This window comes from Pectinophora gossypiella, chromosome 4 (genome assembly GCF_024362695.1).
Source record: "Pectinophora gossypiella chromosome 4, ilPecGoss1.1, whole genome shotgun sequence".
NCBI lineage: Eukaryota > Metazoa > Arthropoda > Insecta > Lepidoptera > Gelechiidae > Pectinophora > Pectinophora gossypiella.
The window spans coordinates 12,072,566-12,216,744 of record NC_065407.1 but is presented as its reverse complement, the minus strand read 5'-3'; the positions used below and the strand labels follow the sequence as shown (position 1 = coordinate 12,216,744).

The 144,179-nt window shown below is 37.3% G+C and overlaps 2 protein-coding genes across 2 annotated transcripts; one reads left to right on the top strand and one right to left on the bottom strand.

Annotated features, from left to right (window-relative positions):
- The first annotated feature begins 24,899 nt into the window (after positions 1-24,899).
- Positions 24,900-108,733, top strand: LOC126366104 (LIM domain transcription factor LMO4.1-like). The gene is made up of 7 exons (XM_050009043.1): positions 24,900-25,160; positions 100,629-100,781; positions 101,766-101,938; positions 102,361-102,486; positions 106,966-107,116; positions 107,492-107,546; positions 107,582-108,733. Exons 1-7 carry the CDS (start codon positions 25,155-25,157, stop codon positions 107,815-107,817), a joined length of 900 nt encoding a protein of 299 aa, XP_049865000.1. The 5' UTR covers positions 24,900-25,154; the 3' UTR covers positions 107,818-108,733.
- Positions 108,734-115,680: 6,947 nt separating this feature from the next.
- On the bottom strand, positions 115,681-118,439 carry LOC126366450 (uncharacterized). Its single transcript, XM_050009557.1, has 6 exons — positions 118,406-118,439; positions 118,123-118,193; positions 117,704-117,934; positions 116,945-117,115; positions 116,528-116,695; positions 115,681-116,370 (listed from the first exon to the last, which is right to left on the bottom strand). Exons 1-6 carry the CDS (start codon positions 118,437-118,439, stop codon positions 115,681-115,683), a joined length of 1,365 nt encoding a protein of 454 aa, XP_049865514.1.
- Between the last annotated feature and the right edge of the window lie 25,740 nt (positions 118,440-144,179).

The window sequence follows — 144,179 nt, the reverse complement described above, 5'->3', positions numbered from 1 at the left end:
GGGCCACTATAGGCTTCTATTGTTAGTATCGTCGATACGGCACGTTTATCGCGGCTCGTCTAGTCTGTGGCACGTCTGCCGTATAGAGCTGTGACGGACGGAAAATCCTCGCATTGGAGAGTTGCGCAAACAAGCGCCATGATGAGCTTGATTTGCGAAATGATCGACGCAAAGCTGGCTGTTAATTACCGACTTCCAGTGCGCCGGTGGGAAAAGGCATCGCATTGCAGAGCGATAAGTCGGTAAGTGATATGTATGGACGTCACCCGAACGCAAAACTGATTTTAAAGGATGATAGATGTAGTTAGTAGGATTGGCAATGGTTAACAAGGTATTTCATCCGTGTTTTTGCTATTATTACAAATATTTCAGACACGTAGCACGCTATAATAGTTATTAGACTGTTCATCACATCATCACTAATTTACGAGCCACGCTCTTGTCGGTGTAGCATTCTCCATTCTTGTCTATCAAAAACCAATTCCTTCACTTCCTTATAAGACACGACGTTCGCATTAAACTGTTATCCTGCCAATATTATCGTTCATTGAAACAAAACATTGGAAACAACTTCAGTTAGTAGGTACCTACTTAAGTTTTGTTAGCTCTGCCGTATAGAGAGTTTCAGATCGTAATTATCAATCATGACAAAATGATCTAAGTACCAAAATGAGCTGTGGATGAGTCGTGGTAGCCCAATTGGTAAAACGCTAGCCTCTCACTTTGAGGTCGCAGGTTCGAGATTTTCGATTTTGTCGAATTCATGTTTGGATCGTAGGTAAATGATTATCACGTGCTCAGCGGTGAAGGAAAACATCATGAGGAAACCCACATTCCCGATAAATACATTTTCTTCGCGGTTTAAAAGGTCAGACAGGCAGTCGCTTTTATAAAAAACCGGAACTGTCAATTCTTCAGGTTAGGTAAGTGGAGCCTGTGAAAAACGGGATAATGCTAGGGTAATGATGACAAAATTTGTTATCAAGGAAATGCAACTAAGGATGTTGGGCACTTCTTGGTACAAACGATGGCTAAATGTTGTGACTTAAAGTTTTATTTTTACTTATTTATATTTATAAAGGATTGTTTTATTTTAGAATATTTATATTTTATTTTAAAGCAATTTTGTTATTTATCTGTATTATTCTTTAGCTTTTATTATATTATTGTATTGTATTATTTATTTGTTTGTAACTCGATGGAGCTTGTGTCTGAAATAAATGTCTATTATTATTATTATTATAAAATGACAAACCACTTTTTTCATAATTTATTTATTTACGAATAAATTAAGAAGGACATGTGTGTGAAAGGTGTGAGTACTGAGATGACGACTGACGTAGACGAATGCAAGAAGTATACAATACATGTTGTGTCGACCCCACGAGTGGGATAAGGGCAGGACTTAGTCCGTAACCCCACACAATGCGAAATATCGTTAACGGTGACATTAAATCTGAGTAATACTAGTGGTTAATATGGCATGATCATGGCGGCTATTCCGTCCCCTAATCCTCGATCTAGTGTTAATGCCAAATCGGGCTTACACTCCATTAAGTTGCCGCAGAATAAATACAGATTACAGTAACCACTGAATAAGTGCCGTGAGAAAGACATGGCCCAATACAAATATGTAAATAGATGTTATGTCACGCACACTTGCGGGAGAGTGGCGCGGATTTGCGGTTCAAATGTTTGCCATGAAGAAAAAAATGTTATTTCTGTTTATTATTAATATACGTACGTTTTGTATTGCTCTGGTCGACCTCCGTGGTCCAGTGGTTGAGCGCTAGGCTCACGATCCGGAGGTCTTAGGTTCGATTCCCGGTGGGGAATCACAAAAAATTACTTTGTGGTTTGTGGTTCATCATATCCATCAAATTCAAATTCAAATTCAAAAATATCTTTATTCAGTAGGTAACATAGTTACACTTTGAATCGTCAATTTTACATAACGAACGTCTCATCCGCCTAAAACTACTGCAGCTTCTCACAACCTGTATAGCCGGGGAAAAGAAGCTGCAAGAAAAACCTCGGCACAGGGCCCTAGACGTTCTTTAAAAAAATAAAAATAAACATAAATATTGGTATACAATTGAGTAATTTAGCTGCCTAATATCAGTTCTCAGACAGTTAATCCCATGCATTCATATCTTCTAAATAATCACTAACTTTATAATAACCTTTTTTGTAAAGTTTTTGTTTAACTACTGTCTTAAAACAGTTGAAAGGCAAATTCTGAATGTCAATGGGAATCTTATTGTAGAAACGTATACATTGCCCCTTAAAAGAATTAGTAATCTTATGTAATCGACTGACTTGTAAAGCAAGTTTATTTTTATTCCTGGTATTAACAATGTGCCGATCGCTATTTTTTGCAAATAATCCTATATGTTTTTTTACATATATTAAGTTTTCAAAGATATATTGTGATGCCAAAGTTAAAATATTAATTTCTTTAAATTTATTTCTAAGTGACATCTTGGGTCCCAATTTGTAAATCGCCCGAATGGCTCGCTTTTGCAGAACAAAAATGCTGTTCATATCTGCAGCATGACCCCACAGCAAGATGCCGTACGACATTAGACTGTGGAAGTAGGCAAAATAAACTAATCGCGCGGTTTCTACATCGGTTATTAAACGAATTTTTTTGACCGCGAATGCTGCTGAGCTGAGCCTTTTGGACAACTTATCAATATGAGGACTCCATTGCAACTTAGCGTCCAAAGTAATTCCCAAAAATACAGCAGTATCCCTGAGGTCCAATTCCTTATTTTTTACAATAATAGAATCGACGGGCCTACTAACATTCGATAACGTAAAATAAACATATTTTGTTTTATTTTCATTAAGTAGCAGGTTGTTTACAGTAACAACAGTGGCTGCAAGTTGTTTTTGATTACTTGTGGCTCTGCCCACCCCATTTGGGATTACGGGCGTGAGTTTATGTATGTGTGTCTATGGTCCCTAGTCTGGTTAGGACATTACTGGCTAATCACCAGATTGTCCAAAAGTAAGATGATCCGTGTTTCGGTAGGCACGTTAAGTCGTTGGTCCCGGTTACTACTTACTGATGTAAGTAAGTAGTCGTTAAATGAGCCATGTCAGGGGCCTTTGGCGGCTCAATAGTAACCCTGACACCAGGGTTGATGAGGTTGGTACTCCACCCCACAATCCACACGATAGAAGAAGATTGCTGTGGTTCTTCTATTTCTTAAAATATATGGCTTATATCATAAGATAGATGGGTGCTTACTTTTCTCACTGAAAAATTTAGAAGTCGGATAACAAGTCAACGCTTCCTAGCTTATTTTTGATGCGTGAATGAATGATGACAAATTCCCGAATTTTCAAATTTCACATTTATTTTTCCTTAATTTATTATTTTTTTTTAATTTCAGTAAAAGCTAGTCATTACTTTGGACCTAAAACGGACATGAATGCAAACGTGACACTGCGTCCTCTGATCTCTTTAGTGAGGACATTAATCTGAGATCGCAGTTATCATTTAATTAGATCGAGTCGTCCCTTGGTTCAATTTTATTTTATAACGTCATACACACGTCCCCTCTAGCTAACTGAGCTAACTAAATAACAAAAAAAAACATTTCCAGTTTCCGAACTGGGCTCTAAAATCTATGACACTTGTTTTTAAGGGTGTAAAGTTGAGATTGGTGCAAGGGGTTGGTGTAGCGCCGTTGGGGTGGTTTGTGAGTACGGGTGCTATTAGCTACTGGCCAGTAGATGCGGCAAATTAATAGGGTTGTCTCACATAACTGTCATCATCATCAGCCGTATGACGCCCACTGCTGGGCATAGGCCTCCCCCAAGGATCTCCACGACGATCGGTCCTGCGCTGCCCGCATCCAGCGGCTTCCCGCGACCTTCACCAGATCGTCGGTCCACCTTGTAGCGGGCCTACCCACTGAGCGTCGTCCGACGCGTGGTCGCCATTCCAGAACCTTTCCGCCCCATCGGCCATCGGTTCTCCTCGCTATGTGTCCTGCCCACTGCCACTTCAGCTTTGCAATTCTCCGAGCTATGTCGGTGACTTTAGTTTTCCTGCGGATCTCCTCATTTCTGATTCGATCGAGCAGGGAAATACCGAGCATAGCTCTCTCCATTGCCCGCTGAGCGACACCGAGCCTCCTCACGAGACCCATAGTAAGCGGCCACGTCTCACTGCCATAGGTCATCACTGGCAACACGCACTGGTCAAAGACTTTCGTCTTGACATAACTGTAGGTATCCCAAAAATGATTTTATTCGATATTTAAATTTCGATTTTAAGAATAATAATTCAAAACAAAAAGTTAGGATGTAAAAAGTTTTATAGATCTTACTTACTTATGGTGCGTGTAGAAGTCCACACCACAAACAATTTATAATACTATTATTTATACGTTAATTAATATCAAATGTGAGTTCAACGTACAATACAATACAATAATAAAAATAAATAATTACAAAAAAAAACTCTTAACTAAGTGTATGGCAAATGGCGGCCTTATCGCTTAAGGCGATTTCTTCCAGACAACCATAAGAACGTAACGTAACGTATAACCCAACGTATAACGTATAAGTTTTATACGTGTACGTTAACGTACCTATTCCAAGATTAATTACACTAAGTATCCAATGCCAACCCTTGACTAAGTCAAAGTGCATTATGTCTTGCGCATCCCCGCCGGATATCACAGCCCCAAACTTAATCACGTCCCTCTTTATATTAAACAGTCGATTTTTTTAACACAACTCATTACACACCGTTAAATTCCCACGATCCGCTTTTATATTCTTTATTATTTTCACAATTAATTTCGTAAAGAATGCGTTCACGCTGCATAATTTCTTCACGTTATAAAAAAAAAAATGTTCCATATCGCTTCCTTTTTTGAAATTGAATGAATGGAACGCATTTTGATTCGGTCTTTGCGACACAAAAGACGTAAGGCGCATTTAATTTATCTATTGGGTGTAATTATAATGTGACTACGTGTTTCGAATATTACCGAGAGATAGAGTAGCTTTGGGGCGAAGTAATTTAATTAAGTTTGGTTATTATTTCGGTATATGATGCATTGAAATTTTGGGGATTTTGTTTAGGCATGGAATGGTAATACCCACTATGGTACAAGTAACAGCTAAAAATATGCAGCTACTTTTTTTGGTGCGTACTTAAAAGTGAAGATGTTAAATGACCAAAACAGCATTAACTATTTTGACCGGCTCAAAACGTGATAACATATTATTACGACTATATCCATTGCAAGATGAACTTAGTACCTACTAACCTAACCATGCTTCATCGAGCTTTCATAATATTTATCATCTACAAATCTGCCACGACATAAGCAAACTTCCATCGAATCACTAGCGCAATACAGGCACGATCCTTAACATTTTATACCTCATCCTACGTAAAATAATTAAGCTTTACCACTAAAATGGATTTTTTTATGATTCCGTAACGTAGGTAAAGTAAAAATTTATAAATGCCCAGCGAGACCAACTGGCGGTGGCGTGTTCAAAAATTTCCCTCCAAAAAGTAGAGTTTAAATTGTGTTTAAATTTGCATCAGCGTGGTTGTGATGCAGATGAGTGACGTCACGTGTATCCCCCGCTATCCCCCACGCCAGCCTAATTGACACCCCCCGAGGTGCGGAATTTTAGGAAACTGGCCACTGTGCTACCGAAGTTTTTAAATTTCAAAATGCATCGAGTTTCTCCGAAATAGAGATACGTTGGAATGTTTTGAAAAAAAAAATATGCAATTTCCCTAGCGTTATCCCGTTTCTAAAAGGGTCCGCTTACCTAACCTGAAGATTCGACAGGTCCGGTCTTTTTTTCACGGAAGCGACTGCATGTTTGATTTTCCAACCCGTCGAGGAAAACCTGCCCAATACAGATTAGGTCACATTCTCGGAAATGTAGGTTTCCTCACGATGTGTTCCAGAATGAATCCGATCAAAATTTCCTATATACGTTTCACTGCTGGGCATAAGTTTCATCTCAATTAACTGTAGGGGGTGTCATACTCCATCACATAGCTACACTGCTGGTTAGTGGAAGTGTATAAGGCTAGTCGCCAACCAGTTCACCAGAGGTCTGCATGTCGGTTTTTTACAGATTGTACTTCGGGAGTGTGCACATGAGCTCCATCAGCTCATTCCACCAAGTCCATTCCATCTGAGGACATCCAGACGTACGGCGGGTTACCATCCTTACTTGGTTGACATACCACTAATCCACACCAAGCGCTTCGCTTCATCTTTCATAATGCGAACAGCCAAGGAATGGAATGGGCTGCCGGCGTCGGTGTTTCCTGTAACCTGGGGTCTTTTAAATCACGGATTTTCTGGGTACGCTCGATCCACCGTCGATCTCTTCTTCTTCTCGTGGAAGAACGATCATTTTATTTAATAAATAAAAAATAAAAGGTTTAAGAAATAATTTGATCAAATTGCCAATGTACGCAGACATGTACTTAGAAATAAACACACTTTGTGATTTAACTGAGAGATAGAGACTGAATTAAAAATCTAGTGACACTTAGTTGTCACTAGATTTTTAATATAGTGATACTTATTAGTAGTACTTATTAGTGATTTTATTGATATAATTGGAAATTGTGTACTAAATAGTGGTCCGGCCAGGGAGCATTACACGTAATCGAGTCATCAGGACCTTTGACATTTAGGTTCGTACTAATAAGTGCAAAACCATCCGAAAATTACTAAACATCCATCCCTTTTTCCTCAGAAATGTGATAATTTCATTCACGCCGGCGACATTTTCCTGTATTACAAAATGTTTTGTATTACCGTTCTTAGAAATGTCGGGGGAAGGAAGACAAACATGAAGGACGTTGGACTATAAGGCTGTATTATTTGTCAACCGAGGGAGCCACAATCTTAAAATCAATTTTCATTTATTCGCGGCTTATCCGCCTTGGTGCGTGGCTTGTTAGGTGGACTTAGGAAAGTTGTAGAAGTAACAGGTTTTCTATTTATGTCGATTTGATGAAAAAATTATTATTATTGTAATAAACATAACATCTTTATTGAAAATTAAAGTCTGTTAAAAAGCCTTCTTATAATCTACCTACCTACTAATTTTTAAATTGAGAGAGCGAGAGACTTGGAAAAGGCGTTTCTGAGCAAATAAACAGTTACTTTAGTTTACATTGCCTTGCCAGTAGGGCTAACACGCGCAACGTGATAAATTTTACTCACGGTCATTTTATCGATTCTGACAATATAATTATGTCGTTTTGTCGATTGATGCTAATATGTGAACCCAAATAAGTCAACACATCGCAGGCAGATCACCTAATTGTCCGAAAACAAAATGATCCGTGCTTCGGAAGGCATGTTAAGCCGTTGGTCCCGGTTACTACTTACAAATGTAAGTAAGTAGTATTTACATGAACCATGTCAGGGGCCTTTGGCGGCTCAATAGTAACCCTGACACCAGGGTTGATGAGGCCGGTTATCGACCTCACAACCCACACGGTAGGAGAATATGTCACGTTGTTCTGTCAAAATACGAACAAAATCACGTGTCACGAATGTTAGGGAAAAAACAAACTTATCGATTTCGACAAAATTTATTATATCGATCGATAATTTTATCACGCTGCGCATGTTAGTCCTGCTAGTTTTAACTACCTTTTTGCCTTACTATGCAAAAAATAAGTGTCCGTACTTAATACGTGATATATATTAAGTTTTTAACCTTCATGGACACAAAAGGATATTTACTCGTATTAAATTTAAAAGTCGCTTCTATTTCTCACATAGCTCTACGCAAACGTATGGCCACGACGCAGGCGGGTAGTCTTATAGGCGGTGTGGGCCAGCAAAATCTTTACAAATGCGGGTTGTTATCGCCAGCCGATTGACCGCCAGTAGCGGACGTTGCTTAGCCTGAAAAATAACGGATTTATTTAATTTTATGGCCCCGCCGCGTGCTGAATGCTCGATTGGGCACGCCAGAGGGTTGGACTTCATTTTGTTCATTTTGATAAAGATTCGCGTGTGTTTTATTGACGGACGCACCTTATGCGCAATTTTTGGCGTTGGTTGGGTAACATTTTTTGTTTTTTTTAATACCTGATGCGTTTATTTTGTGTTTAAAGAAATGATACTTGAGGCTCGGTATAAGTAATAATGTCATCCGGGAGAAATGAAAAAAAATCGATTTCGACAAAATGTATTTAATCGATCGATAATTTTATCACGTATCACATGTTGGCCAATGACTTAGTAGCTCTTACCACTGGCCAAGTAGTTACTGCCATCTGCGGCAACTCTAAAGGTACAATAAGCCACGTCAAAAGTAGCCATTATTGTTCAAAAAGTATCTGTGATCATATCACAACGTCTGTCATAACAAATATCCCAGTAAGTGATCAACCAAATCCCACATTATCATTAATCAATCCGAAATAAAAACATGAAAAAGAAAGGGTTCCTTATAAAGGTTTACTGTTTATCGACTAATTTGAGGATTAGCATAGTATAATGCTCCGGTTCTCCCCATGTTTACGTTTCCCATGCCCTTGGTTGGGGAAACCGCCATCTGATCTCATTATTTTAATCCCCCATAGATAATTTTTGGATTTGTCACGTTTTGGCAGTAGGAATTCGATTTGCACGAGTTTTTACAATTTATTTTCTAAACGGTTACCCATTTATTGAAGTTATTAGAAAATATATTTAAGACTCCATGCTGAGACGGGATTATATTATCTACTAAGCCTACACTGTCTGTTTGTTTGTCCGGCCTTCATGGTCTGTAAAATATAATTTGAACACAAGTAGGTAGCCGGTTTATTTTTGCCTAACTGCGGCGAAGCAAAAATGAGGGTTACGGCGTTCGACTGTTATCTGTATGTGTATGCAATTCTGTTCCCTTCTAAACCACTTATTAGAATTTATTTACAAGATATGGTCTTCTTCTATCGTGTGGGTTGTGAGGTGGAGTACCAATCACATCAACCCTGGTGTCAGGGTTACTATTGAGCCGCCAAAGGCCCCTGACATGGCTCATGATAACGACTACTTATTTATATCAGTAATGTCCGCCAGTAATGTCCTTACAAAACTAGGGAGCACAAAGTAATTTTTATGATATGTCCCCACCGGGAATCGAACTTGGGACCTCCGGATCGTGAGCTCAACGCCCAACAAGATCGTGTTACTAGCTTTCTAGCCGCGACTTCGTCCGCGTGGATTGCGGTTTGCGACACGTTCTTTTCCATCCCCTTTTTTATCCCCTTAAGAGATGATTTCGGAGATAAAAACTATTTTATATTATTTTCTGAATATCAAATTGTTGCGACATTTAAATTAGTTAAGCGGTTTAAGTGAGAAAAGTTAACAGCCCGCCTGACAAATAGACAGACAGACTGAGTTACCTACTTTCGTACTTATAATATGAAGTATGGATTATCTAGAATAGTTTGCTTTATTCTATCAGCGGGCTTAGCACCGTAAGCGCGCGACTCTTTCTCGCTTCGACATACGTCACCTATCGCTCTCTCACAGTACTGCACAAAATGAGACAACGATCTCTGTCGTGGCGAAAAAGAGTCGCGTACTTACGGTGTTAGGCCCGTAGGGGGGTTAAAATGGCCACATCGAAGCAATTCATCTGAGAGAGCAATATTGCTATTTGACATTTGTTTGCATTGCGCACTTACTTTTATATGCGCAAATGTCAAATTTCAATATTGCTTTCTTAGAAGAATTGTTTCGATGTGGCCTTTTTAGCTGTGGTTACACCACACATTCGAATCTCTGCATGAACTCTTCTTTCATCCGTCTCCTTTGTCGCCCAAACTCGGAACCATACAAGCGACAGGTCTTATGACCGTCTTATAAATCTTTCCTTTTAGCTTTAGTAACGCAAGTTTACTAATAGAAAGTATTATTACTATATGGTTTTGTTGTAGTAACTTTTTGTCATCTGCACGGATACGTTGACTTCCGCATGATGTTTTTTAGTTAGGTAGGTAGGTACTCTTACTTTTCCTAGGCACGGCAACGCTTCTTACAGCTGTTACCCTACCACTTTTTTATTCCAATTATAAATGATAAATCTGAAGATAATGATGAAACTAAATAAAAAAGAAAACAAAAACATTTCATTGAGGCTGCGGAGTAATTACGTGTAACTTTTCAATTTATGTCAATCGAATTGGCCTGGTTTAAAAAGAAAAAATAATGTGAAAAAACTGACCTTACTCTCGAGGAAAATTAGTGTAGCGTTAAATTATAAGCGGTATCAGACTGGTTATGTATTGAAGAAAAAATATTTTTTCATTTAACAGGTAGATGTTTGAAATAATTATTAAATGAACAGTGGCTAGTTTGGTTAGGACATACAGGCTGATCACCTGATTGACCGAAAATAAGATGATCCGTGCTTCGGAAGGCATATTAAGTCGTTGGTCCCGGTCTTGACCGATGTAAGTAAGTAGTCGTTACATGAGTCATGTCAGGGGCCTTTGGCGGCTCAATAGTAACCTTGACACCAGGGTTGATGGGGTTGGTAATCCACCTCTTACCACTGGACCACCACGTTACCGGCATGTGATGACTTGAAAATGAAACAGAACTAAGGTAACACTTTACCTTACCTTAGGTAGGTAGAGTAATAGAACACTCACAAAAATAAATCGTCACTGGAAAGCCAAAATCACGTAAGCGCTAATACACCATCTCGAGATAAAGCCGTTTACTTTTTTTTTGATCATAATTTTTTTATACAGTAACCTGTCCAATTCAGATGACATTATTGTAATTTTCATTTTGCATGTCTAGCAATGCACATTATAACATGTAAGTACTGTTATTTATCTTAGAATATTTTGGCGCATACGTATTTTTTGCTTTTGATGATATTATAACAATAGATAAGTTACACTTTGGTGCACGATCATGACACCCAACTAAATACGTTTTTATCGCATTCTCGCAATACTCACAAATTAGGATTTATTTAACGCTTTAATGGTCAATTTTATTTTTAATTATGTTACCATTTTTTACTTGAACTTTTTTTGACACTTCTTTGGCTTACAACACGGGTAATTAGGACATTGCAACTGTGAAAATTATGAGATTAAGTATAACACAACTGACAAATTGAATCAAGGTGACTGATTCCGTTATTTGCTGAAATTATTCTTGGCTGCGCCCCTAATTGCCAAGTCTATTAATATAATTAAAGCGGTGAATTAAAATCAGCTTAAAACTGTTCAGGGAAGCGCTTTATGGAAATGCTTGGAGTAAACAAATTTCGAATAAGTAACGCTAAGTTGTTGGTGCGAGCCATCATTTGCGTATTACGGACCGGGGCAGAGCCCTGCGGCGCAATAGTTGGTAAACCCCTAATCGGGTGGCACCTAAGTATTTATTTTCTAACAGTTATAGATCTTGTAATAATGGTGCTAATTCCTGCAGACGCCATCTAATTTTATTTTAAGTTATCATCATTATCAGCCGTACGACGCCCACTGCTGGGCATAGGCCTCCCCCAAGGATCTCCACGTTGATCGGTCCTGGTTATCCTGGTTAATATGTCAGCAAGTTAATTTTAAAATGAATGAATAATACAGGCTTAAAATTGTCTACGTCGTTGCCTTATAATAAGCGCTCTTTTTTTTAAAAAAAAAAGAAATTAGATTTGATTTTCTTTAACATAATCTCCATCTCTTTCAATTCATTTTATTCAGGGTAACATTTTTAATCCAGATAAAAAATAATTTTCACATTTTTTTTTCTACCTGGATTGAAGCTAGTTTGTCTATTTAGGTGTTTTTTAACAAAAAATTGTTTTTTCAAAAGGGCGATTAAGTGGTTTTTACTATAAGACGACGATATACTTGTTCTAATTTAGTAGGTAAACTCTGTGCTATTAATATATTTTTTATTAAATTAATACTTAATGTATTTTTTGAAGTTTTTTATCTTTGCAGACGAGATACCAAACAATACTTAATAGGGTAGTTCCAACGAGTCAAATCAGTTACTTTTACTAAACGTCAAAACACGAAATTGCTATGCTATTTGTATGTAAAAGCGCCTTGTGAAATCATAGAAAAAGTGACAAAATGCCGCACTTATTATATTTTTGATTAAAATTCATAAATAAGTTAAATTGGAAAAAGAAAACGTTTTTTGTCGCCTTTAGAACGTCTTTATTTAGTAATCAGAATTTCATAATTTATCCTTGACCTAAGAAACTTCCCAATTTAATGTCCATCGCCATACAACGTCGTTATGCGGCGAGTGTAATGGGGACCTTCGCGCCTGGAACAACTCGGGGGGGATTGTTTGACGATTGGACACGTAAGATCTTGAATTGTTAATTTATAATTATATTAATTTGTAATTGTATTATAATAAAGATGTATTAATAAATTTAATGTTATAATAAAATATATACAGCGCAGGGCTCCGCCTGAGTCGCGTGGCATCTGTTACATTACAACTTGAGTTGATCGCCGGCGCGGCGCCGGGTGAAGACTTCATCCGCGCTTACCTTCCGCGTTTTTGACACCCCTTGAGACATTCTTACAAACGCGAGTTTATGCATGGTATCTAATTATTTTACTATGTATTTTATTTTAACGTCAAAATACCTTTTTAAATAAGTGGGGAAGACTCTGTGTCTGTAAATAGTTTCTCCCAGACAGCTAGCTGTTACCTTTCATGAAGACTTGGATGAAAATTGGCATAAACATACATACATACATAAACTCACGCCTATTTCCCACCGGCGGCGTAAGGAGAGGCTATAGAATTCCATTAGCTTCGATCCTAACTAAGTGTGTTAGGATCGAAGCTAATGGAATTTGTCATAAAGATAGCATAATATAACATAATACATATAGCACACACAGCAGATGCAACGGACACAAATAGGTCAATAGGCGGCCTTATAGCTAATTTTCAATATCTTTCAGACTACCTACTTTTCTGCAATGGACGCAGTGTTCACCACGATTAGTATATCAGCAATGTGAGCAATGCAAAAATATAAGCCCTCTTTAGAACCCTGTTGCAATTAATTATTTGACATAATTTATTGAGACTTACAGTTTAATTTGACAAAAGTTAATGTGACATAGTACCAGAACCCACTTATTCAAGAATAATTATCGGAGATCTTATTTCTCGGAATGTAAACATTCATTAACGTGAATGTAAAAGTCAACGTAATCTAAGTCAGATAGATTTTCGCCTGTAAGGCTTTTAAAATACGGAAAATAATCATAACTTATTTATTTGAGGCGCGAATGAAAGATTAAACTGTGCTAAGTAACAATGAGGAGGTAGTCGCGTCACGTGACTCCACTCGCGTGTCCCGAGCCGTCATTAGCACACTTTGTGAACTGGCGAAAGGTGCCTTCGTTTAATTTATGCCATCGACGATACAACCAGATAAACGCCAACCGTTTTATTACCACTATAACTTAAGACAATGGCCCCGATTCCTGCAAACCCCTTTTGATTTTATTTTAAGTTATAATAATAATAACGCCTTCCAAAAGTCCGAGACTCCATAGGCCCGAGATATGAAAATGACAAACATAATAATAAAACACTTTATTGCACACAAATTACACCTACCATTCCACCTACCTGTCACCTGTCTGTTATGTGTATTAGTTATACCTGTCATTTTATTATCCGCTAAAAAGGAAAGGCACGGATGATAGAAAAATGTTAATTTAAAATGAATGAATAGTCCGGGTAAATAAAATATCCATCTATCTAATTGATATGCAACACGTTTGACGTGTCCCTTCCCTTTTCGGTGGATAAAAAAATGACAGGTATAACTTAAAATAAAATTATATGGTGTCTACAGGACTTAGCACCAATACCATGGCTGCGGCGTTAGTGTCTAATGTATAATTATCATGACTTATCAATTAGTTCCATTAAAATCCGTAGAATACTTTCATGGCGAGAACTTCACATTTTTAAATTTGCCACTATCTTTAGTCTTAGTTTTGTAATGAGGCGGTTAATATTTGATTTTTCGCATAGAATTCACTCTGTGTACGGTCACGAGTACTATATATGTATACACTTTGAAACTATGTCACATTAACTTTTTTGCAAACGAAACCGTAAATCTCATTAAATGTCAAATATGATAGTGCAACAAGGTTCTAAAGTGGGTACATGATATTGCTCATGACTGTACAAGCCGAGGTATAGAGGGCGAAAGGAGCATTTGGCTCACTCAAGATCCTAAACACGTCGAAAGATCACGGAAGCGGTCGCGATTGGTCAAACGCTTTCGGGTTACTTTCGGGTTGTCTTATATTTGACCTATTTGTCAGATGTCTTGACAGCACCCGTTCGTCTGCTATTAGGAGTCTATAGACTGTATAGTCGATGCTTCGTTTAATTTATGCAAATTCCAGTTTCGTTGTTTTCTTTAACAGGACTTACTGGGTGGGAGCAAATAAGGGGGTTGGAGCAAAGCTGTCAGCCTTTCCACGAATATTTAAACGAATGCTTTCTCCCCGTTATTAAGCCTCGAAGAAACCGTAAATAGCGAACGCATCTTCGACTTAATGTCCGTGGTCATATGGCCCTTATAATGTTACAATGTTGCATTCCTTTCAAGACCTTTGTTTAAGAATTCTAATGGAAGTTTCTGCTCTCTTTGTACACTGGTTTCTCTTGTTCTTGTAAGGATTATTGCAAACTAAATTAACGGCGACCTTTGCGAACTGAAAAGTCACACCAACCCAATTGTAGCCGATACACAATTACGCGAGACAATCGCTTGCTCTATCACGCCGTCAAATGCTCGCCGAAGAATAATCGACAGCTTACACGAGTCGGTCGCAAACACCATCGTTCACAGCACAAAGGCTGGTAACAATCCACAATGGGCCACAATAGACCCGTTTACCCCCCAACAAAGCTTCAATGGTCAGCCGTCGATCCCCAACGAAAAACTCGAGGAAACAACCTGATAAGGGTGATTAATTGGTTTAAGTCGAATTCAATGAAAGCGCCAGAAATGCTGAGGCGATTTTTTGCGGATAAGCCGACTTAAACCGCTTGGTGGCGATGAATTTATTTGAAAAGGAAAAGATATTTGTATTTTAAGTTTGTACGTAAAGGGAATGTTACAAAAATAGAAGCGTAGCCAATGTGTCCAAGGCAAAGCGAATTTGTGAATGGTAGCTTCGATGAATGTACCCATTAAGGTGCATTTCGTATTTCTCAAAGTCATCTCAGTCATTCGAACCAAATTATTTTACGGTGTTTAATTATTATTTATAATAAATAAAATAAACCAAAAACCACACTTTGGACTTTTTCGATTTATTATTCACAAAAAACACAACTGCCATTTTCATCAATATGAATACCAAAGTATTGATACAAGTACCTAAATGTTTTATCAGAAAATAATAAAGTAACAATAAAGGGGATAACAAGTACACAATCAAAAGAATTAGAGGCAGAGATTTAAATCCAAGCTGTATTCAAGTAACTATAAATCGTCAATTTAAATACTGAAAGAGCCAAGTGTTTAGTATAAAATTTAATAAAGGGCACAGTAAAATAGAACAGGTTATGTTTGCACCAACATACTAGAAGGAAATGGAATTATGAGCTATTCAAATAAAATCACGTTAATCCTATGAAAGGGTCGTGTTTAGCGTCTTTTATAATTATGCATTATGTAACTTTGAACTCTAACTTTGCGCCATAGGAGTTTGAATAGGGATGTGATATTTCCGACGCGTAAATACAATTTGGTATGAAGGTCCTTTCATCAACCCTTGTAAGACGGCTAGAGCGGTACTTCCGATCGAGTAGCTAACAAAATGCCGCTGAAACGCGTAAAAAGCTCAGTTGATTTGCGAGCGAACATGTTTCGAGTTACACGGTAATAAATTATAAACGTATAGAAATACAGGGATATAGGCCGCGGGTCGAGGCGTAGTGATGTCTGATGATTTATCGATGAGCTGTGTATCAATGGACAAGCAGAACATGTAAGCGACAAGACGGACAACGTATAATTGACGTGGGACAAGGCTAATTCATAATCGTAACAGTTTGTGTTTGATTTTGACCAACTTGCGAGCATGAACTATGCAATGATGTTTTATAATAGGTATAGATTATTATGACTTAATAGATTGCATTTGAAAACTGTGCAGGTGAATATTGACAGCCAAATTAATTTGAATTTCAATTGCGTAAACTAAAATATACCAAAACGAACTGTTTGAAATAAAAGACAGTGCACTTAAGAATGAGTATTTAAAAACGAGAACATATCTACCTCCTAGTATATGTAATATTGAAGCTAAGTTTGCTTATTGTAATCCAACATTCATATTTATATTCTTTTATAATAGATTTACTTCGTAAGATGCAACGTATCAATATCACAAAAATTAACCTATAGAAGTTAGAGATTTAAAATAAAAAAACTAACTTTTTATATATAATTTTATCAACTTTCATTGTAGCTATTATACTATACATTACTTATTCGAGTACTTTTTTATTTCGAAAGTATATCTTGTGTAAGTACATAAAATTTTATTATAATTTAAAAAATATAGTACTTCAGAAGTCCAGTGTACAAACATGCAAAACGAATAAAAGCTTAGTTTGAACGTAACGTACAATTAAAATAAATTCTCTTTAATGTAATGTTTCTCTGTTCTGTTCATCATGCCTGCGCCATGTAGTTTTTGGTAAATTATATTATTAATTAGGAATTTTCATATTGTGGGAATCAATCAATCATATCGTGGGATGTCAAACCTTGTAAGTTATTACGACATGAACCGGTGACGTTGATTAGCATGTGTGAGATGTAACCGGATAGTATAGAGTTTGACACCTCGCGCGTCAATTTAGATAATTCTGTACTAATTAGTAGGTTCGTATTCGTCAAAGTGTAGAATTTGGTTAATTAGTCACTTGTCAATTTGCCTAGGGACTTATTAATTGTTGATCAAGGACCTTGAAACCTGCAGTGAAGAAAATGATTAGCAAAACTTAGGTTATTGTTTACAAAACAGAGTAACTGCTGAACTTTTTATTACTGAGTAATATAACCTTCTTTTTTGTAATTATTTTATCAAAGTTTATCATTTGTTACTTTTTTAAAAGGTATAAAATTTTATCCGAAAACTGTCAAGGGCCTTTACTATATTGCAAAAATTTGTACATATTGTGTTCTATAGGATTTTGTATCAACAACAACAACATAAGCTCATGACTATAGCCCATTTGGGGTAGTCAGAGGTACATCCACCGATGTTTTTATTTTTATTACTTGACTAAACAGTAACTTAACTAACTAAACTAATATAAACTTCAGTAGTAAGTAACTGTTTTGAAATATTACATCCAAGTTTTTTATTTGTTAAGTACCTAAACAGTTATGTTACTTAGAAATATAAAGTTCAGTAGTTACTCTTTTTTGTAAATAATAACTAAAGCGATGTAATTTTTTTCACAGTACCTAAATAGTCGATCAACGAGGTTCGTCTTAGAACTAATTTCAGAACTACTTTGTGCTTTTTAAAGCACGTCTAACTGTAAATCTCGGCTGCGGACACACTTGACACTTGTCACTTAGGCAAGTAATAATATTACCTACAATAGCCTACAAAGTATATAAAATGTTTATCCTATGTATTTTCAAGCTAATGTCGAGGACCTCTGAACAGATTTTCACGCGGTTTTACTGAAAAAATAAATAAAAATATATATTTTTTTTTCATTATTTTTTTCCCCTGTAATTATAACATAACATATAAGTATAATGATAATAAGATAGGGTAAAATTTTGTACCCAGTCAACACCGCGCCGTCAGGTTAAGTCACTACATGCATCCATTCTATTAAAATATCTAATTAGACTTAGTCGACAATCCTTTCTGTCTTCGGTTCATTATATAGATATTATCATTAACGCAACAAATAAACATAAATTGTTGCTCAAATTAACGAACTTTTACTAGTAGATGTCTATCTCTCAATTATATTTAATTAGATACTTGTAACGAACGGCGACCGATAGTTGCCGCTTTTCTGAATTCAAGGGAGTGGAATTCTCTGCCGTCTTCTGTATTTTCGAATGCATATAACCCGAGTGCTTTCAAGGGCAGAGTGAACAGGCACCTTCAGGGCGAGCTCGCTCCATCTTAGGCCTTGTCAATGCCTTCGGGTCTGGACCTCCGAGTTCGATTCTCGATGGGAACATTGTCGAAATCACAACATCATTAATATACACTTCTCATCAAAAAAATCGAAACACCTTGCAAGTTTACGTTTTGTCAGGATTATCAGAAAAATGTGTACATTTAGGAATAAATGTTAAATGTCGTTTAATAGTGAGTAATATGAGCTTATCAAATCTTAATGTTAATGTTCTAAATTTAAATGAATTTTTCATAGGTTTCGTATTTTGTTAAATGAGTCATTTTTATTCCGTATGGAGTATAAAGGAAATGGATAAAACAACACACGTAAATGAAAAAAAAAAGCTAAAAAACGTTTATTTAATAACTTGTATTCCCTCCCCGAGCTCTAATTACTGCTTCCATACGGTTCTTCATCGATCGGATGAGAGTCACGATCACATGCTGTGGTATATTGTCCCATTCCTCTTGGATTGCATCTTGCAGCTGGCTAAGTGTTTCTGGGGCAGGATCTCTTGCTCGAATTCGTCTCTTTAATTCATCCCACAGATGTTCAATGGGATTCATGTCCGGGCTTCTTGCTGGCCATTCCATAATAGAGATATCGACTTCGTTAAGATAATCTCGTACGACGCCCGCGGTGTGAGCCCTAGCATTGTCGTGCATGAATATGAAGCCGTTGCCAATAAAATGTGCATAGGGCATCACATGAGGCTCGAGACACTCTTCGACGTACCGATGACAGTTTAGTGCAGGCAGACGTGGCCCAGACACGAAAGCAAGCTCTGTCTTACCGTCGGCGCTGATTCCTCCCCAAACCGTCCACGAACCGCCACCATAGCTGACATTTTCTTCAATGCAGCATTGTGCATAGCGTTCTCCGTCTCTTCTGTAGACCTTGTTCCTTCCGTCGTTACCATACAGCATAATTTTACACTCATCAGAAAAGAGAACTTTGCTCCACTGTAGGTATGACCAATTTAGGTGCTCACGTGCAAAGTTAAGGCGCGCTCTTCGATGGTCTGCAGTTAATTTCGGCCCATTTGCTGGCTTATGCGGTACCAGTCCACGATCCTTCAACCTTCTTCTAATTGTAGAGTCACTTACAGCCACCCTTCGTACAACACGAAGCCGCTGCTGCAGTTGAAAAGCGTTAAGGCGTCGATTTCTTAAAGAAGTTGTTACAATAAATCGATCATCTCGCTCAGAAGTGACCCGATTCCTGCCAGATCCTGAACGGCGCGTGAACAAACCAGTCTCCCGATAACGTTTCAAATTCAAATTCAAATTCAAAATTCAAAAATATCTTTATTCAGTAGGTAACATAGTTACACTTTGAATCGTCAATTTTACATAACGAACGTCTCATCCGCCTAAAACTACTGCAGCTTCTCACAACCTGTATAGCCGGGGAAAAGAAGCTGCAAGAAAAACCTCGGCACAGGGCCCTAGACGTTCTTTAAAAAAATAAAAATAAACATAAAACATAAAATATTGGTATACAATTGAGTAATTTAGCTGCCTAATATCAGTTCTCAGACAGTTAATCCCATGCATTCATATCTTCTAAATAATCACTAACTTTATAATAACCTTTTTTGTAAAGTTTTTGTTTAACTACTGTCTTAAAACAGTTGAAAGGCAAATTCTGAATGTCAATGGGAATCTTATTGTAAAAACGTATACATTGCCCCTTAAAAGATTTAGTAATCTTATGTAATCGACTGACTTGTAAAGCAAGTTTATTTTTGTTCCTGGTATTAACAATGTGCCGATCGCTATTTTTTGCAAATAATCCTATATGTTTTTTTACATATATTAAGTTTTCAAAGATATATTGTGATGCCAAAGTTAAAATATTAATTTCTTTAAATTTATTTCTAAGTGACATCTTGGGTCCCAATTTGTAAATCGCCCGAATGGCTCGCTTTTGCAGAACAAAAATGCTGTTCATATCTGCAGCATGACCCCACAGCAAGATGCCGTACGACATTAGACTGTGGAAGTAGGCAAAATAAACTAATCGCGCGGTTTCTACATCGGTTATTAAACGAATTTTTTTGACCGCGAATGCTGCTGAGCTGAGCCTTTTGGACAACTTATCAATATGAGGACTCCATTGCAACTTAGCGTCCAAAGTAATTCCCAAAAATACAGCAGTATCCGTGAGGTCCAATTCCTTATTTTTTACAATAATAGAATCGAGGGGCCTACTAACATTCGATAACGTAAAATAAACATATTTTGTTTTATTTTCATTAAGTAGCAGGTTGTTTACAGTAAACCAATCCACTACCTCTGAAATGGCGTTGTTTACATCGTCAAAGGAATCTTGTCGTCTCTTTACTTTAAAAAGTAAGGAGGTATCATCTGCAAACAGCACCACCTCATGTTTTACAAGACTAGGTAGGTCGTTTATGTAAACTAGGAATAGAAATGGACCTAGAGTTTATAGACTCTATGAACAGATGACAGGCTTAGATGCAGTCTTGCAGCCACAACACGCTGACTAAGGCCAGAATCCAGCAATGCCACAACTTGGGCGGCTTCTGTGGGCGAAGTATCAATACGTTTTAGAAAAAAAACCTTTTTTCAGACGTCCCAAAGTCACAGTATTGAAATAAAAAACAAAAAGTTTAAGGATAGGCGCCAATTTTTAGTTTTTAAACGCTAAATGTACTCCAACCCTAAACACACATTTGTCTCAAAACAGTGATTCATTTCGTTTATAAGATAAACAAATGAAATTCTAATTTTGAATTTAGAATTTTCGCTTATTACTGTAATGGCCAAACTGCCAGCTATACATTTATGTATTTTTTTTCATCGTATGAATTCTTTTTTGTGTTAAATTCGGACAGAAACAATGAAAACGGAAGTGTTTCGATTTTTTTGATGAGAAGTGTATATTCATACACATTACACACATACTACACACATATTATTATTTTTATTATTTATATACATTTTTTTTATTCATTTTATATTTTTTCATCATTTTTTGTCATTGTGAGACCGTCCTTTGTTTGGTAAGGACTTTTCAGGTTTGAATCACCTGATTGTCTGAAAAAGGAATATGATTCCGTGGTTCGGAGGGCATGTTAAGTCGTTGGTCCCGGCTATTAGCTGAAAAATCACCTCCATCAACCCGCAGTGAAGCAGCGTGGTGCAGTATGCTCCATACCCCACCTTCAGTGGGACGTGTATCTGTAAGTACATCAGGAATGCAATAAATATCTTATCTTATCTGCTGTTTATGATACCTATGATTTATGATTTTCTTTTTAAGCTGTCTTCTAATTACCATTTAAGAATAAGAATAAAATAAATTTATTTCATTTCTGAAGCATGTTTATGCATACCGACTATCGATAAAAATACGACACTGTAAAACGGCCCTATTGCACTGTGGGTCCCTTACTGAATGAATCGCAAATTGATTGATACGACGCTCGCCCTGCGATTCGTTTAGGAATTAGCGTATTCATTTTTGTCATCTGTATTCGTGAAGTGTGGCTGCAAAATGTTCCTTGTCCGTATGTACTTTGATTATTGCGGTACTAAGCCCGTCCCCAAAAGTACCCTTAGTTTTTTTCTGGATTTCGAATTATTTTTTATACAACTTACAATATGAGTGAGCATTGATCTATGCAGACGTAATGGAGTTGATGGCAATGAATGGAGAATAAGATATTAAAATATGAAAATAAAAAAAATACGAAGACATGGCTGTATGGGCATAGTTCCCTTTGCCTTACACTTCGGGGAAAACCAAAACAAAAAAAAAAGAATGGAGAATAAATGAATAACCCAGGCGAATTAAATAGGCATCTCGCTGATACACAACCCATTACACGTGTGCTATCAACTTAATTTTGTCGGGTTATTGGCCAATATAAAATTATGGCAGGGATTTTACATTTCTGTCTAAAATTGACGTGTGTTCCATAAATTTTATACCTGTCGATTATCCGTCGCTTTCCTTTTCGGCGGATAAGAAAATGACAGGTTATAACTTAAAATAAAATTAGATGGTGTGTACCGAAATCAGCACCAGTAACTCATTAAAATCTTTTTAAGTATTAAGCCTTGCTTCACATGAAGCTATTGTAAACTTTGAACACCTTCAGAAAGCAAACCAGTTTAAAAATGGATGATATGTAATGGATACCCTCAGTCATAAAATGGCCGATTGTTGTTCAGATATCTGTCTTGTTATCCGTCTTCTGATTGTTAATCCTACTCCACTGAATCAATTTAAACCCGACAAAGGGTGCCATAAAGAATGATTTATTACATACACCATAATAGTTTTTAATTAATATTTCAAGCGGGGACACAGTAAATATAACGAGTAATAAAATCAAAGTAATTGTTGGTACTTGAGTTTGAATGACTTAGAATCTTGATTAAGAACAAGCAAAGATCTGATTTCATGTAGAGTTTGGGTATGATCACGATAATAGCAACTTATGGATAGAGCTATGTACGCAATTTCTGTGGTCTACATCAGACCCTTTTATAATGTTATGATTAGAGATAAGTAATAATAATAAAATTCTTTATACTTCTTCTTCCTTTTTTTCTTTTTGTTTATTCTTCTTTTTTTAACAAGGTACAATTTATACAGTTAACAGCGAGCCCTGCACTAGGGATCACCTGTATCGCAGTGGCTTAATGAGATACAATTTTCGCTTAAAAATAATAAAATCATCAAGTCCGGTCGAAACTTAACTTCCTGGCTAGTAAAATAATACTTACATTTAAAAAATATATTAAGAAAATCTTAGAATCTAAAACATTTAGAACAATCTTAAAAGATATTGAGATCAAGATGAAAATACAACAAAATTTAAATGCTTAATGTAAACCATGTTTACTTACATGTGTACTTAAAATAAATAAATAAATAGCACTCATGTAAGTTTTGACGTGATTATTGTAGATTTGCCGTACATGGCTTTCACTACTTGGCCGGAAGATGTAAGGGAAAAAAGGTTAGGTTAGATTAGGTTATAGCATATACTATCATAATCATAGTTACCTACTTGCCTCGCCTTTCTTGCCTCGCAATTATTGTATGCGTTTTAAGATGAAGTAAAGATACATAGTAAGTTTTCATTTCACATGTAAGTTCTTACGAAACAGAACAAAAACAGTCAGAATAAGAATCATTCATTGAACGTAATAATTATCATAGATAAACTTCTTGATCAATGACAAGACAAGGAACTGTAACAGCAACACATCTTTAAATTAATGTAGGTATAAGTAAATTACAAGTTTTTTTATATCATTTAGGTAATTATTAATAATTTAATAAGCTTTTTCACATAAAGTAAGCATCACATGAGCTTTAATTTTATTTTCGGGCAAATTCAAAATGATGTCTGGTATTTTGTTGTAAAAACGTATAGGTACCTAACCCCACGTATAGGTTCTATAATGGCGACCACGTGTCGGACGACGTTCAGTGGGTAGGCCCGCTACAAGGTGGACCGACGATCTGGTGAAGGTCGCGGGAAGCCGCTGGATGCGGGCAGCGCAGGACCGATCGTCGTGGAGATCCTTGGGGGAGGCCTATGCCCAGCAGTGGGCGTCGTACGGCTGATGATGATGACCTAACCCCAAAAAAGATAAATTTGGGTAGCCATTTTATTTTTGTTCCTTGTAGTAAGTATGTCTTTCACAGTTTTTCGGAAGAAGAGATACATTTTTACGTCTGTACATAATTTTGTCATAAATATATTGACTTGCAACAGTCAGTTTATTAATTTCTTTAAACAGCTCCCTCAGAGAGTCTAACAACGCAGATTGTAAAATAACAATGAAAATGTAACCAAATGTCTATTAGGTACCGACATTAAGTATAAAAAAGTCTAATGTTACTTGATGCAAACAAAGCCGAGAAAGCGCATACGAAATCCCGAATCCCGGACCATTTAAAAAAAAATATATTCATTTTATAAGCATGGGTTCACTATAGGGTTGTCCCCGCGTAGGGTTGCCTACGGCATGACGTGGCCGCAATGCAATGAGGTGTCACCAGCAAGTTTTATCAGTGATGAATGTGCAGCACTGTGGTCCTGCATTCCCGTATCGAATTGCACAATGGTTGTGAAAATAGCCAATATTGTATTCATCAAACTGCATGCAACATACTATGCTGAGAAAATATTTAAAGAGCCTTTTCTAATTGATTCGATTTTGTGAATTTTTTGACATAGTTTCGACTATTTCATTACAATACCCACATTGGTAAGTATAATACATTATACGGATCAAAAAAGCACAAGTCTTCTTCCTAAATATCAATTTCAATACAAGAAACAAATCAATACACCATCTCTTATTAATTAGTTTGGACTACGACGCTGCTAGTTATCTTAATTTGATCCAATACCTACTATTTATTAGAGAATAACTAAACACCTAGTTACTTTACACACAGCCACAATACCTGAAGCGTAAAATAGTTAAATAACTCAATCATCCGATCGTAATTTGATTCACTATCGTTTTTATTTAGGCCTAAATGCAATGCCGCACAAAATCTGCCCACTTACAGCGTTTCAGGTAGAACCGAAACGGCGTAAGCGCCACACCGGCTTTGTGCGAAAAGCTCCGCAGTGGGCGAGCTTTCGTACTGGAAAAGAGACACCTCCCCGCCTAAACTCCCCGACTGACGGCTCATTCGCTCTCCGGCGGTGGCGACGAACGCACGTCTTCGCGTCAACCCAACCTCACTCCACACGCGATCGCGATAAACTTTTCTGTGTTGTGAAAATAATTCCGCACGCTCACAAAAAAAATGAACACGATTTTTGTGCAGTGATTTTTAGTAATTGTGCTCAAGATTGAAAGACTAGTCAGCCGTAAGAGTGTTCTGAAGAGGCTAATTACGAGTTGCTAAGCTAATTGGCGTGGCCGGCGTTTCATGAAGGTAAGCCGACTTTTATTTCCGTTCGGCAATCCCTCTAATTGCGTCAATTAGTGTAATGCGGCGACAGCTTTGAAGAGTTCGCTTAATGATCTCCGCACCGGTCGCTAATACATAACAAAAACTGTTACAACTTTACTAACCATTGTGAAGTACTTGTTCCGAATGACACACTGTTACCTACTACACCTATTATTTACTTTATGAAGTATGTAATCTTATAAGAGAAAAAAATAAACAACATTTTAATGTTTAATAACTTTCAAAGTAGTTTCAAATATGAAATCGGAAGTGTTTTTATTCAACTGTTTATTTAGTAAAAACTAAATTTGTGAAATTAATTTTCATATTTGACCTTAAAAATATTTGATAAGAAAAATAAAAAGACTACAAATATCTGCGATGTTTCATTTTAATCTGTTAATGCACGAAAGACCCGCGTGCATACTGTTACAGGTTTTTTAAAAGCAAAAATAATCATTAATATAGCCTGCCGTGTCGCCTGAAAGCGAAGTGATTACATAAAAAAAACATAAACATACTTAATGGCCCCGATTCCTGGAGACACCGTCTAATTTTATTTTAAGTTATATCTGTCATTTTCATATCCATCGAAAAGGAAAGGGACGGATGATTCACAGCTCTTAATTTTAGGAAGAATGAGTAAATGAACATGTCGGGTTATTGACTGATGTAAAATTTTTAGACGGTTGGTTTAGATTTGTGCTTAAAATTGACGTGTGTTCCATAAATTTTATGCTTGTCGATTACCCGTCCCTTTCCTTTTCGGCGGATAAGAAAATGACAGATATAACTTAAAATAAAATTAGATGGTATTTACAGGAATTAGCACCATTATCTTCCTAAAAAAAATAAATTTTGTAAGTGATTACATATACTTAATTTTTTAGACATTGATGGTCCATTAGTAAAAGTACAAAATCTAATACAACTGAAGTAAACTCTAAAATCAAATCGATGTTCAAATTGGTTATTATTTTGATAAAGAAAAACTTTTTTAAGCTTTTTGAAGTGTGTCTTGGAGGTATACGATGTGACCTAACTCAAGAAGCTTGTTTTTCCTTTACGGGTTGTTGGACTTGTAGGTCAGAACCTTTAACAACGTTAGAACGAAGCAGATACATTGTATGAGAATGTCAAATTTTCCTTCAAAACTGTCTATCTTGCAATCTTTGAGGGCTAATTACTTAGTTTTATACCCTTATTGAGGGTACTTTTTTTGGATGTTTCTTAAAGCCTATTAAATGGAGCAGTTTTTAGAAATACTTTTAGGGTCCATGACAATCTCATGTGTTTATTATTCTTCGGCGAAGTATTAACAACTGTAACAATTTTGGTCGAATTCTCACTTTGACTTCCGATAACTTTTTTTTTATCTTTGATTTGACTTTGATTTATCTTTGATTGAGCGGTACACAGCCTTAGGCATAGTTGTGAAGTAAAATAAAATAATTATTAAGAAAGGGACAGCAACAAAATGATTATTTCTGAAGACAGGTAGAAAATCTAGAAAAAGGTACAAAATGGGTCATATCTCCTAAACCGTAAATAATTGCTGAACATACATGGGGGTGTTTCTGGTAGCTAATGAGTCCCTCTATCTAATTTTTCATTTTGAACCTGAACTTCTGGGCCACCCTGTATATTGAATCACATCTATTTTGTATAAACTATTCATTTCCGTTGTAACTAATACGTATAAAAATACCCTAATATTCACTGTGTGTTTTCACACAGTGAATATTACAACACAACACAACACATATTATTGACACATATTGTTATTATATACAATATATTTTCTTCTACAGTGCACAGATATTTACACAAGTGTAGGCATTGCGTATATTATTATGATTATAATAAAAGATAAAGAATATCCTTTATCAAATATCCAGACTAATTATCCACTTTACAAATACAGTATCTGCGGTGTACTGAGTGTCCCAAAAGCCAATTAGGATCTCGTATCCGGCTTGTTTATTCTCTAATTAGCAAGTGGCTCATTAGAGTGAGGTACATCACTAGCAATGCTTCATTCGCTTTTAGCTTTAATTATAAACGAGCTCCCACGTCTTGTAATTACCTTCGTCTTTACACAGACAACATTTTATTGTGAATTGTATGGGCTGATACTCCCTTTGCGTTGGGAAGGGGTGATAATGGTGCTAACTCCTGTGGACAGCATCTAATTTTATTTTAAGTTATACCTGTCATTTTCTTATCCGCCGAAAAGGAAAGGGACGGGTAATCGACAAGCATAAAATTTACTAAAAAGTACTACTACTACTACACTAGTTTTTTTATTATTACTATTTTTTTAATTTATGGAACACACGTCAATTTTAAGCACAAATGTAAAACAATCTATAAAAATTACATTGGCTTATAACCCGACAGAATTAAGTTGACAGACACGTCAAACGGTTTGCATACCAGCGAGATACCTTTTTGATTTGCCCGGGTTATTCATTCATTTACTCATTCTTCCTAAAATTAACAACTATCAATCACCCGTCCCTTTTCTTTTCGGCAGATAAGTAAATGACAGGTATAACTTAAAATAAAATTAGGAGGTGTCTGCAGGAACCGGGGCCAAATATTTTATTATTAGGTATTTATTTATTGACAAACATGCCAAGTTTGCATTAAAATTGTTTTGAAATAGTTATAAAAAAACATTTACGCTTCAGTTCTTTATTTAACAATGAAATTTAAATTGTTTTTAGCTAGTTGACCTGAAATTAAACGGACTTATTTTATTATTCTAACAACTATATTAACAGGAAATCAACAAACAGATTAGGTAGGTACCTACTAAAAAATATATGTAAATTCACGCCCGTAATCCTAGTTGGATGGGCAGTATTCAAAAGTTCTAAAGTAGGTATAAGGGTAAGGTATAAACGCGTTGATGCGCTTGCGCTTCCTAAATGGCGCATGGCTTAAACAAATAAAGCAATGATTTATCATCACATAATATATAAATATCTTAATTGAATAACATAATTATTGACGTCAGGATGTCTAGGTATCTATCTACTCTTTTAAATGTTAACTAGTGAAATAAAATAATTCATAAAGTTCAAATCTAATCAAATATACTATATTGCACACAAACAAAATATAGAAACATTCTTACATTAGCAACAAAATGGGCGGCCTTATTGCTCTGAAGAATTTTCATTTTCAATCAGCCAAAGTTATGTAAGATCAATTTGAATGCCGGCGATCTATGGGCGATCGGCTGGTAGACGTCCGAACACTCTCAGGCACCATACGTTTCATTACATTACCATACCCCGGACACTTCATACAAACAACCTCGTTTTACACAACACCACACATTGACGCAATCTCCACGCGCATCTGTGCGTGTGACGTCTGACGCCATACGATTCAAGTCTAAACTACGTTCAAGGGGGTGAGGTAACCCAGCTCAGACGCTGGTGGGGAGCGGAGAGTTGCCGTTCTATAAGTATTCCTTATTCTATGACATTAGAAGAAAGAAGGAAGGAAAGAAAGAAAGTATTTATTACTACTACTTCATTACTACTTTTTCATTGAACGTTATCTTCTGATGAATTAATTATTTGAGGTTCTGGCCATCCCAATTAAAAATATTTAGCATGGGTTGTTGGTCTATCAGGACTTGAAAAGGTTAAGGTATAAGTACAAGCGGTTAAGATTAAGCTATTGTTATCATACCGATATAAAATTACGATACTAAGTTTACGGACCAATAGCAAATCGGTATCGTAATTTTGTACCGGTATAATAACGGTAGCGTAATTAGCCCTGAAATGAAATGAAAAATGTTTTTATTACCAGAAAACAATACAAATTGGCACATAAAATAGGATGAGTACTTATATTAAAAATATATCCAAATGAACAGAGGTTCCCAAACTAGGCGGAGCCTGTATCTTGGGAAACCGTAAAAAAATGGGTACATGTGATATTGGCGCATAGTTTGCCAAAGGAAACTTAAAATTAAACTTACATCTAAGTATTAGAGCGAAGGGTGTGTGTTAAGTAGCAATATGAATGTGTGAGTATACGAGTTTAGTGTATGCCAGTGTAATAGTAGAAGTAATCATAACAATAATAAGTCAGTATCAAAATAAGTGCATATGTATTTATGTATGTGAGAGTGTATGTGTGGGGGTCAGAGTTAGGATAGTTTTATGTGTGTCAGGGTGTACGTTTTTCCAATTTATGTATGTGAATATAAGTATGTGTGGGTGTAAGGGTGAGTTTGTATGAAGGTATGTTATGAACGAGTATGTTACGCAAGTATTTTTAAAAGAAGGTAGAAGATATTAGATGCAAGGATGTAAAAGTGATTCCGTAGCATCATAGTCAAGGGACTTTAACCATGTTACAATTGAGAGTTTTGCAGCCCTAACAGTGCTAGATTTGATGTCACAGTGGTTAGCAACTGTGTTATAGATTTTAGCCCGAGCATAGTGTCCCAGACGTTGGGCAAAACTTGTATTTACCAGAGGGACTTTTATATTGTAAACCCGTTTAGCAATGAGAGAGGGATAATCTGTTGAGCTCAGTGTAGATTTATGTGTGATAAGACTGGTGTTTAGGATATATAATTGACGCACGCTTAAGACGTCTGCCTCTTTATACAGATCACAAGTAGAGTATCTGTAAGGCTTCTTAAGCATAACTTTCAGCAAACCACGTTGAGCACGCTCCAAATCGATCAAAATCGATTTGGCCGCTCCCCCCCAGATACTAATACAGTAAGTGATGATGGATTGACAGACAGCAAAATAAACTAGTTTTTGGATATTTAAACTTGCCGCACTTCTAAGCTTTATCATTATTCCTATTAGTTTACGAACTCTTTTGCATAAGTTTAGTATATGATTTTCGAAAGTTAAGCGTTCATCAATAATTATACCTAGATATTTTATTTCGTTTATTCTTTCCATCTTATCACAATTACACGGAAACTGGTTAGAGATTGAGAAATTACAGGAATGGACTTTTATATCGTTAGCTAGTCTTGGAGCTGAGGCTGCTGTTTTATGGAAGCATAGGTATTTAGTTTTTTTAGAATTAAGGGTTAGGAGATTATGCTGCAGCCATTTCGACATTGTAGCCATGCCCACTTCGGCAGACTCAAATACATTTGCCCAATTTTTGCCATTAAAAAGGACCACCGTATCATCCGCGTAACAAATGATCTCTGCAGAGGTTAAGTTTAAACTATGTATATCATTAATGTACGTCAAGAAGAGGCCCTGCTGTCTATGTCTGACTTCTGATAGATTAGATCACGGTAAATAAAAACTGAAGAGTAGTCTTCTTCTAAAATATAATGAGAAGAAATAATATCAGCAACTAAAGCTCTCGATGCCTCGTGCTTGCATTAAGCATACGGAGGCGGCACCGAGGCGCGTGGGCGCGTTCTAGGCCTGGAGCATAGAGTAGAATAATTATACGGTAATCGATGATGATGGTGGACTATTTTGTTATATGCAAGCATAAAATAAACAATAATTATAGCAGGGACACTCTCCACGCTGCACTAATACGAGCTTGGAGCAAGCTGGAATTAACTCATCACCCCGATGGGGGCTATTTTAGTCTATTTAAGCCGTAAAGGAGTAAGAGAGCGCGCGCGCACTGTCTGTCTTACTCACACGTACGGGGTAAGGCGACACGTGGTAAGAAAGAGATTTTTAGGATAAAGAACGGTAAGTCTCCGCTCCGCACCAACCGGCCGCCGAGTTAGATTTACCTCACCCCCTTTGGGTCTTACTTTAATCTAAATGGTCGTAAGTCGTCGAGGAGTAAGGAAGAGCGCGGACTATCTATCTCACTTGCACTATGTGATTTTTACCGTAACGGGGCTTTGTTATATAAACTCCCTCCCATCGACGCAAGCCTCAACCGGGTGACAGCCCTCAGCGTTCCCCATTTGTCCGGCCTAGTAGTTAATGCCATACGCGGCAAATCTCCGCATCTATACAGGGTGTTAGTGACATCGTAACAAATACTAAGGGGATGATTCAGAATCATGCTCTCAATCATCCCTCTAAGTTTTCGTTACGATGTCACTAACACTCTGTATAATAATAAGTTACATTAAAAAAAAGCTGATCACAGGCGGTGGTGTGTGTGTGGAGAGCTTTACCAATTGTAATACCTCTTTGCATGTTCGTTTATTTATTTATACTCGGAAGAACAAATTGAATAACATTACCGTAGTTTAGTCTAATACTGTTCGATTGATTTATCGTAATGATAAGTGTGAGAACAATTTTGACGTATCCATTTGATCGTGTAAAATTATCAAGAATAGATAGGTATTTCCCGCTACTCCGTTCGCGCGGATATCGATTACCGTACTTCTATGTCCGTGTCTGGATCTAAGTAGGTATTTTTTGTCCCTGGATTTGTGCTAGTTTTTATCATCATAATCAATCTCTTTATTTATTAAAAATAAGTTTAAAAAATACATTTATGTTTGACCATAATCTCACCTGATGGTAAGTGAAGTGTATGTGGCCTAAGGTGTACGCTTACCTAGGAAGTGCATATTCTTTATTAGTTTTGAAGATTAAAAGATTGTAATTTGGGGGAAACAGAGACTGCGGCAGGTAATTCAATTCCTTTGCTAACAACTTCAGGGCATAAAAATCACCTATTATATTTTTTCTCCTAAAATTGGAAATAAGTACCTACCTACACATTACGAAGCGTTATTCAAAAATTAAACAAAAAGAAATACAATTTACAATTAAACCTACTTTTCAAAATCGTTTTTTTTTATAAAATCAATAAAATAAAATAACATAGGATACTCCGTATGTAATTATATAGAGGTACATTAATCAGCTTAGCCTAATTAATAAACAAGCTATATATTATAATTAGCAAGAGTGTTAGCTATAAATTATAAATAATTAGTAGAGGTGATTGGTGGGAGCCTCTGTAGTATGGCGAATGTAGTACATTAATATTATTAAATAAACACGTTCGCTAAGGAACTTGTTACCAGTCAATTTATTAGGCGCTATTATACTTTTTTTATTGGTATACTTACCATATAAGACGTGTTTGAAACGATTGATGAATGTGGAGGAAGCAAGAGAAGTAAGTAAGATCTTCATCCATCGCAAGATGAACTAAGTACCCACACTTCACCGAGCTTTTTGTTAAGCCAACGTGATAGCCGTATCGCCGTCTATAATGGTCGAGTCAACTGCGACAGTGGAAACAGACTTAACATAAAATAGTATTAGAAAAAAATATTAATTAAGAGAGTAAATACGTAATGTAAGTGACATGTGAGCTGGTAGGGTTGTCATTAGGGCGGCGGGACGAGCGAGGGGGGAGAGGCCACTAATTGGTCTACTGCAGCCGGTTGCTCTCCACAAACAAATTAGCCTGTGAAACGGATGTCGAGACGGTCCATAGGGTCACCAAGTAATATAACCCATTATTGCTATCTTAGAATTATTTCGTCTTCTTGATTGCCCTAGCATTTGTTTCTTCTATGAATACCTAACTGGGGCGACAGCACACGCACGGTTTGGAATTATATCGAGGGCTTTGACCAATAGCCGTAGGAAGTTTATCTACATAGATAGTGTTCGGCTCTTGTTGTGTGGCCTGTAGGTGTAGTAGATGCTCAGAGGTCGATGGTTCTACTTCCAAACAAACACCGGTTTTTTCCTTGTCACTATTTATTTGATTTACTATATTTTGACGCCTGATATGGTTTTTTATATATTTGTGTGTTTGATTTGACTATGTTATATATTTTATTAACATTGTCACTATTTATTTATATTTTTATAATTATTAAATACACCTTCGCGGGAGGCGTCACCCATTCAATTCGGTATAATATTGCCATTTAAAAATATTCTTATAAATATTTTATACTTTTGTTGCCAGCAACAGATAGCATTCGCTGCATCTATTGTTCTAAACCCTCGATATAAATCGCATCGCGCGGGGGCGAAACCCGTGCCGTCTGCGCTGTGCCGTGTTTATCAATACTTACAAGTTACGCGTGCACAAGCTACAAGTTGCACACAAGTACGTGTAAATTACTTTTATCAAAAAAGTAGAGGGACTGTAAAATATACGTGTGAAATAAATATTGACAATTGTGACATGTAATTTACATGTGTAGTTTTGATAAACACATTCTTGTACTAATTATTTTTTTTACAAAGAAAATTGCTTGTAATACAGGGCTTGTAAGTCTCGAGCTCCTCCGTGCTTCGGAAGGCACGTTAAGCCGTTGGTCCCGGCTGCATTAGCAGTCGTTAATAACCATCAATCCGCACTGGGCCCGCGTGGTGGTTTAAGGCCCGATCTCCCTATCCATCCATAGGGAAGGCCCGTGCCCCAGCAGTGGGGACGTTAATGGGCTGATGATGATATGTTTTGATAAACAGGGCACAGGTCAAAAGAAACTGACAGCTTGTTTTTTTTATATATTGTATCTTTTGTAATGAAAAAAAAATAGTAACCTGGCTAATTATCTACACTTTAACAGCGTGGATTTATTGAAATGTACTCATTGATCCTGTTCGTGGTATTTTATGTGGCCTTTATCTAAGTATATTTTCATATCAATAAAGTATCTACTTTGGTAAAAGGTGTGTGATGTATATACATAAATATAGTTAGATATTATAAATCAATGCCCCTAGGTATTTATATAGTCGACCTTATTATTAATATATTAAACCATAAATATTAATATATTATATAATTGGGATGTATTAACGAAAAGACAGTCTAGCGATAACTAGCTTTATTGATAATGTATCAAATGGTGGTGTGTTCACAAAAGGTTTTCAGCTACTACCTTACAATAATAAAGCCCGCTGGAGCAGCGTAGTGGAGTATGCTCCATACCCCCTCCGGTTGACTGAAGGTGCCCTGCAGTAGGACTTATATAGACTGATTATGTTATGTGCGTTATATTATATTATAATGATCAATATTCTCTTTACAAATAATTGGCCTGAGAATCGGATAATAAAAATATTCATCATATTGGTTGTAATTATTACGAAAGAGATTGTGTTTCTCATATTTAATTATTCACAGTCAAACAGCCTGCTTTTCATATAAAAAACTGCCTTTTAAAATCATAAAAAATATTAACACTCATACACTCATTACACCACCCACCCTACGTTCATTAAATGTACGTCGATTGTGGGTTGGCGAATTTCAAAAGGTACATTTTCGAACAATATTTTATTATTACATGCATTTTCAGTTCCATTTTGCGACGGAAAATCCCACTTAGAATCATGGTCTGAATCATCCACCAAAGTTGTCGTTACGATGTCACTTACATTCTATCTCATACATCTATTTTTTTTAGAAAACGAATAATTTATAGCAAGCAATATGTAGCAAGTTCTAAGGTTGCCTGGAAGAAATTGCTATTTAGCAATAAGGCCGCCGATTGTACTTCTCCTGTCACATTTCAAATTGTTTTTAGTGTTGTGTTTATATGTGCAATAAAGAGTTTTTGTATTGTATTGTAATTTTTTTTTTAAATAAAGATACAAGATACAAAATATCTAGACACGCGGTCGCGTGTCAAGCCAAGTTCAAGGAACAGAACTGGCGAGCCGCACCGTGTGTAATATTACACGAACCATTTGAAGCCACTTTTGACCCCCTCATAAATCAAAAACTATTTCACATAAACGTATCAAATTTGGCTTATATATTGAGACTAACGAGATACATATGTGTTCTAAATTTCATAAGCTTATCTCAAACAGTTATTTAGATATTAATGTCCAAAAATCCTCATTTTTATCATTGACTGACTGACTGACTGACTGACTGACTGACTGACCTATAGATCAAAATTCTAACCCAGTTCCAGATGACCTAGAGAGTTAAAATTTGGCATGCAGATAGGTAGTTAGATGAATACAAAGGAAAAAATATAAAACTGGCAATTTTTAAATATTTAGATTCTATTATGAACGCTTAACTAAAATACCTAATGAAGAATGTTACTAAGTATGCCAAATCGCTTGAAATGATGTCTCAGTAAAGTCTGTATGTATACAAATACACTGGTTTTTGTTGTAGTCCAGAATACTTAGAAGTTTTGATTTTATAGGCACTCAAAGTTTCGAAAAATACCGAGTCCCGCTAACAGTCACGTGAGCGCTTGTGACGTCACAACGCGCCGCGCGGGCCGCGGCCCGCATAGTAGGTATTAAGTCGCAAGCAGTTATAGTAGTAGCTTGCGCAGTATTTTGTTGTTTTCGTCCTAATAATAGTAAATATTATTCGATTAATAAAATGGATGAAAGATTCGAAAAAGGGCAATCGGATAAACCTGAATTACCTATATGGATGAATGGTTGCGCATTATTTGTCAACAAATAGTGATTTTGTTGCCGCCGAAACGCGAGGAATAAAAATGCAATTGTGAGTGAACTTTCCGTGCTACTACTTATGCTTAATAGTTTATTCTAAATTGTTTTATCAAAACAAAATAGACACAGACAAGCGCCATCTAGCGCAAACCTATTGTAACAATTTAGTGGCTAGCTGGCTGCGTCCATATTTCTTATGATAGGAAATTGTAAAGTAGTAACCAAAAGAACCAACAGATGGCGCTGTTAACCAACGCCAAATAAATAGAGATATACAAAATGGAGTAACGACGAAGGACGCATTTTATTTTCCCGCTCCCTAATAATTAGTATATTGAACAAAGTCATACCAAACATACCAAATCTATAATCTATTTCTTCATTAGGTACCCAACTTATGTCATAATGGAAGAATGTAACTCAAATAGTAGAAGTTAACCTACCATAATTTTTTTACGTTAAAGGCAACAAATATGCACCTATTATAGTTTTGTAGCTATTGGTATTATATTATATATAGCTTTATATTATATATAGCTACAAACCCACTGACTGACTCACTCACTGACATAATTGTTCTCCCAGAAGGAGCGTCGGGGGGTCAAAATGATGTATGGGGGGTGTGATCGGGACCTCCCGGTGAGTATGGGAAAAATCCAAAATCTTGGAAAACTGCTCCGCATCAGGGAGACACCCTACAGTCTGGCGCAACTATGAGACCTGGATCAATTTTTTTTTCGCAAATCCTATTTAAATCTTGGTCAAATCCAATCGCCGGTGAAAAAAAAACAAAATGGCGGAAAAACAAGATGGCCGCCATACAAAATTTTATTTTTCCGGAAAATGTCTCGTGGGTAAAAACTGTGTATGGGGGTGTAATCGGAACATATTGTTGAGTATGGAAATACTTCTCGATCTTGAAAACCTGCTCCGCATCAGGGAGACACCCTACGGCCTGGCTAACCTATCGCACCTGGAACAATGATTTTTTCGCACAACGTATTTAAATCTTGGTCAAATCAAATCGCCGGTGAAAAAAAACCAAAATGGCGGAAAAACAAGATGGCCGCCATACAAAATTTTGTTTTTCCATAAAAATGTCTTAGAGGTAAAAACAATGTATGGGGATGTAATCGGAATGTCATGTTGGGTATAGAAATACTTCTCGATCTTTGAAATCTGCTCCGCATCAGGGCGGCACCCTACGACCTGGCAAAACTATCGCACCTGGATCGATTCTTTTTGCACAAAACCTACTTAAATCTTGGTCAAATTCTACTGTGGGTGAAAAAAAATCAAAATGGCGGAAAAACAAGATGGCCGCCATACAAAATTTCGTTTTTCCAGAAATGTCTCGCAGGTAAAAATGATATATGGGAGGTGTGATCGAAACGTCAAGCTGAGTATGGAAAAACTGTTCGATCTTAAAATACTGCTCCGCATCAGGGAGGCACCCTACGGCCTGGTGAAACTATCGCACGTGGAACTTTTTAGTTTTCACGATACCTATTTAAATCTTGGTCAAATTCAATCGCCGGTGAAAAAAAATCAAAATGGACGAAAAACAAGATGGCCGCCATACAAAATTTTGTTTTTCCAGAAAATGTCTCGGGGGTAAAAACTGTGTATAGGGATGTCATCGGAACGTATTGTTGAGTATGGAAAAACTGCTGGATCTTGAAAAACTGCTCCGCATCAGGGAGACACCCTATGGCCTGGCGAAACTATCGCACCTAGGACTTTTTTGTTTTCTTGATACCTATATAAATCTTGGTCAAATTTTATTGCCGGTGAAAAAAAAACGAAATGGCGGAAAAACAAGATGGCCGCCATACAAAATTTTGTTTTTCCCTAAAATGCCTCGGGGCAAATAAATGCTGTATGGGGGTGTGATCGGAACGTCATATTTGATAACTGCTCCGCATCAGGAAGACACCTTACGGCCTGGCGAAACTATCGCACCTGGAACTTTTTGGTTTTCACGAAACCTATTTAATTCTTGGTCAAATTTTATCCCTGGTGAAAAAAAAACAAAATGGCTGAAAAACAAGATGGCCGCCATACAAAGTTTTGTTTTTCCAGAAAATGTCTCAGAGGTAGAATTGATGATCGGAACGTCATCTTGGAAAACTGCTCGGCATCAGGGGTCACCCTACGGCCTGGCAAAACCATAGCACCTAGAACTTTTTTGATTTCACGAGACCTATTCAAGTCTTGGTCAAATTCTATCGCGGTAAAAAAATGGCGGGAAAACAAGACACGCGAGCAGCTTGCTGCGAGCGAACCACGCGAAATCTAGTGTATGTATATATAGGTGGTACCGCTCTTCTTAGTAAATTTAAGAGCCCCGCAAACCACAGACTTTCTATCGGCCGATAGTTTGTTCGGGCTTATAATCAGTATGAAGATGAAGATGTATGCAAGTCTGCATACTACAACGATTTGGTATCGGCCGATAAATAAATTTGATGGGATGCTCAACTGCGTTCAAACTGAACTATCAGCAAACTATCGGCCGTAATCAGTATGGAGCTCTTTGCAAGCGCGCACACCGACCGATTGTTTAGTTGGCCAATGGTTCACTTCGCTCCGAGTTTTGGAGCCGGAAGGTCGTGCATTCTTTTTATTATGGCACTGTCTAGTAATTTTGAATGCATCGTGTAAAATTTTCCATTTAATAATCTATCACTGTAGATGGGATGCACCCAATACTCTCGGACTCTCTTCTTGATTTTTCTCCTCCGTTGTATGAGAGCAATTATAATATTTCTGGACAATATTTTACTACGAGTAACTTTCATTATGCGACAGCTCTCTTCAACGGTAGCTTAAAAACTGAATATCGTCGGCCGACTGTTGCCTAGCTTAGGCATATCCGTTTTAGTAGGTAAGTATCTAGGTATACCTACTTACTTATTTACAATTAAGAGTAGGTACTTATACTCGGTTTACATATTATTAACTGGGATTAATTATTACTTTTATATTTAGCTCACATCAAATCAATAGTGTAAAATCATTATCTACTCTTAAATAATGATAAAATAATACCTAAAAAAAGTAATGATATCCAATCAAAAACATAAATGTGAAATGACAGCCAAGTTCAATACAATGATAAATGCTTTGGTTGTTGACTTCAACGACAAAAGAAGTGAGATCTAAATGGGTGCCAAGTTCAATTGTCAGTCCTGAATTTATTTATAAGTAACAGTATAACATAAAATATCTTCTTATAACATAAGATAATGTATTGTAGCCTAAGCTCTGTCTTGGCTAGTTTTTATAAACCTACCAAAGAATTATTATGTTCGATCGTTAGTTTCTACCAACAATCCGAATTTTCGGAATTATAAAATAAGAACCGACAAATACTTGTAGTTTTAGAACTTGCGAAGGCTATAATTCATATAACAAAACTAGCCAAGACAGACCTTAGGCTACAATACATTATCTCATGTTATAAGAAGATATTTAATGTTATACTGTTACTTATAAATAAATTCAGGACTGACAATTGAACTTGGCACCCATTTAGATCTCACTTCTTTTGTCGTTGAAGTCAACAACCAAAGCATTTATCATTGTATTGAACTTGGCAGTCATTTCACATTTATGTTTTTGATTGGTATAAAAGTTACCTGCTTAAATATAGTTTGTGTTGCCTAAACTATACTAAGGTAAGAATCATACATGTATCTTAAGCAAAAGAGTAATATATCGTACGGGCAAAATTTTCTGTAGGTGCCAACCCTATCGAAGGTCAGCAATAATTAGGTTGTCGCAGAAGCTTATGTTTTTCAGCGCCTCCCCCTTACCTAGTTATTTAATTACAACGGAGTGTCGTTCCGTACGTCTCGTTCTCGAAGATCTTTCGTGATAAGATGTAAGTATATATACCTAGTAGCTTTGTATCACATATTTAATCCCATAAGATTACTGAATTTATAAAACAGGCTGGAAGGTTTCCAAAAATATTATGAAACAAAAATGAAACAAAAATGCAAAAATTATTTCAGTTGAAAAAAAATATTGTATGTAGCGTGATTAAAATTGTGTATTGAACTGTACATGTAAATGACAGATGTGATGTCAAGCAGTCGCCGTACGGGGAGTCGCTGTCCACGCTACAATTCATTTAGAGAGTAGCTTTACTTGCTACTAGCTGCTTTTGTAACTTTATTACGTACCTGATACACCGGTAATTTGCACAATGAGGGACTTTCTTTACGTTCCTCAAAAATAATATAGATGGCGCTGTAAAGATTTTCCTTCCTTTAACATTCTAATTTCATGAACAACAGACATACTCATATGCACCTTTATTCTTTGTTTTTGGATATCTTCCACCCATTATTACTCTGATCAAATTGAAGAGATGGAATAGGTAGCAACATAATTTTATACACAATGTTTTTTTGTTTTTTTTTTTCCGTGCTTCGGAGGGCACGTTAAGCCGTTGGTCCCGGCTATTAGCCGTAAAAACACCTCCACCAACCCGCAGTGGAGCAGCGTGGTGGAGTATGCTCCATACCCTCTCCGGTTGATTGAGAGGAGGCCTGTGCCGAGCAGTGGGACGTATATAGGCTATTTATGTTATGTTATGTATGTTTTTTTTATATATGCTTCTGTCATTACATTTTATTTTTGAATAATTGTGCCTACCCGAGTAAAAGCTACAGAGTGGGTTCCTGCAAATGCTGTCAGACGTCGGGGAAGGCCTCGAAAAAGTTGGCGCGACGAGTTAGACCGCTTCTCGAAACGGTGGCACGAACAAGCTGGGGACAGGGAGGAGTGGAAGAAGGGAAAAGAGGCCTTTGCCCTGCCGTGGGATATTGAGGGTTATTAATAATACCCGAGTAATGACAAAATAGGTAATTATCACGTTAAATTTCGACAGCGCCATTTGTATATTTTTTAGGGAACGTAGCCTGGAAAGTCCCTGATTGACGAGTTAATGGCCCCGATTCCTGCAGACACCGCCTAATTTTATTTTAAGTTATATCCGTCGAAAAGGAAAGGGACGGATGATTCACAGCTCTTAATTTTAGGAAGAATGAGTAAATTAATGTGTCGGGTTATTGACTGACGTAAAATTTTTAGACGGTTGGTTTAGATTTGTGCTTAAAATTGACGTGTGTTCCATAAATTTTATGATTGTCGATTACCCGTCCCTTTCCTTTTCGGCGGATAAGAAAATGACAGATATAACTTAAAATAAAATTAGATGGTATTTACAGGAATTAGCACCAATGGCAGGGTAAGTAAATTATTTAAGTTTCTGTCACGAACTACGACCTCTATACGAGACAGGTTAATAGAACTATTCCTTCATATAGAACGAGTAGAAATGTACTTTTTGTTGTAGTACGGTCACGAGTACTAATATATACTTTGCAACCTTGTCACATTAACTTTTTTGACAATTTAAATCGTAAGCCTCATTAAATGTCAAATATGACAGTGCGACAGGGTTCTAAAGTGGGTACATAATATTGCTCATGACTGTACCTACATATAATTGTACAGCTTCTAAACCTTTTTTTTTTGGTTTTAATGCATTTAATATAAGTAGAAATATAACGGAGAGACAGAGAAAGGTTACAAGCGTTGGAGATGTGGTGTTGGCGAAGAATGGAGAAGCTGGACAGAAATGGTGTCAAATAAAAAAAGTTCTGGAAAGAGTAGAAGAAAAAAGACTAGAGAAAAGGACAGGAAATATGATTAGCCACCATATACGACACGATTCGTTTATAAAAAACATCATAGAAGGAAAAATTGAAGGAAAGAAAGGAAGGGGTAGACCTAGGAGAACATTTATGAAACAGATAAAAGAGAAGGTGCAGGTCGTGTAGTATCAGGAGGTGAAGGAATTGGCGGGAAGAAGAGAGGAATGGCAATTACTCCCCAGACAAGAGTTCTTAAATAAAGAGAGAGAAATATACCATAAAATATAAACAGCCTATATACGTCCCACTGCACAGGCTCAATCAACCGGAGGGAGTATAGAGCATACTCCTCCACGCTGTTCCCCTGCGAATATACTATTATACAATTTGTAACACATAATAACAGCATCTGTTTTACACAAACTCGATTTATCTCAAACGAACAGTTGCCAAGCATGACACATGTATTATCTAAAGCACATTAGCGACATTAATTTATCAATGAACTGTAATTAATAAGGGACTTCGTGGTCCAGTTGTTGAGCGTTGGGGTCACGATCCGGAGGCCCCGGGTTCGAGTGGGGACATATCACAAAACTTTGTGATCCTAGTCTGGTTAGGACATTACAAGCTGATCACCTGATTGTCTGAAAGTAAGATGATCCGTCGGAAAGCACGTTAAGCCGTTGGACCCAGTTACTTAACGATGTAAGTGAGTAATCGTTACATTAGCCATGTCAGGGGCCTTTGGCGGCTCAATAATAACCCTGACACCAGGGTTGATGAGGCTGATATTCCACCTCACAATCCATACGAGCAGAAGAAGAAGAATAACTAGTTACGTGTGTCATACTTGTAGGTCCCGGCGGCCATTGCTTGACGCACGTCGGGAGCGTTCAAAACATTATATTCGGTCGTAAATAATTAGAAAGCGGTATCGCACTCATTAGGGCATCCTGCGACGCTGGCCCGAGATAACCCGAGAGTGACGCGACTCGTTTATTTGTATACACTGCGCGTGCGCACGGCCTAGCATTAACTCAGTGAATCGTTGAACTTAGGAAACACAATGCAATACTCTTTCACATAGAACATAAACACAACAAGTAACGAAATTAATTACAAATGAAACAAAATAAACAGGTTACATTCAAGGACAAAAAACAGATGTTTTTTCATTGTTCTATTTTTATAGTCTCGGCAAAGGAAATTCAGTACCTATGATAATAAATCCTAGGAACTGGAAAACTAGGCACAAGATGATATACCTACTTAAGTAATTAAAGACAATAAGTTATAAGCTAAAATTAGAAATATCAGCAAGAAAATATCTTTCAGTGGCCCCACTGATACGACAACGCTTAATGAGGTACTTTCCAATCGCCGTTTCCCAAAAACACGATAGATGGCGTTGTTAAGATTTTTCTTCGTTTAAACTTCTAATGTCATGGATAACATTACGCATTTTTATCTTTGTTTTTAGGTATAAATAATGACCCTTTTTATTACACCAAGGTACAATTACAACTTCCACCCATTGTTATTCTGATCGGAATAAAGAGAAACAATATAGGTAGCAACATCATTCTATACGTACATAATGTCATCCAAATATCAAGCAACAATAAGTTTTATATATGCTTCTGCCATTGCATTACATTTTTGAATAATTATGTACCCCAGCAATGAGGAAATAGGTAATTATCACGTTAAAAGTGAACAACGCCATCTATCGTGTGTTTGAGGAACGTCGATTGGAAAATCCCTCAATGCGTTAGGTTATGTAAAGTATTTTTACTAATTGAGTTCAATTTTAACATAGGTTCGACATCACCATAGTGCGAGTAACGAAAGCGCGACAACACTATATAGCTAAAATCACTTTTACACCAAGATATAGAAAAGAAATAATATGTAAGGATAATTAAACATATATACAGCGCAAAGATGCAACTAGAGAGCATTGGCGAGGAGTTTCCAATTCGTTTTTATTTTATTTATGTCAATGGTTAGCTATATAGTGTTGTTGCGCTTGTGATTTCGAACCTATGTTGTAAATAGCCTTTCGGAAAAGCTTCCCATTCTTACAAGGAAAAATCTCCTTACAAACGAACGTACTTCATATAAGCTTGCGAATATTTAGCACAAAGGCAAACATTGTTTTGTATCGATCTGCCGATCCCCTAATTGGTCTTACTTCGACGGTTCGAATGCAAATACTCTGTTATTAGGCAGGTTAATTAAAGAGTTATCGGTCGTAATTAACCGTTTCGGTACGGTACGTATGCCCAGCCTCGTACCAAACACACTAATTAAGAAATACCTCCTTCATTAGCTCAATTACATTTATTCATGTCTCACTATAAGTGTTTAGTCTTGCTCTGGAGGAATCAATAGATAATGTTGTACCATAATTTGAATAATACCCGAATTTAGTTTATCTCTCTAGGAAATCACTACATAGTATAAAACAAAGTCGCTTTTTCTGTCCCTACGTATATATCCCTATACGCAACGGATTTTGATGCGGTTTTTTTAATAGATAGAGTGATTCAAGAGGAAGGTTTATATGTATAATAACATCAATTGAATAGTGGAGAAATACTGTTATTTTTGAGGATTTTAATGTGATGTCGTAAATAATTTCATTTTTTCCTCAGCATTGCACCCGAGCGAAGCCGGGGCGGGTCGCCAGCAAATAATATAACATAGCATCACGTTTAGATCCCTGTAGCACACCCCGGACACTTCATACAAAAAACACCTTTTTACATAGACAATGGCCCCGATTCCTGCAAACATCTCTTAATTTTACTTTAAGTTATACCTGTCATTTTCTTATCCGCCGAAAAGGAAAGGGACGGATGATTGACAGCTCTTAATTTTAGGAAGAATGAGTAAATAAATGAATAACCCGGGCGAATTTTTAGACGGTTGTTTTAGATTTGTGCTTAAAATTGACGTGTGTTCCATAAATTTTATGCTTGTCGATTACCCGTCCCTTTCCTTTTCGGCGGATAAGAAAATGACAGATATAACCTAAAATAAAATTAGATGGTATTTACAGGAATTAGCACCATTATATACGTATATTGAGGTTATCGTATGTGACGCCTGACGCCCATACAATTGAAGACTAAAATAAGACCGAGGGGGTGAGATAAACCTAACTCAGCCGCGGGTGGAGAGCGGAGAATTGCCGATCTAAACGTAGTATTATTATTCCTTATTCTATGCCCTTAGGTAAAGGTGTACGGTCACGAGCATTAATATGTTTACACTATGGTACCATGTCACATTAAACTTTTTGACAAATTGAATTGTAAGTCTCACTAAATGTCAAATATGTTAGTGCGACAGAGTCCTAAAGTGGTTATATTATATTGCTAATGACTGTACAGTATATTCACACTATTCCCGCCAGCTATGTTTAAGTCCCAAGTAATAGGGTGCGAGCCTATTGCCATTAACCGGGCACAAATCTTGGAAAATATATATGTCTACAATTCATAAACCGTAAACCCAGATACATAAGGAAACGACACTGGGAACGTTCCGCGCGTTCACACAGAAAACCGCGGAATTATGCAATCTGACACCAGGCGGCACGGGTTGTGGAGTATTATATCGAAAGCTTGGACCAATAGACGCAGCGAATTCTATCTTCACGTGATAATTTCGTACATCTATTGGTCGAAGCGCGGAACAAGTGCCGCGAGCGCGTATTCGTAAATTCAAATTCAAATATTTCTTTATTCAGCAGGTGACATAGTTATACTTTGAATCGTCAATTTTAAATAACGAACGTCTCATTCGGATATTGTTTTTAGCAGCTTCTTACAACCTGTATAGCCGAGGAAAAGAAGCTGCAAGAAAAGCTCGGCACAGAGCACTAGACATTCATAAAAAAACATGAAAAGTCCGGGATTCCATACGCGTGAGATCTGGCATCTGCATACAAATAATAATGATAACAAAAGTGTTATTGCGGACATAAGTCATTAAGAAAACAGTTTTAAAACTAAAAATTAAACACTTTAATTGGTGTCGGCTACACTATTCTCCTTAGTTATTATTTATAAAGAGAAGATGAATGAAGAACTGACGTGACGTATCTCAAGAGCTAGCCAAAGTGGCCAACACCGTGGTAGTTGTTTGGATAGGAAGTAGCGACCTGCGCGCACGCAGGTTATCAGCGCCGCGGGAGACAGCTTTGAATAAAAAACTCGTGAATGAAATAAAAACTTAACGACATTTGAACTTTTTATTCGTTCTGATAGATGGCCCTCATTCAATATTTTGAATATGGAGGTTAGTTTTTTATTTTCCTATGATAGTATGGATTTTGATAAAAAGTTTTTTTGTTTCATTGTTGAAGTGTGAGAGTTAATTTTGTTTAGGGGGCGTATTTCAGACAAAATTTTAGTTTTATCTAGGGAAAACGCATTTTCAATGCAATAAAAACTTCGTGCCCCAGTCGTTCTTAAAAAGAAAAAAAAAACATAAAAGATTGTTTTATACAATTCAGTAATTTGGCTGCCTAATATGGGTACATGTAAAAAAACATAACTCTGTTGTTAATTTTAAAACTGACACAGATTTAGAATGTACACCTGCCTAGCAACTACTATTTTCTGAGAAAAAAAACTTAATAATAATTGGCTACAACATATAATCTATTTTCCTTCTGTTATTTGTTATTATGAATGTCTTATCTATTCACTTCAAGGCGTCATTTGTTATGCCAGGTCTGGTGATAACATTATATAATTTGATCTTCTTAATTTAATTGGTTTGACGTATTAGGTTTTATCAATAGAACTATAAAAATGCCATTAAGAACAAATCTACCATTAATTAATAATTCTAACAAAAAGTTTAGAATTATACCACAATAACTGGAAAATATTGAATGAATGATTCATGGATTTGATTGTCGAATTTGTTTTCGAATTCATGTATGGAATCTAAATGATTATTACGTGCTCAGCGGTGAAGGAAAACATCGTGAGGAAACCCACATTCCCGAGAAATGCATTTTCGGAAGTATGTGACCTAACCTGTATTGGGCTGGTTTTCCCTTCGCGGGTTGGAAGGTCGGACAGGCAGTCGCTTCTGTAAAAAACCGGTCCTGTCAAATCTTTAGGTTAGATAAGCGGACCCTGTAAAAAACGGGATAATGTTAGGGGGAAATGATCATAATGAACTGGAAAATATGGATAAAGGTGAATTATCGTTTATTTATGAATTTACCTATAATAGGTGCACTATATTATGCATGAGCAAATATAGTGTCCACTTTAAGAACCCTTTCGCATTAACATAATATAGTATTAATAATCTAATCATAGCCTTCAAGACTATGCACTTGGACTTGATCCCTGTTTTACTGTTCAAACTGTCACATTGACATGATTTTAAGCGCAATCTCAAAGCTGAGATTCGTTTATTAATACCACCCATAGTTCAATTTGCTTAAAAAGTAAATGTGACATAGTACTTAATACATTAAAGCTCATTACAATACCTATATGGAAAACGTAAACGGCTTGTATTGACCACAAATGAAATAAAATACTTAAAGTAATAATTAATTATCTGTGTTTTAAAACAGGAAAGTCATAACGGTTTATTTTGAAAACGTTCTTATCGTTGCATAAGTGAACGATAGACATTTACGAGTTTTTGTAATAAAGAGTTGATAACTCGTTTCTGCCCTGCTCTGATGTCACTTTATGTCAACTTTGAAGTGCTCTCAGTTTGGATCCGAGATATTTTTTAATTTAGACGCCGATATGAAAAAAGTTGACCTTTTTCGGTCCTCTTGAAAGATCGATGCTTATCGTGTTTGGGCATTCGTAAAATAAAGATGCGTCATACGAAAATATTACTTCAACCCAACAGAAAGGAGATAATGCGTCCGTAAGTTATTGATATTCAATTTTGGAACTCTTGAGAAAAGTAAAGACATTTTTTTTCTCGTTCATAACGGCGATTTGAATGCAGAAGTGATCAAGTGCGGGCACAAAAAATGGGGTCGCTCATTTATAGCCCATTCCGATTTTAGTGCTTTTAAAGTACAAGCAAAAGTTTGTAATGACGAGTTCACTCGGCGAATCTTATGCAAATTTTGACAAGTTACCATTAAGTAGGGGAACAAACTGTTCGGGGTTTTACTACTTTGCTCGTTGGGAGGCCTTTTAATAAGATTCTTGTAAGTGAGTTGTAAAGTCGGACACAGATTGTACATGGATTTAGTCTTGAATGTAACAAGGTAAGATCAAGCATGTCTAATTAGTATGAGCTTGAGTAACAATGTAACGGGTTAGATGTAGGAAACATTCTTTATAGATACGTTGTTGAATCATGTAAGTTATTGAATCTATGCAACACACACACACACACACACACACATTCAAAGGGTCTAAATTCAAATTCAAAAATATCTTTATTCAGTAGGTAACATACGTATAGTTACACTATGAATCGTCAATTTTTACGTAACGAGACCCAATAGAACTTTTAATAACAAAAGCTAAAATCGTAGTTCATAATTGTCGATTACCTATTTAGGTAGCTAAGTATACTAGGAAAATACAACTTGATCCTTTATAACATTATAAGTAGAACAAAGCTTGTTGCTTATTAGTGTACAGGAAAACATTTCCTAAGTAGTTCTAAGTATAGAGTTCTTATTATTTGAAGTAGCCGTTTAAAATAGTTCTAGGGAACAAAGTCAATAATTGATTCGCAAAGGATTTACGATAGCCATTGCTCCCATAGAAATAGCTTATTGCCTTTGATGGCGCACTTCATCGTAGAACAAACATGGGGCTGTAATGAACCAGGGCCGTATTCGGGTGGGGGCCCCATTCACTTAGCAACGTCTGGTATCTATAAATTATCTATGGATCGCATTCTCCATTGCTATAGAAGAATTCAAATATCAAATAAACAAGTCTAAGAGAAAAGACTCTTTAATTTGATCTTCTTCGTTCTTCGTCATCAACCAGGGTTATTATTGAGCTACCAAAGGCACCTGAAATGACACATGTAACGACTACGTACTTTCATAGTAAGTAGTAACTAGGACCAACGGCTGAACGTGCCTTCGGAAGCACGACTTACTTTCGAACATTCAGGTGATCAGCAAAGTCCTAACCAAACTAGGGATCACAAAGTGATGTCCCCACCGGGATTCGAACCCGGGATCTTCGGATCGTGAGCGCTACGCTCAACCACTGGACCACGGAGGCCGTAATTTGATAAATTATTTAAATATAATGGAATGTAACTGTCGTTAATAGTTTTGGGAAATATTTAAGTGAAATGTGGGTTACATAGTTTATCATCCAATGGTTGTACATTACAACCTTACGACTATACATTCTTAATTAGGGTACGTACTTATTACCTAAGTATATTTTTTTAAATGAAAAATCTCCCTGTTACACTGCCTAAGCGTGATAGTAGAAAGGAGCTCAGAAGTGTTTTTTGCGCCGTTTGCTAAGGACACTCTTTAGGGCCGTCCCTAGATCCATCCCGAGCTTAGGCCGGGAATGCTTCTACCGCCACGGCAATTTGAACGCGCAGTGGGCCGGCACGCAGCAACAGTCCTCGAAATTACAAGCAAACCTGCCATTTGTAGCAGTACTCTTTAAGGGCCCTATCTCACTGGGACACCATGATGCACCACTATCGGGATATTATTCGGGATTTGGTTGCAGGCAAGAAATTGGTTGCGCCATCAAGTGGGATATCGTTTAGACAACTGCATACATTTTGTTGGTGGCCACACTTGGTGTCGCAATCGTGGTGTCTTTAGTGAGATAGGGCTCTAACTCAGCACCATATTAACTTATCCTATTACTAAAGCTAGCAGTCGCTTTATTTGTACTTGAAGAAATGAGTTCTTCGTAGTTTTATACATCCTTATTTAATTTAATGAAATATATTGTGAGTGGGTTTTATTGCTAATTATACGCCATTATTTATTACCCACGTAACGCAGTATACATTTATAATTCAGGCAGCGCATTTTCTACTGTTTCACTGCTAATTAAGCAACATTAGCGCAATTGTTTTCTTTTTACTACAATTTCAAATTCAGCCATATTTAGTCTGAACAAGAGACCAATTAGTTTGAAGTATAGTTTAATTGGCGTACAGCATTCCAATTAGAGTGTGGATCAAATTAAAAGTTTTGTTTATATGGGTTTCAAAGTAAGCACCAGTGAGGTTCGGATTGCATTGCGATTGGAGCGAGTGTGGCGAGGGTCGGCTTTCAATTTAGCGGAATTAATAACAGCGTAAATCTGATCCACCTGGTATGTTGGTGGACTAATAACCAGTGACCACTCATTGGCGGCGTGTGTGGTGTCGTGTTCCTAGCCTGTGTTATGTGAACTCATGATGTTATGGACCCGGTCGTGGATACACAGCACTGCTACTGTGTTACTGGACCTCACTGTTAATATTTTTGCGCTATCTATGGTATTAGGTACGTCAAGGATTTACTTTCTTTGCACACTTTTGACTACTAACTCACGATATAACTTAATATTTTTTTAAGTTGCATTTTCAAGATTAAAAAACATTTAAGCACCACGAATTTGGGAACCCTTATGTAAGATCCTGTTGCTGAATATCGATTGTAAATACCGAACAAAGCATAAAGGTTTGAAACACAGTTAATTTCACAACCCACTGTGTTACGGTATGCGCTGCAACAGAGCCGTGGCAATCAATGAGCTCTCGGAAGCACCAATTCTGTATCGGTTTTACGATCGCCATGGTCTGTACTTTAATAAACTTTAGCCACGGTAATTAGGAACTCTATCAGGCTTAAACTATTTCTTAATTAGCACAACGATGTTTCCTCTACCGTCGTCGTAAACTGACGATATCGGCTCATTGTTGCTTTTAACCATATTAAAATGTCTCTTTTCGATGATGATGGTAATTCAGATTCTCTCACCCACATTCCCGAGAAATGCATTTTCGGAGGTATGTAACCTAACCTGTTTTGGGCTAATTTTTCCTCCGCGGGTTGGAAGGTCAGATTGGCAGTCGCTTATGTAAAAAACAGGTACTGTCAAATTGTTAGGTCAGGTAAGCGGACCCTGTGAAAAACGGGATAATGCTAGGGGGATGATGGTAATTGGAATCAAGGAAATAAACACCTACTTGATATGACTGGAACTACTCATTAGCATTTAGTAGTCGATTTGTCTCAGACGTCATTGTCTATGTATTTACTCGAATACATGAAAGTGCTGAGTGTTCATACCCTGAAGGAGTATAATAGTGCCGAAGCGGGCATTTATCAGCACAATTTCAAAACCAGCTTTTTCTCTTTCTTGCACATATTATGAGTGAAGGATGGCACTAGAATACGAGTTGTTACACTAAAACTAGGTTAAGTTTACATCCGCGAGATTATTCTCCCGTGTTCTATTTTTTCTTCTCTCGTGGTACTTATGTACCACCTATGTGCGAATTGAAATAGATACCTTCGTCAAGGGAGTTGCGTACTAGCGAAGTGTGGTATACGTAGTACTGTATACTTAATTCTCACGCTATATTCCTGGGGGGTTAAAAAGGCGACATCGAAGCAATTCGTCTAAGAAAGCAATAGTGCTATTTGACATTTGCGCATATAAAAGTAAGTGTGCATTGCAAACAAATGTCAAATAGCAATATTGCTTTCTTAGACGAATCTCTTATTTATGTGGGAATGAAATATTATTATGAACGTGATGTGCATGAGGTGAAATTTATGAACGTATCTTGAGGGAGAGAGAGGAAGGGGAAGGAACCATCTTCCTTCCCCGGCCGTGAAAGATTTCTGGATTATAATTTTTAAGAAAAGGAAAATATAAGAAGACGACATTACGAGTCATTTTATTTTTACTCCTCCACCCTATATTTATATGTATATTAACTCCAAACAGCCACCGTGGTATAGTGGTTAGAGTGTTAAGCTCACGATCTGGAGGTCGTATTTGATATTAATTTATGACGTGGGTATTTATTAGTATCGGACCCAGTCCTAGTATTGGCCTAGGGAATATCTGTGTGCTGTCACTAATTACAGGTACTTTAGACAGCAAGTTAGCTATGCTCAAGTTGCTGATATAATTGGCAAGTCCATCCACTGCGATGTCTCAATGGTACATCCTGCACTAATCACCTTGACTTCACTTGTATGCATTACATAAAGTAACGACCATTTTACTATATTAAGGTGGTAATGGCTCCGATTCCTGCAGACACATCCTAATTTTATTTAAAGTTGTACCTGTCGTTTTCTTATCAGCCAACTGTTAATTTAATAATGAATGAATAACCCAGGCGAATAAAATAGGCATCTCGCTCATGTGCAATCCGTATGACGAGTGCTGACATCTTAATTCTGTAGGGTTATTGGCCAATATAAAATTTTGGATGAGTTTTTTTTTTAATTTTTGCTTAAACTGACTTATGTTCCGTAAATGTTATGTCTGTCGATTACCCGTCTCTTTCCTTTTCAGCGGATAAGAAAATGATAGGTATAACTTAAAATAAAATTATATACTTAGTGTGTGCAGGAATCATCACCATTAATAAACTAATCTCAGCTTCGAGACTACACTTAAGATTATGTCAATGTGACAGTTCTTATATAGCCACAGGCACTTGAGCATGATCTTGAGGTCAATCTCAGCCGAGAGTCCTTTGTTAATACCACCCTAAGTAGAAGCTTATCTTTAGTACGTAAGTTTATATATATATATATATAATAAACACACCGGGCATAGATCAAGAAATAATACTAAGTATAGAATGGCAACTCTCCACTCCCTGCGGCTGGGCAGGTTTACCTCTCTGCGCGCTCTGTGCGCTGGGTCTCATCGTCTCGTCTAAAATCGTTGGGGGCGCAATATATAGTGACCCGTAGCTTGCAAATGCCGAACAAAAAGACAATTGTGTGGCACGTGCCACCCACGTGCTAGTTCGGAGAAGTCACAATGCGTTCGTTAGCGGAACACGCTCTATTTCTTTATGTACGATAGATGTATCGATTCCACTACCACTCGTTGACATCTTTTGGCTGAAAATACCTCTAGATACCTACCTATTAAGGTAGGCAGGGCAACAAGTTGTCACAGTAACACAATCTGCTGCGAAGTTATCGGGCTGTGTACCCTGAATGGAGATTTAATCTGCCATTGCCGTCTTTGTCCGTTGGCCGCCTGTTAAGTTATCATACCTGGGGCCTCAGTCAAGTTACAAACGATTATGACAATCGACAGTGACAGTGACGAAAATGTATGGGATTGACATCAAGGGCCTTAGCTAAACTGCAAACTATTTTGACAATTTGTTCAGTGGGACAAATTGGGACAGTGATCAAAATATATGGGATTAACATGTCACCTTATGTCATCTTATGTCAATCTCGGCTTCTGTGGTCCAGTGGTTGAGCGCTGGTCTCACGATCCGGAGGCCCCGGGTTCGAATCCCGGTGGAGACATCCTAACCCAACTAGGGATCACAAAAATCACTTTGTGATCCCTAGTAGGACATTGATTACCTGATTGTCCGACAGTAAGATGATCCGTGCTTCGGAAGGCACGTTATTAATAACTTATTGGTGCAAATTCGGTGCCGGGGTTCAAACCGACGTTCCCCAATTGAGAAGCAAGCCGGTGAACCACAGGACTACAGTGACTTTTTTTCAATGACAATCTACAAAACTATGAATTACTTAGGAATCATATTCGCAGACAACAATGTCTCCTCATCATGCATTACTAAACCTCATTACGTACGTAGTTAAGGAGTAGAAATGGTTTTTCTAGGAACGGTTGTGTTCGCGTTCTTTGTAAATCGAATTTCCTAGTATTTACAGAAAGCATTGGTTTAGCAGAATGCATAATGGGCGGAAAAATGTCAGGCGTAAGTGTATTAAAGTTGGGGCCGCGTTTCCGCTGCGTGCCACAACTGATGTATGGTCGCGACCGACAAATTGAAAACAGGAGCAAATGGTCCGATCGCGGTGCGCGGGCCTCTCTACAGTGGTTGCGATTTTTCCATGTTCTGAACCTTTACTGGTAGCGCCGGCAAAAAAAATCTTATGATTAACTCTATTCTTCTAGTATCGTGTGGGTTATGAGGTGGATTACCAACCTCACCAAACCTGGTGTCAGGGTTATTATTGAGCCGCCAGCCCCTGAAATGGCTCACGTAATGACTACGTACTTAGATCAGTAGATAGTAACGGGAACCAACGGCGTAACGTGCCTTTCGAAGCACGGATCGTCTTACTTTTGAACAATCAGGTGATCAGCCTGTAATGTCCTAACCAAACTGGGATCACAAACAGATTTTTGTGATATGTCCCCACCGGGATTTCAACCCTATACTAATCTTTAATCCTTGTGCTTTATTTCGTGTTTCTTCTAAACGAGTAGGTATTCACCAATTGTATAAGTCTATGATTTCAAATGAAGTATACCTAAAATTTAACTAAAAAAATATTTAACGATAACGGTTTATTGAAAAATATTTTTCAATTTGAATTTGAAACATTTAAATTTTAAGTTGTTTAGGTAACAACGTGTATGTGTTTCCTAATAAAAATAATTTATCATGAATAGGTACTTACAAAGTATATTATGTATACGTATTTCATAATAAACATCATAGCTTAAACCAAGAACTTAAAATGATTTTACAAGGAGTGTGGACATTGTAGAGAGCCATTTCTATTAGAATTGTATTCAATATAGAGTTCCGTTCGCGCAGAAAATGGTTGCGGACGCGTGAGGGTCCCCGGTTGGGCCACGAGGCCACAGTCTGTGGCCTACCTGAGGACTATTTTCTATTTGACATTTTGTTCTAATTTAATGCATCTTAAACATTTTATTTATTTATTTTAAACTTTATTCAAAACTAAGTTTAATAATATGGTTTAGTTAAAGTTTAGTTTTTTAGTCTTAGTTTTTATTTTATTTTTGTTTATTTGTTTGTTTATTCATGTAGTTTATTCAAAATCACCAAATACTTCCTACTACTACTACTACTAGTTTAGGCACCAGCCTCTTCTCAAAAATTGTATGTACTAACCAAATGTCTTTTGTTATGGATTTTTTTTTTGTGGAGGAAATAAACTTTTTACTTACTTACTTACTTGAATAGATAATATAATTGTAGATACTTATAAGTAGTTCTTACAGGCTAAATAGGATTTAATTATCAAATTATTGGATAGTGGGTGTCTACTGTTATTCCATTATCATTGGACTTATCCCTAACCTCGCGACCTTATTAAAATAAAATCAGAAACTAAACAATTGAATCAATACCAGCTCTAACAAATGTTACCTCGAAGCCGTCCACTCGTATGGAACCAATTTCGCGCAAAGTCACCGCTAAAGCTGAGAAAAAAAGAAATAACATCATAAGGGGTGTTTGTCCCTCGCAAATAGTTAGATTATATAAATAAGGCGGACGGCACACGGCCGATAGCGATCTGTGGCCGGACCCGACGAAACCGTCCCGGCTCCAAATTGAGTGGGGTTTACCAAGCTCTTTTTTATGCGCACATTCTTCCTTGAATTTACAAAGTAAATCTTGTTTCGAAGCGTTATTTGATTGTTTTATTATGTTAAAAATTGGCCTTTTATAAAAAAAATGTTTGCAAATTCCTAATTCCCAACGGGATTTGTAGAAAATTACGACAATTTTGGAATTTTTATATATTTATGATAGCACTTTTATAATAGTTATAGTACTCGTATACGTAACAATAGTTATAGTATACTTACTTAAATGTGAGTTTTTTTTTTATAGAAATCGCTTGGTATTATGAGATTTAAGTACTGAATAGTAAGTTATATTGTTTTACAGAAGCTAAGGCTATTATTTTCTAAATGTAATGTTATATTGCGGTCAGCAATCCAGTAACTCGATAGACGAGACGCGTCGCCGCTCACGGGTTAACTGGTTCGGTTTATGTTTCCGTCCAATCCACTGATACGTTACAAATTGACCCGTTGACACTTTATATTGATTGATTCTTTACATTGATTTGATATATCGGGTTTAATTTCTAAGTATGATTGATGTCGCTCTTAGAAAATAACTTAATTCTGCAACTTTTAATAGTTTACGAAAGGTACGTTAAATTTTGTCTTCCGAAAGTAAAGTTATTTTTATTTGCATAACTAATACATTTTTTGCAGCTAACAGTGAATGGTTTAGTATTTTGGACGCCATGGAGTTGTATCGCGCATCCCACACCCCGGGACACGCTGCCAAGGACAGTCCCGGAGTTCAATCGCATATGAAATTTAATAAAATTATCAAATGTAAAAAAATCTTTCCATGCAAAACACCAATCGATTAAGAACAAGAATATTGCAGAAATATAACGGATTTAGATAAAAACTCAATTCAGAAATCAAGAAATGCAATCTTGTAGTGAAATCAAACAAATAGCGTAGTATCTGCTGTGGCCAATTCAAATTGTAGGAGCAGTCGGGCGCTCGTACCGGGGGTTGAATCCAATCAGCGAAACTAGTTCCACTGATGCCTATCACTAAACTTTCACATTCAAAGATTTGTTTCTCGAGATTAAATCAAAGGCGAATTACAGTAGCGGCGAAAAAGAAATATGGCGAGTCCGGCCCCGCTCGAGGGCGGGGGTGTCCTGCTGAAATTGCTTTTCAATCCCTCGGACTTTGGACTTGTAAAGAAGTTATTACCTTCCAAGGAGATAGCGGCGGGTCCGGCGATACGGATATATGTCTTTTTCATATGTAATATTCCTTTTTCGCGTTTTATTAATGGAAAATGTTTCGTGGGACAGTGGCTCTCGCCTCCAATATTAAAAAACCCGGCGATGACTCCGTACGGCTTCCTTTTGAGATTGCCGTAAAGCAGTTTGTTTCTGTGAGCCCTGTGCATTGGGATGCTTAATATCAATTATTGACACTGTGATTTAGTAATGTTTATCGATCGCTGCTTACAACATGTATGGTTCAATTCACATTGTAAATTGTGGGTTTGTTTAGTATTTCACGTCATCACTAATGAGCTAAATAATTGACATTAAATATTAACTTTCCCATTGTGATTTATCGGTATTGTGTTAGCTGTAGCTTATGTATTGCTATGCTCGATAATGTTGCCTGCTCTAATTAAGTCCACTACACCAATGTTTGGAATTAATTAGTGTATTGTTTAATTGGCATCTCTTGTTATCTGTTTGTTTGGATTATTTATTCATTAGTGGTGTTTGTGACAGCCGAGGTAGATGCCATTATAGCGGATTGTATTAATATAATATGTTGCTACGTAAACAATTTCCCGACTTTCGCAATGTAAACAAACTTTTTGTTTTGTGAAATTATAAAGATTTTATGTCATATTTTTATTACTAATAGAAACGACAATACTACGTAAGCACTCAGTTTGTATTAACAAAATAAGTTGCAATATAAAAGTATCGTCATTAAAACACACATCACATCTCAGCTTTTCCAACTCACTTTTTATTCGTACGAACATTATAATGAGGTGGAGTGGAACATGAAACATGTATTTACATGCAATTTAATTAACACTAATTGACGGATCAGTTTCATACAAGTGCGGGCTTCGTCAGGGGCGTCAGTCGCAGGCCCGCAGGACAATGCGGGCCGCCGTGAGCGCGGGTTGATTACACCTGTCCGTCACGATTAATACATATTGTGTGACTGAGATTGAATTAGCCTGCCATTGTCGAATTACCAGCCTTGGCTACATAATGTCGTTGTCAGTATTGCTTTTGAATATTTAGCACTCAATTTAGAACGTATTGATATTGTGCTCTGGTAATGTGGGGGATTCGTCTCGGGCGGGTCCTGTACCTTTGTGCCCTTCAATATTACATTATGGGGCTTCTTTCTTTATTTTGTAAGTTCTTATGTTATTGTAATATGAACTTAATTCTGTTTACTGTACAGTCATGAGCAATCATGTACCCACTTTAGAACTCTGCCGCACTATCATATTTGACATTTAATGAGACTTACGGTTTAATTTGTCAAAAAAGTTAATGTGACACAGTTTCATAGTGTATACGAGTACTCGTGATTCTACGAGTTTCTATGGTAATGAAGTACGTTTGGTATTTCTAGTAAGTTCTGCGGTGTCGTGCAAAACTATGTGTTTCCAAAATACCGTGAACTTTTCACAGTCAATTAATATCACACAAATGAATGAGGCTTAAAAAATCGTGGGAATTTCTCAATAGGGCACCGTTACGAGCTGTTTGATTTGTCCCCTGTGGGCTTCACGACCAATTGATTACGAATGTGGTCGGCATGGCTCAATATTTGCTAAGAATATTAAATAAAACTGGCCAAGTGCGAGTCGGACTCGCGCATCAAACTCAGGTTAAGAAATAGGCAAAAACGGGCGTTTTATCTAAGGGAACCCCCTCAAATATTTATTTTATTTTAATTTTATTATTTATTATTAAAGTTATTATACAACTAAGCATTTTGTGAATATTTCAAGTGCCTACTGCCTGTTGACATTATTAATGTCCAGCAAAAATGGGCATAAAAATAGCATTTGTTGATATGGGAGCCCCATCAAATATTGATTTTATTTGTTTTTTTTTTTTTGTATTTGTTATTATAGTGGCAACATAAATACATCGTCTGTGAAAACTCCAATTATCTGACTGTTACGGTTCATGAGATACAGCCTGGTGACAGACGGACGGACGGACAGCGGAATCTTACTAATAGAGTCCCGTTTTTTACACCCTTTGGGTACGGAACCCTAAAAAGTACCAGCCGGGTGCGCCAGCGCACGATTGTTTGTCCAGCTGCCGCGAGGTTTGTCCGTCTGTTTAGGTGTTTACTTACATATCAATTAGTTTACTTTTCCGGTAACTTAGCTCGGAGAGTACTTTTTTGTTGTAGAGGATAAAAATAGGATCGAGATTTCACGCCCTAATAACGCGAGGCGATTAGGGTTGGTTGTTGAACTAATATATTTATGTGTTTGTGTTTTTTGTTGCAGGTAACATTGATTCTTCTACCTACGTAGGTACGGTATATCATAGCAGACAGAGAACGGTTTGTAAAGTTGAATTGTGTGACTTTTTAAAATCATACCTATGTAACAATCCCCAATGACTTTCACTTGTTATGCCCACTAGAGTGAGATATTTTCAAAAAATAAAATTAATAAAAGCGTTTATTTCTTATCTTAATAGCTCATAGTTTTAAGGCAACTTCAGGAAGCAATGATATTGCTTGATTTGTTACTAAGTAGTTATATCTACCTATACGGAATAGAGTAGAATATTTATTGCACAAAATATGGTACACAAGTGGTAGTAAATGCAATAAATAATTTATAGGCAAAAATAAGACTGAAAGTTGGCGAAGTGATATTTAAAGTGATGATGGTTTTGTTCGTCACGAGATATGAATATAAGTATTTTTTTTTAACTGAACGTGCGGCTCGTCTCTGCGGATAGTGTATTTGTAACCCACATTTGTAGAAGGTAGCATCATAACGTAACATGGTAGCTGTGTAACACGATAATTATGGCTGTTATAGTAATTTAGAGGAAGATCAGCCGATAATTAATCCACTTAGCTAGGTTCACTCGCTTTGTAACAGGACGCTGCCTCTCTGGAGAACCGGTCTCGCCTTGCCTTCACTTCGGCTAACTTTATGTGAAGCTCTGTGATATGACAAGCCTTTAACTGCTTAATAATTTGGCTTCTCAGTTTAAGGGTGTTTCATTTGTTGACAAGTATCTGATAGATTATCGAGAACTTATCGGGCGGATAGATTACATCACATACATAGTTACATAGATATAGATAGATATAGATATAGATATTATATTACATAGAGATAGAGTTACATAGTTTCTTAATATAAAGTATAAAAAGTTGGTCGAAATAGTTTTAATTCTGTACCAGCAGCCTATCTACCTGTTAGAGTCAGCCAGAGTAAACAGACATCTTCTGAACGAGCACGCTCTATCTTAGGCGTAGTCAATGCCTTCGGGCAAGTCTGGAGCCAAGAGCCAACCAATCAAAGGTAATAATCAAATAATAATAATTAAAAATGACATTATATGTAACTAAAATAGTTTATCGTCGACTAGATGGTATACATAAAATTCGGGTAGTTTGGAGTTTGCTAAGTAAATATGAAACACGGAAACATAGAGTATATATATTTTTATTGATTATTATAATTATATATATTGAATAGATATTAACTATAGTTTATACCCGTTGTTTCACCCTCCCGACGGGTGAGCGCCTTCAGCGCTCCCCATTTGTCCGGCCAAGTAGTAAATGCCATCTGCGGCAAATCTATACGTCACGTCAAAAAAAAAAAAAACACCCTCCTGCATCCAAGTTTTATTATGGCTGATTCCTAGTAGTGGTTGTCTGTAAGAAATTACGTCCAAGCAATTAAGCCGCCCATTTGTACTGTTGTACGTATATTTGATTTGAATATAGAAAACAAATACTATAAATTACTTAAATAGAATATAATTTCAAATAGATGTAACAAAAAGGTGTCACTGAACCCTCACGTAAAAAAAACCAACAATGCGTGCTGTAAGGTACAGAAATCAGAATCGACATTTTTTTGGACCAGGGGTAGGTACATGAATATGGGGTTGATTATGTTCATTCATCTTCGGAAGGATTCCAGGTCGCATGAATATGTTTTTGATGAACTGATTAACCGTTTGTTGCGATTGATGACATTTGCTAATACAGATCAAATAATGAGGGGCTTTCAGGTTACGTTCACAAAAAATATACAGATGGCGCTGTTCAGAGTTGCCTTCGTTTAACCTTCTAATTTCGTGGATAACCGACATATCCATCTTTTATCTGTGTTTTTGGGTATAAATGATGACCCTTGTTATTATACCCAGGCAATAAATACATCTTCCACCCATTAATATTCTGATCACAAAAAAGAAAAGTAATATAGGTAGCAACATAATTCTATTAGTCTGATCCAAATATCAAGCAACAATTAATTTAATTTTTGTAAACAATTTTTTTTTCTTTTTTTTTGCTTATGCCATTACATTATATTTATAAATAATTATGTACCCGAGAAATGATAAAATCAGTAATTATCCGTTAAATCTGGACAGAACAATCCATATTATTTTTGGGAACTTAGGGTGGTATTAATAAACTAATCTCAGCTTTGAGACTGCACTCAAGATCATGTCAATGTGGCAGTTCTTATATAACAGGGACTTGAGCATGATCTTGACCCCGATACCGACCCCCCTGGCGTGGTCGACGATTTCCTTCATTCAGCGCGTATCGCTATCGACCCACTAGGGTCGATTAATTCTTTCAAATATTTTTCCTCTCAGACGACGCCCTGAGCCGAGGTTCGCGCCTAACTGGGCACCCTCAGGCTGTTGTCTTAAACTTTGTACCGGGTGAGAGCCTTCAGCGCTCCCCATTTGTCCGGCCAAGTAGTTAATGTCATCTGCGGCAAATTTACAATAAGTCACGTAAAAAAAAAGAACATGATCTTGAGGGCAGGCTCAGCTGAGATTCATTTATAAATATCACCCGTAGTCTGGAAAGTGCCTCGTTACAGATCAAATTGTTTGTTGACAAAAGAGATTTCATTACAAAACATTTTGCTTGTACGGCTAAGTAGAATGTAGCTAATTATAGTACACGTTCCAATGGTAAAGTGGCAAAGGTTTGCAAGGTTATTTGTTCGATTCTCCAGTAAAGTACACTAATATAATTTACTGGTAGGTATTTGAAATCCTAAAAGTGATCTAAGTTAAACATACATACATAAACTCACGCCCGTAATCCCTAATGGGGTGAGCAGAGCCACAAGTGATCAAAGACAACTTGCAGCCACTGTTGATACATTGTCGTAAGCTGGATATCTAAGTTAAAGTCATAATATTAACACATAATAACGGGTTCTTACCGCGTTTAAAGCAGGGATATGAGACTCCCGATATTTCGACACTGTTGTAAGTACCATAATCACGGGAGTCTCATATCCCTGCTCTAAACGCGGTAAGAACCCGTTATTATGTGTTTTAATTAAGTTAAAATCAACTGGAAAAGAAACTGGTAAGAAAAAGTAAGAAGGTATGTATGTGTGATATAAATATCATCACCTATTTATGTTTAATATCGAGAATATAAGTTACACTTAAATATGTAAAATTGCGCCAATCGCGATCTGCCTAGGCAAATCATGATGTGCCGGCATTTTGTGATTTGGCCAATTATTTCAATACCTATTTTGGGCAGATCGATGGGAGCAACGTACTCGTATTAGAAGAGAAATGGCTTATCAACTTTAACAGAAGTGCCTTCATTTACTTAAAGAAACGAAGCTAGTTTTCAGGACCCTTCCTTCAAAAAATCTTGTTTTACACATACACTACACATTGACGTTATCGTACACGCGCATCTGTGTGTGTGACGTCTAACGCCCGTACGATTAAAGACTAAAGTAAGACCGAGGGGGTGAGGTAAACTTAGCTCAGCCGCTGGTGGGGAGCGGAGAGTTGCCGTTCTATACGTAACACTAAAATATAATATACTAATTTCAACTATGGGACATAACAATATTGTTATAGGCATATAGATTATAACAACAGATATCATCTAACTAAGTACGGACCTAAATCGGAATTTCCCATAGGTTTCAATGAGTAACTAACACTTAATTGTTTCACATTCCTCGGCTGTGGTGCGCGTATCGGTTTAATCAAATAATTCCGCCAAATGCTAATTGTGTTTTAATTATAATTAGGTGGTCACCACCCACCATGTATCCAAACAGATTTGTTTACATCAATTTTACCAGTAGTATTTAAATTGATATTCAGTGTATGGTCTAATACTATGAACCAAGGTGACGAAGACAAAGCGACAAGTGGTCTCCGGGTTTTATTTCCAAATTGTTCGCCTTCAACTTACGTTCGGAAATATATACCCATTTCACCTTGCACATCAGAACTTGTCATCTACAAGATGAGACAGGTATATATTTTCGCACGCGAGTTGAAGGCGAGTGATTCAAAAATAGGGCTCTAGATTATAAGCACCTAGTAGGACCTAGTTGCAATCGTTTTAGCGCTAGTTGGTGTGCCAGTAAGACAGGGCCCTTAATGTTGTTAATTACCAATGAGGTAATACAATATTACTTTACTAATGGTGCTGATTCTTGTACACAACAATTTTATTTTAAGTTATACCTGTCATTTTTTATCCGCTGAAAAAGAAAGGGACGCGTAATCGTCAGGCATAAAATTTACGGAACACAAGTCAATTTTGGGCAGAAAATAATCCTTTCCAAAATTTTATATTAGCCAATAATCTAACAGAATTAAGTTGACAGCACACGTCAAACGGGTTGCATATGAGCGAAATGTCTATATTATTCACCCGCCCATTCATTTTAAAATTAACAGTTGTCAATCATCCATCCCTTTCCTTTTTGGCGGATAAGAAAATGACGGGTATAACTTAAAATAAAATTAGAATGAGTACATTTAAGAAAATGACGAATCAAGTATTTGATTTTAGCTTTTTATCAGTCACTAGTTTGACAAAATTTCATCCTTTCTGAAAAGCCTCTGAAAAGATGGATGAGGCCTAAGTAGTAGTTTGACAAATCGAGGATTTAACGAATTACGAAATTGGCAAATTAAGCTTTTGACAGGTGCCTGCGAAATTGTTTTGTGAAATCTAAAACAGTCACCCATCCAGTAACTGGCAGCGCTCGTGGGTGCTTAATTTTGTTGACCGTTTCCAATCAATAGCCGACGCTGGCTCTCGTTTCACCAATCGGCGTTTAGCGGTATTAATAACATTAGATATTGTCAGTTCTGCGACATTAATTAGGTAAGTACGTGGAGCACGTCAGTGTGCTAATTAATGGAGCGTATTATTGGTGCAATGCCTAACCGATGTGGTTTCATAATGACTAAGCAAATACAGTTCGCCGCACAATGCCGGAGTTACCCATTATTCATATAAAAAGACATGCGAATATGTGACGAATACTGTACCAAATGAGTCTTTAGAAACCACGAAAGTTGATAATGGAAAATAATGTTATTGGGATATATAAAACCGCAGGTTTGACTGTGTATGAATTCAAACGCATGTAAGTACCTATTTCATTTTAATTTAGATTGCTCAGAATAAATAGACAGAAAACATAAACAAATTGAAATCAGTATGGATAACCGAATATTGAACTTATGAACCATTTACATTTTTTTAGTAACATAAATTCTTAATTCAGCACATCCATTTCAAATCAATCAAATATACTTAATTGCACAGAGTAAATTTCTATGGGCTATATGTAGTAGTTATTCATTGATCTGTGAGATCAATGAATAACTACCTACTATCCACACAAGAGAAGAAAAAGAAGCCGGGAGATCCGATCAGAAGAAAATAACTCAAAAGTTTGTCGAATCACGACCTACGGCCGCTGGAACCATGGAATCTCTTTGACTTCTCTAAATATTTCAAATTCAAAAATATATTCAAAATTCAAATTCGCTTATTGCAAAAAATGTGGTACATATATGGCAGTAAAAGTAGTAAAAAAAAAAGAAAAAGTAAAAGTAGTAGTCTTTAATCGGTAATTACCATAGTTACACTTTCAATCGTCAATCGTATATTGTCAATCGTCACACACTTCGGTGAGTGTGCGCAGGACTTTCATGAGTTAATTCCACCCACTCCATTCCATCTACGGACAACTAGACGTCGGCAGGTATTTCATCCTTATGTTGTGGATATACCACCAATCCGCACTAAACGTTTTGTCTCTTCCTTTTTGATGCGAACAGCCTGCATCCACCCTAGCCCACATCGCCACTTTACCATCAGGTGAGATTGTGATCAAATGCGAGCATATTTAAAAAAAAATAGGCACGAAAAACATTACACATACTTATAAAATTTAATAAAACTACTATTGTTAAAAACCAGAATGATTCAAATCCACTAATGATTCACAAATGTGGTGAATAAACAGCTATAGAAATTCCATTCATAAACATGTGAAATTCAATTCGTACGTACAATCGACTGTCCGCACTTTCTGTACCATTTTAGAAATAGTCATACATTGTTACAATAGCAAATTAATATGAAGGGACGCGTCAATAATTCTTCCACCAGTGCAGTACTAAGGGTCGAACAACAAATTTAAATGGAGGGCCCCCCAGGTATAAAGGCTTACGATATAATAAATATTGTAGAAATGCCGAATAGGCCATTTTCAATTTTAAACTACTTACGTAGTTAATTCCGGTACTCTATATTTAAAAAAAAAATAGATTTATCTGCATATCATATCATAACTTTTTCTTAAAAAAAAAAAACATCAAATGTCACCAAAAAGTTTAAACTTTTGGACGTGGATACGTGTAGGTCTAAAATACAGGGAAATGTTAGTGAAATAATTATAAATGTTGTTTAATATTTACATATTTATGTGATTGATAAGTAGCGAAGCCGAGATATATATATCAAATCTGTGATTCGAAGGTCCACATCGGGCCCACACTGTATTGCTACGCCACTGCTTTTCACCGAAATAGAGGGGCGAGGGGAACAATTTAGCAGCAATTTTAATAATAAGTCCCCGGTATTTCTATTATAGCCGCGTCGATCAGGTAGGCGAGGGTTTAATAACTCACGATTAGCCTATTGGAATCGCTATGAATGTTTGCTATTTTTTCCATATTGCCCCTCCGCCCGCTTAAACGAAACGGAAATTGAAAATAGTTTGTTTGCTGAGAAAGCAATTTCAAATAACGAATTCCACGTGATTCCACGTTTCAAATTCAGTCACAAATTAAAAGTCGATGAAATATAGACAATAATAAAATTCTACGAAACGCAAGTTTACTAAACGGTGAAGTAAAAGTACCTATTTGTTTTTGAAAGCCAATAAAAACAAGATGAAATTAAAGCTAGCGGGTTTGAGCAAAGATAACCGCGGATTGCATCGTGTAATATCGACTTTATGAAATAGTTGACGGTGGCCAATGAACATTTTTAATTAAAACTGATAACGCGTAAAGTGCAATGTGTAGGTAGTCTCCCTTCACGACTGGGGCGATTTTTAATTATTAAAATTTGTACGCCGCCAGCGCTTGCCGATATTACTTTAAAACAGGCTTCCATTCATACAGGGTGTTTGTGACATTGTAATGCAAACTTTGAGGGATGATTGTGACCATGATTCTGAGTTGACTTCAAGTGGGATTTACCGTCGCAAAAAGTATGGAACTGGAAATAATAAAAAAGACACTAAATTTTTTATGAATTTTCCATCACGAAATTTCACAAGTGGAATTCCCGAGTAATTCCGAGTTGATATATTTTTTACTCGGTGTAAAACATCCCCTCAGTATTCGTTACGATGTCACTAACACCCATACGTACTTCTATGGCTACATGTACGTAATTCTACAGTTATTAATAATTAGTGGGTATAAGTGACATCGTAACGAATACTGAAGGTTATCATTCAACTCATTATTCAGAGTTAATATCAAGTGGGATTTTCCATCGCAAAATAATTTAAAAAAACTCCAAAAAGTATCATGAATTTTTCGACGGAAAATTCCACTTGATGTTAACTCAAAAACATGGTCTTAATCGTTCACTTAAGTATTCGTTACGATGTGACTAACACCCTGTATATTAGACACACGCACACATGTAAATAATAAATTTTCGAACTATTAACAATATTCAACATTTTAGATCACATTAATGAGAGCTTGTACTTTTATGTTACATTATTATTAAGGTTTCCGAACATTTATTTAGCATTAACAAACTGTTTAAATGCCTCTAAAACTCACTGAGTCATGATTTTTAATTCTAAATAAATGTTGATCTGAATTAAGTTGAAAAAGGTAATTAAAATAAGTGCTTATAACATAAAGAAATACAGAAATCATAGAAATGAACGCGGGAAAACAACGCAACTTTATTGACATTCTGCGAATAGGCATGGTTTTTTAATACGCTTTTATTATGAACTCAGATGTTATTAAATTCTCATAATACAAGTAATTCGGGAAAGCATTCTTACAATCGACGTATGAAGGAACTCGCAATATCAGAAATTTAATTAATCCTGGTTCCTATTCGCAGTTGTTCGGGAGTCGAGCGGAATTCAAATTAAAACAATAGCAGTGCATTTGGTACAACCCCTGTGCTATCAACTTGCAATCAAAACATTGTGTAATATTCATTTTTGCATGTTTGTGTTTTCAGAGGAATTTTCTAATAATGGTTCGCAGAATTATTTACGGTTTTATTACGTTAGCAACCTTATGTGTGTGTTTCGGTGAAATGTGTGAAAAACCATATCGATTGTTCTATTGAATTGTTGTCGAACAATGCTACGTATCTGCAAATAGACATGTCTCTTTTATAACATCACATCTCAATACTGAACCTCTTAATTAAAACACAACAAAACATTTGAAGGAAAACAAAATTCGCTTAAAATGCAAAACGAAATAAGTTGTGGCCACAAAATCGAGCCTATCTCTATTCCGGGACATTAAACGCTATATTATTTTTATGACGTAACGTGCAGCCGGCGCGGCGCGTCCCACCGCGCGAATGCGTCCTGAAATGAAAATAATAACGGAATGTTTTAATTTCCCTGCCGTTGACGGGTCACGTGGCTCGCCCTCCACTGTCATCGTCAATGCCGCGGACAATTAGCCTGCTCATGAGATTAAACAAGTTGAGGACTAGGGTTTGCGGCGATTTTGTGAGTGGCTCAATTGAAATGATTCAATTAAAATGAGTCACATCAGCGTAAAATGTTTTATGACACTTAGATTCTTCCACAGACAAATACTATACCTCATCAGTTTTTATGGTGCGTATTTTAACGTAACAAATATTTGTAATGTTAGTATTTTCCTTTTACTGTTACTTAAGGGTGTAAAATATACCGTGAAATAGAATATAATAAATATATATAGAAAACGTTGACATTCAGAATTTGCCTTTCAACTGCTTTAAGACAGTAGTTAAACAAAAACTTTCCAAAAAAGGTTATTATAAAGTTAGTGATTATTTAGAAGATATGAATGCATGGGATTAACTTGCTATACAGGTTGTGAGAAGCTGCAGTAGTTTTAGGCGGATGAGACGTTCGTTATGTAAAAATTGACGATTCAAAGTGTAACTATGTTACCTACTGAATAAAGATATTTTTGAATTTTGAATTTGAATTTTGAGTTGGATCTGTAGAGCTTTTTGAAATGAGAAAACTAAACAATATTCCTTTCTGCAAGTAAGTTAAGTACTGATGTGATCTCCTCAGCGTACAATGCTCTGGCTTTTCCACGCGTGTTTTTATAAATACAATGATTTAATATTATAATTGAATGATTTTGGATGTGTTGGAGGCAGTACACGTCCCTTTGTAATGTGAAATGTGTAGTAACAATTTAGTAAGCATCTGAAAGTGTTTTTATTTATCACGGCACAATCAAATATAGCTTTGAATCAAGACACAATCAATGAGTCAACTCATTTAATTCAACAATATAATCACAATCGACTCTACTGGTTTTTCATACGACCAGTTCCTTTGTCAAGGCCAGTATAATGGTACATTGTAGTGTATTCATGACGACAGACATCTATGACAGCATGAGGAACATGTATGAACAATGTTACATGATTTAAACAGGGAAACTGAACACAATTGTTCCATGACTAAACTAGATGCGCCGAGAGTGGATTATTGAAAATGTGTTTTTTTTTCTGTATATCTTAAGAAATACGACCTTAGCTTAAGAGAGACGAGAGAGAGTCAATTTTGTTCGAGCTTATGTAAAAAGGAAGAGATAGGATGTTAATTCTTCTTCTTTGATGACGAATGTACTTCTTTCATAATTAAAACACCGCGTTAAAATCAGGGATATGAGACTCCTTGAAGGTGATTTTAACGCGGTAAGAACCCGGTATTATGTGTTTTAATTATTATAATAACCGCGTAAACCTCAAACAAAGTATGTCCCTCCTGCGTTTAAAAACACTGAGGTTTTATTATTGTATTGGTATAAAGAAAATAATGCTAAAACTTCGAATTTGACGACCGAAGTGATGTTTATTTTGTATGGCGTTTCATTTTATAAATAAAACGATTTTTCACTGTCCATTTTGTTTCGATAATGATGATTTTAACCTTACATCAAATTAGTTTTAATTAATACTACGTACCTTGGTGCAATTTCGTGGTATCAATTAGAGCATGTGTACGAAATTCATTCGAACTACACCATAAAACGTCATGGTATTGTTCATTTTGTTGTTGAATATCAATTTGTGAGCCCTTAATTAATCGGCGTTCGCCCGTTCATTGTAACGAGTATCAGTTACTAATAGAGGCACACGCGCGTAAAATTAAATACGATTGTTGCAAGTTCTTCTCACGAGTGGTGCAGCCCTAGTGTTATAATTCCAGGATTAAACGTATGCAGTCAGGACTTAGCTGATACTGATTTCAATCATTCTCTATTCAGTCGGCTAACATGTCATGTTGCGCGTTGTTGCGGAAAAATTAAGTTCGATTAAAACTTTATTATCAATATCCATGTTGTTATTGACTGGATTCCAATCTCCTACGTATATCACCACTTCATTACGTGGTATTTAATTTTGTTATCAGTCACATTCGAAATATGACATTTAAAAAAAAACCAATACAGAACAAAGTTTCAGACTAATGTTGTAACTTTAATAATGCTAATTTTCAAGTGTAGCGTACAAACAAAAGTATAACATTCTGTAGAGTCTAGCTCCGTCCAAAACTAACAAGTCTGGAGAGACGGTCTACATACACAGTCCAATTAAAATTAATTAGCTTCCGAACACTCCGCAAAACGAAACAAGAAATCTACGAAAGATACAACCTCGGATAGCAATAGATGGGTCCCACAGCTCAACGCAAGCTATTTTAAACCACTAAGCGCTATTAATAACGTCGCGGTTCCCTTAAATTGTATTCCCGAAATAATTCGAACTTTTATCCGGTATTATCTTACGTGTTTGTTGTTTTAATTGAATTCTAATTTGTTCATGTTCTTACGGAGTACAAGCAGTTACTTTTTACTTCATTTATTGTTATAATTTCAATTAGGATAGGTACGTGCATATGTTATTTTAGCACTAATTGGCGAGACTTGTATGTTGTAACTTTGTTTTTTGAGATCTAATTAGTAGTGTGTGCGGTGTCCTCCGCAAATTGGGCGTGTTATAAAACGTCGGCTATTTCGGTTGTCGATTTATCATTGTTGAAGAGACGTTAATCATACGTATTGCCAAAATAACTTGTAGTCGGTGAGATATGATTTATGGAGTGGAAGTATGTTAATTACAATGCTAGTGTTAGGGTCACTTGTAAACATCATGATTTAGAGTAACTTCCCGCTCAGAGACTGAGACTTGTTTTATTTCTTCTTCAATCTGCTACTGCACAACACGTCTAGGTTTCATAAGATTGCTTGTATGAAAATGTGTGGGTATTACAAGTGACAGTTAATGTAGTTTTATATTGTTTTCCTGGTGTGATGTAGTATTTAAAATAACTAAATCTACATACTATTTTGAAAGAAGGGCTGCCCTCGAATATATTACAACTAGCATAATAATAATAATAATCAGGTTATAGAAACGAGAAACTATCAAAAGCACATAATGAAAGTTCACAATTTGCCCACCGACACATGTAGACGATGCACTAGCGCTTCTGAGACCATACAACACATCACTGGTGCGTGTAAGTCAATAGTGCAGACAGATTATAAACATAGGCATGATCAGGTAGCCAATATAATCCACCAAAAGCTTGCAATAAAGTATAATTTGACAAAAAACTCACCTACGCCTTACTATAAATATAGCCCGGAAATTATTCTTGAATCAACCACTCATAAACTACATATATTTTGACAGAGCGATACTTACGGACAAAACCATTCATTATAACCGACCAGATATCACCCTTATTAACAAAGAAAAACGAACAGCACTACTAATAGACATTGCCATACCCAATACACATAATTTACAGTCTACAATATCCGAAAAACTGAACAAATACACGGATCTAAAATACGAAATAGCACGGATGTGGAACCTTCATACGGTTACAATAGTTCCCATAGTCATTTCTACTACTGGCGTGATACCCAAACAGTTACTTCACAATATTCAACTCCTTGACCTACTCCGACAAATCTATAGTGTTCTACAAAAAGCCACAATATTAAATACATGCCGAATAGTCCGAAAATTCTTACAGACAGACCGACCTGCAACTTAACCCAATTTATTAAATGAGTGATCACTTGGTTTAGGCCCGTGATCACTTAAAAGTACCGGCCTTAACGAGCCGAGATGAAATCAATCCAGATATATACATAATAATAATAATAATAAAACACTTTATTGCACACAAATTCACAAAACATTTACAGGATAGACTTATTCTAAGGTGGGCAAAGGCGGCCTTATCGCTAAGAGCGATCTCTTCCAGACAACCTTCGGCAAAGGATATGGTACATTTGTACAGCTGCAGTGTAGCGCGCAGATACGTAAAATAAAACAATAGACACATTTTATATATATATATACACAATCTTATATACTAAATATATATATTATACACATACTATAGATATATACATACAATGATACATATAAGTAAAAATAAAATATTAGTTACAAGACGATGATTTAGCCAAGAAAAAATGGTGAAGTTTAGTACATACTTACAATTAGAAAGATGACGACGAAATTAGTTTGAATATAAACCCCTGAAGCCCGCAGCATGCGAGTATTTTAGGCAACAGGTTCCAAACCGAGCACTCGAAGCTCATTAAAACTAATGGAATATAAGACGACGTAGCCGTCAGGTGTTTACATGTATAAAAGCACACAAAAATTTGAAAAAAATCGTTGCAATTCAATTAGCGGGAAAGCAGGCAGGGAAGCGGGAGGGGTGGGGCTAATAAACATAATATAAATAATCTGCGGCGATAAATCTGCAGCGCTTTACGACGGGAGTGGGTTGTCACTCTAATTAGCACTAGTGGCTGTTCACCGGTGTGACGTCATAGCGCTTCAAGCGCTGGAAAGTATGCCCGTTTATACTCTTAACAACAATGTCGTCGTGTCGTCGGTTAGACTCGTAACCATGAGAGAATACTGTAGCAGCTATAAGTAAAAAAAGTAAAAATTATTGGTATCTTTATTTTACAATTTTCTTCTCTCTGGGTTGTGAGACTAAATGATCGACCTCAATAACCCTGGTGTCACAACTGAGCCTCCAAACGTACCTGACATGGAAATAACTGGGGGGAACGGGGTTAAAAAGGCCACATTGAAGCAATTCATCTAAAAATGCAATTTTGCTATTTGTTAACGCTGCGCAATGTCAAATTGTAATATTACTTTTAGCGGCCTTATTAGACCCTCCGTTTGATTGGAAGTCAAGATTCTATTTTTCCGTGCTGTTACACGCTTGGGAGCATATTATACTGAGGCGCTGATATAGAGCAAACATCTACAAGAATCGATTGGCCTAATATCGACTGATACATCACTATGATAATAAACGTCACGACACTAGCTTACGTACTTTGACAGATCTATTTCTTACTGCGCATTGAGACTATTGTAATATTTTATTGAAACGTAATCACTAATTAATTGTGCTGAACGGGTCGTTCTGCTTAGTACTACTAAGTATTGTATCAAGTTAGTGGCCGAAACAATCCAGCGCTGTAGCGGCTGCGCGCGGTTCGCCAAAGCACTCTTCATCAGCTTAGTTAATTATTATGATGAGGACGTATCAGCTTTATTATAATTACTCATTTTAATGTAGCTGCGCCTACCACACGCCCCGTGCTACTATACACCGCTAATGAACAGCTCTCGATCTAATACTCTAAGTGCATGCTCATTTCATGTACTCGTGCCTTTGAGATTTATTGTGTTATTTGTTTTTTTGTAATGTTGGCAGTACAATGAAAGTTTGAACGAACTATGAAGGAACAATTTTGTCTGTTTCTTTATAAAAGTTTAGGTAAGTTTATTAACACTGAGATAAATAAGAATTTGTCCCAATCTAGAGCTGGATATTATAGCTAAGATTGGATTAGATTGGATTTACGTAACTTAACCTAACATCCGTCGTTTCGCATGGGATTCCCCTCAATCATCCAGACGGGCTGCACCAACGCATTTCAAGTCTATTCTGTATTACCTATTAACGAAAACAAAAACTATTTTGTCTAGGTCTTCAGAACGGCATTCCTAAAACTATGAACACTGTGATTCTCCTTCTTATCGTGTGGGTTGTGAGGTGGAATACCAGTCTCATCAACCCTGGTGTCAGGGTTATAATTGAGCCGCCAAAGGCATCACATGGCTCATGTAACGATTACTCACTTACATCAGTAAATAGTAACCGGGACCAACGGCTTAACGTGCCTTCCGAAACACGGATCATCTTACTTTCTGACAATCAGGTGATCAGCCTGTAATGTCCTAAGCAAACTAGGGATCACAAAGTGATTTTTGTGATATCTCCCCACCGGGATTCGAACTTGGGGCTTCCGGATCGTGAGTCCAACGCTCAACCACTGCCCACAGAGGCAGTTGTAACACTGTGATAAAACTAAAGTACATTTTTTTTTGACGTGACTTATTGTAGATTTGCCGCAGATGGCATTATTAACTACTTGACCGGACAAATGAGGAGTGCTTAAGGCTCTCACCCGGTACAACGTTTAAAACTAAACTACGCGTTTGTTTCGAAATAAACCAAATTAAAATGCAGAATGTTTTCTGAAATTTACGAGTGGTAACTACGGGATTTCCTCTTGGGCAGGTGTATCGCAATGGCTGCAATATCACTCCTGATATCACTTGCACGCACCATTACCTCCGTAATTTAATTAGTTTCGAGTGATCATTCCATTAATAGAGGGATATTTGGCCCGTTCGCCCGCGGCTTTGTCAATTTTAATTAAGCCCGATAGGTGGGCCAAAATGTTGGAATTCTTCATTAATTAGCAAGGATTTCTAATAATTTCAATATTGATGAAATTGTTCGCTGGATGGGTTAATAAGCGGCTGTTGGTATTCGTGGGACGCGACGTTCGCACGTGGTTTACGGGTCTGAAACAATTTCGTTATTAAGGATGGTAAGGATGTGACAGAGCCTAATGATCGATATATTTGTAATTTGGTGTATTTTAACTGGCGATTCGCCCCACAGCTGGGCACGCGTCTCTCATGCGATGAGGGTACGATGCATACATATTCCACAACAGACAGATGCCATTATTTGAAAAAAAAAAAAAAAACAACTTGTGATTTAGTTATTTATTGGCTCTTATACTCGTATGCTCTTGTAATTGTCGAGCCGTGTCGTGTTAAATGTTACCTTACTTGTTCGACGACGTGGTCCAGTGGTTGAGTATTGGGCCCACGATCCGGAGGTCTCGGGTTCGATTCCCGGTGGGGACATATCACAAAAGTTACTTTGTATTCCCTAGTATGGTTAGGACATTACTGGCTGATCACCAGATTGTCCGAAAGTAAGATGATCCGTGCTTCGGAAGGCACGTTAAGCCGTTGGTCCCGGTTACTACTTACTGATGTAAGTACGTAGACGTTACATGAGTCATGTCAGGGCCCTTAGCGGCTCAATAGTAACATCAGGGTTGATGAGGCTGGTACTACACGTCGCAACCCACACGATAGAAGAAGAACCTTAATTGTTGTATTACTAACACTAGATTAAGTCGTTTATTGTTTGTTATTAACCTCTATGGATCACGTCCGAAATAAACTCTTCTATTTTATTTTTTTTTACTCCTTACATACGTACATAAGATTATGCTTATTTCCCGTTGGGGTAGGTAGAGAAAACGGAATTCCACTCACTACGATACTAACACACCACTTTTGCTTCTTCCACTCACCTCAAAGACTGAAGAAGTTAGAGCAGTCTTTCCCTGGCCTTTCTTCAAAGTATTCCTGGTCTGGGGGGTTAAAAAGGCCACATCGAAGATGACACAATTCATCTAAGAAAGCAATATTACAATTTGACATTTGCGCATATAAAAGTAAGTGCGCAATGCAAACAAATGTCAAATAGCATAATAGCTTTCTTAGATGAATTGCTTTGATGTGGCCATTTTAACCCCCCAGACCAGGAATACTTTGAAGAAAGGCCAGGGAAAGACTGCTCTAACTTCTTCAGTCTTTGAGGTGAGTGGAAGAAGCAAAAGTGGTGTGTCAGTATCGTAGTAAGTGGAATTCTGTGGTCTCTACCTACCCCAACGGGAAATAAGCATAATCTTATGTACGTATGCAAGGAGTAAAAAAAATAAATAAAAGAGTTTGATCCATAGAGGTCTAGGCCTTTCTCTTCCAACTCTACCACTTACACCCACTATTCATTCATTAGTTTGTCATTATCATTTGTGACTATAAATCGTCCTAATAAAGAAATTTAATTATTTTACAATCACAGATTAGCATTATAATTAAACTTCTACTAAAAAGGGAATGACTGTTAGATAAAATGATAGCGAGTCAGTCTCATTCTTAAAATGGTAAACTTTAATTATCGAAGTTGTTTTCAATTAAGTACAAATAGCTACATTGCTCACAAATATCAGGACAAGTGGACAAAAAATCTACAACTTGATAATTAAGGATAACCATTTTAAGGGAAAAATTGTTTGGGAAAATAACTGTCTACAAAAATAATGTTTTTATGCCGTGTGCCAATGGGCGTAAGGTATCTTTGAAAGGGGAAGGTTTCCAGAGTCAAAAAATAAAAATAGCACTAATATGGCAGGGCGTTGGCGGTGAGGGCAAATATGATTATCCGGAGGTTTGCTCATTGTACAAAGCAAGTGAAAATCACGCTCTTTAGAGCTTATTGTCAATCTTTTTATACAAGCAGCCTCTGGTGCAAGTATACCCAAAAATCGTTTAATGCCCTGCGGGTCCAATATAATAACGCCTTTAGGATGCTGCTGGGGCTGCCGCGCTACTGCAGTGCCTCAGGCATGTTCGCGGATGAGCGTGTGGACGGTTTCCCGGCGATCCTGCGCAAGCGATGTGCGTCCTTGTTGAGGCGCGTGCGCGCCAGTGGCAGCAGCATCCTGCAGGTGGTCGCCCACAGTACAGACTGTCCGCTTATGTGGCATCTCGTGCGCGTGGCAATAGGCGCATTATGAATATTATTTGTTTTGTGTTTAGTTTAATTTTACTAACCTACTTTAAGTGCTACTAACACCAATGGAACTCTTTGTTTTCCGAAGTAATTAAATAAATAATAATATAACAAATAATCATTTGTGTAGAATTAATTCGTTTTTTTTTTTAATGCCGAGCAATAGAACCTGAATCGATTTAAACTTAATTAATAGAATAGAAAAGAATAGAAAAAGTTTATAATAAAAGGACAACAACATAATATCAAATTTCCACTAAAACAATTACAAAAAAGCAAGACTGATGTTTGTCGAAATGAATTACAGGTATATCCATGCTTATTATTTGCGTGCTCTACGTTCAATGTAATAAACGACTTTAGTTTTTTTTAAACTATGTGATAATTATGACGTTCTTATAGCGACAAGCTACGACTACCACGCGTATACAAACTTACCTTGTTTTTTTTTAAAATAAATAATGACAGATTACAGCCATCCAGTTGAATTAAATACGTCAACATAACCACACTGTGTTTAGTCATCGATGCAAACTTTATAAGCACTCGTCGAAATTGCCGGTTATTACGATTATGCCCCTTATTGGCTGTATAATGCACCAGCCTTTTCCTTGTTCGAGCCAAATGACATACAATTGTCGTGAAGCCCTTTTCAAACAGAATGTCAAGCAAATTGCCAGCGTTTGTTGCGTAATGTTGGCAACACCACATTAAAGTTGACGTGCGGACGCCCCCGGTAAATACGTTGGATCAACAAAGTACCGTTAAATGTATACGTACACACATACTACACGTTACTCTTGTCTCTTTCTCTCTCTAGGTTCGCTCCCTCACGCCTGAGGGCCGTAGTCATCATCAGGGTTGCATCTGGAGCATCTGTCTCCATCGGTGTCCTGTCCAGCTGCAGTGTCAGCTTCTCTTACAACTGAGTAGAATTTAGAATTGGATTAAAACGCGTTACTTACATCGTAGTGACATGGGTTTGAATCCCGGCTCGGTCTCTACACCATTGAACTCGATTTGAGCTTGAATTTGAAGTCATGTTTAGCTAGAAGTGTGTGTGTGTGTACTATTCCTCTCTGCCTATATTATATCTCTTCATCTTATCGTGTAGTTTCTGAGGTGGAATACCAACCCTAGTGTCAGGGTTATGATTGAGGCGCCAAAGACCCCTGACATGGCTCATGTAACGATTACTCACTTACATCTGTAAATAGTAACCGGGACCAACGGCTTAACGTGCCTTCCTTATAACTAACAGATGATCGTTTAAATGATTTTTGTTTTTATAGCACTTGCTCGTGCTTAAGGAAACTCACAAAGATAATATTTTAAATCGATTTTTTTTCTGCCTCGGACGGGACTTGAACCCACAGTTCTTGTCAGGCCGTCTGGCTCGTGACGTCGGCTTAGTAACAATACATAGATCGAACAAATTTCTATTGAATAGGAGGAACTTGACGGGCTTGGCGGGTTTAAGTCCCGTCCGAGTCAGAAAAAAAAATCGATTTAAATTTTCTCTAGGTGATCAAATGATCGCTTTTGGTTTGATGAGATTGTTTGATCGTTTCGCTCTTGTAGTGGTCTATCAGGGGGCTAGAAGGGCACATTGATGTGATTCGTATAAAAAGCAATTTTACTATTTGACATGTGTTGACTTTGCGCATGTGTCAAAATAGCAATATGGATTTTCAGATAAATTGCTGCGATGTGGCCTTTTAGGGCCCCGGATTGGGAAGTACCTAGACAAGCTACTGTTGTGGTTTTAGGTTTCAAGAAATCTTTATTCTCAATAAGAATACAAATTCACTTGAGAACTTAAAAACTAAGTATACGTACAAAAGCATTTTGAGGGTATATGATAAATAAGAGCTACAATAACATTTTTTTTTATTCGAATATGGCATAGCTTGCTTCACCAGTATATTCTGAGTTGAGACATTGCGTTCGCAGCATATTAAATCACGCGGACACATTCCAATATAAACTGGTTGCCCGGTTGGTACAGAGAGTAGTATCATGGATGTCTTAAACTGCGATTTGTTAGATATGGCATTATATATTATTACGTTTTAAATTATATATATATACAATTATATAATATATACAGGGTGTTAGTGACGTCGTAACGAAAACTTTGAGGGATGATTGAGACCATGATTCTGAGATGATATCAAGTGGAATTTTTCACCGCAAAAGTATAGAATTGAAAATAATTTTAAAAAACTAAAAAAAAAACATGAATTTTGCGACGGAAAATTCCACTTGATATCAACTCAGAATCATGGTCTGAATCATCCCCCTCAGTATTCGTTACGATGTCACTAACACCCTGTATAATATATTGGGTCAGTAGTAGCTATTTAATTTTAGACTTATTATAAATGGTGTACGTGCTTTTTTTTTAAGGATTTAATGTAAGTTGCTTGACACAAACTTTTTTAGGGACATTTTGAAGATTGACATGGATTGGGCCTCTTTTATGTCTTTCGGAATTTTATTAAACTGTGCGCCTTCATACAATATATTCTTTTTATTTTGGTTTTAATTATGGCATCCCCTCATACCCAGCTTTATGAAAGACAAGCAGCTGCAGCAGCAACGCAAACTATAGTTTTTTTTCGCATCTTGTCCATTATAGAAGAACGGCTAACCGTAAGCGTACCTGTATTAAGTTAACGATGTACCACAATTAATGAGAAACTGTATTTTGGCATTTCTTTTATGTACTTTTTACATATATATTGGTCAACATTTAATTTGATAGCGTCGTTAAGCACTCTCGCGGTCGTTAACTGTAAAATAATTATTTTATTACTCTGGAATTATGCGTTTTTTAATTATTTCATTGACTTATTAATTATAACGGCTTTATTTTCTTGCAAGTAAACCCAAACAACTTGATGTAACTGGTTATTATCCCACATTCACAAATCAAGAGCTAAATAAACAGATTATTTTGTTCTTAGTATATTTTTAACAATCACGTGCTAATAGTAATTAAAATCTGTTAAAATATGTTTTTTTTACAGTAATGGAATTATTAAATATTACTCGTAGTTTTCTTTTATAAAACGCCAAAAAATCACCCGGTATAATGATAAACATAAAGATTTAGACATCCTATTAAAATACGCATTCAACACCCTATATTAGGGAAGTTACAAAGGCCACAACGAAGCAATTAATTTAAAATAGCAATATTGCTATTCGACATTTGTTTGCATTGCGCATTTACTTTTATATGTGCAAATATCAAATTGCAATATTGCTTTTTTATATAAATTGCTTCGATCGATTGCAGCCTGAATCGAATATCTAAATAAAATAGTATTTAAACAAGGGTGAATTTCAACAAGTCTCATTTTTTTATCATTTCGGTGAGATTTTTTATTTCAATACTTTTCTTCACATATTTGACGACAAATAAAACTTTAACCTATTTTAAATTATGTGCGTGAGTGGGCATCAAATACGATCGAAACTTACTGAGATATTTAAAATTGAATTTTTATGAGTCCACTGAAATGATAAGTACCCACTGAAATGATATAAATGTACACCGAAATGATATAAATGTACACTGAAATGATAATGAGTCCACTGAAATGAATTTAACCCACCGAAATGATACAGTCAAGAAAAATTGTGCTGCTTAGCTAGGGTTCCGTACATGTGAAGATCGATTTATACATAAATAGCCTATATACGTCCCACTGCTGGGCACAGGCCTACTCTCAATTAACCGGGGTGGGGGGGGGGAGGGTATGGAGCATACTCCATCACGCTGCTCCACTGCGGGTTGGTTGAGATCGATTTATACAAAATAGTTTAATACAATTTACTAATAGTGATAGATTGTTGTTCGTTTCTTTCATCGTGCAATAAAAAATGCATTTAGTTGTTGTCAATATGTGGATCCGTGGTAGCCTAGTTGGTAGAACGCTTGCCTCTCACTTTGAGGTCGCAGGTTCGAATCCAGCACAGGCCTAAACCAGTGATTGTCGAATTTATTTTCAAATTCATGTGTAGATCAGAAATGATTGTCACATGCTCAGCGGTGAAGAAAAACATCGTGAGGAAACCCACACTCCCGAAAATTCCATTTTCGGAGGTATGTGACCTAATATGTATTGGACTGGTTTCCCCTTAGTAGGTTGGAAGGTGAGACAGGCAGTCGCTTCTGTAAAATACTGGACCTGTCAAATCTTCAAGTTAGGTAAGCGGACCCTGTGAAAAATCGGTATAATGCTATGAGGATGATGCTTATTGTCAATATGTCTTTTTTGTGACTATTGCCATTCCTTCTTTATTACTTACCTACAATTTTTTTTAAATAATATAGGTTCACGTAGGACCACAATCTCACCTGATGGTAAATGACGATGTGGTCTAGGGTGGATCACACTAGCAAATGCCTATTCACCCTAGTCTTGAAGTCTCCTAGATTATAAACAAGTTTGTAGTTATATCCATACCCAAGAGCTCGAGATGGTTGGTAATTCACTCCGGAAAGTCCCAGTCAGGAGGAAGGGACTCCGTTTTGCGGTGAACAGACAAGCCTGGGTCTTCCAAGAGGAAGCGTTGAGTCCAACCTACTTGTTGTCACCCCAGTTTGAGACGGACTTAAGGGGCAGTTTCACACGATTCACAAGATCCTCTCTGAGGGCACTATCAACTCTGGTGCTTACGCGTGCATTGGACATGTATCTCTCCGTCACTGTGCTATCGTCGGCATGCCTAAAGATACCGGGCATAATCAGCAAATCATTGATAGAAAGAGCGTGGCGGAGAGAACAGATCCCTGAGGGACTCCGGCATTAATAGCATGTAGATCAGACAAGCACCCATCAACTACTACCCGAATCAATCTTTCCCTATCTATCAAAATACATAGGCTAGAAGGGATCCTGATATATATCAAGGGACACAACAAGACTCTCGCCTTGATTCTAGATTACCTCACTCCATAAGCGTGTAGCATACACAAGAAGAACATCAGTTGACCTATCTCTGAGTAAGTTGTTGGCTTCAAGGTACGCCAGGAGGCGGTTGTTCAGGATTCGCTCCATTGTTTTACAAACAATGGAGGTTACTGAGATGAGGTGGTAGTTAGCAGGGTTGGTACGAGTGCCTTTTTTGGACATACACTGTACATTGGCAAGGTTCCATGGTTTCGGGAATTGTCTTGAACCCAGAGAGAGCAGGTAGAGGCGTGTCAGTAGGAGACTATTCAGGTCCACAGTTCCGCAGTACTATTGCTGGGATATCATCAGGACAGTCAGTCAGGACGGTCAGTAGACCGTATTCACGTCTAGAGTGCGAAGCATTTTTAGACGCTAGTAGTTTGCTTCGACCGATTTGGCTAGCGGCTAAAAGGTTTTACTACCAGCTCAGTCAGTTTTGCATCAATTTGGCCAATATGGTCGAAACGTGCCCTGCGCATTGTCTTCTTGCAAGACTTTGCAGCGGTATTCAGGGAATTTTTCAGAGCCCGCATGTTAGGAGCTAACTTCAGCCCACATCCGGTATGCGGATTGATTAGAGCTTCTGCACTAGCATACTCCGCGATGTACCATGAGCGAGCCTTATCGTCAGATGATATGTCAGAAAATGGGATAGAGTATTCCATTGCCTGACAACTAATATGGCATCTCCGCAGCTCGTCGAGTCTTCTGAAGAAAAGCAAACCTCACGCCAAGGATAGGATAGGTGAATAAGTGCCGCATCTCATCCCAATCTGCTAACGTGTGTCACCATATTTGCCTCGATCCTCTGGGGCTAGAATCAGGTGGGGAATAGATAGACACATATCTCACCAGACAATGGTCGGATGTTCCCAAGGGGGAAGTCACTGATATAGATTGATATCGGTCCGGATCAGTTATCAGCAAAAGGTCCAAGCAGTTGGCGGTATAGTTAGCAACGTCAGGTACCTTTGTAACGCAATTCACCTGTGATGTGAGAGATTTTGCCACACATGGCAAAACCCTGCGCCTCTTTGCCAGCATGGTTGGTCTTCTGGAATGGGAACAACCACTCTTGCTGGTGGGCGTTGGAGTCCGTGAGAAGAAAAAATTGCGCTGAGAGATACCTCCGCCGTGCCAACTTCACTGTCCTACTGAGGTAGGTGAATAACCTGGTTGTCTCAGAGTTACCGCTGTGCGATCGGTAGACACTGGTGTAAACTATTTTATCCAGGCCAGTGTCCACCAGGATCCAAAGAATGGATAAGTCTGGGTATTCAAGGTTACCGAGAAAAGCAGAAAAAGGAGTTTGATAGAAGGTTATATGACGTTTTCCAATCACCAAAAATGGTTTTGGAAAACCATGAGATCAGCTCGAGGAAAAATAAAATAGCTCCACAGAACTGTTCAAAAGGCCCTTAAAACAATACCTAATTCTAAACTAAAATTTAACACACGGATCTCTAAAACTTAACGGTTTTATCATTTCAGTGTTACTTATCATTCCCATGGACTGTTATTGGCATTTCAGTCCACCGAATCCACCGGAATGATAACACCGAGATGATAAAAAACATGTTATTTTTGTATAAACTGTGAATTTAAGTAACTATCGAAAAATCGACACTTCTCAAACAAAACAGTACTTGCAGCCGATTTAACACATCGATATGAAATAAATTGAACTTATCTAACACGAGTTATAATGGCTACCGAAATGATTTTTTACTGATTTTTTTTTGTCCCCCTATCACCGAAATGATAAATTTCTTTTTTTGGCGGGAAACCATTACACGCTGTGACGGGTATGTTCACGTCTAGCGGTCGAGCCGACCCAATGCGAGGTGTCGGCAGGTAAGGAGGCGTCATAGACGCAATGTTGACGGAGTTATTCTACCAAAACTTACTGTCCTCTGAAATGATAACTTTTTTTCGGACAAAATTTAATTGCCTGTCAAATGTATGAGAAGGAAGGTAAACAGACAGAAATAGTTTTTATTGTTAGATTATTTAATAATTTAACGAAATTCTATCAATTTAAATCCCAATAATAGAAAATAATTGTAGAGCAAGACATTTTATAAGCGAAAATGGGTTACGGACAAGCTACCGAAATGATAAAATGACACTTTAAAAAATTTTTTCAGCGTGTTACAGTTGCTGAAACTGAATGATTTTTTTTGCCAAGGTAGAGGACTACTTACTTTACCCAGAAAAAATATTCAAAATCATTTAGCAGAACTTTGCACTACCGTTCTCAGCCAAGACAAGTTTTTTTTTTCACTTTTGCAATTCACCCACAAAAGAAGTCGTGGACGCCTTTCGGCGATCGAAAGGAGATCCCGGATGAAAAAACCTGTCGTGTATCGGTGGACTTAAGTGCAGCGAGAGCATGCCATAATATAATCATCGAATTTACTTCTGCCGACAGCCCTAATAACAGGATACGAACAGCTACTTATATCATAAAACGTAGTCAAACGGTCGGTCGGTACACCCTATCTTTGCCAGTGCCAGCGGCGTCGTCAAAGTATACTACAGCGACTACAAAGGAAGCTCTACGCAAACATCGGATGATAAAATATGCTAATATTTAAGTTTCCCGCCACCAACGAAGACTGTTTGAACCCTTAATCACAATGTACTTATAATGTTATTACGCCTGTCCATATTAAGTGAATCTATGTATAATTACATATATGTATAAAAGTGAAAGGTCGCTCACTCACTGACTGACTCAATCATCACGAAATCTCAGAAACTACAAGTCGCTTCAAATTTTGCATGGGGGGTTCGTTTTAAGGCGTAGTTGCTCACAAAGATGGAATTTAAAGAAATTCAACCCCTAAGGGGGTATAAAGAGGGGGCAAAGTTTCTATGAAACCTATACCTAAAGGTTGCCTGGAGGAAATTACTACCTTAGCAATAAGGCCGCCTTTTGTAGCACTTATGTTTTATATGCATTTTTTGCCTTCTGTGCAATAAAATATTTTATTATTACTATACTGACTTATCGCTAAAACATGGTTACTGCAAAATCGCTTCCATAGTGGAAATGAATTTTTAAATTTTACATTCTGTACTACCACTTTTAATTTTATTAATTTATATTAACGACAATTTGATTTTGTAATAACATCTTATTGTACTGTTTTCTGGCATACGAACCAAGTATTTATTCTCGTATATTCTATAAAACGTTACAAAAAGAACAATATCATCAGGAAGATTCAAAAATGTTAAATTGACCTTCAAATGATTCTGTTTTCTGTGACAAAAATCTATGTCTATACCTAGTTCAAAGGTGTATTTTCTCTGATCTTAATTCTTATGTTATTTATTCCCTTTTGAAGTTGTACCACACCATAATATATTTATTTTTTAGTAGTATTAATTTAAATTCGTCAATTTTGAAATTTATATTCCATATAATTGAGCGTTTAAATAATTAAACATTTTGGTCTAATTGGGTGGAAGACTAATTTGATGTGAGTATCCGCGTAATAATTAACGGCAACGTATAATTTTTATTTTATTTTATTTATTATTAAAGAGGGATTGCGTCCTCTAACATGATGGACTAATGTTATGGGCGATAGGCTGATCCCTTATCACCATAAGGTTCATCATATCCATCTTAGGACTTCGTATCAACAGTGGCTGCAAGTTGTCTTTGATTACTTGTGGCTCTGCCCACCCCATTTGGGATTACGGGCGTGAGTTTATGTATGTATGTATGTATTTATTATTATTATTATTGTATGTCTTTTTCATATCTCGGGCCTATGGAGGCCCGGACTTTTGGAAAGCGTGCGTGGGGCCGAAGCCAACACGTAGAGGCCCCTTAAGACAGTTTAATCTAAATGTGGTGTGACACCAACCGGCGATTATCCCTGTATGCACTATGGGAGTGCACCCAAAGACAATCCCCGGTTCGTGTAGAACTATTGCAAATTATGGGAACAAAGGGAACTGGGCTATTGGGTTGGGGGTTAGTGGACCGGGATACTGGAGCTATGGGGGACTATGGCGCCTGCTCGACCAATGTTGGTAAACATGGATAAATGAGCAGGCGGTGACTTGCCACTCACTGGATGGGCCACCTATCTAGCCGACGCGACTGGACGGCAAGGCAGCAACATGGTTGTGAGCAGCTCAGGGTGTCGAGAGGTGTACACCGCTTTCTGCGAGACGGTTTACCCGCCTCACCAACTCGCGACTTATGCATCTTTCACTTCCACCCTGCGAGCGTATAGCTCTAACGCCCCACTCTGGCCGGCCAATGAAGGCAAGCCAGAGGTGAGAGTCCTGCGGCCCCCGCTGGGGTCCACTCCGGCCCGCCAGTGAAGGCAAGCCGAAGACGGAGGGCCTGACCGACTCTCGGGGGATCTCAGCTCCGTGGTGTCGTCACTCACCAACAGCTCGCCACAAGCTGGCCTGCGGAGACTGACTGCACTGTTGAATTCACCAGGTTCGCTGATGAATTCACCAGGGGGCGATGGGGTCGTCACATCCCGACGCCTTCGTCACATCCCGACGCCTTATTATTATTATTATTAATAGCCCTCAATGTCTCTCATTTATTTTATTTAAAAAATAAATTTACATTTATTTAAATTAACTATTACGCAATGATATGACTTTTTTTAATCATTGCCGCTTCATCTTATAAAAATATATAAATTAGCTTTTTGAATTAAGGTTTAGGCTTTTAGTTGCTGTTGGAGTGTAGTTACAATACTTTATAATCTTCTGCTTTGTGGGTTGTGGGTCGTTGACCGACAAGACCAACTTCAGGGCTGCCTTCAATGTCTGACACCAGTGTCGCGATTCAATAATATTCTACTCTTCTGTTCTTCATTCTCTTTTTCATTTTGCGTTGCTGCTACTTTTGGTGTAACGCACTTCACACGTACCTATACAGTTTCTTATAATATAACATGCGCTGGTGTGCCGAAGCCTTTAGAGTAGGTACTTCTTCATATCGTGTGGATTGTGACGTGGAATACCAACCTCATCAACCCTGGTGTCAGGGTTATTACTGAGCCGCCAAAGGCCCCTGACATGTCTCATGTAACGACTATATATTTATATCAGTAAGTAGTAACCGGGACTAACGGCTTCACGTGCGTTCCGAAGCCTTACTTTCGGAGAATCAGGTGATCAGCCTGTAATGTCCTAACCAAACTAGGGATCACAAAGTGATTTTTGGGATATGTCCCCACCGGGATTCGACCCGGGGCCTCGGGATCGTGAGCCCAATGCTCAACCACTAGACCACGGAGGCAGTTAGAGTAGGTACTAGAAAGTACGAGTAAATACTAAGGCGAATACCTGAAGCTCAGGAGGTCATAGCTTATTTTACAATGTTTACATTCTAAGCAGCTTCTTTTTCCAAGAAGCCATTAGCGCAACTGTGTGGGATAACTATCTACTAGAACTCTGTTCTTCAAATATAATAATGTTTACGCGTCAATTAGCTCTCAATTAGTGGAATTAGCTCTTATATTTCTGTTATAAGATATTTTTTTAAAATTCCGTGTTTAGAGTTCCGAATCTCAAAAGAAAAATAGACCCTTATAGGATAATTTTGTTATCTTATCGTCTTAGGTCCATTGAAGCTAAATCAACGCAATTTAATACAGCCATTATAAAAAAGAAACAAAATCTATGGAGTAATGCCCGTAGAATCATTAAATTTGGCAAAAAAGGAATAAATTACAGCACAGGTAAAGAAAAACATCCGAGAATAGCGACCTTTGTCGATGTACTTAGTCAGACAATAGTTTATCAATTGCAATTCCAAAGCCTCTCTTAAATCATATTTGGTAATTTACGACAGTTTTTACGAAACCCTCGGTGCCCAAGGTCTCACACTTGAACGAATTTTTTAATCGATAATGTGGAGGTAATTAGTTATCACGCCTTTCAGACTGAATATTTCTTATAGAAATGTTTATGTTTCAAATCTGTTAATGTAACCTGTTTTCCATCCATAGCAAAACAACTGACGCGATGTTATCGCGCTGCTCTACTGCGGTGAAACATTCGGACCTTTATAAAAAACAGTTTCTGAATTGTTTCTGTCTAAAACAACTGAAGGTAAATCGTTTAGAATGCATCTTGCCAATTATCAAAATTGCCATAAACTCCTGGCTCCAGATCACCGGCGTGGTTCGAAATTTGAAATGCTACGGGGCTACCACGGTTCGTGGCCTCGAATTGAAAACGTGCAACACGCTTGTCACCGATTACACGCAAACGATTCGCGCTGCTCGCCGATTAGCGAACGGTGCGGCAGTAAAGTAGTCTGGGTGACTTACGAGTGAGAATCACTCGCTCGTTATTGGCACCAATTCAAGTTACGATTGCGGGTTGTGGTAGAGGTAAACCTTTACAGCCGTAACCGGTAACAAATCGGGCATGATTCACCCGTGTTGCAAGTTCCTATATATATTTTAAGCGATCTTTGTTTTTGTCGAGACTTCATTATAGTTTTTTCTTAGATAACAATCACTACTCAGGCGATCAGTTGAACAGTGCTGAGACTTTTTTGAGAAAAACTAAAAATTTTAGACAAATCCTGAGGGCGTCCACGATATATGAACTGTCCAAGAACCGTGGGATCTTGTGCAGACTACTTTTGTAGGGTCATCAAATAAAGGGATTCGTTAGCGAGTCTTTACTCGTTTACAAATGGCTCTTGAGTAATTCTCGTTTACGAAGTTATTATCATGTACGAGTCAAAGAATTCTAAATACCTTACTAATACGTCATACCATCTGCGTAGATGTTATTGAATACATTCTTTTGTACGTTTATGTCCACTTCTGCATTCTCTACTCTGTTTATTTTAATATAGGCTAGGATTCAAACACCTACACAACATAAAATTGTAAGTAATTAATTAAACTGTTAGTAATTGTAAGTAAGTAATTGTGTTATTGTTGTTATAATAAAAAACTTTATTGAGCACTCAGGACATAGTACAGAAACAAGCAAATAATAAGGGCGGGCACGTCATATCAAATCAAAAATCATATCAAATCATATCTATGATTCAAATATAAATTCAATTTAAAGCCGAATTTAGTGGTTTAAGTTTAAATATACGAGAATAAATTGTTTTTACAAGCTCTAAATAAAGCAACTGACTGTTCGATTTTACCGAAACTAATTAGTTCTGGGTACGTGCCTGCTTCTTGGATCAAACTTTATTACATCACGCTAGTTGTGAGTGATTTCCATTAGACAACGAAAGAAAAATGTTTAGGAACAAAGAGGTGGTTCCGGAGAGCCGTGTTAGTCCAGTTGCTAGAACGCTTACCTCTCACTTTGAGATCACAGGTTCGAATTCAGCACAGGCCTAAACCAATGATTTTCGGATTCACATTTGGATCATAAACGATTATCACGTGTTCAGCAGCGAAGGAAAACATCGTGAGGAAACCCACATTCCCGAGAAATGCATTTTCGGAGGTATGTGACCCAACCTGTATTGGGCTGGTTTTCCCTTTCCGGGTTGGAAGGTCAGACAAGCAGTCGCTTCTGTATAAAACCGGAACTGTGAAATCGTCAGGTTAGGTAAATGGACCTTGTGAAATGGATATAATGCTAAGGGGATGACATAAAGGTTCCGAGAGCGAGAAAAGTAATATAAGAGTTTGTATCTCATTTCTAAAGTTTAATTATACAAATTCAAATATTTTGTTAGCCATATATAATGTTCTTCCCGTTTTGGGACGTTTTCGCTACCGACTGCACGCAATGAGCAAAAAAGATATTCATTATTCCACATCTTCTTCTATCGTGTGGGTTGTAAGGTGGATTACCAACTTTGGCGTCATCAACCTTGGTTATCAATGAGTCGCTAAAGGCATGGCGCAAACATGGCTGATGAAACTAGGGATCACAAAGTGATTTTTGTAATAATGCCCATCGGGATTCGAACCTCGCTCACCCTGAACCATGCCACGGAGATTTATGTATAAGTAGAGAGAGTCGACTCAACTTTCCCCATAACCAATTTCTGGATACGTGTCTGTTAGTTGGGGTCATAATTTTGGTTGTAACACGCTTGTTACAGTGATTTCATTAGTTTCAGTTAGTGTGGCGTGAAGTGTTGAATGAGCCAGTGCGGACTCAGTGCCGACGTGTTTATGTCTCATTGCGATTACGCGATTGGTCGCGGCGTAACAGCTTACACATAAATTTGCCAATCGCGTCTTAGAATATATTATTATTTATTTCCTTGCTTTTGATTTGCGATTTAAACTCAATTTATAAGACACGCTGTTATAAGAAACATTTACTAAAGTAATTTATTTTGGTAAATATTGAACAATTGTTATTATAATGTTATAAATAATAGTGTTCTAGTGTCGGTTGGATTCATAGCTGATAAAGATTGCGAACTTTGAATTTCCTGTGGACTTTGCTTTCAGTTTAGCAACGAATAAATAAGCGTAGGTAGATAGGTACTTTTAGACGCAACCCAAGACAATATTGTCGACATCAAAAACTATCTGAAATAGTGTTGTGCCTAATCCAGAGGCGGACGCGCGGGAAAATGGCGGAAATTGAAAATAAACATTTCATCTGCGCCCCGGCACGCACTGCCCAAATTGACAATACAACCAATTTGCCGCCGCAGCCGACCACCTTTGTATGGGAATTGAAAAATAATATTACTCTTTTTTCGTACAACGCACGTGGGCAATCTCGAAAATAAACTATGAACCTCGATTCTCATTTCGACTACAAGACAATTTTCAACTGAAACACGTCTGTAGTTTACTTTAGTTACTTACATAGGTTTAGTCATCGAATAGAGTTCTAGTTTTACCTCATTTTCGACTCAACTGCTTTATAACATCATTATGAATGGATCAAGGGGAACTACGTATTGACTATGACAAATAACAGGAAACAATAAAGTCGCATAAACAAGGTAAAATATACAGTACTTAAACGCGGGCAGAGGCTCGATATAGAACAGTCTAGTTCTCGATCGACATCACCAATTTAATATTAAAATGACAAGAAAATTTATAGGCGCATCGATTGTAAAGAGAGGTTCTCAATTCGACCCGTTATAATTTGATGTGCTTTGTAACTGGTAGTGTTTTTATAGATCTATGTAGGTAGGTACGTCACTTGAGTTATAGTATCTATTTAGGTACGAGCTTGGTTTTATTTTTTTAGTAATTACCTACTGTTAGTTATGTTGATTATAGATTTGCTTCAGGTACTTAGCTTAGCGTAGTGCCGCCGAGGGCTCCCTGCAGAGTACCCGTTATTTATTTACTTACGTAGATCCTTTCCAAACGCGTTCCTAATCTTGAAAAATAATAAAAATAAATACGTTAATTAATTAGTGACTCCTCTTGTTCCATGAATGACTGGACAAGGAAGCCGTTATCATAAGGGCAGGAAGTCGCGTCATTCATTCACTCATTCAGTGTTTACAACGACGTCGTTTTGTGTACACGCATCTAGTGGACAGACAGATACTTAATACATTTATTTTAAAACAATACATTTATAGTTTGTGGTATTAGGTGCTGTGTTGTGTGTTCGAATTTGGATTTTTATTTATTGGAATATAAAAGGTGAGTTTGTATAGAGTTGTAAATATTTAGTAAGTTTAATGAAATATTTCAATAAAAGTAACTTTAAATATAAGATTGAATATTGAACTGCTTTTTCCTGCAAAAGGTAGGTAAGGCAGTGATTAGTGAATACCCAGTACTTATTTCTTACTAGCTAATTAATGCGATTTCAAAGAAAGCTCGCCTTTAACAAGCACTGTTTATTTAATTTAATTAGTTATTTTCTTATTATAGTGCATTATTACTACAAGTAATATAAGAACACGCAACGACCCGAGGAATGGTTTTTATATTTAGACTTTTCCTTATTTATATAAATTATTCGGGAAGAAAATAACGTAAATGTTTTTTGCTGCGGAGAGTCATTCGGTGGGTGATTGTTTAGCAGTATATGTTTTGAGGTTTTTCTTTCTTCACAGAGCACAGAAACGCACGTGTAAAAAGACAGAATAATTATTCTTTATTTTATGGTAGACCCTAAAGGTGGGTACTGACTGGTGTTACGAGGCGTAATGTGATGTGTTACACAGCGAGCGTTCGTGCTGTCAGTACAGGGAAATAAGGCGCTCATAGCGAGCATCAACACTGATTTTAAGCACATGACGTAACATATCATGCTCGCTGCGAATAGTATTTGAATATTTGAGTTGTATACCAATATTTTATGCTTTTTTTTTTTTTAAAGAACATCTAGGGCTATGTGCCGAGGTTTTTCTTGCAGCTTCTTTTCCCCGGCTATACAGATTGTGAGAAGCTGCAGTAGTTTTAGGCGGATGAGACGTTCGTTGTGTAAAAATTGACGATTCAAAGTGTAACTATGTTACCTACTGAATAAAGATATTTATGAATTTGAATTTCAGTGTAATACGCCTCGTAAAACCGGTCAGTGCCCATCTTAATGCAACCGCACTAAAGTATTGTGATGTGAATTTTAATCAAATTTCATTTTTCTTCTAACTATTCAAACGAAACGCTCCTCCAACTAGCAAAACCTATTTTTCAGTAGCATTATTACTTAATTTGGTTAATTGGTTATTACGATCTTCATAAAAACACTACACAAGAAGTGGCAATTAAATGAAATGAATTAGATTAGTTTGTAAAGCAACAATAATTAATCCGCACTAATTGAGACGGACTATGTTTTTGTGTACCACAATTTCAATTTAATAATGCCGACGTACCTTACTTTGTCTATAAATTATTTATGGCAGTTTATATGCATCAGATTATTCTATTATCCCAGTTTTAATCAGCAAACATCCCACGCAAACCTTTTCACCGTGATAATAATAAGTAGATATTAAACTTTAAAAGTTCTAAAAACACTGCGAGACACATGCCACGAATATGAGGGTACAATATCCGGCTCAACGCCAAGCAGAATGGTCCCGGGTTCGAAACCCGGTGGGGACATATCACAAAAATCACTTTGTGACCCTAGATTGGTTAGGACATTACAGGCTGATCACGATTGTCCAAAAAGTAAAATGATCCGTGCTTCGGAAGGCACGTTAAGTCGCTGGTCCCGGTTACTACTTACTCATGTAAGTAAGTAGTCGTTACATGAGCCATATCAGGGGTCTTTGGCGGCTCAATAATAACCAGGGTTGATGAAGTTGGTAATTCACCTCACAACCCACACGATAGAAGAACTACACGTTAGAGAAAAGTGACAATTATTATGAGATGATTGGCTTCAGGACTATAATCCGTAGTGAGTAGTCCCTTACTTCGGTATACTTTGCCGCTCGTTTGATCCTCACGCGTTGTTCACATTATTAGGGCGTCATAAAACTAATTTCAGTCTTAATAGTTTCTTAAACTATTGTTGTCTTCACGGTTTGTGCGTAGGAATTTATTAATATAAATAATGTTTTAAACTACATTTCCATTCACACATCATTATTTTTTATGGCCCCAGCTTTCGTAGGGCCACGTAACTAGCGGCGAGTAATGCCGCACTTAACAAAATAAGCGCCGGGTAATTATTAAAGAGGCTTTCTAAATTATAATTAAATGTAATGGACGCCACTCGATGGGCCGCAAATGAATGAATGTATAATTGAATGACTCCCCACAAATAAAAGCAATTTTCTTATAGCCGAGCCCAGGGCAAACGTAATTTAATTAATGGGTCGCATAACTCTGATTAAACTATTTCTGAAATCGAACGTCTGAGTGGCCGGTATCGTCTAGCCCACAGGCTACCCGCCTTCTTACAAAATTGCATTCTATTTTTGACTAACATCAACTCTATTATTCCATTCTCTAAAGTATGAACCATGTCTGCCTACAGTTTGTTACTGAAATAAGTAGAAAAGTGGATCTTTTAATAGCTCCAGACTAAAAAATTAAGACTGCACCTACAAGGTAGTCCATCGAAGAAGTATAAGTACGTACATAAGTAGTCTGTTATTTACTCGGCCACAGCATAGTTTCATTCCAAACAATTATCAGATTGCTTAATATCATAATAGGAAATAGCAATCGTGTAAAAGGTCATAAATAAAACATGGACTCCGATACCTCCCAATAGCTATTGTTTAATCCAATAAATGTTTAATAAGAATTAGGTAAAAGGCGCTCCCTATAGGCGGCGGGATGTTCATTGCATTAGAGGGCGACTGCATAATGTCAGAATTGACACATGATTGTGGGAACACCCCCTGCCACTCGGCTAATAATATTCTATTACAGAACCACTCCAATTCACCCCGCTTCTTACAATTTGTTTCCTAGTTAGTTTAATCACAAAATCCTACAAACAATTTCCGACTACCGTTTATAACTATTGCGAAATAGAGACCATAATATTATCGCGAAGCAAGTTGATAGGGTAATCATCGATGCAATTATGGGTCGACGTAATGTATCGAGTGCTACCTACTCGTATCTCTGTTACAATTTATTTGATTAAACCACCACAAAAACTTGTTCTTTAATAGATAGATTTACATCTCGATTGAATTTTAATTGAGCCAACGAGCGAGTGCACTCCAATAACGGAGTAAGTTAATTATAAAAGGCAATTGATTTAAAAGGAGCGGTGTCGCGGTGGTGGTATGAGTAACAGAAAAAGTTTTCAATTTCACTAAAAGGGACTGGTTTGTGTCTCAGAAGTCTCGTCTGGTTATCGGCTTGTAATGTATGAAGTTACTCGCCGCGGCTTTATTTTATAACTCACTTCACGTAATAGGCTCCATGTTCCTTTAATTCACTTTGCCTTTCGTCGCGAGCCGGTTACTAATTCGCCTTTACACTTGCTTGGCAAAATCTCCGTGATTATTTTTAAATCTTTGTAAATATATTTGTGTGGCTATAAACGATTCGTTATGTCGTAGCGGAATAATGCACGTTAGGCCATGACAGACAGATATGCACTATAAATTCGTCCATAAACACGCTTCATAAATTATCACGACAACGATTTGGAACATTTTACAACTGCTATCAAAGATTCTTTACGATCGATAGGGACTGCATCGTGTCTCATAATTAATACGAGACGTTTGTTTTATAATGTAATAAAACATCAGCGAATTCTGCTATAGGTAATATTACATCTTTATCGTTACACTCGCATCATGTTAACAAGCGTCGTATCTTTTACTAATCATAAAAAAGTTATTGGATTTTATTTGACGTCGATACTAAGTAAGTTGACTCATACGACGAATGATTAATTTAAAACTGTACTTGGCCAAAGCAATTAGAGTCAACTTTTAATGAAATGTCAATGCATGTTTAACTAATTACTACGCGCTACTACTTTCCAGTTTTAATTAAAACGACCCATTGCGTTAATTAGAAGGGAATTTTAAAACGGATACCTTGGACAGACGTCATCCAAAATAGCCAAGACCAATTAGAAGGCAATATAAATGAAGACACGAATATATACGGGAGAAGATTAGGTATCGTATTCGGAACTCGTGCAAGTTATAAAAGTCGAGTTTTTCGATCCAAATTGAGTTGGACATCTCAAATAGATAAAGCGATATCTACCCGTTATAAAGCAAACTTTATAGTTTTGTTTTTGGCAGTTTTGACACTGCTTCTATCTACTTATTTGTTCCTTCACTTGCATCTAACTGCAAGGCGAAACTTTTAACTTCCCCGACGTATCACTTACTTCTGTTTCCGTTGGACTTTGTTTATGATCTGCTACCGCGCTTTGTTTGTTATTCTGCGATTAGTTGGACAGAGTATTGGCATCTTACATCTATCTTATTAGAAGTTTCGTTCAATAAATTATGAAATTGTGTTGGCGTAATAATAAGCTGTTGATTGCGGTCGACGTGCCATAATCGTTCAGAGTAACATTTTGCTCCCGGGTGTGGGTGATACGGGCGATAAGGGGCGGGCATTGTGCGGCTCCTTCAGGAGTCCGTGACAAGAGACACCTGAAAACAATAAACGTGAAATTGCCACAATAATCGGCCCTCATGATCAGCACAACGACTGTCAGACAATGGAGCAGATTACGCGATAGGGGTTTAACCGAATAGCAGCTAACTCGATTATGCGGCCATCCGTGATTGTGTTTGAGCCTATTAATGTTTGAATTTCGTTATATTATTGCGGCGGGCGGGTGCCGCCAGTAATCCAATATGGGATGGTATTAACGAAATTTCGCGCGAGCTCGCGGTTTCCGTTCGCCGAGAACGACTGATAATGATAATGCTAGTGACATTTGCGCCCAAATTAGCAGCGCCTTCCATTATACTCGGATACTGCGTGGATTTGCCGTGACTTTACGAGTAAAATGAGGAAAGTAAATTTTAAGTATTTCACACATTTTTAATTAACTCAATAATGGTGAGTAGAGTAAACAAACGTTGAATCGGCAATTAAAACTGTCGCTTCAAATGTTGTCATCCGGGGTTGTTGAGAAAGCAATCCTTTGTAGCCGACATTAGTAGAGGCGCGATGAGATGAGAGAGTGTGAAGCTTGCCCATCGCTAGATTAAAGAACAACTTAAAGGAAAGCAATCTGCTAAATAAGTGCCGGTGTACGCGCGTCGAGAAGTTGGCTCTACTTCAAATAAAAATGCAAGATTTTTTTGTACGCCGTTTTTAGGCTTCCGAAATGCTGATTTATTTTTTTAAAGACTGTGAGGTGCTTTGTCATTTTGCGTAAGTTTAATTGCTAGGTATGTCGAGTGTTAATGTACAAAAAAAAGTTTAACGGTGCTAGCTCCTCTAATCATAAATTTTGTTTTAATTAACGATAATAATTGTAACTTCATAACAATTAAGATTTGTATCACGTCACCCGTAAGTCGCATTATGCGCGGTTAATTATGTGTATAAATCAAAATTAGGCTCTTAGCAATTATGGGTTGTTCCGCACGTTAGGTGCTATTAAGAGCGGCGTATGTGGAGCATCGTTTAGTCCGTCGCGGGCGGTAGTTGTTTGAATTATTTAGCTTCTCGTCTCGTTACTTTAGCGGTGTTTCCGCAGGTGTGCAATCATATTGTCTCGCCCGCGCGCCTCACTGGAGGCTGGAGGGAGCCCCCCTTGTCTCGCCGCTTATTCTTTAATCTCGCTGATGAATTATGATTAGCAGAGTGCACTCAATCCTATTACTGTTGCCTCGTGTTACCAAGATTTAATTTGTTTTGTCTATTCTCTTCCATAAAGAGATAATTAGATAAGTCTTTTATGACATTTTTATGTACGCTAGTGAATTATTTGTTTTAATTGTCATATTGCACGTATGCAGTCTACCTTTTTTGTGTCCATTCGAAACATTAAAATTCGAGCAACAAAAACGTTTATGGCAGTTGCAGCGACGTAATAGCTCGCCGTGGGACCACAAACTCCGATTATCCAAACGCGGTGCTCCCGAAACAGCTCTGTGAAATTTTAACGTGTAATTGATTATGAAGTTGGTCACTAATGGGCGAAAATAGTTTCTAATTTGGAGTCCGCATACGAGGTAATTGGTCTCGGCTTGTGGCTGTGTTAATGATTAACGTGGGCAGGCCGTGGCCGGCTGGTCCCGGGGGCCGCGTCCATCGTCCACCGGCCTGGGTTACCGGGTATCCTTCCATTTACCGGAGTCACACACTACACTACACCGTGTAACAAGCAATATTCCCACTTTTGGCTAGTTTACTTGCCTCGCTTTTATACGTTGAGGGTATCAATTTCCCCAATCGGTAAAAGCAAATAAACGTTTCCTGTTTCTAGTATCACAGTTATTTGCTATAAGGTAATTTTATGACATTATAAGTCATAATATACTTTACCAAACCCAACCAGTATTTGTTCGTAGGTACAGCGTAGGTATAGGTGTAGCTATGTGTGTAACCATTACACAACCTTTTCCCACTTACAAATCCTTTATTTCTATTATGATTTGTAAAAGTATACTTAATAAACTAGTAACATACTTCCAATAACCTAAGTTAATTAATTGTTAATATTATATAATTATATTGATATTATTTTGTAATAAAAATAATTGGTATTATAATGTACTTAAATATAAATAAATATAGTAAATAAGAATTCTTATGTTTTATACTTACTTACAATTTCAGTTCTAAAGAATGGTACTAATTTTCTTCGCATGATTAGGATGACAGTCCAGAAAATACATTATCTTGGGTTCTTAGCCAACTTGCAAACGTTAACGAAAATGACAATGATAAACATATGGGATTGACATGTCATCTTAATCAATCGTCAATCTCAAACCGTCAATCAAGTCAATCTCATTTTTATCAGTGTCGCTTTTGTAAAACGTCTGCAACTCCCCAGATATCTATGAAAGAAAAAGCCCCCAATTATAAAATATTTTATTACATTATCTAAGTCACTCTAGTACTTTCATAAATGATTATTACGTGAACAACGGTGAAGAAATGCATTTTCCCTAATCTGTATTGGGCTGGTTTTCCCTTCGCGGGTTGGAAGGTCAGACAGGCAGTCGCTTCTGTAAAAAACCGGACCTGTCAAATCTTCAGGTTAGGTAAGCGGACCTTGTGAAAAAACGGGATAATGCTAGGAGTATGTGTACTCTAATACTCTCGTTAATACAATAATCTCTGATGAGCATTCTTGTAATAATTATCTCATTTTTTTCTCCATTACGCCATTCCGCCATAACGTCAACTCTGTAACCCCCCTTCGCGGAAAAAAACCGCGGCATGGAGCCAACGTCACACGATTTTTTTTAAATACGGTCAGATTTACGCAATCGCTAACACCTATGCCTCCTTTGCATTAGGCTGTACTAGTTTTAAGTCCCGCTGTCAGTCTAATCAAGCTATTTTTAACGGGTAAGTATCGTATTTTGGCAGCACTAAACCCTTCCCTCTGCATAGTTCACGATCAGTCCGTGAGCGACATTCGTTAAATCCTAATTCGTGCGTATTGACATTTCGAAAGTCAGGCTAATGGAAGGCGTGAGTTTTTTTGCTTCCACTGCGTCTAATCTCGGTTGGTTGCATTCGCTACGGTTTGTTTACACAGCGACGGACTCAGGCCACTTGGGTTTTGCGCCCATACTAGCGAGCCTTCACAACATTCATAACTATAACTCTTTCACGAATACTAACATTGAACGCAGCGAATGATATCTACGTAGATAGACGTCGAATGGTCGAAGCCCTCGATATAATTCGCACCGCGCATGACGCGGTAGCCGTGCCGAGAGGGCAAATTGGAGTATCTCAGAATATATCCTCAAAGAGCTGCGTTTTTCGAGATCACTGACTTAAATGGCGCCCCAAATAAATCCGGCCCTGTGTTCCAGTTGTTTTCCGAGTACCGCGGCGTGTAGTTGTCACCGATCGGTAATTATTCACGAAGGCTCGCCTCACTGTCGCTTGGAAAAAAACGTAAAAACGTCCGAAAGTGCGAACGTGCCGTACCGCCCTATTGCCTTCGAAAGGTACCGATATTAATCCGGTCCGATAGTTACCTAACGGATCTTTATTACTTTACTATAGAGACAGATTTGTCGCTGTCGAATGCGAAATTATTTGTTCGTGCTTTCTGGTCACTTTATTTTTACATAGAACCGTTACCCTATTTACCTACGTCTTGTATTCTATCTAGCGGTTCCATTGAAGCGTTACAAGCAGATCTGAATTTTCCCATTCTTGTTCGTCTTTAAATGCAAATGAATTAAGTGCAGTACAGTTTCACAGTTGGCTCGACCAATGCAGACGGCGATACGGCTCACCACCTATCACGTTGGTCTAATGGAAAGCTCGCTGAGGTGTACGCTTAGTTCACTTTGCGATGGATGCACCTCTAACTACCCAAATTGGGAAATAGTCCTGAGCTTATGTTATGTTGCTGTTGTTATATATTAACTGTGAAAACATAAAAACCTGGAAACTTTCGGTGTGAAGCATGTACCGTGGTGTTCAAGTGTTCTCTTCACTCGAACTTTGATAAAAATCCGGCGTTAGTATTCCAACGGGAGCATTATAGCAATCTGTCACCGAACTTAATGGATCAATTTCCAAATTACGATTTTCAATTTTATTAATCTAGTGGATCGGATGCATATTGTGTTGATAGACAGGTATGTTCTAGTTGTTATATTAGGAACGTGTTGCATTACGAATAAAGATATTTGACTTGCAATTTATTTGGTACAATATTCAAAGAATGGAAACTTTAGGCGAGTACATCGCTGGGACACAGCAGTCAGAACACATGGCCACAGGGGAAGTAATTTACATTGTATCTTTTATAACACGCAATCTCGTGTGGTCTCCGCATTTCCAACTTTTTTAAATCCTAATTACGCGTTTCTTTAATTTGCTTAAGAACTCCACAGATTTTATTGTCTGCGGGAGTACAAAATTATACACTCGTCTAATTGATGTAGTTTCTTGTGGCAATAAGTTTCTTTTCACTACGTTTATGAGAGAAATTAATTACCCTTGTAATTAGTGAAAAGGGTAGCATTGCAGTGATTTATTTTCACTCATTCAAGCGTTTCACCGCTAATTAGCAGTTTCATGCAGCCGGTGCTCTGAAACACGAGCCTTGATGTGAGTTTTTATGTATAAACACGTAATGGGTTATAAATGAGCTGCTACCATTTCTCTTAGCTGAAAGCTACCTGCATTCATTAGCTTTCAAGGTATTACAAACTCACATGCACAGATTAAACGCACAAAGAGAAATTAAAAGGCGCAATAACGACAACCTCAACATACATAATTAGAGCGAAGGAAGGTTGTTTAAGAAAGTGGAGTACAAATTGTCGATTAGTTTCCTTTGTTTATTCAACAATCATTGACACAATTTAGGGTACAGTGTGCAGTGCATGCTTCCGGTCAATATCCGTGTCCCATTATTTACGAGCGGCGATCGGACGCACACTCCAAAACACACAAAAATGAGAGACGGGCCATTCGTCACGGCGCACAATGCCCGATTGTTTCAGGCACTGTTGGTTCTTAATACACAGTTCCGTTCTACCAGAAAACAAGTTTCTTTGTAAAAAATGTGGACTGAAAGGTCGGGCTGGAGGGCGCGCCCAATCGCTTTACAAACACCGCGGCTGGTCTACGCTCACCAAATATAATTGAAAACGCTCCCGTTTAGACTCTTAATGAACCATGACTCTACAGTCAGACTTGGCTTTGGCTTTTTCACCTCAACGATCTCAATTATCAAGTTTTTTATTTACAATTTATTCGATATTTTAAGGCACATAATTGTTCGGAAACGCCGAATCGAGTTTCACGTTCTCATTAACCGCTTGAGTAGTTGTGCTAATTTTTTCGAGAAATATTACAGGCATTAAATTTCATGGTAGTGGGTTTTATGCTGTAACATAAAACGGCCTCTATGACTTGTCGTGCTGTACTGTTCTGAGTCAATTACTGTGACATAAGGTCGTTAACTTGCTAAAAACAGAAATGCAATTTTCATTTCTATTTCCTCAATTTGTTCTTGAAATAATATTTGCCGAAACAATTTGTTCATCGTTTAAGCACCATTGTTTCTTTCGGAAATATTTTTTTGGAAGATGTGGTTTAAGATGGAGGATGCTTATTTAGTGAGTATCTTTAGTTTCCAGGAGAGATCAGACAGGGAGAGTGATGTAGTGGAAGGGAGGCAATTTTGTATGAAATATTTAAAAAATATACATATTTGACATTACACATTATTGTGCAATTTTGGTCCTTACAACTATTACTCATTTACATCGGGTAACAAGCCCCATAATGCCTTTGGTAGTACGCGTGTCAAAAAGCAAGAAATAAGCTATTAAAATGTGGTTTCGGAGGCATGTGCTGAATTTCTTCCAGACAATCTTAAGGTGAAAGAAACTGTAGGTAACTGTGATAATATAGCATATATAAATAAAAATGACCTTCTTCATCTTCTCGTGTCGACAGCAAATCTTAAAGTAAATGGTATCGGCCCAAAATAACTTTAAATGTTTATTTGTTACAGTGCGAGAGGCGCACGCCGCAGCAAGCAAGCGGCGGCAGCCCGACGCGTGTACAGATGCTCGCGATGGAGGTGGCGAAGGAGCGCACATCGCCGGTGTCCGCGCCCGCGCAGCCGAACAACAACGCCAATGCGCAGCCGCCGCAGCAGCCACAGGTACAACATTTCACCCTTCAGATGTACTTACATTGTTTTTACAGACTAGTAGTTGTTTTTTTTATGATGAATGTTGTGTTCACTTGTAATTGGCTTACACATAAGTACTGTTTTACTTTGTTTAATTGTGTCCTAACTAAATGTTATAATGTGCATAGCTGTAAGTGATTCTTTAATAAATCAATATACCTTCAAAGCGATAAAGTAGTGTAAAACTAACAACTTAAGCTCATTTTGTCTAGGCCTTCGGAACAGTATTCCTAAAACTATTAACACTGCGATTAAACTGAACTGCGTGTTTGTTTTGAAATAACATTAGAACATAACATAAGAGTAATCAGAGGTACATCCATCGCACGATGAACTGAGTAGCCACACCTCACCGAGCTTTCTGTTAGACCAACGTGATAGGCGGTGAGCCGTGTCGCCGTAGTGCAAAACCTTGATCATTAAGTTGTTACTTCCACACAAAGTAGCTTCAAAACTATTTCTTCTGGTGTATTAGTTGTTTTTGGATATGAGAAAAACAAGTGTGTTTTGTACTATTTGTGCTCTAGCGTGGTGCCAATAATAGCACGATAGAAAGATAGAATATAGCCCAGTGCGAAACAGATATACCAAGATAATGTACTTACTGGGGTCTATTTCATTAAACTTACATTTGTAAATTACAACGACAATTCGATGTGCATTGCTGATTGTGTGATAAGAGATAGATGATTTTTTTTATAGTCATCTGACAAGATGTACAAGGCCTAATGATGATGATGATGATTAGAAATAGTACAGCTTTATATTAGTTACGCAATGAAAAACAAATCGTCGTTGTAATTTAATTGTAAGTTTTATGTAATAGGTCCCTACTTATTCTGACAATTATTATTGTCCTTCGCTACGCTCTGGTGCGCTGTAATCCTGTAATGCAAAATATATAAGGAAGTTTAGTTACGAGATTTATAATCTGACAATAATTACTTTTTGTAGATTTGCGCGGGCTGCAGTAAGGTGATAACGGAGCGCTACCTGCTGAAGGCTCTAGACCAGCTGTGGCATGAGGACTGCCTCAAGTGTGGCTGCTGCGATTGCCGCCTCGGGGAGGTCGGGCACACCCTCTACACCCGCGCCAACCTCATCCTTTGCAAGCGCGACTACTTGAGGTAAGTTGTACGCCTCTTCCAGTAGGTCTATGCTGTCCACATATCGCGCGCGACGCGTTATTAGCTATATCATTGATTAAAGCAATTTTATTCGATAATTTATCGCGTCGATATATAAGCTACAAGCTGTGGCGGCAGGTCTTTATTATTCTATGTTCGATGTTATCATTTCTTATAACTATTTTTTTTGATGTACTCCTCTTGATTATTATGAATTCAAAAAAAAGATAAAAGTAAGAAGTCATGACTCCATTGGTTGATATTTAAGTATCACACGTAGTGTACCTGTCAACCTGTGTCTTTGGTGTTCGGGAGCAATAAATGTTTCTTTCTTTCGTTCTTTCTTATTATTCCTTATTCTATGGTATCACCACACCTACCTTACTTACCTACTTTTCTCAGAACAGTACCATTTTGTTCAGGTTATTCGGGAATACGGGCTACTGCGCTGCTTGCAACAAGGTTATCCCCGCGTTCGAGATGGTGATGCGCGCACGCAGCAACGTCTACCACCTCGAGTGCTTCGCTTGCCAACAGTGCAATCATAGGTAAGCTTTATTCATAACATTTATTATTATGTGGCCTGCGAGTAGGAATTTCAACAGACTGGCAGGTGATCTAGACATTGATCTTTTTAATACTAGTTGCACTGCGGCAAGGCGTCTTTTAAATCAGAGTTTCTTCGTTGAATAAATCAATAACCTTTTGCGTTATGTTCTACAATATTAATTACATTATTATTATTTCTTGTGTATCTATTTTGTAAGAGTTCTTTATAGCATTTTTTTAGTTGTGTCTACTGGTGAGGACTTGTAAATGGCTGTTTGTTTTTTATGATTAACTATTGTTATATATCGTTAGCTGTTGGTCTTCCAATAAAAATTAAATAAATAAATATACACACGCGTCGTATACAAAACAAAATCTTATGTAGGTACATCAGAACGCTGGGGTTTTGTCGTGACTTGACGTCACTATTGGATATTGTAGATCGTATTACCGGGCTTCTGTGCTGGGTTGGAGCTGGGAGCGAATTCATACAAAGCTCAGAGAACTTCTTCAGATGTCAGACTAGAGGTCAAATGTAGAGTCATTTTTAATATGATGGATATGGTTAAGCAGTTATTCGGGTTCGATTCCCGGTGGGACATATTACAAAAATTAGTCCTAGTTTGGTTAGGACATTACTGGTTGATCACCAGATTGTCCGAAAGTAAGATGCTCCGTGCTTCGGAAGGCACGTTAAGCCGTTGGTCCCGGTTACTGATGTAAGTAAGTAGTCATTACATGAGCCATGTTAGGGGCCTTTGGCGGCTCAATAGTAACCCTGACACCACATGATAGAAGAAGACCACTTATCGCCTCACCTCACCAATTATGATTCATCGTATCAAGAGTGACTGTAAATCGGTTGCATGTTGTTCTCTTAAGGTAGCAAGCAACAATATAATAATTATTAGGTAATCTATTGTGTAAAAAAGTGTTGGATCAGTGACTGAGCCACTCATCGCGAAATACTTAGAAACTACAAGTGATATGACTCAAAATTTGCATGGGAGTTCGTTTTGGGACGTGCTTATTAAGACGGGATTTTGCAAAATTCAACCCCTAAGGGGGTAAAAGGGGTGGCAAAAGTTTGTATGAAACTTATAAGCGAACGAAGTCGCGAGTAACAGCTAGTCAATTTATAAATGCTTAAAAGTTTGGACAGGTAATACAATAAAATCTTTATTATTATAACGTAAAAAAAGTTACGCATGTGATTCGTCGTGACATTCATTGTACTCTTTTCACCCTGTCAAATACGGCTGCTCTGGAAATTGAGGGGGGACTGTATTGAATACAGGTCCGGCGCGGCACTTTATTTTTTAGACAGAGAAGAACATACGAAAGTTCCTAATGAAAGAGTGAAACGGATGATCTGTACGACGAAAACTGTAGATGGTTTATTCATCTCACGGACGCCAAACAAAGCGCGCGATTAAATTTTCCGCTACATAATAAACTTACATGCACGAAAGAAAGTCTATTACAGTTTTAATTTGCTTTTGGCTCTCTGACTGTTTGGGGGATCGATACCTACTGGTTCACATTTTGAATTTACAATAGTAAAAATCCTATCTGGAAAGTTCATATTCTTAAAGGGTTTTTCTTAATTTAATTATATCTTATTTACGTATGTTTAGCATAATTAGGATTGTTTTCTCTTCTCAGAGAGAGAGAGAGAGAGAGAGAGAGAGAGAGAGAGAGAGAGAGGATCATTTTCAGCCGTTCTTGAAGATCGGTTTTGTGCAGGAAGTACCAAGGCGGCAGGCGGCAGTAAGCGAGAGTTAAACGTTTGATTTCCCAGGCGCACACTCAGGTGAACCTATTCATACGGTGTATCAGCCCTTGAGTGATGATGGTCAAACGGAAACATTGAATCATATTACATTACTTTAAAGCGGTTGACACCTCAATACATAAGATTGTTCGAGCAAGAGATGTTCTTAAATAAGATATGCTTGGTTTGTTAGGAAATAAAACCTGCCTTCAGCTGCTGTTCATTTTTCTATCTTTAAAACAATTTTCCGTATTAATGCCATAGCAAAAAACTCATCCTCATAGAATAAAGCTAATAAAGAAATAATTTCCATAATTCAACGGTCAACTGAATCAAAGGTACTCATTCAATTCAAAGCAACGGTGGATTAAAATTTGGAGTTTGCACCCCTGCAGGCGCGAAAATGGCAATCTTCTCTGGACTGCGTCCGCTTAAATAATAGAGAGGTCGCGAAGATTGGAGCCTCTCCGAATGGTTTATATGTCACTCGTGGACCTTTCCCGAGTTAGTGAGATCTCACGCGACGTTTTGTACGAATTACGTATTCATTCGACTGCCTTTTGAATTCAGATTCAACAGTTGGATTTCGTTTCAGAACACTTCAGCGAAATATTGTTTCGGACTTCTTTAGTTATTAAAATAGACAATAGACAGGCAAATTTTTCAGCAACGTTTTGAAATCTGAAATTAAATATAAAACCTGTGAAGCGCACAGAAAAACATTCGCTGAAAAGTAATTTGGCATCCGTTGCGATTCGTTACATTTTTGTCGGAACTGAAAACGCAAACAAAAATTTCTGATACAGGAGATCGTATTGCGATGTTTACTAAACAATATGAAGCACAAACTATTAAATATCGGGTACAAATCAATTTCCATGCCGGCTGAAATCTGAATCCAATTTGCGGGCTGTCGGACGGACGGCGGTATCGCGGCAAATATCGCTAAACGGCTAAATAATTTAGTGGCAATCTGGCGGCGCCCGCGGCTGCGGAAGCCGCGTGCTGCGGATCGCACGCTCCACGCTCGACGGACAGACGCGTCTCACTGACATTACTGGGAGGACAGCAATGGTTTACTCACTAGCGATAGCGGCGACACTTCTGCATCCAGCAGGCAGTTAATTGGGCAGGAAATTCCTAGTTTTTTCCACTTTCTCAAAGTTATAGTTGACACTAAGAGAGGAATCACAATTTCATTATCACAGCGTAATAGATTAAGCCTCGTTTGCATAATTACGTATTTATACTACTAAGTAACAGAGGACTCATATGTCAAAAATAATAACGAAAGTTAAGAGGAAAACTATTTTAGTATTAAGTTTGTTATTCTGTTAACATTTTTAAGGTAGGTATTTATTCTACTCGCTTACTCTTATAGGTTAGACCTTTGACCACCACCTGTCATAATATCTTCATCCTAAGCACCGCTGTTCTGAATCTGATGCGTGGCGGCCCGTACAACCCCACTTCAGTATATCCGATGTTTTGGAGTCTGACGTTATTTTCAGATAACAGTTAGGTAGCTGTATTAGATTCGTCCTCTCCATTTGAATTCATTGTTTCGCGACAAGAAGCAGTCTCCGCTTACGAAACGTCAAACTGTACATCCATTCGCGTCGGCGCCGCACAATGGCGCGACGCACAAAGCTCAACTTGTACCCAGTCATTAAAATTTCGTTCTACATCTTTTCCATTACCCGCGTGTAGACAAAAAATGGCAAAATAAAAAGAACAACCCCAAAAACAAAAGTCGGGAACGGAGAGAACAGGAAATAAAGTTAATTAAGAGCGGCGAAATCGACTGAGTTGCGGTGGAAATTGGCCCCTTAAAAAAGAGACATTTGTAGCCGAGCTATTGCGCTTAATTTTTGTGACAAGTGAAACAAAAGAGTTGGCAGGGAGGAGGGTGTCGCGGGGAGGAAGACGCGGCGCGGGGGGAGGAGGGGGGGGAGATAAGGTCGGTGTTATCACTGTCGGTTCCGGGCACCCGGGCGGCGGCGGCGGCCACTGGCGAGTCGAAGGCGATACCTTTTGTTTTGCCACATTGAGGGATGCGCGCTCGCGTGACGTTATCGCGGCTCCTTGCTTTACGCTGACCTTTCCACTCATGATAGTAAATTTTATTCCTCAGACGTTTTATGGTGGTTTCTTGTCGGTCCGTTCATCAAAGTAATGATATTTGAGATTAAATCTAAATAGCCGTTTGCTTAAGCGGCTTTTTGGTTTTGCTCTTGGAATAGGTGTTTTAGATTTAGAAGGGAGGTATATTATGTGCGAAGCTGAAGGTATTAGGTACGTAGGTATACTTAATAGAATGGCAGCCATAGCAATGCGAGGCAAGCATGGTTACATAGACCTAATTGGATCTTTTCGCAGGCAGGTTTTGCGTTTGTTTGGATGTTCGGTCGATTCAGGTATTTTTAGACAATGTAAATATAGTTCCAAAACCTAAAATCACGAGCGTATGATATGTAATTGAATGGAAAGTATTTGTAGTTAAAATCAAAGGGATCACAGACTTATCGCTCAGACTTATCGAGTCTGAGCTCTCTTTTAGCATGTTTGACCACTTGCCGATAATGACTTGATAGTCCAGAAGTTATTAGCAGACAATTAGGTATCTTTTGCGACGGTAACACATTCTATCATTTGTGTATTCGATTGTATTGCACCTTTGTATAATTAATTCTGCTTGTTCCAGGTTTTGCGTAGGGGATCGCTTCTACCTGTGCGAGAACAAGATACTCTGCGAGTATGACTATGAGGAGCGTCTGGTGTTCGCCAACATGGCGTACAACCCACCGCCGCTTGCGCACCTCAAGCGACAGACAACGCATCTGCCACCACCACCGGTAAGACTGAAGGAATAATTACAGTTTCGATATCGACAAGAAACTTTGTGATGACATCTTTTAGTCTAGATATTTAGTATAGTGCAAAATGGCTGTAAAGCTAAAATATGGTTAACCTGGTCATACTTATATGAAGAATGCGTCTAGATATATAGTAGATAAACTAGGGATAGCGAAGGATGGAAAAGTAGGGGAGGCATTTCCAGCAGTGGGACACTTTAGGTTAGAAAAATGTATATTACGATGCAAACGCAACTGTAGGGGGAAATTAATCTTTTCATAAATGTATTGTTTTAGACATATGAACAGCTGGAATTTTATACGTAGACAATTGATGTGCCTTACTAGCTCTTAACATAATTTTGTTTTTAACAGACGAGTAACGCCATGAGCGCGCTGATGAACGGCTCGAGCCGCGCCGGGGACCTCAACAACAACATGTCGGGCTCTTCCCCCGCCCCCTTCGCCGCGCCCCCGCACCTCAAGCCCCTCGGCCTCTCAGCCTCCAGCTGAGACTATCGAGTCTGAGCCCACCCCTACGCCAAGTATCAAAACTGAACGCTCCTGCTAAAGTGAAGTGCGAACTATATGCGAACTCGCGGCCAAAACAGTGCACGCAATTTTTTCGCTCGCTCCTGAGAGCATCATATACGGACAACCTGTCGTCCTCGGACTCTATAGGTAGTTCAGTGTTTACATAGTTGTTTAATATACTAAAAGCAAAGCAAATGCCAAACTCTAGTTAGAATTCTCATTGTTCAACAAAAATGTATAAGTGTAGTACAGAGGAATAATTATACTTTTCTCGTGAATGGATATTAATTAAAATTGTATGTTTTAGTTTTTATCTCATAATTTGATCTCATACGGGCAATTTTGCTAATTTAGAATAGTGTTTGGACGTTTTACGATGTGAGTGGAATATAAGCGCGGGGTTACAAGACTGCCGAACATACGAAGTGACGGATAAATTGTATTCTAGTTCTATGTTCAATGTCTAATGTAAATATTACTATAGATGAAGCATTATTATTTTGTTTATTATCATGTACACTATCACAGTACAAGCATGAGTTCCAAATCAAACTTCGAATGAGTTTATCGATCAAATTATTCAGATATTATTGTAATATTATCGAAGCACCGGCTAAGCCGTGGTCTTTTGGAATTTATTTCTCAATATATTTGACATCTCTTTGTTATTTCGTTTTGTACCTAACTGTATATTAACTGTTAAGTTTATTACTCGTAGAAACATTGTTATAATGTTTGTATTATTTATGTAAATAAAATAGTTACTGTAAGTAGATTTATTGTATCTAATTATGCATTGAAAAATATGAATATTTGAATTAATTATAGTGAAATGTGGAAATACTTACGTGTTATAAAAAACATATTTGAAAATAGTTCAAATTAGTTTGTTAGATTGGATACTTGTATGTCTCCGGAAATTTTGTATAATTTCTGCATTTAATTAGATAAAAAATTGTCGGCATTCCTGTCAGTAAGAGATGTGCACTTTATATGTGACGATACCCTAAAGTTTGCATGAATGTGTCAGATTATCTTCTTACCAAATACGACCAAAGATGTAGCTCATTAAAGCCTTGTTCAAACTTATATGAAATATTTTATTTATACCAAATTACCCTGCTTTATACCTATACATACGCCGAAAAATATAATGAGAAGCAATCTATACCTACCTATTAATATGTAGGCAGGTTCCTGTCCACGACTTCGTCTGCGTGGAGTTAAAAGTTAGTACTTTGCCGTCTCTAGAAAGGGTTGGTCTCAGGTTGTCTGGATAGCAAAAATCCTTGGTTTTAACATTTTAGGGAGCCAATTTTCAAAAATCTTAAAAAATAATTTAACCAACAAAATATCGTCTCCCTTCTTTTTTAAATCTTGTTATTTTTTTTCTACATTTCTTATTTCTTATTTAAACCGGTGGAGCAGTTTAGAATTGTTAGAAATGGCGAAAAATCTTGTGAAAGACTTACCATGCGTGTATTGGAACGTAATCAGTTGCTAACCATTACCGGTGTCGTCTACTGTTGCTACTTATTTCGTGATAATTTTTCTAATAAAAAAACTGGATATAAAGTGCTTAAAACCCGCGTTATTATTCACGATCATACACACGATCACAGGGTTATAGACAGACAGAGTTACTTTCGCATTTATATTATTGATTATAGAGAGCCATGACTCGCGTGACGATTAAGTTAAATAGTAGAGTTTGAGAAGAAATTACCAGAGAATGCACACTAATCAGGCCCTAAAAGGGCACTAACCAGACATTAAACAGCCTGTTCGTTGCGCATCTAAACGATGGTGATGAAACACGGTATACAATAAAAGGCTCAATGAAATATGTAATGGCGTTATCGTGGCGAGGTGAGCGGAAATTTGAAAAGGTTCCGCAGGAGCTCATGTCCGCAGCATTGAAGCAGCGATAGCACTGTTAGAGCACTACCTTGCTCATGTAACGGCAGCACAGTCCGTTGACTGTGCTCTTGAAAGTGCTCTGCCTCGTTAGGCAGAGCACTTTTTTTTAGAAATTCGTATTTTGAATCACTAGAGAGAAAGTTCGGTGAAATGCGAGTAGGTTACCTACCTACTTAGTTCATCATGGGATGGATACCACTGACTTTGAATTAGGTACCTACTCCAATTGAGAATATAGTCATAAGCTTACTAATGAAACGGGAGGAGTGTGTTTAGCAAAGTGACACTCAGGCTAGACTAGTTTTGTTTCGTTCTGTATACTGTTAGTACAAAATTGGTACCATATTGTTTTCTCACATATTTCTTTGTATAAAAAGAGAGAGACAAGTGTTATGTATTTGCTGACGCTTCGTGCTAGACACCGGAGACGCAGAGCGGAGAAAAATCACCCCATTTCCTATGAACCTCATTGTGGCTGCCCGCGACCGCCACAGCCTGATAGAATTGTTATCGAAGCCATCTTTAATTTCTCACCCACGAACATAACTTGCCCCTCTATTACCCTTCAAATTACCAGGGTAACTCAGGGTAAAAGTGTGGATTTTGTGGCTTGTGTTAATGGGCCGTATGTCGTATGAACCACGAGCGGTGGGCCAATATTGTCACTCAGGTGTACCCGAAAAAGTTGGTGTCACGATCTTAATGCTAACCAGACAAATTGGTGGCAGATAACTGAAAACCGTGAAGAGTGGAAGGATAAAGGGGAGGCCTTTGCCCAGCAGTACGACAATACAGCCTAAACTAGAACTAAATAGAAATTGTAATATAATTTCACTTTAGCTTCATCAACCTCTAACCCCGCCTTCGCTAACGAACAGTCGGGTAAAGTAGGAACCTCTACAACACTACTATCCCACGGTACCCTGGAAAAACTGAATACTGAAACAAATAAGTTCAACAACACATAGAGCACAATAAGCGAAACAAAACTATCAATGACGCCTCGCCACTAAACAACGCATATTCAAATAGAGCTCACAAATAAAGGTGTGATGTGAACAAACCTCGCCTCTTCGAGCGTGAACGACACAATGAGGCGGTGAAAAATGGCACTTTGGCAGCCCGAAGCGACGGCCCACAAATCAAAACTGTGAAACGGTTCGGCGAAAAAATGAAATAGAAAACAGCGTAGGAACCGGCGCACACCACTGATGGCTTCTTGCAATAATTTCCGTTTTCAATGAACGCGTTTTTCTTTTTCTTATCACCGCACGAACTAGGATGGTTGGGAATAAATTGAAATACAAAATTGATTGTTGACTTTTCCCGGCCGCTTTATTACTGTCACAAATAGGAAAGAGATTGAAAATTGCCTACAGACGGCCGTCGGCGGATTTGATGATTCCGTTATTCTCCGACGCACTGTTGTGTGTATGATTCATTTCCTTTCCGCGATAAGTTCAACTGATAAACCATTCAATTTCATAATTTAAGACAAACAATTCGAACATCGCTTTTGTCGCGATTAATTTATGAATTTTATCTTATTGAAACCGAAATTCCTGCTACCTTAAGTAAACAACAAATCTAATTTGTACTATCTTATCTAATCGGGCGGCAGAAAAGCGTGAGCTAAGTAAAAGTTTAAAAGAAAATGGATTTGTAAGCGCTGGGCAAGATAACCAGAGTCCGAGGAAGATTTATTATGTTGTAGTTTCAGTTAAGGAAGGATTCGGACATCAACTATCGCTTGGAGCTTTAAAAAATTGTAAGTGGTTATAATAAGAAACCCGTTCCCGAGCTTTACTTAATAAATAAAAACTGACTAGTATATGGCTTCCACGAACGTGTAACTTTGTCCTGTTTATAATATCAAGTAAGTAGTCAAGCTATTATTTTTACGAGCTATTCCCTGTTTACACTCCTTAATACCCGGTCAGGATGAGTTAACGACAGTTGTCAGTTCTTTTACCCTCCGGTTAGGGAGTCGCTCGGAGAATGGCTCCTACACACCGACCAATTAAAGGAGATCCTGAAAAAATATAACAGGGTATTTTCTAAGTCTCTCCCCAAGCTGTTCTAAAAGGATAAGGCAGCTCTTCATAAAATGGCCATTATAGCCCTAGAGGCTCCTATTTTTATTTGAGTTTTAATTATTAAAAGTTTTATGAACTGCTTATTTCTTTTTATGAGATTGTTGAATTAATTCCTTTTGTTTGTTAACTCCAATGTTCAAAGTTGGGATTGTAGGATGCTCTTCCTTAAAGTAATTAGCTTTTGTAAATGAAATTAATTTTCCTTGCAACCATGTTTTTATTTTGAGCTTATTACAATGTCTTGCAACAATGACACTGTTTAGTGCTTGTGTGTTGTAGCTCAGATCGAAATAATTGCTTTTAAAATGTACCAGGCGTTAGCGTGTGTCTATCAAGTATTTCAGATCGTATGCTATTCTCTGAGTAAAATTCAAACGTTTTAACTCGATATTCATATCAATTGAGTTATTCGCAAATTCGCCGTTATCACGTCCGCTGTATATCATAAAACATTTTAAAGTTCACGAGAAGGAAGATATTTCTCGAATTTTCATTCGGCGCCGTAAGTCCGTTGTAAGTAAATTTAACTTTAAAATATGCATAACAGTTTTCCGATGCGATCCCCTTGCGGAATTTAAACACATCGAATCGTATTAAGATACATTTCGATTCAGTGCACTTCGGAAGTTTGTTTTAAAATACCGTAGTGAGGTCTGCCAAGTGTTTAAAATAATTTTAAATAGATCTAAGTTACTGTTATATCAAGTCAGTCAGAGAAAATGTAATACATACATACATACATACATAAACTCACGCCCGTAATCCCTAATGGGGTGGGCAGAGCCACAAGTAATCAAAGACAACTTGCAGCCACTGTTGATACGAAGTCCAAAGATGGATATGATGAACCTTATGGTGATAAGGGATCAGCCTATCGCCCATAACATTAGTCCATCATGTTAGAGGACACAATCCCTAAGAAAATGTAATATGTAAGTAAATATAGATTTTACATATTTACTTATTCTGTTTATATTTTATTTACTAAGTAGGCATACGTTATTTATCTGGGTTGCCCTCACGATAATTGCTTGGTATTACTATAGAGTCATAGCCACATGAATTCCAACAATAATCTGGGTAGTTTCCTAGGTCAAAAATAAATTATGAAATTCTGATTACTAAATAAAGACAGATCTAAAAGTGCCAAAAAGCGCTTTTCTATAAATATGAATAAAAAAAATGTAATAATAAGTGCGACATTTTGTCACGTTTTTCTATGACGTCACAGTTTGGTTTTCATACAAATTCTATAGTAATTTCGTGTTTTTGCCTTTTAGTAAAAGTAAATGATTTGACTAATAGGGAACTACCCTATTGCCAAAAAAAAAAAAATAGAACAGTCACGACGAAAATCTTAAAACTTATTTTGAAACAAAGCTATAAAGGCCGTAACACTTTAAAACAAATTAAGGGGACTCCAGACTTGGAAGTTAAGTATACTTAACCGCGACTTGTGAAAATGTAAATGAAGTGACGCGAGCCTTCCTTCTGGCCTGTAGGATTAGTAGGGGCTCCCTTCCAGCTTCCTTAGATATGCTAAGTGGCTTCAATAGGTAGAAACGTGTTTATATAAGTCTCTTTACAACTTTTTTGTCAGCTTTCACTCGATAGTGATTTGTTTTTTCAAGATAATACCTATGCCTGAGGATGCACAGCACTGGTAGGCGGGTCATTGTCTAAATGAATTGTTAGGAAGAAGCAGCCGATATCATTGCTAAACGCTATATGAACGAAAATGGTCACGCGCGATTATTTTCCACGTGGTCTTCGTAGATAGGGTTGGTATCGGATAGGACGGCCTCCGTAGTCCAGTAACGTCCTCCGTGGTCCAGGGACGGTCTCCGTGGTACAGTGGTTGAGCGTTATGCTCACGATCCGGAGGTCCCGGGTTCGAATCCCGGTGGGGACAAATCACAAAAATCACTGTGATCCCTAGTTTGGTTAGGACATTACAGACTGACCACCTGATTGTCCAAAAAGAAGGATGATCCGTGCTCCGGAAGGCACGTTAAGCCGCCGGTTATTACTTACTGATGTAAGTACGTAGTCGTTACATGAGTCACGTCAGTGGCCTATCGCGGCTCAATAATAACCCTGACATCAGGGTTGATGGGGTTGTTAATCCACCTCACAACCCACATGATAAAAGAAAAATCGGATAGGAGAGCTTATAGTTAAGAACATAAAAAATAATTTTAATAATTCTAATCACCTTTCCGTCTGCGATCAACTAGGTGTATTTTATTCAGGTATTTTATTCGTAGGTTGTGGATATGCATAAAAGTGACAGCTAACATTTTAAGGTTAGCCTAGCTGACGTCATCCCACCCTGCGTTGCCATTTTGTAAAAAAAAATACTACCAATGTTTTTATATTTCCTTTGCAAGGAAATTTTGAACTTTTAGTAAAAGATTTACTTACAGTTTTAATGATTTTTATATATATGATAAGTAATATTAGTCAGTAATTCACTTAAATTCAATAATAAAATTTACGTCCTTGGAATGTTGAAGATCCCAATTTAATGGTAACACAGTGGTAACACTTACGTCATCAAGGGCTGGCAATGGCGGCTTGTCATAGAAATGAGTATAGTACCTGGTTTTCTTATAGCATGAGTATCTCACCAATCCACACGAAAGGCTTCGTATCTTCTTTCCTTATAAGAACGGCTAAAGAATGGATTGACCTGCCGCAATCTGTGTTTTCCTCACTACGACCTTGGATACTTCAAAACAAGAGTGAATAGGCATTTACACTTCAAATGCTGACCATGCTGCAAACTGTACCTACCATTTTTAAGGCTGATAAATGAATTATGAATAAACATTATATAACATAGCATCACGCCTACACTGTCGATACCCCCGACGGGGTAGGCAGAGGTGTATAGTATGTAATAGGGAGTGAAGCTATTGCCATTAACCGGGCACAAATCTTGGAAACCACAAATGAGGATAAAAACTGCCTATTTCTCATACCAGGTGTGGCTACTGTTGTTCTTAAATTTTGACAGTTCAACAAAGATTGTTTTGGTCTAATTTTACACCATAACCCTTTAACTCGCAGCGTTTAACTGCAAAATCATATAAAATATATAATCATATTTATTCCCTAAAGATCGAACCTCACATTATGGTTGTCTGAAAGAAATCGCTTTAAGCGATAAGGCCGACATTTGCCATGTATTTATTTAAGAGTCTTTTTGTAATTATTTATTTATATTTTGGCGCAATAAAGTGTATTTGTATTGTATTGTTTCGAAAAGAAGAAACCTTAGAAAAACTTACTTTCAATCAAAACTGCCTTTTACTAACTGATTGCTTTTCTTTTTCGTAACTCAACCTTCAGATGGAATACACTCCACATTGCTCTACATTTTATAGCAATTTATCACGAATTTTAGCTGGACTGTCAATATTTAGAAACACTCAACAGTGCTGCATTTGAGCTTTAAATTTTTATCGTCACATGGATGCAAACTCATAAAGTCGAATACAGTATTTAGACCCTGAGCCGGTATTCGAACCTGTGACACTACGATGGAATTCACGCGTTCTCCAAAAAGAGCCATCACGGAATTATAATGTTTAATTTGAATAAAAAAAAAACGATTTTCAAATGTCAGTAATCTATACTAAACCTAACATCAACCTTACAGCGACAAAAGTAATAATAATTATAGCGCCTGATTTTCTCAATTTATTCTATAAGTACCATAATAAAATATATTCCTATGTTCCCTCCCGCAACACGGTCTGGAAACTTGTTAATGCTATTAGACCAAGCGGAGGCGTTAAGCTTGCAACCTTACTTAATTCTACTTATTCGACAAACTTCCACGACGCATTTGCGCCTCGTGCCAGAACATCTTTTGGCAACTACCTCGGTCGAGTTTCTTCATCAAATTCTACTTTCAACAAAACCGATAAAATATGTCAAAATTACAATTTATTAGTCAAATGCATGCACAAAATTTACCTCAAACAAGTCATTCAAGAAACAAAGCTATTAAATAAAACATGCCAAAACGAAAATAGACGTCAATATAATCTTGATCGCACTCATTTTCCTTTCAGCGGCACTGTGATGTTGCAAGCTGGCAACTTGTGTAGTCGTTTTGACTTGCTGCTGTTGAGCTTCCACCTTTGTTTTCCGAGCCACGTCATCTTCCATTTTTCTGCCACTTTGAACTACTCTCTCACTTGGCCAGGATTTTCCCTCGCTTTCTTTTGTGGTAGACTCGATGGTTGCATTAGCAGGTATAGGTTTATTATCAAGAGGTTCCGTCTTGTCAATAAGAGTGGTCATTTCTGTCATTGGCGATTCCGTTGAGGAAGTCTCGGGTGGTGTCTGATCTTCATGGTGATCAGTTTCGTAAGTTATTGGCGATGTTGTGTAGTCCATTTCATCAGCATTCGTTTCTGGTATTGTTGGCGTGGTTGTGTATATTACTTCAGTCGTTGTTGTTGTTGTCGGACTCGTACGAGGCACAGTTTCGCCGGCAGGTTGATCTTTGTTGATCACCGTACAGATGTTGCACTGGTGGTCTACATTGCACTTCTCTTGAGTACCACAGCTAATGAAGCTTTCCCAGGAAGCCAGAAGTTGATATAAATGAGGTTGCTTACAATTGTTTTCAATGTATGTTTGCAAAGCCATTACGTCACCTTCGCACATGAGTGGGCCGCCACTATTGCCCTGAAAAGTTTAATTTATTCTATTTACCTAAGTGAAATCAGTACAACAGTACTATAATTTGCTAATATTTCTGTCACATAGAAGCCACCTAAAATGTGCATACAGAAATGCCAAAAGCACTTGCTGGTACTAAGTTGAAAAGCAAACATTACTTTACCTGGCAAAACTCGGGATCGATCGCTGTATTCTTCGTTTCCTCACTGTCGGCGGCACAGGTCATCGTCGTGTCAGTGAAGTGAGTGCCACAATTTTCTATCGATGGAGGCAGCAGCTCTACGCCCAGTTGCATCAGAGTTTTGTCTTCCGTTCCGTTGGAATACTTTTTCTAAAATCAAAGTAATTAAATTAAAGTATAGGTTGCGATTATTTTCAGAATGCAACCAGATAGATTGACGAAATCTGTCACGGAAATGATATTTCCTGAATGCAGAGGAGCAGTTCTAAGAAGAGAAGGATGGAAATGTAGGGGGGAAGCCTTTGTAGTGGGACAGATAAGCCAGAAAATGAATGCGTTCACCCCTTACACAGTGAGTGTCAATTAAACTAAAATCGTTGATAAACTATTAAATCTTACAGCGTAAACGAGAATAACGCAATTCTTGTCAATGTACTCTCGTTTAGGGTTGATTGACGTGACAGCTACTGCTGAAGACATCTTAAACGGCAACAGAGTCTGCAGTAACGTGATGTCGGTGAACCACCATACTTCAGCGTTGTGGATACTCGGGCGGACTACTTGGATGATCTGGAATACAAGAATTCTTAAATAAATTATTCACACATTAAAGCATCAGGTACTTTCTGAGACACTGGAGTGTGAACCGCGAGGGACTGGAATAGCTTTCCGCAGTCTATGTTTGAAATATCTTGAAAACTTCAAGACTAGAAAAATTTTTTTAAGAAAAAACTGTAAGTTAGTATACTAAGTATAGTCCCATCTTAAGCCACATCCTTATTTACCAACAGGTTAGATTGTGGTCAAATGTGAACCTATCATCCTTGTGCCCTTATCTCACTCTAAGTGGGGTCTGCATAACATTATTCATCTTCCTTTAACCTCTATCGGGCGTCATTTCAGGGGCGTTAAAAAAGGCCACATCAAAGGAATTCATCTAAAAAATCAATTTGACATTTGCGCATATAAAAGTAAATGCGCAACGCAAACAGATGTCAAATAGAAATATTGCTGTTAAGATGAATTGCTTGGATGTGGCCTTTCACAAATAATCTATTTACACCTTCTTGGGTCGTACCCTACCCCTATGTCCATCCACATCCTCGCGAACGTATATTATTAATTAAAAAAGGAGCAAAAAATATGTTTGTCGTTAACCTCTCGTTCTTGTTCATCCTCATCTTCGTTGAGCGTGTAGTTGCCATCAAGAGTGATAGCTCCAACTCTGGCAAGCAGTGTCTTCCTGGGAAAGCCGATAGGCACATTGTCGAGCACGCTGTGGTCGATGGATGAACTGATCAGCCATTTAGGTTGAATCAACACTGCGGCCCGCTGGAACCTAGCCCCCGTTGTATCGACCACACTGTCGTCTGGGTAGTATATGACTGCCTGCAAAAAAATTGACACATTAATTTCTTTCGTTCCTTCTGCAACGTTGTCTGATTTTAATTAGCTATTGTCCATGGGTATGAGGCTTCATGAATAGATCCCCCATTACTTTTGAAACTCGCACTGTGATTTTATGTTACGAACACAAAATAATCTAGTGATTTGGTAATAAACCTTCATGTACGCACCAAAAATGGAAATACGCCTCTTTTGACTTCATTATCAATGTCGGCAAGAACTTCCTCACACCAAAATAAAACTGCAAATAAAAAGTATCTGTCAAGGCCGAAAACGCGTAACAATATCACGTGAGAAATAAACGGAACTTTCAAAATTATTTAAGTAAGTACTTATACAGATTATCGATCGACGCCGGTGTAACGAAGATTCGAATTTTGCATGATATCTTTAAGATAGAAATTCAGCAACAGATGATGTCTCACTGTTTTACACTACATCGGTAAAACTTACCACAACACAATCCAAGTAATAGAGGTTTTTTCATATTTTTAGTAAAACCATATAAGATTTTTAACAAATCAAGTAAAGTATGACAACCGGCGTAGCACCGGCAGATTTTCTGTCATGTTAGCATTCAAAAGAAGAATGCGGAATTGCTTTTAATTGTCTCTATTTCACTGCCAGGTGAGAAGAAGTTTGAATAAAAAGAGTTAGTGTAATCTCCTTGAAAACTTTAGCAATATAAAATCACCTTTTGATCTGAAATATTATTATATTGCAAATTACAAAATTATAATATATTTTAAAATGCCGTAGCTCTTATGCTTAAACGGTGTTGTAAAAAGCGAATTAGTCAAGTCACGTCCCTTTATTTTTCTCCGCTATCTGTAACAAAGTTGCTCCGACTCGAGTTGAAGGCATTAATCAGAATCGCATCCAAGTCAAGACGTATTATCCCCAATAAAGCGGAAAGAATGACTTTGCAAATTTAAAACGCGTGTTTTACAGATAACGCAGAGGGATAAGCCTGGGGAAACACCTAATTATTCATGTAGGGGTGTTTAAGAGCGCGTATTAATACGCTGCGAGCACCGTTGACTTTTGAAAAATATGCTAAGAATAAAAAGTGCCGTTTATTTTAAACCGGCGCGGACGGGAACACGGCCTGGGCGGGCGCGGGCCTGAGCGAGCTCCACGTCTTTTCTGTTTTAAAACAGAATGAATACATAAAACATTCAATGAGGTATTTTCTAAAGCTGATTTATAGTTCTTTAAATTTGTGGACTTAAAGAACTTTGGAATTTGTATTTAACAAGTGGAGCTATCGTAAATTTGTGTTCAAATCACTTCCAGTTTGTAGCAGTTACTCATTTTGAAAACTTTTTTCAGTTATTAGATATGTACCAAATCTAACAAAGTAACTTTGATTATTCTTTGACACTGCTAAAAGGAGTAAGAACACTAACATTGTGTTATCAGCCATAAATGAGTGGTAAGATTGTTCCCGAACCGCTGATGTGGCGACGCCAGAACGACTGGCTTAGACGGCCATTATGCGACCAGTTTACAGAGATCCCTGCTCACACTCGGAGTCTTCGACACGGAGTGTTATTTGCCTTTTAAGTGCACGGCAGAGGGGTCTTCGAATACCGGCGGTGCAGTAACGACTCGAATGAACGAGCTACGTGTTTTGGCGGATCCCACAATTGGTTTATACATCTAGCAGTTTGGTCCCCCTCTTACATTGAACTTGAAGATTACAATTCAAAACGCTCCTTAACACATCATATTGTACCCGAGATAAAATGGTTTAAAAGTGACCCTGTAGATTGTCGATTTACATCTACAAAATTACAATAAACAGAACTAGACCAGACGAATTGGATTCTGAGTGAGGGTCATCCAGTAAAATCTTTGAGACAACATGTCTGAGCATTAAACAACTTATAAAACAATGTATTAAGTATACCCGTTGATGTATAATATGCAGCGGTCGGGATAGGTAGTGCCATTTGGGGTCAATAACCCTGAATGTTGTGGTTAATATAGATATGATCACGAGATTTTTGACATTGCGAGATTACATTATAATATGTTATCGTCTTCTTGCATTAAATAAAAGTAAACTGTTTGAGATATCATTAGTACCAATATTTGTCCTACAAATATTATAAATGTGAAAGTTTGTTTATCCAGACAAACAGTAAAGTTAAGAGAAAAATACATAAATAAATAAAGTAAAAGCGTGATAAAACATAAAAAATCTAACAATTACATAACGTACAAATTAAAAATAATGTTTAATAAAAAATCGATAATGTGTTTCGAGATTCAAGATTATTGATTCGAGATTTGGGTGACCTATCCATGTTAAGACAAATCTCGCAAATGGCGGCACTACCTTTCCGGATCACTGATAATGTATTACTACACTGATTATAGCCAACAATTTTGGATACATGCACTACGAATGCTATCGGTAGCTAGTCGAGTCCATAAAACGTTCGATATTCATTGCCCGTCGGGTTAGGGTGTCATAAACGTTTATTCGAGATCGGAGACAGACTAAGCCGTTTTAAAGCCGATTTGGCAACATACTCGTACTTAGCAACATTCGAGCGAATTGTCGACATGCGTTTATGTAATGTTAAGCTAGAGATCATCTTTATGGGAATTAATCGTAGCTATTTTATGAATTGTAGGCAGAAAAGCTAGGTAGATGTTCTATTATTCAAAAACAAAACAATCATTCAATAATTTCCCAGATTGTATTAAATCCCTGAATAGTCCCCAATTTAACATAATTCTAACGGAATAGTGTTTTTATAGCTAGCATGAGTATTTCGGCTTAGTACAGAATGTGTCTGATTTGATTGCTGCGTTTAAATTAACTACTGAATATATTGTAAGTACTTCTTAATATTGTACCTCCGTAAAGGGCAAACTGTTGGTAAGTACCTACTAAAAATGTAACAGCTTTTGTACACAGTGGATTTAAATTTTATCTTGACTCCGAAAAGTAGTAGGCACTTCCTCTGTTTTCCTTTTTATTTTATTCTTTGGTTACCTATAACAAAACAATTCTTCAGTGTCTCCATTTAGAATGGTTTCTTTTCTTTAGTTGTGTTTTCAAAAGTATCAACTTAAAGTTGAGACAGATGCCAACAAGTTGCGAAAGTTAGACGTCACGACTCTAGGCCATAGACTACAAACACCACAAAAGTCATATAAATAAGTAGTAACACAGCTTACACAAATTACAGTTTTGACTGACATAATAGTGATAATAGTCTTACCACCTTACCAAAAAAAAATAAAAAAAATAACAAATAATTGCTTAGCTGTCAAATACTTAAACAAATGTTGACTGACCATGTGTTTACTTTTATTGGCTCGTTGGATTTTCATATGACTCTACTTTTTGTACCTAAATATCGCAGGAAATGAACAAATAACTTATAGGTAATAGTAATACTCTTTTTTTTCACTGTCTTTTGATTCCCCAGCCGGTTGCAGCTGAAAATCAGCGTCATAGTCTAGCTGCAGCTAGGCCGTGACATTTGCTGAGCTGAAGCCGTTTCGGCATTAAGTATAATAATTATTAAGTTATTTAATTACCTAAGTATGTTATGTTAATTAATGTTAAGCATGCCGAATAAATATTTTTTGTTTGTTTCTCTCTTTTGGTACGATTATTAACTTGTTTTCTATAATTTGTAATATGATACATAATTATATACACTAAGTATATAATTTCGGCGAAATAATAAATTCCATCTAAAGAAAATCAATTAATAAGTCACGACAAAGTGAACTACACTCCACTATAATACATAAAATTATGTATTTAGTTGTTTGTTTGTCTGTCTTGAAAATATTATGAAGAAGTCGGTGACTCATGCTATTCTAGCGTTCAGACGCGGTCTCGCGGGAGGCGTAGCTTCCTGCAACCGACGGCATTCAAATTTTATTAGTTGATGTTGCCAACCTTGAAAATGTCTATAAAGACGTTTAACTTGCTTGTAGGTAATTGATTTTAATCTAATTTCCGCCTGGAAGCTTTATGCCTTCTTCGAATATGTTAAAAACACTGCACTTGATAGACATTTCGAGATGCGAAAAAATGTGACTAAGCATTTTTTTATAAGATGCTACTTCGGACGACGTTCTATATCTACAGTATAAAATAAAGTTCATTTTAACGTTTGTTAAAACCGAATAGTACTTAGAGCAAGATACCTATACGTTATTTCCACGTCGACTGTGTTCAAATAAGTCTTTAAGTACTTATAACTTGTGTGAAAATTCCACCATTCAAGAGAGTTAGGAAATTCTCTGCGGCTTACGGGCGACGCGCGCCGACTGATATGAATATTAAATGCTCGAAGAATTATAAGATTTATTCGGCGATTCGAAAGTTGGGACCCCACTTAAATGAATGTTTTACATTATCTGCAGGGCCCGAACAAGTTGCGAAGAACTTTAATAGACAGCGGCTCTCGGGCGATTAATTCGGAGACGTGGGAAGGTGGACGGGAATTCTTAATGTGAAAGGGTGACTGTAGGCGGGCTATCGACTAAACTCATAATGCATCAAAAGTTCCATTTGAAATAAAATAATTCAAATAGTATATGATAGTAAATGAGGTTTAATTTAAAGATAATCTATTTTTTCTAAAAATCGTTTACCGGCACTGGCACAGACGACACTTCACTGAGGCAGGAAATCAGAATTTCTAAACAAATGTGTTCATATTTCAATATGAACAATTAATAGTCTCTAGAAACAAAAGGTATCGAACAGACACGCCAACAAAATTGTATAGAACCATATAGAACAAAGAATATTGTCAGCATAAAACTTATGCGATTCGGGAGCAATATTAAGTTGATTGGTGCGCGTCCATTGTTTGCCGCGCGTCATTTTCCGATGCGCTGCCGGAGCCATTGTGAGCACTTTATTGAATTTGATTTACGCACCAATTTTTGTAGGCTTCGGTTTTTATTAACTGACCTCGGTGCCGATGTAAACTTAATTGAATCCACCGACAAAAGGCATTGAATGAAAAGAGCGACCATCGGTGTGCGATGCAGATTATAATAGGTTTTCCGAATTTGCATGGGCTTTAAGTAACTCGATATTGATTTTTGAACGCTGGTTGAAGCATTGTTATCATATCAGTTATGGATCTTGTCCGATATGGATCCGCGTCCAATTATTGCAAAAACAACACTACGAGTACTGCACTGAACAATTCTCGCAAACTCCTCATTGTCATTCAGTTCCCACACAAAGCTGTCAACATTAGCTTTTCTTAAAATTTTCTGCAACAAAAGCGAATAATATGCTGAAAGACCGTAATCTGAGTTAATTATCTGAAATTCGGTCGTATTTAACGTCGTTTCGAAACGAGTTTTCACAATTGGAGCGGAGTCAAAAGAGCTTTCTAAAGGAATCGCAAACACAATTAAAGCAAGTTGTTGTTGAAATTGTCAGGGAAAGAGTGTGGATGGCACCGCCCGCGACATTACCACGCTACTGATATTTAGATGTGGTTCTCTAATAATACCGATCTACATATTAGTTAAAAAAGTACCAACCTACATAGTTCTTTTGTGATCAATAGTTAGAAGGCTTAATTAAGGAAAGGTTTTTTTGGGATATTCTGTGTTCTCGGCATACCATAGATGTTTTTCTCCAGTATAATGCTCTCAGATCTTCTGAGTCAAGTGTCATGCGAGTTGTTTTTATTTTTTTATCTGGTGATTGCCCTCAGCATTGTTTGTCAGGCCATGTAGTCAATTTAAAGCAATTCTATCGTAAGTAATTAATGTCTGTGTTTGTGCCTGTATCTGTCATAATATATAATAATAATATGTTATTGTAAAAAAAAACATTGCATTTCGTAGATATGCCAAACTTTTGTGAAACATTAGTTGCGAATGAGTTAAGCTCCAAACAAAAGCTTCAAAATTAAATATTATAGTGGATTCCCCTTACAACTTAAATACCACTTTTCGAGTAAAACTGGCAATGACATACTTAAGTATTTACCTATATATATGTATTGTACACAAGCATGACATTGATATTTGTTAATATCTGAAAAAAATACATTAGAAAAAAATGAATATTTTTATAATTTTTTAATGAGAAGTTTTAATATTCGTTAGATTATCTGTTTTTATAAAAAAATTCTTATTATTTTTTGATGTAAGTATTGTTATATTTTTTTGTCACTGACAGTCTGCTCTGGCATCACAAAATTCAGATACGCACTTTTGTATTGTGAAGCAAAGGCCGCTAAGCTTGTTATTATAATTGTGCCCTATAGAGAGATACAGAATCAAATCAACCAGAACAATGGCGGTGCAATTAAACCGAAAGGGGAGATACGTCTTATCCTTAAGCAAGTAGGTTTTTGATGGAAACGTTTGTTAAAAATTGAGTCACTTAAAAATATAAGTTACGAAACGAAACGAAAAATATAAAGTTAATATTTAAATATATTTTTTTTATATATAAGTTACATATTTGGTAAAATTTACCGTTTGGTGCCATGACGCTGAGTGACTTGAACCTTAGAGTTTGATTAAGGATAACGTATATAATGTATATTCGTACATGTGTACCACCAACTACGAAGTACGGCGATGTTAGAGTCAATATCTTTAATTAATTTTACCTACTTGAATAACATCTGATCATTGTTTTTTTTTTGACGTAACTTATTGTAGATTTGCCGCAAATGGCATTTACTCGTAACTACTTGACCGGAAAAGGTCATAGGTAAGTATATGTTATTTATATTATCAAACGATATGTTATCACCAACTATGAAGTACGGAAATTAGACCCAATATATTAAATCAATTTTACCTACATGAATAATAGGGCATCTGGTCATAGGTTTTTTTTGACGTAACTTATTGTAGATTTGCCGCAAATGGCATATACTCGTAAATACGTGACCGGTCACAGGTAAGTATATATTATTTATATATCATACGTATATATGTGCATATGTGTATATGTGCTGGAAAGACTTGAAGAAAAGAGAACCATATTGAAGACTATAGAGAACCGGAGAGGAAATATGATTGGCCACCTGATACGACACGATTCATTTATAACAAACATTATAGAAGGTGCAGGTAGTGTCGTATCAGGAGGTGAAGGAAGAGAGGAATGGCGATTACTCCACTGACAAGAGCGCAGCTCTTAAATAGAGAGAGACGTATATATGTTATGCATTTTATATTTGTCATTTATCCCGGTGAGGAGAAAATAACAGTACCTACTTTTGTTGTGTTCATTAAGTTTAATATTAATTTATAATACTTACTGATGTAAATAAGTAGTCGTTACATGAGCCATGTCAGAGGCCTTTGGCGGCTCAATATAATAACCATAACACTGGTGTCAGGTTAACCTTGGGGTTGACGAGATTGGTAATTCACCTCACAACCCACACGATAGAAGAAGCTAGGTACTTTATTATCTCAAAACGGCTATCATAGCATACCACTAGTTTAGCTGTTATAAAATACCTACGTGTACTAAATCAATCTTGTAAACGATCACAATTTTAATTAAACACAGAATGCAAAATCACGTTACAATGCCGCCAATGCGAATAGAAACAAGCAAATCCAAATCCTAACGGAATTAAAGTCAAACTCTTTCAAGCATTGTGGAGTCTAATGCAAATTCCTGCTTGAATACGGACTGTTTACTTCTTTGCCCCTTTGTTTCAGTCGTAACGAGCAGAAAAAGGGCCTATTCAGAGCATCCGAACCTAATTATCCGAGCCCCAGCTACAAAGAGGGGGTCTAATTAACGATATTATGTCAAATAATTTGTTTGAGCCAACGTCTTACTCGCTACGATTGGATTAAGTTTGCTTTTGGTTTGGCAAGTTTGTTTTGTGAAAAGTTGATGTAGATTTACGGTTTTAAAATACACATCTTTAATAAAAGGGTACCTATTCATAAAACTGTGGTAAATTATTATAAACCTGTATAATTCTATACATTTTGTAGAGAGAATAAATAAGGAAATGCACTTACATATTTGGTTTACGTAATCGTGAAAACGGGGATAATAACTAATGTTTCTTGTATCTCTCCTAGGGAGACGATGATTATTATAGTTCAAAGCACACTACAATGGCAAAATACCTATTTAGGTACCAAATAACTTTACAATACAATACAAAATCCTTTATTGTACAATCACGCAAAAAAATAACAGTATACGTATACAAGTAAGTTTGTTTCTGACCCTTTTTATTATATCCAAACACAATTACATCTTCCACCCATTATTATTAAAATAAAGAGAAGACATAAAGGTGGCATCATAATTCTTAACATAGTATGCTTCAGCCGGGTCTGCATGACAACCGCGCCGCGCACGGCGGGAATTTTTGAGCGCTTCGACCAATAGCCGTTTGACGTTCATCTACGTAGATAGCATTCGTATCGTTTATTGGTCCAAGCGCTCGATATAATTCGCGCCGCGCACGGCGCGGTTGTCATGCAGACCCAGCTGGTATAATTGTGTACCCGAGTAATGAGAAAATAGGTAATTACCTATCACGTTAAATCTTGACAGCGCCATCTATGTTATTTTTGGGGCATGTGGCCTGGAAAGTCCCTCATTAAAAATAAAATAAAAAATAAAAATCATTTATTTGCAGACAAAAAAGTCCATAGATGGTTAGTACAAAAGAAAATCTTACACACTATGTTAGATATATGATAATAGGAGGTAAGAATAATATTGAAAAAAATAAAATAAAATACTTAAAATAAAATAAAATGTGAGTACACCCCAGTTAGACACCGGGAAAACGAGAAGCCACTCACCGGCAGCTCACCGGCCCGCACAATAAATATGTAGGTCCGTGAAGCGCCTGAAAACGGCCGCGTCCATCATTGGAATAATCTAATAAACTACATGGCTGTCATCGAGCATGTTAAAGTACGTGTCCTCAGAAGCAAGGAATGAAATGACAGTTACAAAATAGTATATCTAACTTTGCTGATCGTTATCAAATAGCAAGTACAACAGTACGGCTAACGTGCGCAACGCGATAAAATTTCGTTACGGTCATTTTATCGATTCTGACGATATAATTATGTCGTTTTGTCTATTGGTGCTAAATATCTGAACCTAAATAAGTCATGTCGTTCTGTCAAAGTACGAACAAAATCACGTGCCACGCATGTTAGGAGAAAAAAAACTAAACGATTTAGACAAAATTTATTGAATCGATCGATATTTTTTTTGCCATGTACTTAGTTAAGAGACTTTTTGTAATTTTATTTCTTTTTATTTTTGCGCAAAAAGGTTTATTTGTATTGTATTGTATTTTTTTCACATTGCGCACGTTAGCCCTGCAGAACTGCATATTACTCAATAGGTAGGTATAATTATAAGCAGGTTAATTAAAGACGCCACTGGGTATGAGAGATGTGACGTCATATCGTCAGCGGTGCGTCTCCGGTGATCAGTCAGCACTGACAATACATTTGTCACTGCGATTGGTGTGATTAATAACGTCACTTACGGTCGTAATATGGCAAGATGGGATGTTTTGTACATAAACAGCCTATATACGTCCCACTATTGGGCACAAGCCTCCCATCAATCAACCGGATACCCCCTTATGGACCATACTGCTCCACTGCGGGTTGGGACCAACGGCTTAACGTCCCAACCGAAGCATGGAATCTTCTTACTTTTTCCGACAATCAGGTGATTCAATAAATGATTCAATGAATAAAATGCTATGTCCTTACCAAAAAGACAATCATTCAGTCTCAGATTGTTTTAAGAGTCCATTCCAGCTACAAATTTCTTATTGATGACTGAGGGGTCTTCTCACCACAATAGTCGTTTGATACGTCTATGTGTGTAGGTACATGCGCAATTATAATTTATATGCCGTTCCAAGGAATGTTCCCGGCAGTAAAAAGGCGAAAAACTTTGTAAAAAGTGCTTTATTACCTAATATTTAGGCAGATAAGACCAGAATACAAGCAAAAACGATTTGAAAAAGAACAGCAGCCAATGTAAATAAGAGTTTTTACAACGCGAACATTCTCACTTTGGGAACATTCATTGGGCACATCACTGTACATGGTCGCATTGTATTAATTAATATTCAGTTTATAGTAGCCAGCTGGAACTACCTCCAGTCTGAGGAATTAGGAATTATCTAAACTCAGGCAGCGACCGCACTCGACAGAAGTAGGATTAGCAGACATCTGAACGGTCGTTCCGTCTCTGTTCTAATTGAGTTAATATTTGGTTATCGGCGCGGCGCATGCGACTAATCCTACGAATTAATGACGCGAATTTATCATTATTAATGCCGATCCCTGGCCGCACCTGATTCTGAGTGTACATATTTGGGATGTGACGTGTTAAGGGGGTGAGGAGGGTTTAATAAGCGTTTTGGTGGTGGATGCGTTGGTATTGAGCATAATTGTAAAGTCTGTTTGGTTTTATTATTTATGCATTGAAGCCGTAAAGGTCAGTACTTTTTTATTAATATATTTTACTGAGATAGGACCCCGATATTGGTCAGTGATTTCCCTCATTCAGACTATCCATTGGTCCGACCAAGTAGTTAACGCCATTTGATGAAAATCTACAATGATTGTTGTTAAACTTAACCCAGAAGAATATTGTATTAAGGCGATTCGCAAACTGTGAAGCGGTCGGCAAGATTACATTGATTTGTATGGTTGTATGTAATCCGCTGATGCTTAATACATGAATACCGCATCATATAAAATCCGCGTAGTGTGAGAATGGCCTAAAAGTAAGGCAGGTTTCACCACTTAATTGTCAGATAAAATATCTGACGAATAAGTGTCTAATAACAGTAGTAAGATCTATTAGGCTATCAGACATTTATAGTGAAAGAGGCCCTTTACGCCGCTGTGAATGTACCTCTGACAACTAGTGGAATATACTAGTAATCGTGAGCTTATGTTATGTAAACAAAATTAGTTCATAAGTATTTCTTAAGATAAGATATATTTAATTTCTGATGTTATTACAGTATTAAAAATAGAGGAAAGTCTAAACAGCGACCCTGTAAGGGCATCACAATACATTTTACATTACAAAACACCTAACTTAAAAATTATAAATATATTAAGTACTTATAAAATATAAAAACAAGAATAAAAGTAATAGCAATAGAAAAAAAAATACGTACATTTGTTTCTTTCTGGTTCTTGCATGTTTTCACTCCTTTCTTTTCGCCTGAAAATAAAAATAGTACTTAACTGAAGTGTTCAATACCCGTGTGTTTATCAAATGAACGTGCACCGACCAACTGGCTATTCAATCCGACAGGTTTACTACCAGCGTTTATTCGCGCGTTCCACTCCGTTATGGCTTTATGACAATTTTTTATGGCGCACTAGATCATATTTTGGCAGGGTTAAAGGATTAAGGGATTGGAATTAAAATAGTGAGAGGGTGCGAAACGCGATTGAAGCAATTTGTTTGAATTTTGTTCTGTTTTTTAGTGTTGTTCTGTAAGTTAGTGGAGTGTTGCTGTATTACTTATTTGACCGCTTCATCTATTAGCTGGAGGAAGGGCCTAAGACAGATCATGTAGTCGTGACTTCAATTCCACGCGATCGGCTCCTGTCGTGTAAAACGACACACGGTAAGAATGAGATTTTTAAGTAGAGTATCTGGACTGTTGTGCCTCCTATGCTTAGTCATCATCACTAATAATTTAATGCCACGCTCTTGTCATTGTAGCATCTTCCATGCTAGTTTTTAGATGAAAATAGAGCAGTGGTTTCCCTCTTGCCTTTCGCCCCGCATTGCTCTGTCTGGCATGAGTGGAAAGGCGCCTAGAGTAGTCTATTTCAAAGCCGTAGTAGGACGTCTGTCCTCCGCTTCTGAATAGTACTAACAGTTACTGCTGCCCTCTGTCAGCTTCCAGGTTACAGTCCCTGTGACTTGTCTCTTCCGTCCTGCATGGCCGTACCGATGGCTCCCATCTTCGCCTCTGCAACCGTTGAGGTCTTCACCCGTATCCCTGGGAAAGAGACGCTCAATAACCATCAAAAAATAATCATAATCATAGTTTTGTTGCTCATAATGTAGGGGTGTTGAATCCTAAGATGGAACTGATTTATTGATATTTTGGATAGTCCTTTTGTACAGTAAAATACTTCCTTATTTTGTCCTTGTATTGAGGAGCTCGGTGGCGCAGCGGTTAACGCGATCGGCCTGCGATTGTAAGTAAAGCATCTTTCGCAGAGGCCGGTCATAGGATGGGTGACCACAAAAAAAAAGTTTTCAGATCGAGCTCCTCCGTGCTTCGGAAGGCACGTTAAACCGTTGGTCCCAGCTGCATTAGCAGTCGTTAATAACCATCAATCCGCACTGGGCCCGCGTGATGGTTTAAGGCCCGATCTCCCTATCCATCCATAGGGAAGGCCCGTGCCCCAGCAGTGGGGGCGTTAATGGGCTGATGATGATGATGGTAAAAATATTTAGGTAAGTATTTAACCATACATGTACGCTTTCTATTACCTATTCCCTTGGTTTACACAATCGTTGTTCGAATTGCTTTATGATAAGGGCTGCCTCACACTACAAACCTGATTAAGTGGATTGTATTAATTGTATTCAAATCAATACAATGATACCCAACAGCAGTCAGGGATACGGACGTGACGTCAAACAAGCGTCGACAATCAATGCACCATCACGCGCATAATCACCGGCAGAGACGTAACGACAAACGACGGTCGCGAGGCACGGCAAATGACGATTTGAAACGGCGCAATGTGAGCGTGTAGGGAAATTAATTAATACAGGGGTAAAATCACCATAGGTATTTTTTATTTCACAACATTTTTGAAATAAAGAACATTATTATTTTATTTTTTATAACATAAACAGCCTATATACGCGCTGCTGGGTGGGTAATGGAGCATACATTATATAATCATTTGTGTAGAATATTTTTTCTTGAAACCCATACATATGGCATATGATGGAAGACATTCTAAAATAGAGTTCCGACATGGTTCCTACAAAACACTGCACGTTGTCCTATCGGAATCGTGTCCTGTCGGAGCTGTGTCCTGTCGGACCTGTTTGAAGTTGTCTTTTGTCGGAAATCTGTTTAAGATTCGGTGGAATATGGTAACAAAACTTCAGTCTAATTTTGTCCACCAATGTATCGTAAGTTTACTGTGAAAACCATATAAGCACCTTTTTGAAAAATCACAATACATCATGATGTGATTCTTCAACAGAGCCACGAAGTCTTTCATTACATTCTGGGTAAAAATTTAAAGCACACCTTTTTCCTGGATTGAAACTAGCTTGTCGATTAGTTTTCACTATTAGGCGGCGGGCTTTTCACTAAGTGTATACTTATAGATATTAGTTACATCATTTGACGCGAAATCAGTTAACAACACCATCCGTACCACCTATACAATTCGACATCAAACCAGGCATATGTTATCAGTGATTACTGGCTAATTGTACTCTAATCAGACGCTAATTGCGAGCGGCGGGGCGCACGTGACGTCACTGTATGACGTCATTACGCCCCTCGCCATCAATAACGCAGTTGGCCGCTGTCTGATCCAATTTGTCACGATTGTTGACCATTCAAGACGATTTGCGACGTGTTATGGAATATGTGTGGTGAACGGCCTTCGTGGTGTAGATTTGGATTACCGGATTAGGTATAATAAGCGTGCATATTAAAGCATACTTATCTATTATATCTGCGTCACTTTTATATAACAGTCCCAGGAGGTGTAATTGGTTACTTGACGGTTGTAACAACAAATTATGAAATATGGATAAGTATGGTAGTTTATCTGAAGCACGGAATAATCTTACTTTTTCTGACGGTGATTCAAGCCTGAAAAGTCCTACGCACGTAACACGGCACGTTAAGCCGTTGGTCCCGACTATTAAAAACACCTCCACCAACCCGCATTGGAGCAGCGTGGTGGAGTATGCTCCATACCCCCTCCGGTTGATTGAGGGGAGGCCTGTGTCCAGCAGTGAGACGTATATAGGCTGTTCATGTATGTATAAATGGTAGTTAATCATTTAACGATAATTATTCAAAAGTTTTTTTATTAATATCCGTTTAAAATATATTATTTTTACAAAAGAAGAATGTGTTTTTATCTGTGTATTACAGAATAAAGGCACAGGCGTCCCTCAATCAAACGGAGAGGGTATACAGCGTACTCCACCACGCTGCTCCACTGTGGGTGAAAAACATTTAAGTATTATTATTTATTAAAAGACAACACAGATCCATTCTTATTAGTGATATCAGTGTTAATGATATCCATTACAAAAGAAACAAATATTAAAATGGGCATTCACAAATCCGCTATGTCTGTAATAGAATTATAACAGAGAATATTAATTTAAACACAACAGATGGATTAGGAACCGTCTGAATTTGTTTATCGCTTGGTGCAGAGCTAACGACATCACATGGTCCGCTGATCACGCCTCTTGAAGGCTTAGCACGTATAATGTTCCCGACTAGAGGCTTATACCGCCACATACACATACAGTCATGAGCAATATAATGTACCCACTTTAGGACTCTGTCGCACTAACATATTTGACATTTAGTGAGACTTACAGTTCAATTTGTCAAAAAAGTTAATGTGACATGGTACCAAACATATTAATGCTCGTGACCGTACATTGGTGTCTTTTGAAAGCAGCATACAAAAAATATGAAGTAAAGATTTTAACATATGTAGTGAATGACAATGTAGGTACGTGTATAATATTATCGCAGAATGATTGACAAAATCAGTAAGTTTCAGCCTTTACTTTCGAGAATAAAATCCTAGCTTTTGTCCTGCATTAAAGGTAATTGGAATGAAAGTATGGACTCATTCGAATTCGTTCGTATCGAGCCATTCATTCGCACGTTCCGGAGGACAAATCACAAAATTATCTTTGGTTAGAACCACCAGTTTCGTTAGAACATTACAGGCTGATTGTCCAAAAGTTAGATGATCCCTGCTTTGGAAGACACTTTAATCCGTTGGTGCCGGTTACTACTTACTGATGTGTTACAATATGATGACTTATGTAATCAGGGGCGATTGGCGGCTCAATAATAACCCTGATACCACGGTTAACGAGGTTGGTAATTCACCTCATAACTCACACGATAGAAGAAGATTCATTCGCAACAATCGGTACGGTAATGCAGAACGGAAGGGTCAAGTCACTAGGACTGTAAACTGGAACCTGATAGGGGGCAGCAGTAACTATAAGTACTATTCAGAGGCGGAGAACAGGAGTCCTAGTACGGCATTGAAATAGACTACTCTGGGCGCCATCCCACTCGCGCCAGACAGCGTACTGCGCGGTGGAAGGTAAGAGGGAAACCACTGCCCTATTTTTCCCTAAAAAAGTAGCATGGAGAATGCTACACTGACATGAGCTCTTAAATTAGTGACGATGAGATGAATGTTACCGTTAGTTTACCGGATTTTTCAATGGCTACCGTTACAACTGGTGACTCACGAGCATTGTAAAAACGCTTAACGTTCGATTGGTTAAGCTCCTATAGTAAATCAGGATGTACTGTGCGTACTCGCTGCGATAGTTCGTGTATTGTAAACTGCATTTAGTCAGATTATATTACGTGTCTGTTAACCCTGACCATAGAATAAAAAGTAGAAAGGACACTCTCCGCTCCGCACAAATATGATCTTGAAGCGAGCTTAATTTTCAAAATATAAGCCGACTATTTTAACGATACCCCCCCTTGGCTTATTGTTTGTTTGCTTGTATACTCTTTATTGGAAAATGCAAAGGAAATTTACATGTAATTTTATCGTTAGATAAAGCATAGATAGGCGAGCTTATCCCTAATTGGGATTTCTTCCAGCTAACCTTGGATAGCCTGAAAGAATCTCAGTGGGCCGGTGTTATCATGCAATAAATGAGGTGATAACTATGAATTACAAGTAAACTAAACTTTATACTTATTGTTTCCTCGTATTGTGATATTGAATGATGATTTATCGGACTAGATCCCTCATCGCTCCCTACTGATTCGACCAGTTAATGCCATCTACAATAAATCAAGTCAAAAAGAAAGATATTGACTGGTTGTATCATTTGTTGATAAAAGAACAAATGAAATATACTTTTGTAAAAAATACAGAATTGAAATAATAACACAAACAGATATACCTAAAGTAAAAGGAGTAAAAAAATGCGGTCCAAAGTACCAATTTATTACTTATATTTTTCCTTAATTCCACAGTTTAAACAGGATAGCAGCGGGGACGAAATACCATCTTAAATAATTGGAGTCATCTCACCTACATCAAAGGTGAGGAGGCAAGGGAGGGGCGGTGGGGGTGAAGTAACATCTCAATTGCAATTCTTGCAAAGGGTTGGAATATTCTGCTTTAGAGTACATGACACCCGGTCGCGGGGTGGTAAGTATATGGCTACGACACGGTGAGATTGTTATTCGCAAAACACACGATGGTTTTGATGAGGTCACATTTTTTTAGGTCAGTAGTGCATCTATTATTTAGGAGGGTGGAATAATTAAGAAGACAAGCTACTTAAAGTGATGAATAACAGGAAAGTATTAGGCGTGATAAGTAGAAGATGATATAAAAACCCAAGAATAAGTTTATCCTGTAAATGTTTTGTAAATTAAGTGTTTTATTATTATTATTTATTAAAGGGTGCAAGGGTGTGTATAGTATTTTAATATGTACTTAAATAAAAAAAAGTGGCTGTGACATACGGACGGACAGACAGACATGACGAATCCATAAGGGTTCCGTTTTTGCCATTTGACTACGGAACCGTAAAGAAAAAAAAGAAAGAAAGAAAGAAACATTTATTATTTAGGACACCACAGACACGGATTACATAAAGTGTAAGTAGTTGCTTAAAATTTACAAGTAAGTACTACTAAAGAACTATGATTAGAAAATTTAAGTACATATGTAGGTATGTAGATACCATGACATAAACTCACTTTACGTTCATACAGTGCTTTGGTGGACGTTAAGCCGTTCCCGGTTATTAGGAATAAAATACATCTACCGCAGTGGAGCAGATCAGTGATGGAGTATGCTCCATACCCTCTCCAGTTGATTGAAGGGAGGCCTGTGCCCAACAGTGGGACGTATAAGTAGGCTGTTTATGTTGGAAGATGTCTTACCAATTTATAAACAAGGCAGTCACCTACCCTATCCAACATTTTTGTACAAGTATGCAAGGTGGCACGTTTATGCCAACAATGTTCCAAAGAGATTCCTTCCAGAGACCCTCGCTCACTAACGCTTTGATAACTCGTTAAGATCACAGGCATTTTTACCTTTGCTAAAAGCTAAAATATTTAAACAAAAATGTGATTAATGGAATTTCGTTATTTAAATAATAGTGATGTTGCTTAGTTCTTGATAATATTTAAAAAGTAATATAAAACAATATACATATTAGGACACTTTTTCGATTGAATATTGTCATAATGAATATTCAGTTACTAGAAAGGTACTTATTGGTTATCTGGCTACTTTCAGAATCATCATTTTGCGGAGAAAATATAACTGGAGGGCTAAAAAAGTCACATGAAAGCAATTCATCTAATTCGCACTTATTTGTTACTTTTATATGCGCAAATGTCAAATGGCAATTTGGTTTTTTTTTACATGAATTGCTTCGATGTTTTAATCCTCCAGTTTTTTTCATGCCACTTTCAGCCATTCGGTCAATTCGTTGTAATAGCGTCTCCAAATTAGTCGCGTTGCTGCAGCTCTGCTGTCGCGCGACTGAAGCGCTGCAGCGTAAATCCATACAAAGCCGCCGTGCGACACACAAGTCTACCTAATTTGATTTTGCTAGTGCTACACGACTAGTTTGATCGCCCTTATAGTCAAATCAGACTCACTTTTTATTGCTATAGGGGAAATTTCACGCCAAGATTAACGTTATTGACTAAGTTCTAGAATCATTAAATACTATGTACAGTCATGAGCAATATAATGTACCCACTTTAGGAATCTGTCGCATCTGTCTATAGGAAGTAGGTAATTATGAATATTAGGAATACGGGCCAAAGGAAATGGCTCAGCTTGTGCTGCGATAGACCTATGCTATGGCACCACCCAGCGCTGGTTTTTTAGTCATTTCCTCTTCCTGGGAGATAATAATTGTCAATGTTTTTAGATTTAATATATAAGACGCCATAAACTATGTAATTATGGTTTCCGTCTGTTTCGGACAAGTATAAATGAATCTATGTTATGTATAATTAAATTATGATTAAGTATATTAAATTATATCGTCATATTAATAAATACTCAATTCTTTACAGTTCCATTCGGTGAAGCGCGAAAATTGTTCAGCCAGCAATTCGGATGAGGCAAATAAATTTTAAATCGATGCTAACAAATTACTTGATAAAGTGTCCTTAACGACGATACTTTAAGAAGCCCCACCCACCTGTCACGCGTTTTTGCGTTCAGACAAGGCGGTTCTTCTGGGTAGGCGGAGCGTGGAGGTAGGCCCCGCCTACCGCGAGCCACGCCCACCGTTTCAGGCCCCAGTTTCCACAGGAGCGCGGCTCAGGATGATACTGTCGCCGGTTGTCAAATGACCTCTTAATGCTCTGCAGTGTAATGTTGTACACTTTCAGTTTTTTTTTCATAGCGGTACACTATACAGTAAGAGGCTTTTTTTGCAACTTATTAAAAGATATATTTATAAAAAAAAAAAACATTAAATCGTTTGCAAATGAACCATATATTATAATTTCAAGCTGAGTCATTTAATGTTGTTGTAAATAGTGAGTTTCATTGAAGGTAATGAAATAACTTATAGAATTATGAACACAGGTCACAGGAGGTACTTCGGGTCGGGAGGGATAATTTAGGTACCTACTTATAATATACTCTCTTAAACTTCGTATTTTTTGATTCCTGTACATTTTTTTTATAATAAGTAAGTACTAATATAAATACACAGTGAAGTGTTGTGCAATCACTAGACCAATTAACCGGAAATAATCGATTTCCAATCGAGTAATAGACTTATTTCGATATGTATTCACCGTATTACCCTTTCAATCAATGAGAGTAGATAAGGGTATGCTCTCAGACGTTTACATCACTCAAGTTATTTATATAAAGAACACAAAAAGAAACGATTGTGACTATGAAAAATAAATTATAACAAGAGCTATATATTCTGCATTACCACGTAAGTAAACATAATTTAATATTTTTCAAACACTTACCAGATATATAGTAGAATAGAGTATTTCTCCACGATAACCCTATTAAATGCAAAGTACAGCCATTGAGACAAGATACCCGTCGAGGGAACCTTCTAAAGTTATTCAGTGATATCGTCTAAGTACAGTTAGCTGTTTCAAAACTGGTAAGTTATACAGGTGTATACACGTATAAAGGTTTGTTTCAGGCAAAATACGCGTATAAAGGTTTATGCGCATATTTTTAACATAATACAAACTCACGCCCGTAGTTCCTAATGGGGTGGGCGATACAAGTAATTGGAAGAAAACTTTGATTTTTGAAGGAAAGTCCTAAGAATTCGGTGAACCGTAACCAAACGAACACAATTCCTCTGAGAATTTTAGCGACTTTTCCGGGAAGATATTATGCAGCTGAACGAATCTTATAAAAATACAATTATTTTTTTATTAAAAAATCCCGAAAAAGGCACAATAATTCTCAGAGGAATTGTGTTCTTTTAGTTTTGTTGCATCGAAACTTTAGAACTTCGCATCAAAACTGAAATCTGTCCTCCAAATTACTTGTGCAGTAATAATATTTAGAAAATTCGGTATAAAAATATTCACTTCCGACTATACAATCAGAGGACACCCTCTGTTCAGTCAACTTATCTTCCATAACGCTTACTTCATAGCTCTTTATTCCCGCGACTCCGCTTGCTTTAACTTTACCGCTTAATTTGAACGACACTGCAGCTAATTCGGAATTATAGACAAAGCATACGCCTGGAGTCCCTATCAGGGTAAACGAAGCACCAGAATACACTTGCAGCCACAATTAGTGAAGTTCTTGTATGGATGGGTATGATAAGCGAAATGTCAAAAGGATACTCAGCCCGTCAGCCGTATGGGATATGTATAGTACATTATGAAGATAACTATATTAATAAATACAGGGCGTTCGTGATATCGTAACGAATATTGAAGGGCATGATTCAGAGTTAATATCAAGTGGAATTTTCCGTCGCAAATTCATGTTTGTTCATGTGTTTTTTTTAGTTATTTTCAATTCTATACTTTTGTGATGGAAAATTCCACTTGATATTATCCCCCTTAGTATTCGTTATGATCTCACTTACACCGTACAAGTACGTACAGGTATGTATGGGTGTTAGTGATATCGTAAAGATTAATGAGGTGGATGATTCAGGCCATGATTCTGAGTTAATATCAAGTGGAAGCGTTAAATTCATGAAAATTTTAGTATTTTTTTCAATTTGTTTTAGTTAGCGCAGGAAAATTCAACTCAGAATCATGGTCTGAATCATCCGTCAAAATTTTCGTTACGATGTCACTAACACGCAAGGTCATACTTAGATCGATGATGTCGATATAACATCTACTTACATACGTCCTTCCATCTATCCTTCGTCCATCTTACGTTTTTTGTTGCCCCGTCCCGCATACAGGTTTTTATCCGCAGTCAAAATTGTTTTAGAGCAAATTAATAATGTTTTTTTTTAAATCATTATCATTATTTACTTAGCATTATCCCGTTTCTCACAGGGTCCGCTTACCTAACCTGAATATAAAAAATATATATATATATATATATATATATATATATATATATATATATATTATTTATCCGTGCAAAACAACAAACACAAAGCATCACAAAAGAAAAAATACAGATATTAAAAAAAACAAAATATTATATCAAGATATTTTGAAAATAGATATTATATTATAATATGCTGTATAACTTTTGTATATTTCCGTTATTGAGCATAAAAAATTGATTTTGATTTACATAATACTAAACCGTGTATAAAATCCGTACGTACAATTTTTAATTTTATATCAATAGCATTGTGTTTTTTTCCATATTTGTCTAGAGGTTGTTTAATTATGATATCAATGGTTATCATAAGTCTTATTTCACGTAAATCTGCGATGATTAATTAAGAAGAGGCAAAGGCCATGCCGCCCCCGTGTATATCATTGTCATTTTAAACCAGGGACAGATTCGAAAAAAAAGATTAAATTATTCTTTGAGGGAGGAGGTTAGTTGTATGACTTTTTTTAAATGGAAAATCATTTCTATTTTGAATATTAACAATGTAAACAGCTATAATTTTAAGAAAAAATGTTCTTCGCTAGATCTTTATAACAAAATCAAATCTTAATATTGGAAATGCCAGGCATTTTCATTACTAAAATAATAATTAAATTTGTTTGCCCAGTTCAATGAAACGCAGATTCGCGTTAAGGTGCTGATAGGCTGGAGCATTCACCACAACCACCACCACCACCACCACCACCACCACCACCACTTCTCTCTCGTCTTAGATTGTCAGTGCCCAGAACATTACCTAGAAAGCCCATCAGCAAAACATTTTGTCCCCTTGCTAACAGAACCAATGTCGGTAGTCATACAGCGTTGAGTCGCATCTGCGTGACTCATAATGAACTAAGTGCCGCAATGCCTGATCTAGACCTATTTTTTAATTCTCTCAGGCAGTATAAGGTTAAAATTTATAAATATTTATGTCCTCCAGCATAATATATATTTTACTTTTTTATGTATTTTTTTTAATTATCTGTTTTTTAAATTTTATTATTTAGTTATCTACTAAACGATTACGTTGTCTCACTTTGCAAATGTTGTGTGCACCTATAATTGGCTTATGTAACAGTCTAATTCCTGATGTGTAACAGTCTGATTCCTGACTTCTATTTTATTTAATGTTTTATTATATAAGCTGTTGGTGTACCTTTTTTATATAAATAAATAAATAAATTCACTTGTAACAGACCACCGAGCATTCGCCGTTTTTATATTTGTCGAGCCAAACATTGCTATGAACGTTTTCATGAGCAAGAACGCTCGATAGAATGTTCGCTAAAATATTCTCGTATTGTAACATTCACACAAATGCTCATTACAAGTGAATGCTCAAGTTTATCAGCACCTTAAGACAATGACACTTTTGGACACCACTATGATAATACCAACGTATCATAACATCATACGCCTGTATTACTTATTTGTACCCGAAGGTATAGTCAGAGTTATAATACACTTACTTCAGTCTTTTTTTTTATTATTTTATATACATAATGGATAGTCTAGTCTTATATAACGTGATTGTTCTCAAAATAAATGGGGTGATTTCTCCGCCAGAATTTCCTTCCGCTTAAATGCGGAAGCTTAGCTTAGCTTCAATTAATAATTATAATGCAATATAACTATAATATAATATGAAAAATATGCAGGTTGTTATACAGTGACATCGTAACGATAACTTTGAGGGCTGGTTCAGACCATGACACTGAGTATGAACTCACGACGAGTACTTGATTGATATCAAATGGAATTTATCGTAGCAAAAGTACGGAACTTAAAATAATTGAAACAAATACTAAAATTTTCATTAAATTTTCGAAAGAAAATTCGACTTGATATCAACTCAGAATCGTGGTCTGAATCATCGTCCTCAGTATTCGTTACGGTGTCACTGACACCCTCTATAATATAATGAATATAATTTCATTTTATAAACGTCGCTTAATCGACCATTGTTGTTTACTATGGTTGTTTTAGCTTATTATACCTAAAGTAATAAAATCTTTGTATTTAGAAACGCACATAAAAAATGCAAAAGAAATTACAGAATAATCTTATTTTGAATCACCTGTATCAGCACTTTCAAATGCAACCCTCAAAGAAAAGAAAAAAACATCTCAAGTAATTCATTAACTGCCACGAAGATCCGTTAAGACCTTTATTTCTGCGCGCGAGTACTTTTTAATTCCCCAACATTAGCATTGTCTCGACGTGATTTATGGCCCCCTGTACGCAAATAGACCGAGATAATGGCCATTTTTAACACCTTAATTAAAAAGTGCTATAGTTAATTGTTGAGAAAATGCGCAGGATTTTCTTCGGTAATTTTTTTCCCTTGAGTTTTTGAATTATGAAATGGAGTGAGTAGCCATTGTTACTAGATGAGAAATTATTTTACACCGTTAAAGGTATTTCGAAATCGACATTTCCTACTGACATTTATTACTCGACAACTCAGTTAATAATGGATGTAATATACTTAAATATACTTTAATAAGTAAGAAGAGGATTACAACTACTTTGTTGCGTGTAATACGAGTACGTTGGTGCTACGGTTGCTACGCATTATCCTCGTAGTTAGTAGTTACGCCGTAGCTGAATAATCACAAAATGAATGATTTACATTCAACTTTTTCACGATTATAGTAATATAGTCCATTTTATTTTAATGTATTAAAATGTTCATCGTCGTAAAATAATTATACTGAACGGCAAAAAATATTACCACTATTGTACTAAACTTGTGTGGATAAGAATTTCGAACTCGGAACATCAAATATTTCCTCTTGTATTTTACTAGCGCGCGATAGCTGGGTCGCGTAAAACGCTCGTCTGTGAGTTAATGTGCGAGATATAAGGTCGGTCGGGACCCACACCATTCACGCTTATCTAAGGAGGCTGCTTAGCTAAATCCGTACTGAGGTGAGAATTCAAAAGAGTTTTTTAAGGTGTTAGGTTTGTCGCTCACTAGGTGATTAGCGAAAAACAAATAAAGCGGCTACCTTGACGCTCTATCAAATATGTTTATTTACAACACGAACTAAAATCGATCGAGAAATAGTCCATAGTGCTGAGGTGGAACCGTGTCGGCATACATTCATAATTGTAATAATACAATTAAATAATAAAGAAAAAATAATTATTCGACATATACATACATAAAAAGACATAAAAGAACTTATGTTCTTTAATATGTGAAAACATTGTATGTTGAATAAATATTTTTTCTTTCTTTCTTATATAACCGGGTCTCGACTCCCAGTCGGGTTAATTTATTTATTTATAATTAATTTATTTTTTGCTTTGTGCAATAAGACATTTGTGAATTGACTCGGGTTCCACCAATCTACAGTGGAGCAACGAGGTGATCTCTGATCGATAACGGGGCGGTCTGTATATAGCAATGGGACATATTTATCCCATTCATGTTACATAGTCAAGAATGACTAGTCTGAAATCTGTAAAATAGCACTGCCCATATTTTTTGCAGATTAAAGCAGGATGGATAGACTTTACAATGTTTCTCTTCGTGGACACTGGGCTCTGCACTACCCAAGGTGTAGCAACGGCTATGGATACCGTAGTACCCAACCAAAATGAAGCTAGCGATTAAAAAAAACGCGAATAAACTGCGCAGAAGACACAACCGCACAGAAATAAAAACTCCACAAAGTGAAGAGGTTTGATTTCACGCATCACCCGTCTACAGCCGCTTTGATACACAAGCTTGTGAACTTAAAGTGTTATTTTAATTATAAACATTATTTACCTTAATTAGCGTTTTTGCTGGAGTGGGCTTGTGGTGGCAAGCGGCGGTAAATTGCCGGCCCACTTTGAATGCGAATGCGGGGTGGGATGTTTTATAGGAGTTAGTATTAACATTTTAGATTTCATGGAATGACAATATATGCCATTACCATAGAGAATAAAAAAACTGTTACTTTTTCACGCCTTAATCGCTGAACTGATTTAAATGAACATAACATAAACAGCCTATAATACGTCTCACTGCTGGGCACAGGCCTCCCCTCAATCAACCGGAGGGTGTATGGAGCTTAGTCCACCACGCTGCTCCACTGCGGGTTGGTGGAGGTGTTTTTACGGCTAATAGCCGGGACCAATGGCTTAACGTGCCCTCCGAAGCATGGAATCATCTTACTTTTTTAGACAATCAGGTGATTCAAGTCTGAAAAGTCCTTACCAAACAAAGGACAGTCTCACAAAGTGATTTCGACAATGTCCCCATCGGGAATCGAACCCAGACCTCCAGATCGTGAGCCTAACGCTCTAACCACTAGACCACGGAGTCTGTTGCTGATTTAAATGAAAATTTGAGTTAATATAGAGACTTTCCAGGGATGGACATAGATGGGCATAGTGCTATAATATCCGAATCCACACGAAAGTCATGAGCGGGATGCTATAAAATATAATATATTTTATAATGTCCATGAACAAGTAATACTCTGCCTGATTCCACACCTCAAAGAGTCCTTTCGTTATGTTTTTGCTAAAAATAATTGTGAAATTTTGCATTGTGATACTTGAGTCATAAAATTTACCTGCCACCTAGCCAGCCCACTTTCTTTATATTTGTACGATCCATAAAGAAAATGTATTTAAAAAAAAAAAGTAAAAGAAAGTTGTAAGTAGTAATAGTAGTAGTAAGTTTAGTAAAAGTAGCATGGAAATGCTGCACCGACAAGAGCGTGGCTCTTAAATTGATGCTGATGAAAAAAAAAACAGAATGCTGACTCCTACCAAACCTTACTTCGTACACGCGTCATAATTAGGATGCAGTTTTAGATGCAGCGGTGAAGGGCGTGTGTTTGCTAAACTGTGTGTCGATGGGGGTCGCAATTACACGCTCAATGCCGAGTCTCCGTCCATTGACGGCTTGACGTCAAGTAATACGCAAATTAGCCAACTTTCATTTCATGAAGAATGCTCTTCAGAATATCAAAGCTAAATTATCTACTTGTATTTTACGGTTTCAACTTTGTAGCTATCGTTTGTGCCGTGATAGAGTTTGTGGCACCATAAACTGTGGCACCAGAATATCTAACGTCTTCCATGGTCCAGTGGTTGCGCGTTGGGCTCACGATCCAGAGATTCAAGCTTCGATTCCCTATGGGGACACGTCTAATAAAAAATCACTTTGTGAGAATGTCTCTGGTTTGGCCATGTCATTGCAGGCCGAAAACACTTGATTGTTCCTAAAAAAATAAGCTGATGGCGTGCTTCGGAGAGTACGGTAAGCAGTTAGTCTCAGCTAATATTTATCTAAGTAAGTATGTAGTCGTCACTCGAGCCATGTCAGAGTTTTTAGCGGCTCGATAGTAACCCTGACACCAAGGTTGCTTAAGTTATT

Bases quoted from the DNA above. Each gene is read 5' to 3' on its own strand.
- LOC126366104 (XM_050009043.1), top strand. The intron at 101,939-102,360 runs GTAAGTTGTACG...CATTTTGTTCAG, and splicing joins TGCAAGCGCGACTACTTGAG to GTTATTCGGGAATACGGGCT. The intron at 102,487-106,965 runs GTAAGCTTTATT...TGCTTGTTCCAG, and splicing joins TGCCAACAGTGCAATCATAG to GTTTTGCGTAGGGGATCGCT.
- LOC126366450 (XM_050009557.1), bottom strand. From the start codon at position 118,439: ATGAAAAAACCTCTATTACTTGGATTGTGTTGTG. The intron at 118,194-118,405 runs GTAAGTTTTACC...TTTTATTTGCAG, and splicing joins ATTACTTGGATTGTGTTGTG to TTTTATTTTGGTGTGAGGAA. The intron at 117,116-117,703 runs GTTAACGACAAA...CTTGTATTCCAG, and splicing joins AGGATGAACAAGAACGAGAG to ATCATCCAAGTAGTCCGCCC.